The 115,584-nt window shown below is 41.1% G+C and overlaps 9 protein-coding genes across 9 annotated transcripts; 5 read left to right on the forward strand and 4 right to left on the reverse strand.

Annotated features, from left to right (window-relative positions):
- Nucleotides 1–16,724: 16,724 nt before the first annotated feature.
- On the reverse strand, nt 16,725–33,189 carry LOC128494614 (zinc finger and BTB domain-containing protein 49-like). Its single transcript, XM_053465820.1, has 6 exons — nt 33,170–33,189; nt 25,441–26,507; nt 24,788–24,957; nt 20,784–20,910; nt 20,058–20,166; nt 16,725–17,308 (listed from the first exon to the last, which is right to left on the reverse strand). Exons 2-6 carry the CDS (start codon nt 26,496–26,498, stop codon nt 16,955–16,957), a joined length of 1,818 nt encoding a protein of 605 aa, XP_053321795.1. The 5' UTR covers nt 26,499–26,507; nt 33,170–33,189; the 3' UTR covers nt 16,725–16,954.
- Nucleotides 33,190–35,397: 2,208 nt separating this feature from the next.
- LOC128494704 (THAP domain-containing protein 2-like) lies at nt 35,398–37,076 on the forward strand. The gene is made up of 3 exons (XM_053465826.1): nt 35,398–35,478; nt 36,390–36,585; nt 36,694–37,076. Exons 1-3 carry the CDS (start codon nt 35,411–35,413, stop codon nt 36,976–36,978), a joined length of 549 nt encoding a protein of 182 aa, XP_053321801.1. The 5' UTR covers nt 35,398–35,410; the 3' UTR covers nt 36,979–37,076.
- Nucleotides 37,077–43,890: 6,814 nt separating this feature from the next.
- LOC128494752 (glyoxylate reductase/hydroxypyruvate reductase-like) lies at nt 43,891–50,886 on the forward strand. Its single transcript, XM_053465830.1, has 9 exons — nt 43,891–44,069; nt 44,685–44,815; nt 45,180–45,252; nt 47,235–47,351; nt 47,927–48,015; nt 48,139–48,243; nt 48,467–48,602; nt 49,175–49,305; nt 50,588–50,886. The coding sequence occupies exons 1-9, from the start codon at nt 43,903–43,905 to the stop codon at nt 50,707–50,709; spliced, it is 1,071 nt and encodes a 356-aa protein (XP_053321805.1). The 5' UTR covers nt 43,891–43,902; the 3' UTR covers nt 50,710–50,886.
- A 264-nt stretch (nt 50,887–51,150) lies between these two features.
- LOC128494672 (glyoxylate reductase/hydroxypyruvate reductase-like) lies at nt 51,151–61,547 on the forward strand. Its single transcript, XM_053465824.1, has 9 exons — nt 51,151–51,301; nt 53,912–54,042; nt 54,475–54,547; nt 55,071–55,187; nt 55,701–55,789; nt 57,377–57,481; nt 57,659–57,794; nt 60,980–61,110; nt 61,306–61,547. Exons 1-9 carry the CDS (start codon nt 51,216–51,218, stop codon nt 61,425–61,427), a joined length of 990 nt encoding a protein of 329 aa, XP_053321799.1. The 5' UTR covers nt 51,151–51,215; the 3' UTR covers nt 61,428–61,547.
- A 4,375-nt stretch (nt 61,548–65,922) lies between these two features.
- ZBTB5 (zinc finger and BTB domain containing 5) lies at nt 65,923–72,374 on the reverse strand. Its single transcript, XM_053465818.1, has 2 exons — nt 72,121–72,374; nt 65,923–68,823 (listed from the first exon to the last, which is right to left on the reverse strand). The coding sequence occupies exons 1-2, from the start codon at nt 72,150–72,152 to the stop codon at nt 66,804–66,806; spliced, it is 2,052 nt and encodes a 683-aa protein (XP_053321793.1). The 5' UTR covers nt 72,153–72,374; the 3' UTR covers nt 65,923–66,803.
- A 1,915-nt stretch (nt 72,375–74,289) lies between these two features.
- Nucleotides 74,290–82,225, forward strand: POLR1E (RNA polymerase I subunit E). The gene is made up of 12 exons (XM_053465823.1): nt 74,290–74,401; nt 75,169–75,272; nt 75,801–75,877; nt 76,863–76,960; nt 77,267–77,322; nt 77,629–77,773; nt 78,326–78,433; nt 79,215–79,311; nt 79,547–79,677; nt 79,798–79,879; nt 80,405–80,536; nt 81,963–82,225. Exons 1-12 carry the CDS (start codon nt 74,344–74,346, stop codon nt 82,117–82,119), a joined length of 1,245 nt encoding a protein of 414 aa, XP_053321798.1. The 5' UTR covers nt 74,290–74,343; the 3' UTR covers nt 82,120–82,225.
- A 3,952-nt stretch (nt 82,226–86,177) lies between these two features.
- On the reverse strand, nt 86,178–92,901 carry ARL9 (ADP ribosylation factor like GTPase 9). The gene is made up of 4 exons (XM_053465825.1): nt 92,637–92,901; nt 88,147–88,318; nt 87,569–87,744; nt 86,178–87,049 (listed from the first exon to the last, which is right to left on the reverse strand). The coding sequence occupies exons 1-4, from the start codon at nt 92,829–92,831 to the stop codon at nt 86,858–86,860; spliced, it is 735 nt and encodes a 244-aa protein (XP_053321800.1). The 5' UTR covers nt 92,832–92,901; the 3' UTR covers nt 86,178–86,857.
- Nucleotides 92,902–93,212: 311 nt separating this feature from the next.
- On the forward strand, nt 93,213–95,659 carry MRPL34 (mitochondrial ribosomal protein L34). The gene is made up of 2 exons (XM_053465828.1): nt 93,213–93,315; nt 95,255–95,659. Exons 1-2 carry the CDS (start codon nt 93,290–93,292, stop codon nt 95,565–95,567), a joined length of 339 nt encoding a protein of 112 aa, XP_053321803.1. The 5' UTR covers nt 93,213–93,289; the 3' UTR covers nt 95,568–95,659.
- Nucleotides 95,660–99,444: 3,785 nt separating this feature from the next.
- On the reverse strand, nt 99,445–109,110 carry SRP72 (signal recognition particle 72). Its single transcript, XM_053465819.1, has 19 exons — nt 108,968–109,110; nt 107,549–107,669; nt 106,900–107,023; nt 106,660–106,803; nt 106,201–106,312; nt 105,876–105,907; nt 105,426–105,550; nt 105,283–105,340; nt 104,969–105,100; nt 104,719–104,847; nt 103,607–103,679; nt 103,444–103,508; nt 102,768–102,863; nt 102,397–102,500; nt 101,378–101,455; nt 100,785–100,919; nt 100,599–100,636; nt 100,170–100,329; nt 99,445–100,043 (listed from the first exon to the last, which is right to left on the reverse strand). The coding sequence occupies exons 1-19, from the start codon at nt 109,080–109,082 to the stop codon at nt 99,860–99,862; spliced, it is 2,025 nt and encodes a 674-aa protein (XP_053321794.1). The 5' UTR covers nt 109,083–109,110; the 3' UTR covers nt 99,445–99,859.
- Nucleotides 109,111–115,584: the final 6,474 nt, after the last annotated feature.

Below are 115,584 nucleotides of genomic sequence, written 5' to 3' on the forward strand. Positions count from 1 at the left end.
CGTACTACCCCCCTTTCATACTATCTATCCCCCTTTCTCACTATCTACTCCTTCTCACTTTCTACCCCCTCTCACACCTCATTATCTACCCCATCTCCCTTCCCTTCCCATTATATACCCCCTCTCCCTCCCTTCTCACTATCTACTCCCTCCCTTCTCACTATCTGCCCCTTCTCCCTCCCTTCTCAACTTCTGTGGCTGGGAAAGTATTTGAAGGGTTGTTAGCAAAAATTAGCATGGTTTTAGCAAACATAGGTCATGTTAAACTAACTTAATTGCATGCAACGAAGAAGTTAGTAGAAGTGTAGATCAAGGTGTTGTAGTGGATGTGATCTACTTGGATTTTGCCAAGGCGTTTGACACAGTTCCACACAATAGGTTAGTATTCAAACTGAAAGAAATTGGTCTAGATGCAAATTCTTGGGTAGAACATTGGCTTGGTGAGTACAGAGAGTTGTCATAAACCGTAATTTTTCAAGGGTAATTTTTCAAGAGTTCTGTTCCAACCAATTGGGACCAATTTTACTTTATATAAGTTTGTCTCTTTATAAATCAATGGTAAGACCACAACTTGAATATGCTGTGCAATTTTGGGCACCTATTCTAAAGAAGGATATTATAGCACTAGAAAGGGTGCAGAGACGGGCTACAAAATTAATAAAAGGAATTGAAGACCTTAGTTATGAAGAAAGGTTAACAAATTTAAATATGTTTAGTTTAGACGTGGTCACACATTTAGACTGGAAGAAAGGGGATTTAGTCTAAGGCAAAGGAAAGGGTTTTTTTACAGTTAGGACAATAAGGATGTGGAATTCTCTGCCTGCAGAGGAAGTTTTATCAGAGTCTGTATAGATGTTTAAACAGCAACTGGATGAATACTTGCAAAAACATAATATTCAGGGATATAATTTTTCAATTATGGGGAAACAGCTTCTTGATCCAAGGAGAGATCTGAAGGATTTTTTTCCCCTAGTTTGTTGCAAAATTGAAAAAAGCCACAAACTGGGGTTTTTTTGCCTTCTCTTGGACCAACAGCAAATAACAGATATGGGAAAGGCTGAACTTGATGGATGCCTTGTAACTAACAACTAGTTTTAATTAGAGATTAATTATGTGCAAGTGCAAACAAGTAATCATCCCCAGAGTCTCTTTGTCCCCTCATTCACTAAATCACACCTATCTTTTGCTTCCTCTCTGTAGTTCAGGTATAGATCAAATAAACAACACATGTAAACAACATTTGCGTGTATAGCATTGTAGGTATAGATCAACTGGGGATCACATGTAAACTCAGCACTGAAGGTATAGTTCAAATAAACAACACATGGAAACAGCACTGCGGGTATAGATCAACAAAATAAGATATACAAACCCAGGTATACATTAATAATGTATAGAAACATATCATTGGAGATCGCAATAACTGTCAGGATTCCACCCTGCTAGCCCAGATCATGTATGATTACTTTTGCCGTTATGTCCGGCTGCTACCACTAGTGGCCACCCTCTCCCTCTCTCTGCAATGCTCAGGATCAGATTACCAGGTCAGCTGGGTCTGATCACCTGAGTGAAGCCCTGCCTTTATTAACCTGCCCTGCCCTGTAGTCAGGGCCTTTGCATTGAGGTGCATGGACCGCTCTGTTTTGGCCCTGTACTGTGTGCTACCTGCCAGTGCCTGAGCTACCTGCCTGTACCTGAGCTTCCTGCCATCAGCTCACCCAGTGGGCCTCCGGACCAGTCAGCCCTCCCAGTTGGGCTTCCTGCCATCAGCTCACCCAGTGGGCCTCCGGACCTGTCAGCCCTCCCAGTTGGGCTTCCTGCCGTCAGCTCACCCAGTGGGCCTCCGGACCTGTCAGCCCTCCCAGTTGGGCTTCCTGCCGTCAGCTCACCCAGTGGGCCTCCGGACCTGTCAGCCCTCCCAGTTGGGCTTCCTGCCGTCAGCTCACCCAGTGGGCCTCCGTGCCAGTCAGCCCACCCAGTGGGCCTCCGTACCAGTCAGCCCACCCAGTGGGCCTCCGTACCAGTCAGCCCACCCAGTGGGCCTCCGTACCCGTCAGCCCACCCAGTGGGCCTCCGTACCCGTCAGCCCACCCAGTGGGCCTCCGTGCCAGTCAGCCCACCCAGTGGGCCTCCGTGCCAGTCAGCCCACCCAGTGGGCCTCCGTACCAGTCAGCCCACCCAGTGGGCCTGCGTACCCGTCAGCCCTGCCAGTGGGCTTCCTGCCGTCAGCCCACCCAGTGGGCCTCCGTACCAGTCAGCCCTGCCAGTGGGCATCCTGCATAGAGACTACTGCCTTTACTTGCTGGTCATATCACCTGTTACAATACAGTACCTTTCTTCGTATTCTGTTGTGCTGTGTGTTATTTCGCCTGTCCGTACCACATCACTTCCGTCATGCATCGTGGGGTGCAAACAGAACCCCTTGTATCCCCTGCTACTGGGCTCCTACCCGACCTGCTTACCAGGGTCCTGACAGAATGCAAAGGCCAATACAAGGAGTCCGCGGGGATACCTGCAGTACTGGAATTGCTGGCGGAATGTCTTCTCCAGATATGTATATCTGTACGGACTGTTTTAAAACCCGACCATGGTGATACCAAGACAGAGACCAAAAGCAAGAAGGCTCCTAAGAAGAGCTACAAGCGTGAGCCACTCACCAAGGAGGAAAAACAAAGAAGGCAAGTAGATAACCTATGCTATTATTGTGGAGAGACTGGTCATAGGATTTCATATTGTCCATTGAAACCAGCCAAACCATCTGCACCCAATTCAGACAAACCCCGTGCCCAGGAACCTGCCTGTAGAGAGAATGCAGCAAAGCTGGAGCACACCCTGTCGCTTCCCCAGAATGGCGATCCAAGAGTTAACCAACTCCCGGAACCTGAACTACCTACGTCGTCTGAAGTCATGTCAGATGACCTCCAGACCATGTCTGACGACCCTGACTGGCCTGACATGGACGATGCTTCTTCTGAGGCTGCTATAGCGGACGAACCTGAGAACGAGAACACCATGGCTGTTGGTGCGGTTGGGACCACAACTCCCATCACTCACAGGAGTAAGAACGGGAGACTCCAAACCGCAAGACACTCCCTTGGGGCTCCTGGTTATGTCCTAGCAACCAATGGGACAATTGTGCACAGAAAGGAGCTGAAATATTATGAGCAACATCTTCGTGATCAAACAGCTGGTAGGCGTTCCTCCATTCCTGCCTCCACACAGTCCAGTCCCGGTATTAGTCAACAGCACTCAGAGGGATACAGTGTACAGGGGGTATTCCTATCCCCTGGCGAATGCTTGCCTGGTCCGACTTCTGTACTTACCACGACGTTCGCATCTGTGCCACCAGTGGCTAAGGTCCGGAACACCCAGGCCAGCACACCTGAGGCGCTGCCACCAGACCGTGTAGTGGCTTCCAATGGAACTGTCATACGCCGTGAAGATCAGCATGTGTTTGAGGAAGCGCTACGTGCCAGAACTAGGTTGTCCCGCCACAGACGGTGACACTACTGCCATACGCAGTCCTACGAGCACCCAGAGGTTGCTCCTTGCGGTGGGCATATGTCAGGATTCCACCCTGCTAGCCCAGATCATGTATGATTACTTTTGCCGTTATGTCCGGCTGCTACCACTAGTGGCCACCCTCTCCCTCTCTCTGCAATGCTCAGGATCAGATTACCAGGTCAGCTGGGTCTGATCACCTGAGTGAAGCCCTGCCTTTATTAACCTGCCCTGCCCTGTAGTCAGGGCCTTTGCATTGAGGTGCATGGACCGCTCTGTTTTGGCCCTGTACTGTGTGCTACCTGCCAGTGCCTGAGCTACCTGCCTGTACCTGAGCTTCCTGCCATCAGCTCACCCAGTGGGCCTCCGGACCAGTCAGCCCTCCCAGTTGGGCTTCCTGCCATCAGCTCACCCAGTGGGCCTCCGGACCTGTCAGCCCTCCCAGTTGGGCTTCCTGCCGTCAGCTCACCCAGTGGGCCTCCGGACCTGTCAGCCCTCCCAGTTGGGCTTCCTGCCGTCAGCTCACCCAGTGGGCCTCCGGACCTGTCAGCCCTCCCAGTTGGGCTTCCTGCCGTCAGCTCACCCAGTGGGCCTCCGTGCCAGTCAGCCCACCCAGTGGGCCTCCGTGCCAGTCAGCCCACCCAGTGGGCCTCCGTACCAGTCAGCCCACCCAGTGGGCCTGCGTACCCGTCAGCCCTGCCAGTGGGCTTCCTGCCGTCAGCCCACCCAGTGGGCCTCCGTACCAGTCAGCCCTGCCAGTGGGCATCCTGCATAGAGACTACTGCCTTTACTTGCTGGTCATATCACCTGTTACAATACAGTACCTTTCTTCGTATTCTGTTGTGCTGTGTGTTATTTCGCCTGTCCGTACCACATCACTTCCGTCATGCATCGTGGGGTGCAAACAGAACCCCTTGTATCCCCTGCTACTGGGCTCCTACCCGACCTGCTTACCAGGGTCCTGACAATAACACACAAATCTGGCTTTGCAAGTATAGATCAACTGGAAATCACATATAAACTTAATATTTAAGGTATAGATAAAAAAAAAAACTAAATTACAGGCATAGATCACAGGTTGCACACCCCAAAGCCAACCCTGGTGTCCACATAGAACTTGACCAGCATCCAGATTACACACACAAATTACAGCCCAGCCTGAGCCATTTTTGTCCCCAAACAGCCCAGCATAACACATCTTTGTCCCTAAACAGCCTGTCCTGTGCCATCTTTGTCCCATAAACACCCTGCCCATGCTACCTTGGTGCCCAAAGCTCAAACACCCTACTTGTGCCATCTTTGCCTTTCCCCAAATCACTTATACAGCTGTGATACACACAACACTTATATAGTCACTCACTCATTCACTCTGTTGTTTACACAATTCCTTCACACAATTATTCATTCTCTCACTCATTCACACAAATCATTTACAAATATTCATTAATGTATTCTCACAATTCATTCTCACCATTCATCCACACATGAATTCATTAATTGTATCTCATTCACACAATTTATCCACACATTAATGTAGACTCTCACTCATTCATGCAATTCATCCACACATTAATTTATTCATTATCTCCCTCATTCACACAATTCATCCACACATTACTTCATTCATTATCTTACTCATTCTCACTTTCTTTTAAGATTCTTACTACCCCCTTTCTCATGATCTCTCCCCCTTCTCACTATTTACCCCCTCTTCCCCTTCTTACTCTCTACTCTATCTACCTCCTCTCCTCCCCTGCTCACTATCTATCCCCTTCTCACTATATACCCCCTCTCCCCCCCCTTTGCAGTTCACTTACCCTGGTGAAGTCCTGTGGAGGCCTCAGTGGTATGAGTAGAGGAGACCAAGGGGGCTGAGCAGTTGTTGAAAACTTTTTCATGTGCGACCACTCGGCGCCCCTCTCCTCCTCTCTCTGCCGCCTCGGCACGGCCCTAGCCTTGGTGATGGGATGGCCGCATGGCGCCCTGGCCGGCCGCACAGCTCGCACACCCCTAGTCAGGGCAGCGCTGAGGCGGGCGGCAACAGGGAGCGGAGGAGTGCCGAGCGTTTGCTGAAAACTCTTTCATGAGCGACCGCTCGGCGCCCCTCTCTCTCCGCTGCCTGGGTGCAGTACAGCGTTTAGATTAGGGGGGAGCAGGCTGCAGCTGCTGATCCCCTGGGGGGGGATTTTTTCATTATCGGTCCCCCTCATGATTTCCTGGGGGGGATCTTTCCACCCTGCCCCCCGGTTCCTATGCCCATGCCTACATCCCCTATTTAAGTTGTCCCCTTACCCAGAACCCCCTTTCCTTTTGTATTACTTTACAGCCCCTCTTCTTACCCCCACTAACCACCAACGCCCATGGTTGTTAACCAACAGCTTTCTGGGTAAGCCTTGCTCCATCATGCACCCCATTTTGCCTCGTCTTTGCTCCATCTCTGGGGATCTTAAATACCAGTGTGGACGTTGCATTTACATTTTTCTATATGAAAATCTTTTACAAGGGGAGAATTTGACCTGGGATTCCAGTAGCATTTTATTAACTGGTTATTGGCTTTAACAATACTACACTTAAAAAAGCCAATGTGGATGTGTACGTCAATAAAAAATATGCATCCTTGTTTCTTGGCTACAAGTTCATTTTTCTTCTTCTATTGTTTTATTTATTGATTTAATTTTCTATTATGGTTTAAATCTACTGTCACATAAGAACCATGTGCATTTTGGATTGCACTCAAAAGCCTCTTAATGAGCGCTTGAAACCAATTCAAAGCAGAAACGCCTTACTTTAACTACCACTTTCTTGAACCGTCCCTGTCCCTGCATTGCACATTATGTTGATCAGCAACAGTAAAGAATGCCCTTTGGATCAACTTTGATCAGGCTGGGGAACACCAGAGCCTCACTTAGTCACTTGCCAACAGGACAAATCAATTCTAACATGAATTTACAAATTCATTGCATATTAAGGGTAAAACATACACCCTGGTGCACACTCTTACCAGCTAATACAATGTGTGCCTTAGCTTTGGATGGATTTACATTTCCATTTGAGCACAGTTGCATATACACCCCAATTAATTTCAATGAACAGATGTTAAGTAGCAAAAATACCAGCTGGTATTCTCAGGTGGCACCAATTGAAATGCAAACTGTCCTTGATGTGCTCTTCATCAGCTCGCTTTAACCAATGTATTTTCGGTTTCTAATACAAGCATATTCTTATATTTATGCGATGCGTTTTAACGTTACTAGGTACCAGGGTCATGGAGCATATCATCTCCAAAATAAATGTGTACTGTGCACTGAGCAGAAAAGCCAGTCTACATTTTTGCAAAATATTAACTCCCTAGATTATCATCAATATTTATTATAAATGGCAACATATTGATGTACATGGGAACTCCTTGATTTGCCCTGGAGGTTTTGGGTACGGCCAACTGATTACCTGGTGTCTAGGGCAGCCCTTTGATCTCTAGGAGGGGCAAGTTGTATTTAGCCCCACCCACTGTTAAACTGGTCCCACCCACTTTGCCATCCCACTTGTTTCTTACTATGTCCCATTGAGGCTACGCCCATTCATTTCCCCATTTCCGAGACCCAATGTCCACGTATATACAGTATCTCACAAAAATGAGTACGCCCCTCACATTTTTGCCAATATTTTATTATATCTTTTCATGTTATAACACTGAATAAATGTCTGCTACAATGTAAAGCAGTCCGTGTACAGCCTGTATAACAGTGTACATTTGCTGTCCCCTCAAAATAACTCAACACACAGCCATTAATGTCTACACCTTGGCAACAAAAGTGAGTACACCCCTAAGTGAAAATGTCCAAATTGGGCCCAATATTGTCAATATTGACAATAAGTGTCAATATTTTGTGAGGCCTGCACCATTATTTTCCAGCACTGCCTTAACCCTCTTGAGCATGGAGTTCACCAGAGCTTCACAGGTTGCCACTGGAGTGCTCTTCCAGTCCTCCATGATAACATCACGGAGCTGGTGGATGTTAGAGACCTTGCGCTATCCCATCTTCCATTAGAGGATGCCCCAGCTTCTTTAGCGAGGCAGTGGTCGTCTTGGAGGTGTGTTTGGGGTCGTTATCATGTTGGAATACTGCCATGCGGCCCAGTCACCGAAGGGAGGGGATCATGCTCTGCTTCAGTACGTCACAGTACATGTTGGCATTCATGGTTCCCTCAATGAACTGTAGCTCCCCAATGCCGGCAGCACTCATGCAGGCCCAGACCATGACACTCCCACCACCATGATTGACTGTAGGCAAGACACACTTATCTTTGTACTCCTCACCTGGTTGCTGCCACACACGCTTGACACCATCTAAACCAAATAAGGTTATCTTGGTCTCATCGGACCACAGAACATGGTTCCAGTAATCTATCTCCTTAGTCTGCTTGTCTTCAGCAAACTGTTTGCGGGCTTTCTTGTGCATCATCTTTAGAAGAGGCTTCCTTCTGGGACGACCATGGGACGACGGCCATGCAGACCAATTTGATGCAGTGTGCGGCGTATGGTCTGCGTATGGTGATGCAGTGTGCGGCGTGACAGGCTGACCCCCCCACCCTTTCAACCTCTGCAGCAATGCTGTCAGCACTCAAATGTCTATTTCCCAAAGACAACCCAACCATGCTCACGCTCAGTTTCCGGGTCTTGCCAATCTTCTTATAGCTTGAGCCATCTTTATGTAGAGCAACAATTCTTGTTTTCAGATACTCAGAGAGTTCTTTGCCATGAGGTGCCATGTTGAACTGCCATGTTGAACTGCCATGTTGAACTGCCATGTTGAACTGCCATGTTGAACTTTACATTAAGATATGAAATCTGGAGTTCCCTATGTACCACACTATAAAGCCATGATTCACAAGGAAACGCAGACCTCTGTGAACACACAGTGCCTATTGGACACTCAAGTTTTTCGTGCCTGTCCAGTACACTGAAGCTGATTTATGCTGAAAAGCATGACATCATTACAGAGTATCATACATCATCACTCCAGGTGGGAAGGACCTGAGCTGCCAATGAGAGTTGTGTATTCACAGAGATCAGAGAACAAGTTTCCTTGTGAATCAGGACTTTATAGCATTTTTTTTATGTAGGGCAAGGTAGGTTTGAATAACTTTTTTCTTTCCATGCATCCATATATGATGTGTTTACTCCAGTTATCTAATATTAAAATTAGTTGGGTGATCCGAAACATTTTAAGTCTGACAAATATGCAAAAATAGAAGAAGGGAAGGGGTAAATCATTTTTTCCTTCACTGTATTAATCCACAATCCACAATCCACACACACACACGCACACACCTGCAAATACAATATTAGAAAAACATTTTCACTTTTCTTTTTTTTTAGATTAGGGTTGATGTTTTACAACTGCCATGCTCTTTAAAAAAAAAATATTCTTTTGTGGGCATATTTTGAGTTGGTGGGCGCCCTACCAATCCTAAATGAAACATAGACCTTAAAAAATTTCAAGTTTGGAAAAGGCAGTGGGCATATTCCATTTTCTGCCCCATAACCATTAAGAAAAACTACACATGTAGGGTATTTCCAAAATCAAGACACTTACATTATTATATTTTAATGTATTATTTATACTAAATGTTGAACTATACATGATGCGAACACATGAATATATAAATGGCATCAAAAGAAAGCTCTTACTGCCCTTGACAAAACAATATATCATTTGTGTGGGTGCAAAACAATTAAAAAAGTAGACTAATAATGGTTACATTTTTGCATAATGTAAAGATGCCAAAAAGCTCTAGGTTTTTGAGTACAAAATATCCTCAGAAAAGAAGGAGTTACTTAACATTTGTTGTGTAAAGTAGGATCTGCATATTTAAAAGTGAACTGATTATTTGCTGCTTGTAGCTAAACGGGGTATGACATATAATACCTGAGAAACTCTCAGGGTTTTTGCCCCAATCTCAAGGTGACAGGGCAGATTCATTTACTTATATATATATATATATATATATATATATTTTATTATTATTATTATTTTTAAATTATTATTATTATTATTATTTTTACCTTCATTGCAAAGAATAACAAGTATCCTGACAATGCTGGTCTAACCTTATTTAAAAAAAAACAAAAAAAAAAAAAAACAATCAAAAGATATGACTCCACAGTGTTTTGTATACATATATATTTTTTATCTTAAAAGATCTGTCATTCTTCACTCCAGAGATGCCCGTAGTGAGAAGCATGGCTGTCCCAGGAGAAGGGCAGTGTCTCAGGGTCACAGTTGATGTGCACCGCTGGAGAAATCAGAAGCTGCAAACATTGTGTGAATAAATAAACCGAAAAAGCTCATTCTGAGGGTCATAGTCTTGGCTGGTAATCGTGGCTCCCAAGGGCATTTTAAAGCAGTAGGGAACGAGCAGAGAGTCTATAATGTGGTTTTCATGTTAAGATTTTTATAAATGACAAACACCAAACAGAAATTTGCTTATTCAATGTAATCTCCCTTAACCTTCAGTACCCTTTCACTTTCTACCGTGGAGTATAATAAAGCACACTGAGGTTTCCAGCCATAATTTAATTCCAGAGTTGGCTATGGCCTGGACATGGTCAAGCACAAATCACTGTTATTCGTTTTTATTAATTCATAATAAATACTCATTCACAACAAGCACTCACCACATAATGTAATATACGAGTGGCATTGGCATATATGGAAATGGTTTTCCAAGGCTGGAGAGAGACAAGGTAATAGTGATATGTAGTTCACTTACCCTTCTTGCACACCCTTCTGTATTAACTGTTTACTTTTTATTTCAGACCACATCATTTCCTACATTCTGATGAAGCCTTTTTTTTTTTTATAGGTGAACCACGTTAGTGTGGCAGCGTGAAGTAGACAGGCTGAACAATTGGCACGTTATATTTTTATTGGATTACATTTATTGGGACTTTCCTCTGGATTTCTTGATTGACTCTAGCAACTCTGATCCCTAGGTGAAGTCATTGAGGACAATCTGGTGGATTTTTCCTTATTTTAATGTAAGGTACTTATGTGCCATTTTGACTATTAAATACTTTATATTTTGTACTGACCCTGTTTTCATATATCCATTCTATAGCTGGACACTGAGACCACTCCTGGGAAGATTATACACAGAGATTCTTGAAGGTCTTATCCCCCCCACGTGAAGATCAAGTTAGGTTCCCCCCCCCCATATTTACTTGTATTACTATTATCATGTGGTGATAGCGCATTTATCAAACCCCTTCTTTTATCTTAGTTGTTATCTAGCTGGAGACACTAGTCTGATAGTTAGTATCAGTTGGCACAGAGAGGTTCCCCTTTGCTTGTACATAATTCCCTATATTTCCATTTTATTGCATACCTATGTCTTCAATTTGTCATGCAGGTTGATTCTACTAAATTCCAGAAGATCCCCTTTCTTGTCCCTGCTTATGGAAACCTTATGACTACAGTCAAAGGTCTGTCAGTGCCCTTATTATATTTTAATTATTAATATTTAATAATATTAATATTAATTTAAAAGTTGGTGGAAATGATGCTTCCTTTCCAGAATGCAGGTTTTGGGGCATTAAGAGGATAGATTGTACTATCAAACAGGTGGGTTTTTAATAGACTTGGGCACCAGGGGGCTCTTCGTGTTCGTCTTCGTGCTCGTCTTTGGGGAAAAAAAATTCTTCATATTCCGCGAATATTCGCCTGTTCCTGTCTTCTCTTCGGGCGAATATTCGTGGACATTCTTCGTGTTCGGTTTTTCTTAGTTTTTTCTGGTTAAGGGGTTAACGCGTACCGCAGCAGCTCTGGCGCCAGGAGTTTAAATGTCCGTATGAGCAACTCTATTGGTCGTCAGCAGTGGGCTGACCAATAGGGTCGCTCGTACAGACTGTTAAACTCCTGGTGCCGTAACTTACCCTGCAGATCCCACTGGCCTCCCTGTTCTATCAGTTAAATGTCCGTACGAACGACCAATAAAGTCGCTTGTACGGACATTTAACTGATAGAACAGGGAGACCAGTGGGATGTGCCGGGTAAGTTGCAGGATTGGGGTTTTAAAAGTCTGTACGAGCGACTCTGTTGGTCGCTCGTACAGACTATTAGGCTCCTGGTGCACTTGTTGCACCTTAAGGGGTTAAGGGGCCGTGCGAGTGAGCCTATTGGTCGCTTGCACGCCCTTTAACCTACGGATTTCCGCTCCCGTTATCTAACGCAGCATCGAAGGGGTTAACGGGTTACAAAGGCCGTGCGAGTGAGCCTATTGGTCACCTGTAGGCGACCAATAGGCTCATTCGCACTGCCTTGTAACCCATGGCGGCGAACCTGCGGATTTCCACTTCCGTGAACTGCCACGATGCCAAGGTAAGTTAGAAGGGGGGGAGGCTGGTAGACGAAGACGAAGACGATCACGATGATCTTTGTGGTGTGTGTCTTCGTCTTCGCCTACGTTTTACCGCCGCTGTCTTCTCTTCGGCGTGTCTTCGGAACGAACACAAAAACGTACTCTTCGTGTTCGTTTTCATGTTCGCCCGAAGACGAATGCACAAGTCTAGTTTTTAATGGTCGCTTGAAGCAGAAAAATAGGGAATTCTACTAAGTAGGTGTCGCGCTAGGGAAATTCTGGATTTGGGAGTCAAGAGAAATAAGAGCCAAGGAGAAATGCAGGTTGAGAGGCTGTGGCTCTAAGCACAGTGGGGGTAAAACAAGGACAATGTTGAGACATGACATGCTAACCAGAAAACATTAAAGTGTTGTGTTATTCTGTAAATGTGCCTCAGTTTTATTTTGGATATTTCAAACTAACACTTCATTAGACATGTCAATTACCGAACTGCAGTTAATTTGGACACTGTTAAATAACCCATCAAATAAAAATCTGACCATGTACAAGTAAGTGATACAAACAGCTAATTAGTGGATTGTCTTGTCAGAATTTTTCATGGCTTAGTGTGAACCGAGATAAATTATTTAGTACACTGGCACTTGGCTGTATGCCACCAGGATCATACACAGCAGCGATACTACTAACACTCTTGTTAACACTATGCTGAGAGCATGCATGTGAGTGTGTGTGTTTGAATGTGCGCCTATGAATATCTAGTATATTTGTGTGTGTATACACAGTGGCATATTCTGGCCTTAGGTGACCACCAAACTAAGCCAGATGGCTTCAGTGAGCAACTGTTCGGTGGCCCCATTTAAGTTATGGGGGTTTGCGTGAAGCTAGCATAGTCTTCTTAGCACTATAATTAACACAGAGTTAGAATCCCAGGATAAGATGTCTCTTTGCAGCAATAAGGACATTGGCGATGGATGGGCAGTTGGAGGCACTATACTGGGTCAGGCCTACGGCAGCACTGATGAAAAATGTTTCTCTGTGTATAAATACAAGTAGTATTTATAACGTTCTTTCACTTCCCACAAAAAAAGAACACACTATAATAAAATAACAATCACATAGTTTAAATAGAATTTCTTTGTCTTCAAATGTATTAAGTATCTTGGTTTGTTAGTCATTCATTAGTTCCTACAATGAAGGTAATTATTAAGTTGCTGGTTCTGGTACTTGGATTGCTTCCTCCACTTAAGCCATGGTCTTCGAACATTGTCTATCTTCTATTCCATTTGCAAGCGATTGAGACAATTGTGATGACTGAGTAGTGGGCTCAGTGGATCTTTTTTTTATAACATTGTGGAAAATCACTGTCTTTCTCCATGTCATGTATTATTATGTAATTGGTCCTGGACACAAACGATGCCTTCATCCATGTAAACAAAATATCTCTTTGGATGAGACGCACTTCAATGAGTCAACAGTACAATTATTAGCATTTTTAATGGTTTGAACTAAGTGTTAGACCTGGTCGTTCACAGTCAGATGATAGGGTGGCACAGTTATGACCTTCCCTAGCACATGAGAGATGGACTTGAGCCAAGCAAACCCGACAGGTAAGTGTGTCTTCCAAATGTTATGGCTTGTAAAGACAATATGGCAAGTAATCAAAAGTTCCACTCTATAATCAGAGGTCCATAGAGATCTGAGGCACATGTAGTGACAGGGATGAGCCGAGACTCAGCAGCGCCTAGGTGGAGGATATTTTTGGATCATTTGTGATGTCCCACTAATTTAATTTAGTGATCCATCACTAACTGCTGCAATACTGGTTTATTGTGTACAGTAGAACAGCTACCTGGGCAGTATTTCTTTGTGGCTCCACACAACTCACACACATACATACTAAAGTGCAAACTCACTCTAAAACCAACATACACCTTACACCCATGGCACCTTCCTCAGCACACCCCAATGTTTATGGTTTTGACACTAAAATCATAGGACTGAGAAGTTCCAGAGTCACCATGCTCTCTATAGTGCTCTCATGAAGTACATATGATCATTTATAGTAATAATCATCACAATCAAACAGTAGTATATTGATGTCAAACCATAGGGATATCTTTGGTCTAAGAGTGGTCCTGTCCACGAGGAAGCTATTTTGCAGTGGAAACAAATCACACACTATCCTCAATGTTTTTTGTCTATTATTGGCCAGCAGATAGAACTTCTTGCTTGTGCCTTCATTAAAACAAACATTGAGTGATCCCTATGTAACAACTATAATAACTTTGCTCCTGAAGTGGTAGGCACCACTATCCGATCTACTTACTTCAGCAATGGTATGGTGGTCATTTCTAAGCTACGGTCAATCTAGGAAAGTAAATCCTTGCATACTACAGTTTGAAATAGGAATAGTGATATTTCCATGATACCTATAAATTATGCATTTAATATACTAATTGTATGCTCCCAGGAATAGCATATATTGCTGTAATTGAGTTGCTGTGAACATGGAAATGTATTTTGCTGGGCTAAAAATTGCAAACATTTCCCTGGAAATAATTTTGTTCAGCTTCAGTAAGAGACAGTGATTTCAAAGGTAGTTGAGAGCCCAGCGCACCCAGGCCATATGGTGAAGCATCACATACTAGCACTTTTTTTGTAGGTCTTAATGAACCAACACACGGGATTAACTGTTTACCTTCGTAGAAAGCTTGTTTGCAATGTTTAGACCATGATGATTTTGCTCTTGTGTCAGAGTTGGTGTAACGGTCACACAGAACGTTCCAAATCTCACAACTGTCAGTGCATGACGTTTGTGAGCGGACTTTCGGAGCTCAAACATTAGGCCCTAGTGTAAGCTGGTTACTCCAGCGGAGGTAGCAGGCTTTGCCACACCGCAAGCAGACGCAGCCAAGGGGGAGAAACTACCTTTACCATTGGGGGCATTTTGGCCATAGCAAGGAAGCGAACTGGCAGAGAAGAGATGCTGGCACCACCACCAACAGCATTGGAAATGGAAAAGGTGAATGAGTAGGTAATTGGTGACCCACTCACCTGTTTCACCCCAGGGCAAAGCATCCAAGGTAGCAGGCGTTGCCACACCGCAAGCAGACACAGCCAGGGGGGGGAAAACTACCTTTACCATTTGGGAAAATTAACTTTCCAAGCTAAGAGCTGGGTACCCCAACTTGGGCAGATTGAATTTAAGAAAGGCAATCTGCTCCATCAGATGAGGTGCCATGCGTAAGTATGCGAAAGTATATTTCCAGTCATACAAAACACGCGCTCACTTTAAACAGTGGTTGGCGGACATGATAGAAGCTGCTGCGCAACCCATGAGAGTGCAGGCCACATACTCCTCTTTTCATCCCAGTAGCTTAGAGGGGCAACATTAGGCGCAGAAGGAACTTCACAGAGGTAAAGTTTGACCATTTCAGTAGCACTACTCTCCTTTCTGCTGCTAGCTCTGTCATTGGGACCAACTATACTTCCAAGTGCCTCTTCCCAAAACCCAGCTCCTCCACTCAGCTGTATTGTGCTGATTGCGGCACTGCTGCTGATGCAAAACAGCATCGCAGGGATTAACGGATAGAGTTGCTTGCACAATAGAGTCGCTTGCACGGCCCTTTAACTCCTGACGGGGAACATGGCCTGTCTCCCCGCTCCAAGAGTTAAAGGTCCATAAGAACGACTTTATTGGTTGCTTGCATGACCCTGTATGGCAGGCAGCTCCTCTGCCATTGGTTGATGTCAGACGAGCCCCATGCCAGCGACCAATAGAGTCGCTCGTACAGACTTTTAAAATCCTGGTGCTGCAACTTGGCCGGGGAGTTAAAGGTCCGTACGAACGACCAATAGATGTAGGGTAGGGTTAAAGACTGCTGGTTACTCTATAATAGAGCTAGTGATCAGCAGTCTTTGTACAGACTTATATATTTAACCCTACCCTACATCTATAAAACAGGCTTTTTTACATCAAAATCACAACTGGAAATGGCTAGCCTAGAAAGACTGGCTAAGACAATACTGAATAATTCAGGGCACTGCCCCAAGCCTGACCTCTACTAGGATCCATAAAACATAACTATACGACTAGCATCTATCATGCTAAGCACCAGGATATAACATTATATCCTCATTTGCGCCGCAGGGTAACGTTACTATGGAGGCTATGTGGGACTACAGAAGAGAAATGGTGCACCGTGGAGCCTGAATGTCCAATAGTGCAATCTGCATCCATCTCTACAGCAGAGGGGCTGGCGCCCTGCTAGACCCAGTCATGAACACGCCACTGTAAGCTTGCAAGAGCTGGGCTCTCTTTTGTACTGGTATCTCTTAACACGTGTCAATGTTATTGTATCTTGTCAGTTTTAATATGATTGCTAAATTTCACTATCCCTTTATTGTAATTGTGCTAAGGAATCTGCTTGCACATAAATAAATGTAATGTAAGGGTTGGACTGTGAATCAACTAGACACACGTGACACAGGATACACACGAGACACATGTGAACAGGAATATACTTTCCTTAATATGAACTTCCTTGTGCACCTAAACAAAACTGTTTAAACCTGTGCAGTGTGGTGCCCGATGTATACAATCGATGCAGAAAAAAACAGTCTATACATTAAAAAAAAAAAAAAAAAAAAAAAAACATGCGCTCATTCCCTGTTTTGCATTTGTTTGTGTTCACAGATATGGTTAAGCTGGAGGAACTTCTGAGTCTGTGGACTCTACTCTTTCATGTTCAAAGGCCATTTAGAAAGTGCCTTTTAAAGCAAAATGTTGACTGTATTCATATTTAAATACAATAAAAGCATGTGTAAACATACTTTAAAAAAAAAAAAAAAAAAAAAGATCACTGGATGCAGCTACTACAAGGAGTATGTGATTGTTTGAATCAAACAGTAATGCACAAATGACCCATGCCAAAATGGATGGAAATTAAATCTTAATCTGTACAATAAACACATACATGTTCCAAAATAAGTAGCCGACCGCTCCAAAGAGTCTTAGATTCCTACATTCATAAAATGTAAAGGAAAAAAACACTAGGTTGTGTACAAACACCCTGGAAAAAATATATCTGTGTTACAGCGGTTGAGTTCTCTCAGAAGCATTCTGAGAGTCATAAGAGGAAAAATCACTGGTTGAATGATCATTATCTCTAACGATTGAAATATAAGCCATTGAGACAGGTGACATAGAGGAGGCAGTCTGAACTATAGGATCCAAGGTATCTGCAGTAACTGACTGCATGGTAGCGTGGTTGCTAGGCAACGCCTGTTGCAGCATCTGCACAGGAAATTTAGTAGGACTCCTCCTGTTTTTGAAGAATCTTGGAGACGCGTGCTCTCGGTTGATTTGCACTCTCATATCAGCTTTGTGGACAGTTCGAATGTGCTTCTTCATGTTACTGGGGTGCCTGCAGCCCTTACCGCAGATCTGAGGAAACAAAACAAGGTAGCAGGAATCATGGATATTGCCAAAATAAAGGGAATATTTTAAGACTTAAGTTCACAAATGCACACAAACGGAAACAAAGTTGTTTTAAAGACTCCTCAAATGAGTTTTTTTTGTCAATCAAAGGCAGGCTCAACTCGAGAATCTACAATTATGGGCCTCTCTACTCTGCCCATTTTTTCCTCCATTTTTATGTTCAGGATAGCCTTGGGTCTGTCCAATGCAAATCTCTTCTGTACACAGAAATCGAGGGGCTCAATACAGATACAATGCCTGGACCTTCATCCCCCCTGCCATCAGCCGATGCCATGTCCATCCCGCTGTCCCACCCATCGCTCCATGTTAAGATTCTTCCAAAAGCACAAATTATGAAAACAGGGGCGAGCCTAGGAGACTCTACATGTTAGTGCAATATCTTATCATTTTAGACAATTGTATGCTTCAAAACTTTGTAGCACCAGTTTGGGGAAGGTCCTTTCCTGTCCCAGCATCACTGTGTCCCAATGCACAAAGCAAGGTTTTAAAGACATTGTTGGATGAGTTTGGTGTGGAAGAACTTGACCGATCACACAGAACCCCATCGAACACCTTTGGGATGATCTGGAACAGAGATTCTGACTTTTCAACCAGAATCAGTGCCTCTCAAATCTTGTGCAAATTCTTTCCACAAGAGTGGATATTTTTATAGCTGCAAAAGCAGATGCCAACTACATATTGATGCCCATGATCAATTAGCCTTTTGAAATTAAACTTGGATTAGCGAACACAATGTGCCATTGGAACACAGGAGTGATAAAGAGCCTCTATACGCGTATGAAGATATTCCATTAAAAATACACTGTTTTCAGCTACAATAGTCATTCACAACAGCTGCACTGTATTCTCATCCATTTCATGTTATTTTAATGGACAAAATGTAATTTATTTTCAAAACAAGGAAATTTCTAAGTGACCCCACACTTTTGAACAGTGGTGAACATAACATTTCTGTGGTGCTCGTGTTTAGCTGTAATTTTCTTCTTTCTCATTTACTAAATCCACACAAGTTATCTATTGTTTTTTTTTCAGGACAAGAAGGGCTTTTTTTATTGTATCATTTAATTTACTATAAAAATAAAAGTATAAAATATGGTGAATATGTTAGAAAAAATGACTTTTTCCTGCTTTTGCTTGAATAATTTTTTAATCATCTATATAAGCTAATGAAAAACCTGAAAAACAGCTTCTACTATTTGTCTTGAGTTTAGAAATACCCAATGTTTTTATGTTTTGGGGTTTGTTTGTTTTTTTGCATAAGTTATAGGGCAACAAGTACAAGTAGTGTTTTGCCATTTTCCCTAATCCGGGAATATATTTTTGAAAACCCCAGAGTATTTCAAATTGCTGGAATTTTAACCCTTTGCAGTCACCAATGCCACTACCAGCGGTAGTCAAAGTTTGGGGTAGTAATTATTTTGTGTTTTTTTCCCACACAAATTGTAATTTTGGCATACATTTTCTGCTCCTGGTATACGTCACAACAGCCCAATATGTGTTCAGCAACATCTCCCGAGTACAGTTATACTCCCATGCATGGGTTTGTTGGGTTGTTTGGGGGGACATTTGGGAAGTGTGCATTTTTCAAATTGGAATTTTGACATGTGGTCATCCTGCCCCCATGTGTTATTTCGGACATCTTTAAAGCTGGTCAATTCATTTTACCCCATCAAACCATATATGCTTGAAAACTAGACACCCCAGGGTATTTCAAATGCTGGTGTGTTAACCCTTTCCATGCACTAATTTAACCACTAGCCTTTGTCAAACTTTGTAGTAGTAATTTTTTCACTTCAGGTATGAAATTACTGCTTCTGGAATATGTCACTGTCAAACAACATCCCAATATGTGTTCGGCAACATCTCTTGAGTACAGTGATACCCCCCATGGATGGCTTTGTCAGGTTATTTGGGAGGTAAAAGGCCAGCTTTGCAAGATGTGCATTTTTTTATGGAATTTGGACATCTGGTCAGTATGTGCCCATGTCCTATATTTGGGACATTTTTGAATATGGCTAATTTGTTTTACACCATCAAATCACACATTTTTTAAAACCAGACACCCCATGGGCATTTAATATGCAAGTATTTTAAGTCTTTCCATGCGAGAATTTTTGGTAACATATAGTGCTAATTTTGGGACCTTTATATATATATTATTTTTTTAGAACTTGTGAACATATAGCGCTAATTTTAGGGCTTGCTCATAAAGATAAGCTTTTTTATATATATATATATATATATATATATATTTTTTTTTTTTTTTTTTTTTCATTTAGTTGGAACTGCAAGGTTCAGCAATAGGGCATTATTTTTCCATGTCGTAATTTTTGTGATTAGAAAGCTGGGCTCCATTGACTTACATTGTTGAATGCAGTACCTGCAGGAGGCCCAGAGTTCTCAGGATGGTCTGGAAAGAGCTTCTTGGAATCTTGCTTATTTTTCACTTCAGCAACACCGTTTAAGCTCCTTTAAATCAGGTGTCAAGTGGCATACAATATATGGCAGGTATTGACATCTGGAGGAGAGGCCACACAAGGTGTGACGTGGCTGGCAGGTCAGTTGCCGTGAAGGGGTTAAACAATGTGCAGTTAATACTTTATTGGTAAAACACAACGCATATGAATGATTTCTTTATTTTCACATACATACAATCACTGCATCTAGCTAGCCAGCCCTTAGCTTCGCTACTCACTTTGCATCGATATGGTAGCTCTCCTGTATGAGTCCAAGTGTGTCTCTTCAGTTCAGAGATACGGTGGAATGACTGTACACAGAAGTCACACTTAAATTTCTTCACTCCACTATGAAAAAGGAAAGAAAAAATATAAGATATGTATTATTGCATTTTTACATTGTATAATTGTATCTATATACATCCATCTATTATATGCAGTGCTGGACAACTCCGGGAGCCAAAAGTCATTTGTCTTTTATTTTTACTGTTGATGCCTTCTTTTTTACACTTTTTTTTACACATCTATCCACTGAGAAATAAGAAACGGTGAAACACACAAGATAAAGTCTCTGATTTAAATGGGGAAAGAAGTTTTCTATATTTTTGTTTCTAAATTATTGTATCTGGCTTTAGGATTGTTGAGTGCCTTGTATTTCGGCCCATTTTATGACTGTATTTAGCCTAGTTGAGGACTACCAGTAATTAATTACTGGTGGGGAAAATCCTACCGAACTGATGCTAAGGCAAGACCAAATCTCGACTGCAACAAATGTTGCCCATGCATACATTTTTAGGGGAAGAATGCTGAGCATAAACAAATTAGTAGTAGTTGAAATAAATATGCTACAAAATGTTTTGGTAATCAGTATACAAATGTCATTATCTGAAACTGAACTAATCATTAGACCATAAGTATTGCCCATGCGTTGTGTTAACATTTTAACACGCTATATTTTTATGTACCTGCAAAATATTTTGTGGCTCTTATAATACTTCACAGCTTGGCCGCAAAATTCACAGAGTTGCAGCAATGGGGGTTTTCCAGTGCCTGCTTCTATGTGTTTCACTCGGACATGTTGGGTGAGATCGTCTGCAAGAAAAAAAGAAAAAAAATTACAAATTCAGCCATAAATTGTAATTATGTTTCAATTATACAGTGTGATCTTGTTTCCCTAAAAACATGATGTTATTTTACATCGAAAAAGATAATAAAAGCCAGGAAATAATAGCAGTATCAGGTAGGGAATCAAATAATTTTTAAGTTGGAGAAATATGCAAACACGCTAACATGACCATTTCTCAATCTTTGAATTATAATGATGAAGGACATTCAGACTTCACAGACAACATTGCAAAATTTTGAAAATAACAGACAAGGACAGCTAAGAATAAACAATGAAAGCTTATTCTATTTAAAGTCCTTTTGGTAGCTCTGTCTATCCTACATATCTCACACTTGACATATCGTCATACACCAACTTGCTTTCTAAGTTCCAACTGCAAAATAAACAGACTTTTTGCGGGTTGGAGGACACCATGACATCATTTTCATATGATTACATAGTTACCATTAGACAACATAGCGTCACCTTGGGCCTAGGTCCTCTACCTCCACTCCAACAAAAGGGAGCTTTTGCGTCAAAGATAATAAAAATAATAACAATCGTAATAAAAAAAAATATAATGTAAGTCCCATAGTTAACAATGATAATCGAAGTGTCAAAGTGTGATGCACAATAATGGACCCATGTAACAATAGTGGCAAAATAAAGTGGCTGAAAGGATGCCAAAAGGCATAACGTTACCCCAGGAGCATTAACTCTTGAGTGTATTGTGCTTTCAGTCATTCTGGGTCAATCTGTGGTACAACCGGCTTGCCCTAAAGTCGAACCAATGGAATGCAGGTCTGTTCTGTTCGAGTGTTTTTTTGCAATACACTGTTTTTATTGCTTTTGCAGACTGAAGGAGGTATCTATCTTTTATATACCTTTATAGGTAACCCTGTGCTATGTAACAAGTAGGCGTCTAGCTCAATGGGAATATTTGATGCAAGAAAGGCATGCTTGATTGTTTTCTTAAGACTATAAAAAATGACACTGTATAACAGGATATATGATGCAGAAAGACCGAGCAAAGCTGGCGTACCTGGTGCAGAATAAGGATGGGGTAGGGGTTATAGTGTAGTAATAAAAAATATTCCGAAAAATAAACTGATGTATAACAAACAATAGTTCCATGTGAAAAATTGGGGTTTTTTTTAGCATTGTACCTGAATGTGTCACTCAGTTCTGTTCCAGGCTATATTTTACCTCTCTGGGAATGCAAACAATAGCTTTTTTCTGTGATATGGGAAGGGGTTGTCAAGTAACTCCCATGAGAGCCCAATGTCAGGACAGAGAGAAGTGAATTCGCGTGAAGCCCCCCCCACCCCCTTTAACAATTCACACAGAAGATTCTTTACTGTGCCAAACAAGATTGCCCCGTAAAGCACATTAAAAGACTTGCATTCAACTGAGTAGAATATCCCATGCAGTTGACAAATGGACTGGGGAGGGGAAGGTAGTCTCTTTGTTTTCTTGACTAAATGATGTCTGTAACAAAAATCCTTTATAGTTCTAATTAAAATTCACCCTTTCACCTACCAAATGTTCTTCTAAGACATCTGCAGTAGTCAGATGAACTCCGACACTAAACATCTTGACAGCCTGTAATTGGCTTTTTTTGCAATGCAAAATTATTATTAACTTCTCAGTTCATTACCAAAGCAAATTTAATTCTTAAATATAGCAAAAGCGGACTGCGTATAACAATGAATTATTGTTTAAATAGGCAAGGAAAAAATAGATTACACTGTGACAGATGTGGGAAAATAAATAGTCTTTAACCTGGACAATATTTGACTGTGTCTAATTGCCCTTTGCCATGTAAAGTCAAGCTGCCTTTTCTAGACAGTAAAACCATTCTGCATCCTGGGAATTTTTTATACCGAGGACGAGTGCAAAGACATTAAATCAAAATAGGAGTGAATTTAAGAGGGTGCCTAACACATTACCACAAATGTTTATTCATTTTATGTCAAATCATATCTAGGATGGCAGAGATGAAATGCTTGCCTGACGTTAAACGTAGTAACGTACATAATTATAGATTCACTATCAGAACTATAAATTGTAATGCAGAATATTATCCAGAATTCCGTTTTATGAACCCATTACTGTACTTCTATGCACTCCGGGTATGAACAGGTCTGCCAGGTCTAACTTTACTGGTGCCAACGTCATTGGCCCCATCTTATTTGTATTGCAGGGAACAATATATCACAGGTATGGCCTTTGGCTTTACAGTCATGCTTTTCTATCTTCCCTCCTTCCATCTCAACTCCACTACCTGAATTCTTTATCACCATTAACAACACGACTATCTCTCCTACTAACCAGGCCCCATGACTTGGGGTCATCCTTGACTCAAACCTCTCCTTCATCCCTCACATTCAGTCCCTCCCCAGATCCTGCTGCTTGCACCTAAAAAACATCTCTCGGATCGGCCCATTCCTTACCCAAGAATCCACAAAAACTCTGGTTCATTCACTTATTTCTCGTCTTGGCTACTGCAACACTCTTCTGGTTGGTATTCCACTGTCTAGAGTAGACTCTCTCCTCTGCATTCTGTCCTAAATGCTGCTAGGCTTATCTTCCTTGCACACCGCTCCTCTTCTGCATCCCCACTCTGTGAAATCCTCTACTGGCTCCCTATTACCTTTAGAATTAAATTTAAAATCCTTGTACTAACATATAAGGCCCTCCATAATACGGTTCCTCCATACATTTCTGCCCTCATAAGCAAATACTCTCCTACTCGATCCCCACGTTCTTCCCATGGACTAAGGCTCTCCTCCTGACTTATCACCTCTTCCATTTCCCATTTACAAGATTTCACTCGGGCTGCCCCATATCTCAGGAATCTACTTCCACCGAACCTTCAGCATTCACCCTCCCTCCCAACGTTCAAGAAACATCTGAAAACTCACTTCTTCAGAGAAGCCGCACCATCTTAGATGCTAGAACTTCCTTGTCACTGATACAACCACCACACTACCTCTCACCCTTTGTCTGTGCCTTATGTTTGTCACCCCATTCCCTCAAGATCGTAAGCTTGCGAGCAGGGCTCTCTCCACCAAATGTATCGGTTTGTCTTAGTCTGTCAATTCTCGTCTTGTCATACCCCTTGAATATATGTATTGTATTAAGCGCTGCGTAGATTGTAAATTGTTGGCGCTATATAAATAAAAGATAATAATAATAATAACAAGGAACAGATATACAGCAGAACATAATACCTTTCACAGACAATATATCAATGAAAAATACCTGCTCCCTCAAAACATAAGCTTCAAACATTGTGATGACATATGCTGAGATTTGTGACTCATAAAAATCAATACAATACCAATCAGTTGCAGTGCTGCTAAACTTCAATGCTCAAGGTGCGATATCCAAAATCTGTGGCTTGTCTGTGGCCCTCAAGGACTGGAGATTAGCACCACTGAGCTTTCCCATTGAGGTATAAGCTTTATTATGTATCAGTAAGTAAAATAAAACGCTACATAGTGGAGTTGATGAGTGAGTTCAATTCTGTGACCTTCTTCTGCAAGCAGCACTCTATGTAATGTATAATGATATTAGGGAGATCAAACTCTCCTGCAAATGCTCAGGTTATGTATCTTTATAAACGCCAACAATAAATGAAACGCTGGACAACTAGAGGCTTATGCACAAAAAAGTGCATTTATTTTCCTGGTTTTTTTTTTTAATCTACATTACCCACAACTGTTCGATGTTTGTGATCAATCTGATTTACTGCGCTGAGCTGCACTAACAATGGCCATGCTTCACCTAATGATACAGCATGTACTTGAATAATTAATACCTTACTCCAAAGAGTACAGTATCAGGTGTATGTATACTCACTTTTCACCTTGTATGCTTTATCACAAAGTCTACATTTGTGAGGTCTGGCATCTGAGTGGTAAGCAACGTGATCATGTAATTTTTTCAGGGTACTTAGCTCCTTTCCGCACTGCTCGCACTGATAGAACTTCTTGTCAAGGTGGCTGGTCTGGTGCAAAGCAAGCTGACAGCTAGAATAAGACAGGCTTTATTATAAAACTGCAGAAAACAATGATCCATTAGTACTCTTTTATCTAATGATCATGGGTATCAGGGCAGGTGCCAATTATTTCTAAATCAATCTCATTATCGACTGACAGCTAAAATAATTATTTGTTCAGGGTACATTACACAAATCAGACATGCATATATACAAGGTGATGTTCCACTTAAGCAAAACATTAAGCTCTCTTGTTTGATAAGCAACTAAACCTCAGCATATATTTATACTTTCCTCTTCATATATTAAAAGACAGAAACCTTTATACATTAAATGTTTTCAGTTTCCATAGCAACAACCTATCAGTAGCTGCTTCACATGAAAGTTAAGAATTTGTCAAAACGTATTTTTCCGTTCCTCATGCCAAAACATCCAAAACATTGTACACACATTGTACTAGAGCAGTTGCGATGCAAACAAATATATGGGTAAAAAATATCTCTTGCATTCTCACCTATAATTGAACTGTTTTTCACAGAAACTGCAAGGAAGCAAATTCACCCCAGGATCATCTTGATGATTAAGATATTCTGAATAAGTCAACAGAAGATCACATCTGTCACATTTGTGTACCAGTTCTGCATGGTTTTCATCCTCGACCACTCTGTCTACCGCCTTGCTTCCTTGCAGTCCAGTAACAGTTGGATACACTGTAGCTTTTACTCTCTCTTCATGCATTCCAAAGTCATTAAGCCCACGAGTTTCCAAACTATCAGGGGTGTCTGGCTCATCACATAAGTTAATGCAGATATCAGCAGCCTCATCATCTGCTTCTTCTGAAGATCCATCATTGTGAATCGTGATAGGCATCTGTCTGGAAAACCCTGGTTTAATGAAGGAATTCTCCCTGGGTCCATCCACGGGACTTCTTCTACCCACCCTTCCACTTTTAGGGACTGGTTTGTTAATTAAGAAGCTTTGGTTCCTGACAAGGTTGTCTCTGAAAAATGTAGGTCTCTTAAGCATTTTGCCTTTGTCTTTGAGCTGGAGGATCGGCTCAAACCTTCTCCTTTCTTCATTGAAGATGGAGTTGTTCTCATCAACTCCATCATCCCTGTTTGTCTTCAACTGCTGCCTCTCAATGTCTGACTCGTGGCCAGGGACGTCGTTATCATCATCCGGGATACAAATTTCCTCCTTTGGAGCACTTGTTTGTGGGCTGATAGATGCACTGATAACTTGAGCTGTAAGAGGCAAGTTGACTTGCAGGATATGTGCAGCCTGCATGAAGTCTTGAACATGACAAGTGGGGATTTTGTAAGAGTAAATAAAGTCCAAAAGATGACTAAAGCCTTCCAAACTAACACTGTCAAGCACCAAGAACTGCTGTTGCTCATTTCTGCTAAGTGCTGCATAGAAGTATTCACTGCATGCTGAAAGGACATTTTTGTGGGCAAGAAATATTTTACCTTCGACCATCAAAGATACATCACAGAAAAGTCCCATTGACTTCTGTTCACTCAGCTTCTGAAGAACAGACCAACCGTGAGCCTCAGGAGACATTGAATCCATCCTGAATAACTAGTAATAGAGAAAGTCAGTTGTAAAAAAAAAAACAAGGCCTATTATGCATAAAAAAAATCTCAAATCTCAATTTAGAGCTAGCATTGTTATACTTACAAGTTCCAACATAATAGAGGTGTATATTTTCTTTTGTCCTGTTTCACTTATTACAAAACTTCTGAGTAATAAATTATCAATTAAAATTTAATTTTGAATTAGTCAAAATAGATCTCTGATCAGGGCCATTCTAGTTAGGAGGAACTAAATCAAAGTGAGCACCACTTTAAACCCCAGAAAAACTAACTTTTAATTTAGTTCAGAACAAACTATACACTTTCACCTATGAACTGCACAAACTATAGATACCTAGACATAACTTACGTTTGTGTGGTATGACTATTACCACGTTCTCTGTTCTCCTTTTTTATGACTCAAGTACAATCTTTATCTTGGCTGCTCTGTGGTTGCTATCAACATGCAGCAGTCACTAGGGGACATGTTCCTGTTCATCCAATCCAGAAGTGTTTCCTTCCATGTTACCTTCCAAAAGCCTTCATTACCAAGCTGGCCCTTGAAGAAGCCAACTGCTACACAGGTGAAACGCGCATTTGGCATCCAAACAATGTGCTTTGGTGGTCAGGTGGAGTGAGCTATTGGTGTCTACTGTTGGTGTCACCCAGTGCAGTAACTCATGGTGTCACACTCATAAACTTTCTCCCATACCTGAACAAACTTCAGAGAGACAGACTCCTTCCAAACCTCACATCGCTGATGTCTATTTGGCACGTTTTTGTAAGTCTTCTCTAGGAGTGGTCACCAGAGGAGAGTGGTTTTGGGTGTCACCCCTGCTGATGGTGTCACCTGGTGCAGTCCGCACCTGCCACACCCCACCTAGTGAAATAACTGCCTTTCTTTATATCACTATGGAGTAATTACCTTTTCATTTGTGGTGCATGGTTTCATTTGATTTAATTTGTTTTATATGGAACAGCCCTGATCAGATATTTATTTTAACAAATTAACACCTTAAGGATAGAGCTGTTTTTTATTTTTTGTACCCATTGTGACAATGGCTTTTTTTTAACATTTCTGCAGTGCAGTGTTAAGCTGTAATTTTCTTCTTTCTCATTTACTGTACCCACACAAATTATAGATTTTGTTTCTTTAGATTCATTTAGTTTGATCATATCCTATAAGTTACAATAAGAAAAAGTGGTGAAAAAAAAAAAATGTTTTTCTGAGTTTTATTTGAAGAAACCTTTACTCATCTACAAAAGCTAATGAAAAAAATGCTAAATTATAATATTTGGCCTGAGTTTAGAAATACATAATCTTTTAAGTAGTTTTGCTTTTTTGCAAGTTACCGGGCAATAAGTACAAGTAAATGAAAAGAAACAATAAATAACCCCGCGCTCTTTGTGGTGGCTAATCCACAAGTGTGAGTGGATAATAAAAATACATACACAACAAATCTTTGAAGTGCTGGAAGAAACTCAAATGGATCTAAATATATATTTTTTTTAAAATAGAACGTAAATACTATATAGTGTAGTAAGTAGATAAATGTGGAGGATATAAATACCGTATTGGCTCGGATATAGGCCGCCCCCGTATATAGGCCGCACCCTAAAAGTTTGGTGCTTTTTTAAAGAAAAAGTTTTTTTCTTTAAAAAAGCACCAAAAACATGCTGCCACTCTGTCCTCTCCCCCCCCCGAGATATGCTGCCACTCTGTCCTCTCCCCCCCCCGAGATATGCTGCCACTCTGTCCTCTCCCCCCCCGAGATATGCTGCCACTCTGTCGCTCCCCCCCCCGAGATATGCTGCCACTCTGTCCCCCCCCGAGATATGCTGCCACTCTGTCCCCCACCCCCCGACTTACCAGAGCAGACTCCCGGGTGTCTTGAGGGGCCGGAGGGGGACATCTATGCACATCGTGTATACAACTCCCGGTGCCAGCACTCAGCGGAAGTGCCGGCACCGAAAGTTGTATACGCGATGTGCATAGATGTCTTCCGCCGGCCCTGCAAGACACCCGGGAGTCTGCTCTGGTAAGTCGGGGGGGGGGATGTAAAATGCATCATGTGAAGGTCCACGCGATGCGCTTAGACAACCTCCCGTGCCGGTACTCCCCCCGTGGAAAGTGCTGGCAGGGGAGGCTGTCTGAGCGTATCAGACAGTAGGATGCAGGTCCCCTGCACCGCTGCGGGGGATCTGTATCCTGACTCCGCTGCCTGCCTGGCGCCCGGGACTGCATGTCCCGGGCGTCGGGCGCTAGACCCCGAATATAGGCCGCACCCCCACTTTAAAGACTTAAAGTGGGGGAAAAAAGTGCGGCCTATATTCGGGCCAATACGGTACAATGACAGCCCCTTACATGATATAGGGCATAGAATAGCCCTTTAAGAAGGATTTGTGTTCTTCTACTGCAGGTGTGTTCTTTAAAAAGCCCTCCTTGGAGTGACTATTTACGTGGAGTAAATGCAGCCACTGGGGACTGAGATCTGCCTTTAGCAGGACCCTGCTATATGGATTAGTTATACGGTCGCAGTAAAAAAAATGTGGAATCTCCAATGTAAGATAAAAAAAAACTTTACTTATTATCGAATAAATATTTTTCTACTTACCTTGCGGCTTTCTGTCTTCTACATATATTGCCTTGAGGGAGTCCATATCCAAGAAGAACACAGATCGTTCTATGCCCTATATCATGTAAGGAGCTGCACTTCAAAGATTTGTTGTGTATGTATTTTTTTATTATTCATTCACACACATGGATTAGCCACCACACAGAGTGCGCAGTTATTTATTGTTTCTTTTCATTTTCTTGGTCACTAAAGAAAGTGAGGTCTGGTTTTATAACACACAGCACTGGCACATTTGTCTTTATTATTGGTTTCTTTTATACTAGTGCATCACTTTATTTCTAGCAAGTAGCATATTGCTATTTCAAAACCATTTTTTTTCAAATCTGGTCATATTGCCCCCATGTGCTATTTAGGACATCTCTGAAACTGGTCAGTTCAATTTACCCCCTATCAAACCATACATATTTCAAAACTAGATTTTGACATGTTGAAAATTCGGCCCGATGCCCTATTTGGGAGATCTTTCAACCCAGCCAATTCAACTTACCAAATCAAATCACAAATGGATATTTCAAATGCTGATATTTTAACTCTTTCTATGCACTCATTTTAGCACCAGCCCTTGTCCAAGTTTGCAGTAGTAACTTTTTTTGTGTTTTTTCCCCACACACATTCTACTTTAGGTATCAATTTACAGCTCCTGGTATGCATCACTGTCAAACACCATCCCAATATGTGTTGAACAACATCTCCTAAATACATTGATAACCCCCATGGGTTTGTCTGGTTATTTGGAAGGTAAAAGGCCACCTTTGTGAAGTGTGCAATTTATTGGTATTTCAACATCTGCACCCATGTCCTATTTTGGGGACATCTTTAAGCCCAGCCAATTCAATTTACCCCATCAAATCATAATTTTTTTAAAACTAGACACCTCATGGGCATTAAAAATGACAGTATTTTATAGGGCTGAAACTAATCGATAAAATCGATAGTAACGGAGTAAGGTGAGTAATGGAGGCTGTCTGTGCACATTGTGCAGACCCCCACCGGCTGACAGAGAATCGAGGTCTCCTGCAGAGGATCATCCTCTCTGTCAGCTGGTGGGGGTCTGCACGATGTGCACAGACAGCCTCCGTTACTGCCCTTCACTTACGCTGAGGCGTCTATGAAGCTGCAGTGAAAGTGCCTGTCAGCAACGGAGGTTCACAAAACACTAGGGAGTCGGGAGAGAGGCAGAGTGGTGTATGGGAGGGGGGAGGAGTCAGAGGGGTATATGGGAGCCACCCTCCCATACACCACTCTGGCTCCTCCCCCTCCCATACACCACTCTACCTCTCTACCCGGCTCCCTGGTGTCTTGTGAACCTCCGTTGCTGACAGGAGGCAGAGTGGTGTATGGGAGGGGGGAGGAGGCAGAGTGGTGTATGGGAGGGGGGAGGAGGCAGAGTGGTGTATGCGAGGGGGGAGGAGGCAGAGTGGTGTATGGGAGGGGGAGGAGCCAGAGTGGTGTATGGGAGGGGGAGGAGCCAGAGTGGTGTATGGGAGGGGGAAGAGGCAGAGTGGAGTATGGGAGGGGGTATAATGAATTTCAGAGTGGCATATCTGGGGCAGGCAGAGTGGTGAATCACGGAGTATAATGAATTTCAGGGTGGTGCAGGGCATTTATGGGGGGCGGAGTGGCATATCAGGGGGCACAGTGGCATATAGGGAGGTATAAGGCATAAATGGGGGCGAGTGGTATATTGGAAGTTATAAGGCATATCGATATTAGGCATATCAGGGGGGCATAAGACATATCTGGGGGTAAAAGGTATATTAGGGGGCTCAGTTGCATATCACTGGCATATAAGGAGTATAAGGCATATTGGGGGGCACAGTGGCATATTGGGGGCACAGTGACATATCAGGGGGCTCAGTGGAATCTCTGGCATATAGGAGGTATAAGGCATATATGGGGGCAGAGTGGCAAGCTCGGGGTCAGATGTGCATAACTGGGGGCAGTTTTGTAAATAAAAGAAAATATAAACAAGGCTTTTTTCTCACAGTTTTTATTAAATATGAAAAATAGTTAACATATGAATTAATATTTACTAATAACTTTGTATTAAAACCTAGTTTGAGAAACACTGTGTTTGGGTTCTTGTAGCTTTTATTATTATTAAAATAAGAAGGTGAATAGAGAGAGAGAGAGGCCATTGCGATAAAGAGATGAAAGTGTAAATTGTACGTTTTTTTAATACATTATTTTAAATTTAAAAAAATTGCCTTTTTTTATCCGATTAATCGAAAAAATAATCGGCCAACTAATCGATTATTAAAATAATCCTTAGTTGCAGCCCTAGTATTTTAACTCTTTCCATGTGACAATTTTTGTGAAGATATAGCATTAAATTTAGGACTTGCTCATAAAAAAATCTTTATATATTCATATTGCTTTTACATTTTGTTGGAACTGGATGGTTCCTCTGATGGTGAAATCAGTGGGGAATTATTTTTACATGATATTTTCTTATCTTTATTTCACTTATTTTACTAATCACATTGTGATTAGTAAACTGGGCTCCATTAACTTGCATGGTTGAATGCACTACACTCTTGAGAACATGTTTTTTAAAGGGCGTCGCCATCTTGCGAGAGGCAAATTCTCCCGGAGCGATCACAGTGTGTCCTGGTGTGGGTTCTTGGTGGACATTGACGTCCGGGGGATGGGCCACACAGGGCCCCTGCTGCAGATCTCTGTGTTGCTGAATGCCTCAACATCGAGGCATTACACCAACACTGTTTAGGAGAAAAAAGCGATTTAAAAGTTTAGCGTCATTGTGTGTCAGGCATGTCAATTGCTGTCATGGGATTAAAGAAACATAGGTATTCATTAGCCTCCATGTTTGGGAACAGCTTCCAAACTAACAATTTCCATCTTGTCACTCCAGGGTTGGATCCAGACCCTGATCTCAGGAGAGGCACTCACACAACTAGACACAATTCATAGGTACACTGACACTCAACACAAACGCAACACACACATTTACTCCTACCAACATACCTAGAAACACAAACCACCAACACTGACACACACGCACAAAGAAACTCATATAAACACACTCATTCAGAGGCACACACGAACACACCCAAACCGACACACTAACACAACTAGACACGGTTCATATGTACACAGACAACACACACATTCACTCCTACCAACATATCCAGAAACACAAACCACCAACACTGACACACACGCACACAGAAACTCATTTAAACACACTCATTCAGAGACACACACGAACACACCCATCCCGACACACTAACACAACTAGGCACTCAACAAACAAAACTAAAATACACAGACACATGCATCCTCAAACATTACCATACCCAGAGACTTGCAGTCACACACACTAACAAACCCAGACACATGCAGTCACATACTCAGACACTAACACAACCAGACAATAACATACATATCCTGTAACGTATCCAGACACCCACACTAACCACACTAACCCCCACACAGAAATATACTCAGACACACACAGAAACAGACACAAACTAATACACCTACACACAAACACGCATTCAAACATACAGTCACCAGTACAATCGCTCACAGCCCCACTATAGAAGAATATACAGCCCACCCCCTCTATGGTCCGATTATTCTCGCCACTGATTGGCTGTTTACGTGCCTCAAATAATGAAACAATCACATAAAAGGTTTCATTAAAGCACAGACACCACAAGGACATGCATGTATCCCTCTTTAGCCATGTGAAATGATGGGACATATGTTCTACACATGTAATCTATTCCCATCCCTCACTAGGCTCATACACAACCATGTATTTTGGTAAAAAGAAATATAAATATGTGCATTAATGTTTATATGTGCAGCACGTGTTGAATGCATGCATAACACAACGCATACATAATAAAAGCAATAACACATGCATACTGTATGCCTGGCACTGGAGGTATGCCAACTGCAGTCTTACATGAAAGAGTAAAGTAAATTACCACAACTACGCAGTCAGCTATCTGAACGCTCATGAGGCATACTGGCGTACACATCGTACAATATGTTACTTACTCACCTCTCGTCTGTCCACAGCTGATGAAGCCTCGATTTCAATGCAAGGTTTGGCGTGACGTCATCCACAACCGAGCCCGTCGCGTTGCTTCTTTAACAAGAGCTACATAAAGTTTGTTGAAAAAAAAGAGAAAGTCTGGCCTTTCTTTGCAGACTGAAAATGAGTTCTAATCACAAGAGTCCCCTCTGGCATTCATTTTTCTTGGTCGCCAAACTTATTGTGCCTATTCGTGTCACATAAAACTGAAGCTAATTTAAAAAAAATACTTTACGCAAAAAGAGATACGTGGTTCTGTCGAAGAGTTTACTATTTTTATAGCGATGTTTAGTTGTGTATTTTGTCTCTAGTGGTTTAAAGCTCAGAACACCTCGAACAGTCCTGCGCAGACAGTCAGCAATCGTAGAGCGGCGTTAAATCTGACCATTTTCCTCGCTCGGATCGTAGTTAGTGGCCGCCATTTTGGTACACCCTTGTCCAGTTGCGAGGAACCCCAGTACTGGATATTAGCAATCTGCAATAATTAGGAAACCGATACGGTGAGGAGTCTGTGTGGTATAAGCTTCCAGAGCTGTGCTGAGAACAGGCATATATATATATATATATATAGGCAGGTATATATACATATGTAGTATATATATACATATGTAGTATATATACCTATGTAGTGTATATATATATATATATATATATATATATATTTGCATTAGAAAATATAAGGGAGGAATTTGGTTAAAATGTTTAATGCAGACAGATGATATATATATATATATATATATATATATATATATTCTGTATAATGGCTTATTTTGATGGGATTGTGATGTGTGTTCTTTATGTTGTTAGGCTTGTGTTGATACAGAAGTGGCACAGATTGTGTGAAAGGCTATTAGTCTGCTGCACACACACTGATGGACTCACTGCAACTTTCTAGCTGGCCTGTAGAGTCAGATTTGTTCCAGTGACATGACGTTAATCCTCACATAACAGGGTTATCGCCATCATCATTTGTGTTGTAGTTGATGCTTTCTATTTTCTCATTAGTTTGTGATGGTCCATTATAGAACATCTTGTTTGATATGGTATAAGTATGAGCCAACAATGTGTCCATGTATAGATACAAAAATCCCTTTTTTTGTGTAATGTATATTTAGTGTTCTTAATTGTTCCTTTTGTGTAGCATCATAGTAAGTGGCTTTAAAATGTTACATTACCCAGTGATTTAAATACCTTCTTTATGCAGAATAATAGAGAGACGTTCCTTTTGCGCAAACCGGGTTATTCTGGTTCAAATTAGAAGCAATCAATAAAGAATGGGGAGGAAAAAAAGGTTGGTTTCAACTCACTGCCCTTATCATTCATTAGGAAAGACCAACATTGGCAAGTTTCTCCCTCAAAAAGGGCTAAGCTGGGCCGGCCAAGTTCCTCAAGCAACAGAAGATCACTGGATATGGACCGTCATAATGTATAATTACATCAACAGCTTCCTGCCTATTGAACATTATACAGGGCCAGCTCAGCCCTCCTTACTGGGGAAGTTGCCAATGTTGACCCTTCATAATGAATAGTGAAACAAGGAAAACCACTGCAGATCCCCTCTTTAGTGAATAGACCGAAACGCATGCTGTTTTTTGTTTACAAAATGCTGTTTTATGCAGGAAACAACATTAATGTTTTGATTATTATTAGAGAATTCACTAGTATTTTATTTCCCCCATAACTCGAAGACATCGGTAAGATCTCCCCAGCACTGTGAACATTTGTCCTACTAAGTACGTGTTGGTTTGTGCCACTTGCGATTGCTTTGACAAGCGCTGTCATACTTCAGATATTTCCAAGCTAAAGGTTGTTGCGTAGATAGACGGACAACACGCCAAATACTGACCCCTCTTGTAAGGATTGGCGTAGCTGACAAAAGCTCGTCAAAGAGAGGATGTGACTGATTGGGGGTGACATTCAAGACAAAGTCTCTTTCTTTTTTATTTATTTTTTTTACTTTTTTTTTTCTTAAGTATACATGCATACAAAAGGTATATGTTTACAACTAAAAAAAAGTGGCTTACTAGTATACAAAAATTCACTTTGGCAGAAAAAGGGGGTATAACTGCATTGAAATCATTCCACTAAGGGTATATAAAGCCTATCAAGCCTATACGTTCTCAAAATAAATATGTTTTTGCTGTTGTGTAATTTTATCTTTTTTTAATCTTTGTTTTTTTAGGCTTTTTTTTTATATGGCATTTTAAAATGCCTGTATGTGCCGCCATAAATTGCACCAGCCGGCAGACCCGTGGATGTGGAAAATCGTTTCATCGGTAAGTATGACCAAGCAACTTAAGTAGGATGTCTACTGTTACTTGTTTATATCTAGTATGTTGTACAATCCAGCAAATCAGACAAAGGCAAAAACCAAAAAAAAGGAATTTACGTTCAAGAGAAGTACGCCCTTCCTTTAAAATCATAGAAATACATAAAACATTATAATTATTAGTAATAGACACAAACCCTATATGTTGAACAGCTGAACAGTTACCTAATTTATGTTCAGCAGCATCTCCTCATTACAGTTATACCACATACATATTTATTTAATGTTCCAGGGGGCCACATCCATCTTTTACATATCTTTAATACTATTGGCTTAAGGGGTTTAGGGTTAGAGTTGTTTTTTTTATTATTATTATTTGGTTTTTTTTTTACATGTAGCAGTAGAGCTAAGGAGATCTTTAAAATATATATACACATTTTTTAATTTAAACTTTTTTTCTGCACTGTTCCTAGTGCAGTATGGCTCGAAATCCCTTAGGGACTTTTCATACATCACTGGGCTTCCGATAAATGTTATTTATTTATTTTTTTAGATTTCATTTTTACCTTCCATTTTTTTTTCTCCTTTTTTTTTTTTTTTTTTTTTTTTTTGAAAGGGGAGAAACGTTGTTTCTCGCTCTCCTCCTTCTGATGTCTGTGCTGATCACACTGTGATCAGCGTTGGTTTTAGCACAGCCACTGTCTTGTTCCAGTGTTAAAAATAAGTTGAAAACAACTGTTAACAATGTTTGTAATGTATATGTGTATATATTTTTTTTTTATTTCATTTGTTGTGCTATTTAGAGTTCGCAATTTAAATTAACGTCTCACTCTTCTTTTATATCCTATTTTTTCAACAAACTGGGCTGTTGTGCTTTCTATAGATTTTTTTTGTTTAAGCTTTTATTCTTGCTCCTAGGTTTCCACATGGGCGACCAGATGTTTTGAAGAAATGGGTTCTGAATATGAGACGTGACAAGTATAAACCCTCCTCAAAGGCAGTGCTATGTTCGGATCATTTTGAAGAACTCTGCTTTGACAGGACGGGTCAGACGATACGATTGCGGATAGATGCTGTGCCGACGGTGTTTAGCTTACCAGGAAAAGGGATGAAGGTACCTCATCATTTCTCTTGAGATGTCGTCAAACTTCCATGGAACTGTGATTATTTTGTACTACTTTCTAACAGGCGCATTTCAACTTATTTTTGGTTTTGGTTTCAGGAGAGGAAATCATCTGCTCATGTTTTTCAAAATACGGATAGCAAACCCTTATTCTTGTCCACCCCTCCGCCTGAAGAGCAGTGTATACCAGTACCTAATGAGAAAAGCATAACGGAAGAGCATGACTATTGTATCACGGACAGTCCAAAGACCTTGAAAAAGAGGCTGGATGAAGCCCTGAGCAGCCTTCACTGTGTGAAAAGGAGGCTGAAGATCACCCAGCAAAAGTTCAGGAGGCTAAAATTCAAGGTTCAGTCCCTAGAATTAAATGGGTATCCTGTGTAACAAAATGGACTTATCATGGCTGTTACCTTTTAATATATCATGTATGTTTGTATAATTCAGTGTTTTGATACTTTGCTTTAACCTTATCGGTATATATATATATATAAGATGAGCCCTCCACCCCAACTCCTGTGTGTGTGTTTATGTATGTATGGTGGTATATATACATACACTCCTGTGTGTGTGTGTTTATGTATGTATGGTGATGAGATATATCTCTAAGAAAGTAAGGAGGTCCCCAGATTTGAAAGTGGCAATCATGTTTGTTTTTTTTTAATGTATAGGCTATTAAGAGCACACGTTTTTCTTCTTTTCTGGAGCCCTAAGAGCTCTTTAACTGCGATGCCTGCCAAAATCATTGATTTTTCCAACCACTGTATTAGCAATCACAAAACCTTCAAGAGCTTAAGAAATAATATGTCCACGTTAAGGAAAATGCTCATTAAATATGATGATTTTGTTTGCTATATTATCTGTCTTACTGGGAGTGACTGTTTCTTTTTTTCCTCTTAACTATGTGTTCATTCAATAACCGTCTACAGGCCTCTTGCACGTAGTGGAAAGCCATACTTGAGGATTTATGATTCAGAGGGAGACTGGGTTTGTTTTCCCTATCAGTTCCAAGAATACAGTGGGGTAGAGCACTTTTAGAATAGTGTGTACTGGGTCCAGAACAAAAGTAGCATCATCTGGCCAAGAGTACCATAAAATCTCAGATATGCTATACGCACCACGTATAATACATATGCTTAATTATTATTATACATACTAAGTTTAGAAGACTTAGTTATATTACTTTGTATTTGTGTTTAGTACACACCTTTGCTTCAAGAGGGGACTTAATGTGAGATTTTACAGTAATAACCAAAGCCATGTTACACAAGGGTTAACAGTAATTAATTAATTGTAGATTTTATCTAGATTGCAATTAATCCTATATTAAAAAAACACCCAAATATTAGATAAGGGTTTACCTTATATGTTTGGGATTTATCCAGTCCTGCTTTTGTTACATGTATTTCATCCTGTTTAAAATAACTATTACGCATATACAGTCGTGTGAAAAAGAAAGTACACCCTCTTTGAATGATAAAGCCAAATGGAGAAGGCATTGTGTGAAAAACTAAGTACTCCTCGGCTGCTTTCATATAAATGAAGATTCTAAGTAGCAGACAGGTTCTGCTAAACAAACGCCCCTGATTGAATTGAAAGTTTTAGCAGTTTGCTGGTGTGGCGCGGTCAGGTGTGTGTTAATACAATGCCAAGGAGGAAAGACATCAGCAATGATCTTGGAGAAGCTATTGTTACTGCCCATCAATCTGGGAAGGGCTATAAAGTCTATCATTCTACAGCGAGAAAGATTTTTCAAAAGTGAAAACATTCGAGACAGTTGCCAATCTTCCCAGGAGTGGACATCCCAGCTAATACACCCCAGGAGTTACATCTCAGATTCTACAGGCCTCAATTAGAATGTTAAAGTTCATGACAGTACAATTAGAAAAAGATCTCACGAGTGTGGTTTGTTTGAAAGGATTGCCAGGGGAAGCCTGTTCTCTCTCAAAAGAACATAACATCATGGCTTAGGTTTGCAAAGTTGCATCTAAACACACCACAAGACTTCTGGAACACACTTCTGGACAGACGAGACTAAAGTGGAGATGTTTGGCCATAATGCACAGCGCCACGTTTGGCAAAAACCAAACACAGCATATCAGCAAAAACACTTCATACCAACTGTCCAGCCCAAATCAGTACCCCTCCACCACCATGCTTGTTTTGCACCACAGGACTTTGCTTTCATTGAGTTAACCGTGACAACTAAAGCTCGTCTGAGACTGGGTCATGCAACAGGACAACGATCCCGAGCACACCAGCAAATCTACAACAGAACGGCTGAAAAAAATAATAATCAAGGTGTTGCAATGGCCCAGTCAAAGTCCAGACCTCAACGCGATTGAAATGCTGTGGCGGTACCTAAAGAGAGCTGTGCATAAACTAATGCCCGCAAACCTTAATTAAATGAAGCAACATTATAAAGAAGACTGGGTCATAATTCCTCCAGAACTATGTGAGAGATTGATAAAGTCATACAGAAAACAATTCTACAAGCTATTGATTCATAAGGTGTGCTTAGTGTTATTTTTGTTGAATAAATCATTGTGTAATACGTCATGTGTTGTTCATCTGAGGTTGTATTTACCTAATTCTTAGACCTGATAAGGAGCAGATGATGTTATGTCCTGAGATGTAAAACCATAGAGTTCAAAGAGGGTGTACTTTCTTTTTCACACGACTGTAGAAGAGTCATCACTGCGATGTGAACACAACATTTGTATATATGTGTGTATATGACAATAAAAAAAAGGTCAACAAAACCACGAGCTTGTTTTCAATTTTGACATTTTGTACAGAATTGTATGGCTATGCGTTGGATTCCAGCGGGAGCTAAAAAACCGGCTAAGTGAATATACCCCCCCCCTCAGGGGTGGTATAAGGCCTACCAGGGAACATAGAAAATACAGCCACTAAATCCTAACTACATGTGAACTGATGTAAACCAAAAAGAAAACAAAATGAAAACTTAACTTTTAATAAAAATTCTCATGCAATTAGGTAAAATAGTTTAACCCTTAAACGTTATTATTTATTGTTTTATATAGTGCCATCAGATTTCGTAGCGCTGTACAATGGGTAGACCGGACATAACAAGTAGTATGTAACATAACAATTTGACTTACAGAAACAACAGCGAGAAGGGTTTTGCACAAATGAGCTTACAATCTAGAGGTAGTTAGGGTGTATTACACATGAGGTACACTACGGTGCACCATGGCAAGTGCACTGCATTAAGTGGTAGGTGCCCCATTTGCACATTGTTAATCCGCCCCTGAGTAGACCACCACCTTTAACCATGGCTACAAACTCAGTGATTCACATAAACACGTGTAATGTACTATATACGTTATAGAACGTATAGATATATTAACCATAAAGGTTGTAGAGAAAATAATACACGTTTATACCCCTTGAATCATAACACAAGCCACTCCCAAAGCATTTTATTAAGGTAACCTTTCCAAAATAAAGTTTTCCCTATACTGTTTGGATAAGGTTTACTCTTTGATTTCGAACTAGGTACTTACCATGTCAAATTTGTGCAAGGAATATAATCAGGATGAACTCTTGGAAGATGCACATTCTCTGTCCATCTCTGTCGCTTTAGGAAATCTAGTTTTTGCATATATTCATAGAGATCTATTTAAAATGAGAAGTCATTTCACTTAAATATAGGAGGATAAATTCTAACAGCAGATAAGCAGCATTTGGCCCATCTAATCTCCTCGTTTTTCCTGATGTAAAGACCCAAACCTTAATCAGTCCTTGGTCTTGTCTTAGATGCAGTATAGCCATATGCCTATCCCATTGATGTTTAAATTCCACCATTGTATTAGCCTCTAACCTTCAGTTATTTTAAATAAAAACATGCAAACTATAGGCAGTTTAAAAAATAATGCCAAAAGCTTGGTGTGGTGGTGGCTGGTCTCTTTAACCCCTTCAGGACCGGCGTTGGCAAACTGCGTCTTCCCTTGAAGACCGCCGTTTTTTTGTAAATATTTAAATTCTGTGCTCGTGGTTCGCTGCAAAACGATCACGTGCACGGAATTGAGGGGGAGTGGCCGCTACGGATCGCTGGGGACACCTGGACGCTGGATCGCGCATCATCGATGACGTACCTGGTATGTTCCGGTCTGCCGGTGACCTTTGACCAGGAAGTACCAGATGCGTCTCGGTCTTGAAGGGGTTAAATAAATCTAAGCCACGATTCGTGGTTGAATTTAGCTTTAGCATTTAGCTTTAGCATTTATAGGGACTCTGTTGTTCTGAGATACCAAGTTGCTAAAGTGAAAACCCCAAGATGGTAATTGTGAAAAAAATATAATCTCCATCAAGGGGCAATGAGCTTGTAAATGCAAAGAAAGCTAGAATACAAGATGAAAGTATTGCAAAGAACACAATATCTCATATGATGGATCTATCCCAAGATACTTGTGTTGTACACATGTAAGATGTAATTTCCTGGTTGTTCATTATTAAATACGGTAATACCCATAAGAGTGTTTACATTGTTTTGTTGTGCTGGGCCATGGATGCCGTCAGTGGTAGAGATGACCGAAGCTATTGTGTTCACAGCCTAATCTTTCCAAGCACACAGCAGAAGAAAACTCAAGTGGTCGCCCAGTAATTAAAGAGCTGGTACAGATGTCAATTACACGTTAAGCTGAACACGGCAATGTCTTGCTAGCCTTATCTGCTGCATGATAGTCAACATACGCTGCACTACTATTTCCCTGATACAGTATTTGTGAATTTAGGTATTTCTCAGTTAAGACTATTGGAGTTTATCAAGATCATGTGTCTGCAAATATACGATCACAGGGGAACCTTTCAGACCATCACTGTGATATGAAAAGACCACAAGGCCAGAGTAGATCACTGATCCATAGTGGTCACTTTGCCAAGCAAATCACAAAAATGGTTCAGCACAGAACCCCATAAAATGAGCTGCTAAAATCCTTACGTTAAATACGAGGCTGTGTGTAGAACTAGAAAGCAAAAAAACAAATAAAGTGATGCGCTAGTATAAAAGAAACCAATAATAAACACAAATGTGCCGATGCTGCGTGTTATAAAACCAGAACTCACCGCTGATTTAGTGACAATGAAAATGAAAAGAAACAATAAATAACCCCGCACTCTGCGTGGTGGCTAATCCACAGGTGTGAGTGAATAATAAAAATACATACCCAACAAATCCTTGAAGTGCTGGAAGAAACTCAAATTAATCCAAATATATTTTTAAAAAAAAGAACAGAACATAACACTATATAGTGTAGTAAGTAGATACATGGGGATGATATAGGGCATAGAATAGCCCTTTAAGAAGGATCTGTGTTCTTCTTGGATATGGACTCCCTTAAAGCAGTATATGTAGAAGACAGAAAGCCGGAAGCTAAGTAGAAAAATATTTATTTGATAATAAGGAAAGTTTTTTATCGTACATTGGAGATTCCACTTTTTTTTTCCACTGCGACCATATAACTTTTACATTTTGTATGTAGAACTGCACGTAAATCACATTCTTAAGTAATATAGAACGCCCTGGTCAGGGGTGGCCCTAGACCAGATGGAACCCCAAGTGGGAATTCTCTCTACGTTGCATCCTCCTTTTTTGTGTATAGGTTGAAATGTGCTTTACTAAAAAGCAAAGCTATGGCCACAGCCACATGGTTTGCTACTCACACAAGTTGTCATCAATCTACTATGATGATTAGTCATATTGTAAATGATCGTACGCACTTTATGAGAGAACTATAGAGAGCATGGTCATTCCGGAGCTTCAAGTATAAAGTTCCTCCAGTTGAATTTATTTGAAAAAGATCTTTTGGGAAAACATACTTCCATTACAAAGTTTGGAATGTCTGATTATTTGTCATATTGTCTTTACACTCCACAACAGATTTAATAGACACAGACTTAACTTTTAGCTGCTCCTCCTCCAATGCCCCTTCACAGGCAGTGGAGACTGTGATTGACGTGATGTTAGGTGACCCTTGCCATGCACTTGCCTCCTGGGATAATGCCCATGAGCAACATGTGATAAAAGTCTGGGGTATTGCCCAATACCCCCCAGATCAGGAGTCCCTGGCAGTTGCATGGCCTACTTGGTACTAAGACCATCCCTGGTGGTTATACCATGTCTTCCAATCAAAGTGGCCCACAACTATTGCTCCAATGATCACATTACAGTGCAAAGAGCAAGAAATTGCACCAATATACCCCCCTAAACACAGATTTGTAGTATAAAATCTATACTCATCTCTGTTTATATAGACAGCATAGTTTGATTCCACTTGAAAGAATCACATCGACAGCAGGAAATCGATGCGAGCACTTTCCACGCGTGTGCGCAAGGGATCTTGTTAGGCTCCCACAATGTTCGTGGTGGCTCGTTAGCTGCCCGGCACTAAGCATATGATGTGTTAGGAGATAGGGTGAGAAAAGGGGCAAATGCATGTGGTGGGATTCTGTAGAATCATCCCATGCAACAGCCATGGGGACACCACAATAATTTAAAGGAACCTCTCAGTTATCATATGCAATAAAATGTTCAGGAGGCTAATGACATTGTGGAATGAGTCCAGAGAAGAGCTACTAGAATTGTAAATGGTTTACAGGATAAAAACATTAGGAAAGACTAAGGGATCTTAATATGTATAGCTTGGAGTATTAGATCAAAAGATATTGAGTGCACATATTATTAATATATTAATAATATAATTTTAAAGGCTTATGTATTCATACACACATAATATAGTATGGTTAAAGAAAAAATGTGGGGAAAATGGCCAAAAGAGAATGAACATTCCATTAGTTGCAACAGTGGCAATGTTTAGACCCACTTGATCTTTATATTTCTGGGTCTATACGTTTCAGGGAAAAAGTAGGCTTCCAACATATCAAAAATTTAAAGTATAAGATTTTTTTTCTTCAAGTAGTTTTTTAGAGCTATTTTTCACGGGAATCTGAAATATGTTTTCCGTTTTGTTTGGGAGTATGGCATCAACATTTATGTATTTATATTAACTCCATTAATCCATTTAGCTCAGTTTGAGAGCAATGTTTGTGCTGAACAAATTTGGGAAAAAATAACTTGTGTACAGGGACTGATTAATCATCTACCTACGGTGAAAGAAGGTCATGGGTGTAGGAGGAATTTATAGCTTATTCATTGGCTGAAAAAGGGAAATGTAATTTTGATGACCTCCCACCTTGACTGTTTGCACAAATAGCCAAACTCGCTCATCTGACACATGTACGATCCAAAGTCCTTTTGGAAAATTTGTTAATATTATCCAGTTGGCTATGTGGAGTTTCTGTCCTATCAAAGTTCTGTCTAAGCCATTTTGCCAAAAGGTACACATCTGCTGCAAGCTTCAAGCCATGAAGGCTTCAGGGAAGCATCTACCAAAGGTTTATATAACCAGAAGAATTCCACCCGATGGCTTGAGCATTCTGAAGCAGTCTGGAAGGCGAGTACCTTTGTGAAAATAAATTTTTTTGTTTGTCATTGTTTTAGAAAGACTGCCTTTTAATATGTTGTTTTGTGAAAAACTTTGAAACTCTTTTTTTGCGTACTGGTTGTAAACTCTCTTAAGACACCTAATAGGCCCAGCTTTTTTTTTTTTCTAAAAAATGAGGAGCCACTACAGTTTCTTTAAAAAAAAAATGTGAAAATAGCTTCTTCATTTTGGCTTTATTTTTGTTGACTAAATCATGACATTGTGTAATATGTCATGTCTTGTTCATCTGAGGTTGTATTTAGCTAATGTTTAGACCTGCTAAGAATCAGATGATTGTTATAATGTCCTTATATGTAAAAAAATAGAATTCAAAGAGGGTGTACTTTCTTTTTCACACAATTGTAGTTGGCCAGCCTTACCACATAGGCAAACTAAGCAGTTGCCTTAATAGCTGAGCTGGTGAGGGGCGCTGAGGTTCTTTCTTATGTTGACAACAAGTTGATGCATAAGGGGGACCTGGAGATTGGGAGAAACCCTAATGCCAGCCTTGCCGTAATAACTTGTCATATTTTCAAGCAACATTAAAGAAGAACCTTTTCATAATTTGATTTCTTTCCACATTAGCTGTGCGATTGAGCAGTGGGATTCTGATGACCCCATTCCACGTTCTGAACTACTCAAGAAGGTTGTTGGGATTCAGGGATTGTACTGTCTTTTGACGGAGAAGATTGACAAAGAGGTGCTGGATGCTGCAGGTATTTAGTTAAATTGTAGATTTTCAGTGTCATATTTTTATTGATTTACCCATATTCTTTGGGGGGGGGCAGATAGACAATACAAATAAACACAGAAGCAAGCCATGTAGAAACTTTTTAGTTCTTGGGTGCTGATTTCAATGGGCCATTTGCAAGTGCATACAATAGACTGGATGAAACAAGTTTTTTTTTTATAAAGGTCATACGTATCATTATCTATCTTTATCTATTCTTAGAAATATATTTAAAATAAACATATGACTTCTGTTAGTAAATGAGAACTATTATATATTTATTATAGTTCAGTGAAGTACTGTTTTTTTATTTTTATAATCATATTCCTGCTATAACATCTATCTAATAGGTCCCAGCCTTAAAGTGGTTAGCACCATGTCTGTCGGATATGATCATTTATCGCTAGAAGAATTAAAAAAGAGGTAATTATCATGTTAATTTAACAAATTGGATGTCTCAATGGTAGTTTTAGAATTGTAAAACCGGAGCGTTCCCAGGTATGCAGCTGACCAAACAAGACAAAAAAGGCAGTAAATAAGATACAGAAAAATATCTGAAGTCATCTGTGCTCATTCTTTATGATGTTGTCTTTTGGTCACGTCTTTGTATTTTGTGTGATGGCTCCTTTTTTTAGAATAACAATGCATGCTAGTCTAGTGGACTTCAAAGGGCAAAAAATAATGTGCTTACACAACCACCCCCGAAATAATTGAACACCAGACCAGTCGTAGTACCATAATTGTGCAGCCCTATATTTTTATGTTCAGTATAATAACCAGACCTTTATTAAACAGCACTCATACTGACTATGCTTTGCTTACAGAAGTAAGCTGTTATATTGCCCTCTACTTCATCTGTTATATGGAGGAAAGGTTCAGTTGATACTGACAGTTGAATAATGTGTGATGGATGTTTTGCAGCATTGAACAGGTTACATGCACATAGACATGGTTCCCCACACCACATCAAAGGGGCTAAATAATCTCACCCCTGCTGAAGATGCTGCTGCTCTAGACCTGACAGGTCACGGGTCATGTTATGTTACATGACCCCAGCAGCCAGCCATAGATCACTGTTAGTGGCCAGCTTCCAGACTAGCCCAAGGGCAGGAAATTGTCTGGCATTCCTGGGAGGACAGCCCCCCCCCTGTCATTTGGCTTTACAAACAGTGTACCATGGCTAATTATCGAATGCAGACCCGGACTGGGGATTAGTAGATGTCCCTGGCGCTTTAAGGGTTTTATCTGTGTATGTGCTAATGATTATTTAGTATAATATACTATATGACCAAAATATGCGGACACCATCACACCTCTATGAGCTTGTTGGGCATTAAAGAGTTCACTCTTCTGGGAAGGGTTTCTGCAAGATTTTGGAGCGTGTCTGCGGGTATTTGTGCCCATTTAGCCAAAAGAGCATTCGTGAGGTCAAGCACTAACATAGGACAAGAAGGCCTGGCTTGCATCGGCTTTACGATGCATTCCAAAGGTGTTAAACGGGTCAGGGCTCTGTGCAGCCCACTCACTTACTCCACACCAAACACGTCAAACCATATCTGTATGGTACCTGCTTTTCTGCATAGGGGCACAGTCATGCTGGAACAGGAAAGGGCCTTCCTCAAACTGATGCCTAGCCCAAATCAGGAAAAACAGCCCCAGACCATTATCCCTCCGCCACCAAACATTAAGGTGCTATTCATTCCCATAGGTAGGGTTCTCCTGGCATCCTAAACCCAGAGTCATCTATCAGACTTTCAGAATTGTGATTTGTCACCCCAGAAAACACCTTTCTATTGCTCCAGAGTCCAGTGGTGGTGGTGTGCTTTACACCACTCCAGCCGAGGCACGGCATTGTGCTTAGTGATCTTCAGCTTGTGAGTGTGAGCAGTCTGCTGTTGTTTCATCTAGATGCTTCCACGTCATAATAATAGCACTTTACAGTGGCCTCCATCACAGTTATCAGTAAAGAAGAATACTAAAGAATCACAACTTACACATTTAGATTAGAATGACACCTTTTTTCATACCCACATATGATGCTCTTTATCATTCTGGGTAAGGGTCACGACTCACGGGAGTTGTAGTTCATAAACACTTAGTTCTGTAAGCAATGTATGCTGCATATGTTTGTCATGCAATACAAGGTTGGCATTACTATTACATGCATACCATGTAATACAAGATTTCAAAAAAAGATGTTTAAAAAAGCAATAACTATTGTGCAGCTTTACATGGCAGCCAACCCATTGGAAACATGGCTCCTGAACAGTGTCACACGTTTAGTTGAACACATGTATGTGATATGCTTTAAGCTGCAGCTTGGTAGCTTTTATTGCTCTGCGTATATATTGTAATAATTAATTCAATTCCAGAGATAACATATATTTCTATGTTTTGTTTTTCAGAGGCATCCGGGTTGGATTTACCCCAGATGTACTTACTGAGGCTGTGGCTGAGCTGACAGTAGCACTTTTGCTGGCAACGTCTCGACGACTTATTGAGGCCGTGGATGAAGCAAAAAAGTATGACACACATACTCATTATATGGAGGCAGTTAACCAGCTTAAGACTTTTATTTTTCCCACTATTCATTCTAGTCTATACATATTGTGATGATGTTGGACTATTCATTGGCCAGATCACACCTTTATGAGCTTGTTAGACATCTTATTCCAAAACCATGGGCAATAATATTGAGACCCCCACCAGCTGCTTGTTGCTATAACAGCTTCCACTCAACTGAGAATTCTTTCAACAAGATCTTGGGGTGTGTCTATGGGAATTTTGCCCATTCAGCAAAAGCATTTGTGAGGTCAGGCAATGATGTTGGACTAGAAGACCTGGCTCTTAAACAACATTTTAATTCACCCGAAAGGTGTTCAATGAGGCTAAGGTCAGGGCTCTGTGCAGGCCACTCATGTTCCTCCACACCATGTCTTCATGGACCTTGCATTGTGCACAGGGACACAGTCATGGTGGAAAAGGAAAGGGAGTTGCCCATACTGACTTGTAGCATGCCATGACAATACCACGTTTAAGGTCAGAGTTCTTCTGAGAAACTATGCAAACCTGTCTTGATCCATGATATGCTTCCTAGTGGTGGATGGGGCACGTGGAAACCCCTCTGGATGTGTGGAAGTGGACTGACTGGGAGCACTGTTGGAATTCTTGGTTTGGGAAGAATCGGTGAGTACCGATTTTACAAATGCAATTTTACTTTTTAGTCTTTATACTTTCTCTTAAAAGCACCAATGACAGATGTTTCATCAAATTAGTTTCAAGGTGTAGTGATGTTTTTTTCGGATATAGGTGAAGCCATCGCCAAACGGTTGAAACCTTTTGGAGTGAAAAGATTTATCTACAATGATATTGCGCCAAGAGCAGAACTGGCTACAAAAATATCTGCAGAATTTGGTAAGATGAAGAATAAATAAAGTAACATATTTGCTTCTTTCTTTCTTGCTAACTCTCTTTTTATTCTGCGCCTTTCCTTCCTAAGGGTTTATTATACTGTACCAGCTCCTAACAATATAGCTATAAGTTTAACCTGAGGAACTGTCTGTCACTATAAAACAAATACATTGAGATGGCCACCTGCCATTAGACACAAACATTACATTTTTGGCTTTTTTTGCAGTATCCCTGGATGAACTGGCTAAGCAATCTGATTTCATTACTGTATGCTGCGCTCTAACCCCAGATACACATGGAATCTGCAACAAACAGCTATTGTCCAAAATGAAAAAGAACGCTGTGTTTATTAACACTAGCAGGTGAGGTAACCGAGTACTTTAATATGCTCTCTCCTTTAGACTGTCTTAGACTAGCCATATGCCTATCCCGTGTATGGTTCAGTTCCAAAATCAGAGGTGTTTGGATGTTGTTTGGAGTTAAAACTGGGATGTGGTGGTGAATTCTCCCTTTGGTTGCTGTGACGGACCGACCAGGGTCCTCAGGTTGTCCCTCTCCACCAAGAGACTTCTCCCTTCAGCACAATAATTCCCCGCAATCCGTAGGCAATATCCCCAAGCAAAGTAAAGGGATATCGCTATCCGGTACCCAAATGACCAGGCAAGACTAGTCTTTAGAGTCTCTTATGATTTGGATAACGTGGCACTCCTTACCTGGGCCCATAGTCTGTAGGAAGGAGGCTGGCACTCAGTCCCCTCCAGGAGCCCATGGCACGGAGGCTTCCATGACAGTCGCTACCACTTTATGTTCATACAATTTCTACCGCTGTCAAGCCAGGGTTCAATGTCTCACCACCATCACCACAAATCTGTCTCTACAAAAGGCAGATATCCCACCGGAGCCTCATAAGTAATGCTCACCTTGCATTCTACAGGGGAGGTGTTGTAAACCAGGATGATCTCTATGATGCCTTGGCGAACGGACAGATTGCTGCGGCTGGACTGGACGTTACGGTTCCAGAGCCGCTTCCTACAGATCATCCACTTTTCAAATTAAAAAACTGTGGTAAGTTTTCTCATAAACCTAGAGCACAATACTACACAAAGTACTGAGTGTTTGACTATTAGTGCTCATTTTATACACATTCTTTTTTTTTACTTACATTTCTGTGATGATCACATTTAATTTAAGATACACTAATGAAAAAAAAAAAAAAAAAACCAAAGGAAAATAACTTAAATCTGTTCTCCGAGCCCCGACTCGTCGTGGCAGGTAGACACAACTGAGCAGGGTTGGATTAACAGCGGGGCAAATGGGGCAATTGCCCTGGGGCCCCTGGTTGTAAGGTGCCCCCACTTGCTGCTTGCATGCTGCAATGTAGTTTCTGCTTTTCATGCTGGGTGTTTGTGGGAGATTAGGTTGGGGCCCACGTGGTGAAGGGGCCCCTCTCCTGCAGCAGGGATATTTGCCGAGACGCAGACAGACTTCATTATGGGCAGCAGTGATGGCAGCAGGGCCTGATTCCTATTTCCTGTTATGTGACTGGGATCTGCCAGGAAGAAGCTCTTTCCGTAGTCACTTGTTAAAGCACAGTCCGTGTAGGTTGCATGGTTTTATGGGAAAGGTAAGGGTCAGAGTAAATGTGTCAGGATCCCCCGGCCACCTACAGCTACAGGATAAGAGATACTCTGCAGGTAGGAGTGAGGATCTGTCTGTATGGCAGTCAGCATGTATATAGGTATAGGTGTGTGTTCATGTGTGGTTATGCTTATTAAGCATATCTGTGTATGTGTGTATGAATGTATGTATGTATGTGCATTATGCAGCACAATGACTGAAGTAGCTTCCATGGCATAAAGGTTTCTTTTTATACTACCTCATCTGATGGGTAATAGCTTATGTGCTTACTCAGTAAGCTGAGTAACTTTTATCTAGTTTTGTGGGAACGAGAACTTGTTTTGCATGATGCACCCTGTTGTTTGTAGTTCCCTTCCTGCCCCCTTAAATATGAAGTTCATGTGCGTGATACTCGCTGGAGCTTTCCAATCCCAGCATGAATTGTGCTGGGACTGCCAAAAAAACTGCCATGTTTGTAGAAGGAAATGAGCGGCAATCCTTTTGAGCAGTCAATGGCTTGCTAGTGCATATATATAGAGAGATATATATATATAGAGAGAGAGGGAGTGTGTGTGTGTGTTTAATTTGAGAATAGCTAATGACTTTTAAAGTTAGGCTCCTAAAAAATTTTTTTGAGCCCATGAAATCATGTAGTTGCCACTGAAGAGGGACCGATACATACCAACACACCAATATACCACACAGCTGACTCTTCTGTTTTGCTTCTCAGTCATTCTTCCTCATATTGCAAGCGCCACTGTTGAAACAAGAAATGCAATGGCTGCCCTCGCCGCTAATAACCTGCTGGCTGGTCTGAAAGGAGATGTAATGCCAAAGGAGGTCCCTCTCTGATAATCCATCCCATAGTCTTGGAATAGCTAGAGAAGGCGGCTTGATTCTTCAAAACCAGAATTCATCATGAGACGTCATTGGCCTCCGCACAGTAATATTTGGCATCCTGTGTATTATTATGGCATACAATGTTCTTTCCAATGTGATTGTTACAGATGAAATAAAAAGTAAATAGGAGTAGACACTGGTAGATGCTGTCTGACTCCACAACTTGGGTGTTTCTGGAGAGCTATGGGGAATAGCTTTTAATTATACTATTTATAAGGGGCTACATCAAACAAATCATCACCTTTTAAGACAGTTCCCTTGTTAAGACAGCAACACTCTAATCGCTGAGACAATGTGTGGCAAGGCATCGAATGAACACTAGATGGCGCTGTCGATACATACATATATATATACCGGTATATACCGTATATAGAAAGCTTCCTGCTTAATTCAGCTCCTCCCCTATAGCCGCCTACTGCTTCCTTGTCAGCTGAAGCAAGTCAGATCAAGGCCAGGTTATGAGAGCAGTGCACAAGCTGATGAAGGTGTTTGTGACCAGAAGGATTCCCCCTGAAGGGCAGAAGCTCTTGTCACAGGCTGAAATGTAAGTGGCAGATTTTATGTTATGTGCATACGCTCTTCAGCCCTACATAAACCGCTTAGCGGAACATACATTTAATTATTTTGTATTAAACTGCATGACGGTAGTAGTAGAACAGACAATTACTATGTAATGTGATCCTGATCTATATGCAAATAGAATGTATTTACTGCAGCGCTATGTGATGGCGATCACATGCAAGCATATGCTGTCTATGGCTTTTAGTTGTAATTCATATGATCTGGAGCTGACTTTCTGTGAGTATACCACTGGAGCGGACTGTTATCCTGTTCCAGATTATCGTTGAAAAGATTAGTCTCCTAAATGTAAGTAGGCAGTCCCAGCCCTTGAGAGACGGTAAATGGTCATGTTTTCAGCACATAATAAAGTGGCAACTCACTGGCCACTTTACTAGGTACACCTGTTCAATTGCTTGTTAACACAAATAGCTAATCAGCCAATCACATGGCAGCAACTCAATGCATGTAAAAGTGGTCAAGGCAACTTGTTGACGTTCAAACCGAGCATCAGAATGGGGAAGAAAAGGGATTTAGGTGACTTTGAACTTGGCATGGTTGTTGGTGCCAGATGGGCTGGTTTGAGTGTTTCAGAAACTGCTGATCTACTGGGATTTTCATGAACACCCATCTCTAGGGTTTACAGAGAATGGTCTGAAAAAGAGAAGATATCCAATGAGCGGCAGTTGTGTGGACAAAAATGCATTGTTGATGTCAGAGGTATCAATGGTTCAGGCTGGTGGTGGTGGGGAAATGATGTGGGGGGCATTTTCTTGGCACTTTGGGCCCCTTACTACCAATTGAGCATCGTTTAAACGTGACGGCCTACCTGACTATTGTTGCTGACCATGTCTATCCCTTTATGACCATAGTGTAACCATCTTCTGATGGCTACTTCCAGTAGGATTATGCACCATGTCACAAAGCTCTGTCATCTCAAACTGGTTTCTTGAACATGACAATGAGTTCACTGACCTCCAATGACCGCCACAGTCACCAGATCTCAATCCAATAGAGCACCTTTGGGATGTGGTGGAACGGATGATTCGCATCATGGATGTGCAGCCGACAAATCTGCAGCAACTGCGTGATGCCATCATGTCCATATGGACCAAAATCTCTACAAATGTTTCCAGCACCTTGTAGAAAGTATGCCACGAAAAATGAAAGCAAAAGGGCATCCTACCCTGTACTAGCAAGGTGTACCCAATAAAGTGGCCAGTGTGTGTGTGTGTGTGTGTGTGTGTGTATATCTATATCTATATCCGGTGAACGTTTGCGGGTTGCGCGCAGGCAACCGCCGCTGCTCCTCCGGGGCTTCTATGGTGGAGCACCGGGCGGTCTTGTAATGCCGGCCGGAGGAAGTGCCGGCAGCAGGGGAGATCTACATTGCACAGACCTCCACTGGCTGCTCCAACTAGACACCAGGGAGTCTAAAGCATGGGTCACAAGTAAAGGGATGCACTGGTAAGTTGGGGGGGTGTAAGAGTGGCATGGGGGGTTAAGAGTGGCATGGGTCAGGGTTCAATGGTTTTCTGGAGGCAGAGTGGCAAATAGGGGGTTAAAAGGCATATCAGGGAAGCATAGTAGCATATAGGGGGACGTAAGGCATACCTGGGGAGGAATGGCAAATAGGGGGTTAAAATGCATGTCAGGGAGGCAGAGTGGCATATATGGGTGTATAAGGCATATCTGGGGCAGAGTGGCTTATTAGGGAGGCAGAGCGGGATATAGGGGGTAAAAGGCATTTCTGGGGGGCAGAGTGGCGTATAAGAGGGTATAAGGCATATCTGGGGGGGGTAGATGTGCATAACTGGGACAGACTGGCAAAAAAAGGAAGAAAAAAAAAAAAGATTTTAATATTTACTAGTAAAACTTTTTTTTTCGTATAGGGTAAGACTACTAGTAAACATTAAAATCATTTGAGACTATATTCAGGCTTTTTCTCTTTTTCCTAAATTAATATTCAAATTTTGGGGGGTCATCTTATAATCAGGGTTGTCTTATAATTGAGCAAATACGGTTTATTTCACATGGACTGGCTGGACACATCACAAAATAAAGAAAATAAACCGCAAACATTATTTGAAACCTGGAAGGCTTACATTGAGACATTTAGACACTGACACACAATTGACTATAAAAAGGACTTTAGAACTGACAGCGTGGTATTGCACTCACGTGTTGATGGGCAAACCTCCAATAACATTACCTGGGTAATTCTAGATGATAGAGAATTGGACTATGGCATCATTGGCGGATTTCTTTTGGGTTTCTGCTGTGGACTCTGATTGAAGAGATACCGGTTTGGGAGAGGGAGAATTGGGGGCCAGGAGTTTCTATTTGTTAGTTTAGTTTTATTCTAGTGTGATAAAGATGAAAAGTTAGAATGAGAGAAGTTGATGACATGCTGTTCCATAATGTCACGCTGTTTCTGCACTGCTCTCGATCTGTATCTGTCATATAGCATGGAATATTGCATGTGCTTCATGGGAATGTTGTCCATGTATTTGAAGCGTCATCTGAATAAGCAGGTTTTAATCTAATGTATTATTCTCAAGAAACATATGATAAGTCTTTGTTTTTTTGTTTTTAGATGCAATGTCGATCAGTGGGATTCAGATGAGCCTATACCAAGGGCAGAGTTGCTTAAAAGGGTTGCAGGAGCTCATGGTCTTCTCTGTCTCTTGTCCGACAAAATTGACAAGGAGGTTCTGGACACTGCTGGTAAGGATGGCCTGAAACCACTGCGGGGGGGGGGGGGGGTGATCCTATCATGACATCTTTCTGTGGCCACCATTGCAGCCAAACTCATGTTCTGGTGGCCACTACTGCCATTTTCTGCTGGTGGCACATACATATATACAAAGTTATAGGATTGGGATACTTGTGGTTTGACTACTCCAGGGCTGTAATATAAAACATATGCAAATTAATGGTATAGACATAAATTGAAAGGGTTTTGATACTGTTTTCTAAAGTAACTATATCCATGTCAGCGATCGCTTTGCAGGTCGCTTTTATTATTATTATTGCAACGTTATATTGTATTTTTTGTTCGTATTTCCTAATTCAGATTAGTATTACTAATATACTTACAATCTGACCAGAAGAACATTGTTGTAATATTTGGTTACTATTTGTTTATTGCTTTGCCAGGTCCTGATCTCAAAATCATCAGTACCCTCTCTGTTGGCTTTGACCATTTAGCTTTGGATGAAATTAAAAAGCGGTATGTGCATTGCATATAACGTATCACACATTCATCAATGGCATGTTATATATTTGTCTTAGTCTGCTCTATATGTATTCTTTGTATACAGTTTTCCATGTTTGAGGTCTTTTCTTTATGCGATAACTTTACTCTATCTGAAAACAGTAGCTCTTAAAGTATTTAAACAGTCTGGTCAACTATCCACCTAAAAACAAAACCGAGCAATCTTCCCTCTTAATATCATCCGTCAATGGCTGAAATGTGAATTTCAGAAAAGTGGGCAGATGTGGCTCCTAGTCAGATGGGTGCCTGGAAACCTGGACCTGATATCTTCACTAAACCATAAGTGGAAACACTTCTACGCCCACAAGAAGTGGTTAAAGTGAGATATATTGCTAACGTATCCGTGGCTTGTGATGTTTTATGTGTAGGACAAACTCAGCTTTATTTTGTTAATTCCATAATTGTACAAGCTCGGTTGTATATGTCACTTGTGGTGTTCTTGTAGCACTTTCATTAATATGAGTTGGGTCTTGTACAGAGGAATCAGAGTTGGCTACACACCTGATGTTCTGACAGATGCCACAGCAGAACTTAGTGTGGCATTGCTGCTGGCTACCTGCCGCCGGATCCCAGAAGCTATGGAAGAAGTTAAAAAGTAAGGATTATTTTTTACACGCCTATTTCAACAACATTTTTGACTCCTTTGTAAAACTTATACTTTATACGCCATCAAGACTGGTCCTTGACCAAATAGCTAGCACCCCAGGCAAGTAGCCGCTTTGTTGCTCCACACAGTAACATGCCATGTTTTACATTTCGAATGCCAATGTAAGCATGGATCGCTTGTGCACATCCCTTATGCGCTGTGGAGGCTTCTCTTGCTCCCCTGCCAGGATCTAAAATGAACGGCTTGCAGCTGACTGAGTCTCCTGGCGCTAAGACAGGCCCTGTATGCAACATGCAGTGACCCATTACTTCAGCTTATTATACACAGTTTCCATGTTTGTGATTCCATATAGCTATTCTTTCCTTTCTACAAAACTAGTGAGAACGGCGATTTTGATTTTTTTTTTTTTCCCCTCCCCCATTAAAGAAATTGTTCATTGAGGATCACTGGATCTCTACCTTACCAAACGTGATTGCTGGTTCTGCTTTTTAATCTCTACAGTGGAGGATGGAAGACTTGGGCTCCCATGTGGATGTGTGGCTACGGACTATCTAACAGCACGGTGGGAGTTATTGGTCTCGGCAGGATCGGTAAATATCTGTAATGTTATGTGATGAGTGTGGCGGTGGTGCGCTAATGACACTTAAAATAGCTTAAAAATACAATGTATGTGTTTAAATGTACAGTTTGAGAAGTTACCCATTTCATCAATTCCTTAAACTAATGGTTTCATACAGGGTTTTCACTTGGTTCCCTGGTTCTTGAAATTAGTGATAGCACATCAAGCTAGTCAGCTACCGAAGTTCCTCGTTACCAGATATAAAGCAGTATGAATAAGTACTTAAAAAGTAATAGAGAACATTATAAATGCTTTCAAAAGCAAGACTCTATGCTTACATACACTTTTTTGTTTTGTTTTCCTTTTACTCTATTGTAATTTGTAGCCTACTTTCCTTAGCCTAATATGTACATTCAGGGGTAAGCAGTAACTCCTTTGTGATGGAGATGTTAGTAAATGTCTTATGGCCTCAGGGACTTTGACAAGCCATGCTATGGAAACCGTTGTCCTTGTATGCAATATGACCTAAAGTGTGTGGACATCATTACTAATTAATGGGTTTAGGTGTTTTAGCCACTGCTAACAGGTATGTAAAATCAAGCACATGGGCAGCCATCTCAACAGACAAACATTGGCAGTAGAATGGGTTGTTACGTGGTACTGTCATAGGACCCCACCTTCTGCCCTGGGCCAGTGTGATGATTGTGAAGAGAAAGTGTCACACAACCGCTACACAAGCGTTAGATCACGCATTTACAGAGTGGGAGCCACCAAGTGCTAAAGCACATGGCGTGTTAAAATCCAAAACTGCCTCTGGAAGCAACATCAGCACAAGCAATGTGGTCAGGAGTTTCATGAAATGGGTTTCCATGGCCAAGCGAAAACTCACCATGCGCGATGCCAAGCACTGGCTCGGGTGGTGTAAAGCACACTGCCACTGGAGCAATGGAAATCACACATCACTATCTGGATGTCTGATTAACAAATATGGGTTTGTTGGATGCCAGGAAAACATTACCTACTGGAATTATTTCCGTATTTGCTCGATTATAAGACAAGGTTTTTTTCCAGAGCAAATGCTCTGAAAAATACCCCTCGTCTTATTATCGGGGTCGTCGACCTGGATCCTCCTGCCCCCCCCCCAACTTACCAGTATTTCTGAGTCCCCGGTGCTTAGTCCGGGCAGCGTGTAGAGCTCTACGCGATTCGCGTACACAACTTCCGCTGCAGCCGGGAGGAGGTGCGGTTAGCGGCGGGGGTTGTCTGCTTCCATCGGGCAGACCTTCGCCGGCTGTCAGAGATCAGAGTTCCCCATGATCTCTGACAGCCAGGGCTGCCCGGACTACGCACCGGGGACTCAGAAGCTCTGGTAAGTTGGGAGGGGGAGGGAGTGTTAAATGGGGGGCATAAGGCATTTCTGGAGGCAGAGTGCTCTATGGAACTCTAATGCTCTAATCCTCTGTACAGAGTGCTCTAATGCAATTTTACGTGATGCAATAGTAACATTATTTTACTGTATACAATTTAAACAACTTCTAGTATGACATCACACTTTGAGCGGGGATGGATTCTCTGCATTTGTTATATATATTTGTATTTCTTTGTGTTTTTATTGTAGGATTAGCTATATCGCGTCGTCTTGCACCGTTTGGTGTTAAAAAGTTTTTATACACTGGACGGCAGCCCAGGCCTGAAAAAGCAGAGGAGATAAATGCGGAATATGGTAAAGATTTTCCAAAGTGCTAAAGTGTAGCGTTTTCCAGGCTTAGATACGACTTAAAGGGAAGGTCAAATCCTTTTTGTTTTTTGTTGTTGTTAAATTTCAGTGGGCTGCGTATTTATGAATTTATAGAACCTGCAAGGAAAATAGTCAATAGGCTTAATCTATACTTTCTCTTAGTGTCTTGCGAGAAACTTGCTGAGGATTCAGACTTCGTCATCGTAACTTGTTCTTTAACGCCTGAGACGGAAGGGCTCTGTAACAAAGAGTTCTTTGGAAGAATGAAAAAGACTGCTATTTTCATTAACACTAGTAGGTAAGTCATTATTCATATTACATGTTTATTCAGCAGCCTAGGCCTGCTTTGGGTTTTACTAAACCGTGAGTTGGTCAGTGAGTTCACTGACTTAACTATACTTTGTGAAGGGCCAAGCCTGGCGAATTGTAGACGTTCCCCAGCTTTCATGTTATGACAAAAAAACTTACATCTACACAGAAACCTACCAGCGCTTGGGGTAAAAGGATAACTCCACTCTCTAGAGATGTCTGCTCTGCCATGTCTTATATACAATGATGTCCTACCTTTGTTGTTTAACCTTATGGAGTCTTCTCATTCAACCTTTGGACAGTGACAAGCAGTGTTTTTCCCACAAGACTCTCCTTTCCCTTTCTTTCTCTTGCACATCTCTGCCCTAAGGCTAGGTTTCCACTTGTTTTTTTTTTGCTAAAACGCCCATAAAAACGCCAATTCAGACACACGGCGTTTTTTTTAGTGAAAAAACGCTGCAGCCAGATGTTAGCTGTTCTTCAATAGGAAATCGCACAATGCCATATCCACTTGGCGTTTTTCTGTTTGGCGTTTTTTCAGTCCTCTTTGGCGTTTTCTGCTTTTTTGGGCTCTGTGGCAGTTTTTCAAAATCGCAGCATGTTGACACTGGTGTTTTTTGCAAGGAAATCTTGGCGTTTTTCTCCAATAGAAGTCTATGGGAGAGAAAAAAACGCCATGAAAAAGCCATGTGGGTTTATTGCCTTGGCGTTTTTTATGGCGTTTTTTCCACAGTTACAATGCAGAGGATGGACCCAGTATCTGTGTGTCCTACGAGAAATAGGCTGGAAACAAACAGTTTCACACAAAACAAAGTTCATATTGAATTTTACACTATTTAGAACAAACATGCCATTACAAACAAACATACCCAACTGGATCCTGCGTGCCAAAAGCAACAGCAAACATTTTGCACCATCATTTGGGGCCAATCTTCCTAGAGGAGCAGACATTCGGAATAAAGCATGCCTTACAAACCACAGAAAAGAGACAAAAGGGTCCGCCAGGGCATTTAAGTAGAACTCTATCAAAGAAATGACATCAGGAGAGGGCAGATACTTGCCATTTATCCGAATCCCTTTTAGGTGGGTGAAACTTCTAACTTGTAAAGGCTGGAAAAACTGCCTAAGGTCAAAAAAAGCAATTTCCACAGGAAGGCTAAAACGCCAGAAAAAACGCCAAAACGCAGGAAAATGCAGTGGCAGTTTTCTTGGCGTTTTTCATCAAGAAAAAAAACGCAGGACAAAAACCCAAGTGGAAACCTAGCCTAAAACAACCCTGCACTCTAGCACGTGTACATGGATAATGATATTAATCTACTATAAACCTATGTAGGGCTGCAACTAACGATTATTTTAATAATCGATTAATCGGCCGATTATTTTTTCGATTAATCGATTAATCGGATAAAAAAAAACAATATGCAAATTTTTCGTTTATTTAAAAGAATTTAATGAACTGGATGTTAAAAAACAACTTAAAATTTACATTAACATTCTTATTTTGTTATGATGTAATAAAAAACAATATTTTCAAAGTACAAGAACCCAAACACAATATTTATGAAACAAAATAACCCCAAACATTCTGAAAAGAGGTGGACTATTACTGTTCAAGAAACTTTGCCCCAGCACTTTGCACTTTGCACCCAGCACTTTGCACCCAGCACTTTGCACCCAGCCCTGGCACTTTGCACCCAGCACTTTGCACCCAGCACTTTGCCCCAGCCCTGGCACTTTGCATCCAGCACTTTGCACCCAGCATTCAGCACTTTGCACCAGCACTTTGCACCCAGCCCTGGCACTTTGCACCCAGCACTTTGCACCCAGCCCTGGCACTTTGCACCCAGCACTGGCACTTTGCACCCAGCACTTTGCACTGTGCCCCTGCACCCAGTCTCTAACTCTGCCCTGCACCCAGCCCTGCCCCCACATTCTGCCCTGCCCCCACACTCACACTCTGCCCTGCACCCACTCTGCCCTGCACCCACACTCACACCCTGCCCTGCATCCCCACCCCCACTCTGCCCTGCACCCAGTCTCCCACTCTGCTCTGCACCCACACTCACACCCTGCATCCCCACCCCCACTCTGCCCTGCACCCAGTCTCCTGCCCTGCACCCCCCACCCCCACTCTGCCCTGCACCCCCACCCCCACTCTGCCCTGCACCCACACTCACGAACCGCTCTGTGCGAATGGAGCCACTCGCACAGAGCGAACCGCTCTGTGCGAATGGAGCCACTCGCACAGAGCGAACCGCTCTGTGCGAATGGAGCCACTCGCACAGAGCGAACCGCTCTGTGCGAATGGAGCCACTCGCACAGAGCGAACCGCTCTGTGCGAATGGAGCCACTCGCACAGAGCGAACCGCTCTGTGCGAGTGGAGCCACTCGCACAGAGCGAACCGCTCTGTGCGAGTGGAGCCACTCGCACAGAGCGAACCGCTCTGTGCGAGTGGAGCCACTCGCACAGAGCGAACCGCTCTGTGCGAGTGGAGCCACTCGCACAGAGCGAACCGCTCTGTGCGAGTGGAGCCACTCGCACAGAGCGAACCGCTCTGTGCGAGTGGAGCCACTCGCACAGAGCGAACCGCTCTGTGCGAGTGGAGCCACTCGCACAGAGCGAACCGCTCTGTGCGAGTGGCTCTGTGCGATCCGTGCACATAGACATGAAGAATACTTACCTCCGGAACGCGTCACATCCGTCACGTAGCTAAAAGAAGGCGGAGACTGCAGAGCGTGTAGCAGAAGCGGGGAACGCTCGCGGAGGTAAGTAAAAGGAGCCGAGTGCTCCAACAACGAATTGATCACTCGATTAATCGATAACGGAAATCGTTATCGATGATTTCCGTTATCGATTATTATCGATTTTATCGATTCGTTGTTTCAGCTCTAAACCTATGTTTTATAGGACACAAGGTACTTTGGCAGGACCATCTCCACGTACTGCGTATTTGTATCTGTGAAACTATGCCCAGTTACAACTTGAACTCTTTCAGAATGTCTAAATGTATCAACAACAACTTTGGTATATCTAAAGGCCAACAGTTGAGACAAAAGAATTGCTCTTTTACACAATAAAGTTAAAACCAAACTTAAAATATAAAAAATTAACACTAAAAATGGATCCTAACTGGTTGCACTAGCCATAACTGATCTTTTTTTCTGCCCTCCTAGAGGTTCCGTGGTAAACCAAGATGATCTCTATAATGCCTTGGCGAGTGGGCAGATCGCAGCTGCCGGCCTGGACGTTACCACGCCAGAGCCTCTTCCGCCAACCCACCCACTGCTCAGCCTGAAAAACTGCGGTATGACTTTTTTTCATTTTGACTTAAATGGGAGACTATTGCGGATTTTGTTGTGTTTGGGAATCACAGTAATGTGCTGCCTTGTATATGTGGCTTTTCCTGAATATATTGTGAGAATATACGGTGACTCAGTCTTAGGATGATATATTATCTGACTCCACACTGTCTGTCTGACATGCTGTCCTGTTTCCTCAGTGATTTTGCCGCATATTGGAAGCGCAACATACGATACCAGAAACGCCATGTCTGTGTTGACCGTGAATAACCTGTTGAAAGGTCTAACAGGAGAACCTATGCCCTGTGAGCTAAAACTGTGAAGAGGCCGAAACCAGATACCGAAGCAAAACGTGGTGTCCAGGGAACATCTAACCAGACTCACTCAGATTGTTTTTGTACATGCCAGCATCTGTAATCCTATTAAATAAACCATCAGACAAGAGTGCGTTTTTGTTCTTTAAGGGAAAAAAAAATGACAATTACTACTTTTATTTATGTTGGGGGAAACTGAACAAATGGGTGTTGCATGCCACCATCTACAATTGTGCTACTGCTGCAAACCACTGCTTAACATGTTGTATGAGTAACAGAGCATCATGTTCATGCAATGCATTGAAGAACATCTTACATGTATTGCTAGCTTTCTGATGGACAGCTCTACTCAAGTTCCAGAGGTGGTTTTACTACCGTAGCTCAATTCAGAACCAGTCAACAGCATCAACACTACTCTGAGCAGCTAAACAAACAGTGCGGTCTTCTGTTGTGTGACAAGACAGAAACTCAAGAGCCAAGAATGAAGCTGGTGTTGCAAGTTGAGGATGTCCCTGAGGCTGGATTACAAGTTGGACTTCAAGTCTCTCTGACCAGCTATGTTTAAAGGTGCTGGGTTCCTTCCTCCTAGTTAATGGTGTGGCTTTGGAGTACTTTTTCAACTCAATTACTGAATCAAACTCTGATTTGATGAAACGCTGTGCTTTCCATAGCAGCGGTCTGAAAGTTGGCAGACTAATTGGCTACATTTGAACTGTGTGGCAACTTGTCAAGATGATTTTAATACAAAGACGACGTACTATCTTTCTGCCAAGTCGGTTATGTTTACTGTAGCAATGCAGTGCTTAAGAAAACCTCCACTGTCAATAGTCTCAGGCAGTCCTTACCATGTCCAGAGCAGCAGCAGAGGGCCTTCTCCTTGGTGCAGTGATTTGCATTGTAGACTGACTACTTGAAGCATTCAATGCGTGGTAGGAAAGCACCCCCTTTCAAATAAATAGGCTCACAAGCAAGCACTGGAGCAAGCAGTTGGGTTGGGAAATGGGCAAATGCACATGGGACAGCCCGTGAATTTAATTTGAATTTTGCTCATGGTGGCTTAAGGTAAAACGAAGAGTAAGGTAAGATGAAACCCATGCAACATTTTTGCATGGGTTTACATTAGTTTTGCTTTTCCCCGTGTGATTTACATGTAGTAAGTTCAGTGTTTGCTAGAGTTGTGTATCACGTTTCCTATTCAGACACTAAGTGACAATATGAGCCAGAGCTGATTGTAAGAAACACCATCAAGGCCAGAATATTGTTGCAAATAAAGATATTTTATGCTATTTTGGTGATATGTGGCTTGCAGATGATGCCATTCACAGCATAAATATTTACACAATTATATTGCGCTTTACATCATGTGACATAATCTGTGTTGTGTTACGATCTCCAGGGGGCTTTTGAATTACAAGAAGCTTCAGAAAATGAGGTACTCACTGAAACAGGGAAATATGATATAAAAAGTATATATTTTCCTTCCAACTATCGAACAATAACCAAATGATGTCAATGAATTTTGGGAGTTCCCCTTTACTGAATATACAGAGGATCTAAAGCTCGGTTGCGAGCAGTTGTCATTCTTACTTAGAAGCGCCTGCGTATCTTTTGGTGATAAAACGGTATTGGTTAAACCTCAAAGAAAAATATGGTGTATAAAGTAAAAAGATTTCTCATAAGGGGAAAAAGTATATTACCGGTATTAAATCATAGTGTGAAATACCAATATCTTATATGTATTAAGAATACTTATTAAAATACCTCTCTAAACTTGGACTAATAATTGCCAATAAAATATGAGATTATAAAACACTGTTGAAACCAACCACTATAAATTAATGTGGAACACAGGTGAAAATAATAATGGGAAACAAAGGTGATTTATGCAATCTGCATAGCATGATTCCTCATATTGCACCACATAAATATAAAGAATGGCAGCACATACGAGGGTATTATAGTCCCAACATACATTTCACTACATAAAAAGCTTCAAGGGCCAACGGTTTATAAAATGAAATGCACGTCAGGCCCAGTGACCAAAAAAGAAAACCCCTATAGTTCCAGCACTATAACATGGTGGATTTATGAATTAACTTGGGAATAAACACAAACGATAACGCTGTCACTTAAATTACTGCAAACTATTAAAAGTGAACTGGCCTTCCACGTTCTCAACCTCCCAGAGGTCAAAGTGTTAACCCCTTAAAGACCAAAGCCGCTAGTGCTGGAAACAGCACAGGCAGTATAAAAAAAAAAAAAAAAAAAAAAAAAATAGCTATTATGAAGCCAAACTAGCGTAGGGGACAGCAAACGAAAGAATGGCTGAACGGCAAGGGAGTTGAAAACAAAGTATCTATTGTGTAAGACAGGAGATGAAAGAGCGGCCTCCACAAGCTGCAGTATGAAATATCAAGATGCAGGAGGAGGAGGAGAGAAATACCAGGTCTCAATGGCTACAGCAATAAAGAAACGATACTTTGGGAACATAGGAAAGAAGATGATTGACGTGGCTTATTTAGGCGGCAGCTTTCAGCAAATTCTTTTTCGTGCATTATGAGCAGCATTCGGTAAATTGCGATTAAGTAAAATTTGAGTAAAGCTAGGTGCACCGCCCTACACATTGTGCAGGGCCTCCTCTGCCCTTCTTGAAGGGAGATTTCCCAAGGATGGCCCTTCATAATGCAGCAAAATCAGGCCATTAAAAGCACAACTCTCCAAACAACTCCTTTTATAGAGAATAAATGATTCTGTAGTTGTGCGTTTCAACTAATTTCAAAGTAATTAATTTCAGTACGGTAATGGTAAGTGTTCTGTGCAAGCCATTAGTTCCTCCAAACCAGACTCCTCAAACCATGTCTTTATGGACCTTCTTGGGTACATGGGAACAATGAATGGCCTTCCCCAAACTTGTGCCACAATGTTAGAAGCATAGGATTGTCCAAAATGTTGTGTGCTGTAGTATTAACGCATCATTTACAGGAACTTAGGGGCCTACACAAAACACTGAAAACAGCCCCAGACCATTATCCCTCCTCCACCAAACTTCACAGTAGGCATTAATCATTCCAGCAGGTATCTGATGCCTGGTAACTGCCAAAGCATCAGAAATCAAGATGCAAAGCATAATTTATCACTCTAGAGTCCAGTGGTGATGTGCTTTACGCCACTCCAGCAGTCAAGTGGCATTGTGCATAATGATCTTTGGCTTGGTCTTTAGATAGGTTGCCGTGGCTGAGCCAATTTCATAAAGCTCCAGCCTTACAGTGCTTGTATCGATGTATTCTTCCAGAGTTAGTTTGGAACTCTGTAGTTGGGGATGCTACAGAGGACGCGCAAGTTTTACACTGTACATTACTCACTAGCTCCGATCTGTGAGTGTGTGTGATCTACCACTGTGTGGCTAGACTGTTACTCCGTGAGGCTTCCACTTCACAATTAAAAGCAAACAGCTCTTTGATATATAGCTCCCTCGTTTTCAAGAGACCAAAAGTAATTGGAGAATTAACTCAAAAGCTGTTTCATGGACAGGTGTGGGCTATTTCTTCATCAATTAACCCCTTAACGACCAAAGACGTGCCAGACATGTCACACAGTTAACGACCAAGGACATTAAATAAACTTAGAAAGCGGTTGTTTCATTTCAAATCCATTGCGGTGGCATACAATTATGAGAATTGTTTCAGTGTCCGAATATTTCCAGACCTAACTTTATATATATTTTCAGACACACAGGCATATTAGTCATTTGTAGCCGCTCTAGCTCTATTATATTGTATCCCAACCTACTAGAGAAACACATGGACTCCTTATCATACTGCCTTGCGATAAAATCTTTGGAGGAATGGACTTTGGATAAAACAAAACATTGTTAGCATTGCCAAGAAGAAATCAGCTTGGTGTGGTGTTCGAGCAGTCACCAAAAATATCACATGACTGTCTCCATTAACAGCCTTCAACAGATAAAGCATGTTTATTGAGAATGAGATAAACCTAGGTTTTTACTCACTGCTTTTGGCCACACAATTTTACATCATTAAAGCATAAACAGGTTTAAGGTCTCGTTATCATCCGTAGGCAAGAAAAATGGGTGGGGGGGATAAACGCACAAGACTAGCCCTTGAACCAAAAAGCATGAAGAGCTATTGCACCCTTAAAGAACTTCTGTCTGCTTGCACTCAGGTAGCATGGAAAACAGAAGAATAGATGTAAGGAAGATGTGGGAAGAAACAGAACATGGTCCTGTTGGGGGAAGATATTTTAAGAAGGGAGAAAAAAATAAGGTAGGAGTGTTAAACCATATAAATATTTCAGAGTGTTTGTGTCCACTTACAATGGATGAAACCTAACCATTCATTAAAGGCATACTCCTCGTGAGTCCTTACATGTCTGCCCTGTGGTGGTAAAGCCCATTTCTTTCATATGTACACAAAATACATATAATGTGCGAGACAAAAACCAGGGGGAAATATACTGGGGGGAAAAAAAAAAAACAAAGAAAAATAGCCACAAGACGGTTGGCCGTTTAATACATTCTAACACACTCATCAGCATAAAAAAAAATACACATTATGAGGGCAATACATAAATACATAGAATGTGTATTTATTGAACACAAGTGCATACTGCGATTGAAATTAAACAGCTTTACTAGTCATGGTTGAAATACTACTAGGTATGTAGAAGACAAATGCTATATACAATATGATTTATAACCAGTCACAGATTGGTAGACATTCTAATCATATAATATGCATATTATATTATATGCACATATAAATATTTGGCTCGCTTTAAATAAGCATGTTTCTGGGACCGTTTACAGCCAATAGTAAACAATTAAAGCACTATAAATTTGCTGATGGACTGTATATAAAAAAAATAGATAATAAAGAAATGTTATTACAGTTGGGCTTTTACAACAGTAAACAAGTGCACTGGCAATGAAGGTTACTTTATTGGTAGCTTTTAAATATCTTCCATTAATAAAAGGGCAATAATTTAGTTAGGGAATTGGGGTGCTGACAATACTTACCAGAGGTTTTAAAAAAAATAATAATATATGCCTTTCAGCGTTTGTATGAGGGTTTCCACATCTGTACAGACAAAGCTGTTAAAATGTTTTAGGTTTGGTTTCTTAATTACTGTTTTTTTTCATGAACACAGAAATTAGGTATTTTAATTATACCTCATACAGAAAGAGGTTAAACACTTATTGATAGGGTTTTCCCCTAAGACAACAACATCTTGACTAAAAGTCACCTGGATCGCTTAGACACAGTCTTTGCCTTCCAATCCTTTGCTCAGATAACTCATAGATCAGATACCCGGTCATTGAGAATTCTTATTCTTTTTTTTTTTTTTTCCTGGGGTGTTGTTAAAACTTAAAGTAAGGTTGTAGGAAGATTGCTGTTTTGCCACCTAAGGCAAGTAGTTTTGGAATGCTTGTACAAGTGACTAGACTGACTAAACCTCTTTCCACATTTCAAGCAGGCATAGGGTTTTTCACCTGTATGTACTCGGATATGCTTCTTACAGTCTGTTAGAGTGAGAAATGTCTTACAGCATATTTTACAAGCATACTTGCGGGCACCTTCCACAACCAACACATTGTGCTCAGATAAAGCTTTCTTGCACTTTGAAAGAACATCCGCGGACGCCCTTGTCAGCTGGGGTGGACCCTGCTGCGATGAATGACCGTTGTCATAAGAACTTGTCCCGTTCATGAGGAGTTGAGAAGAGGCGCTATCCTGTAGCTGGGCACTCCGTACAGAAGTCACAATAGGCATTTTTGGGGCTATGCGGCGATAATTTGGGAAGCTGCAAGCTCTGCCTCTTGCGTTTCCCATGATGGATCTGGACATAGAATGAAGCCCTAAGCCAGACCTGGGGAAGTCCATTCCAAATGGATCGTTTCCTCTGTAGTTCGATGATTGGGTGCAAGGTATAGACATTACGTCCTGCATAGGACGAGCAAAATGAGAATCTGGACCGTCACTGAAGGGGTTTTCTAAGTGAGACATGACACCAGACGAATGACTGTTCTGCCCCGACTCAGGGCTCACCAAGTAGGACACCTCGCCATCCATCCTGCAGTCACTGGTCGTATTTGGAATGTTGTCGTCATTTTGGCTTAAGCTCGCACTTCCATTTCTATTTTTGTTCAGAAAGTTAGAAATACTGAAGGAGGATTTGTGCTCCATGTTGGGAGTCACATCTAATATGTGAATATCGCCAACTCTATCCGTACTAGACTGGGGGTCGGAAAAGCTACGATCACTGCTTTCTGGGCTCAGTTCAATTTTTTCCCCACCTGCAACACCCTCTACTTCAACAGGCTCGCTGCCCTCTGCTTGCGAGGTGACATCGCTCACCTCATCCTGAGGTTCAGGGGAGCTCAAAGGCTCAGATTTGACAATCACTCGCATGTGATCTTTTCCATCCACAGTTATCTCATGAGTTTCAGAAGAGTACATATTTTTATCACAGGCATTTTCCTGTACATAACTAGCTTCAGCTGTGTTTGTCTGGGATCCCATAGAGATATGTGAAATATTTTCGCCGCCGTTGTCAGATTGGCTGGGCACTTGAGTATCTTCTTGACTATTGTACGACTGATCAAATATTATTGTGGCATCCTCTTGGTTTTCTGGAGCAGAATCAGATTTTAAGTTGTCTACAATTTTGATGGAATCGGGAGAGAAATACTCTTCACGAGAATTAACCATCGACTGAACACTTTCAGGAGTAACGTCCGTTATGAGACATTCATCCAGAGAGGTCCTCATTCGTTGCCTAGCCCTTTCCTCAGATGACTGTTTCCTTTTGTGAAGCCTCCTTATTGGGAATGTGGCCCTTTGCTCCACCATACTGTTTCGAACCGAGTTATGTTGCTGCTGTGACTGTTCCTCGTTACTCTGATTTGAATTCAGAGCAGAGCTCACTATGCTTAGTCCTAATTGCTGAAGCATGAACGATCTCTGCATGCGAGCACTCTGCTCTTGAGCTCTATCATTGGGAGACATGGGCAGTGTCCTTGTGGTGAGATAATGCTTACACGCTTTCACTACCGAATTTAAATGCAGGTGAGACGCTGCAAGTAAGACATCCATAACATTGCTCTCTCCAAGCATGAGCGTTGATGTATACATCATATCAATGAGGGCAGCAAAGGCTTCGGAGGTCACCACCTCGCTGTCCAACTGAATCATGTTCATGCTCTGGTCCCCCTCGGCGACTGTAAAGAGGGCTCTGAAATGAGTGCTGCAGGCAGCTAGCACAGAGCGGTGAGCTTTGAAATGACGACTGCCGACCACAATCACACAGTCGCAGAGCTGCCCTTGGAGCCTCTGATAGTTCAACTGCTGGAACGTTTGTTCAAAATGCCCAGGAAAATCCATGGTCCTAGAGAAAAGAAAAGAAAAAAAAAAAGGACATCTCAAATAAGTAAGAAATACTGCCATGTTAACACAACTAAATTCTACCAATACTAAAGGAATGTGGCAAACAAGCCTGGGGGGTGTAAAAATCTCATTATTTTAATTTTCAGGCACATTACGGAGTGATAGTCCCAAACTGAGTTTGGGGCAAAGCGTGAAAATGCTCACGCCCCTGAATACTTTTTAGATAGTTCATCCAACATGAAAAGAACTACAAATAATAAAATAAACATCTTTGTTAAATATTCCCTAAAGGGTGTTTCTCCTAAGTCTCCTCACTGACTTCACTATCCATTATGCAGGGCCAGTTGTGCTGTTCTTGCTGGAGACGCTTAACTGGTGTTGGCCCTCCATAATGAATGGAAAAGATCCCAGCTCTCCTGCCAAAAGTCTCCTTATGAGTTTTTTTTTATATCACCCCCAAAGTGTTCGAAATATTTAAATGCACTGCAACTAGAATTCCGTCAATAAGACTTTTGTCATTATAGTTTCTTGAGACCCCCACTTAACACAAACACATTTCACTGAGAAAAATCAGACAGTCCAGAAGTGTACAAAAAAAATTCCAAAATAAAGTAGTATTTTTAGGTATAAAAATAGGATTGATTTTTGGGATGACTGATTTGCAGCTTGGAAACCTGGCTTCATGAAGATGCAATAGCTTTACTACCCAACTAGAAATAGTATTATTTTTATGGCCTCCACCCAGGTTATTTGAGCACCCCAGGTTTGGGCTTCATACTTTATGTGATGGCTGTTGTTGTCACTGATGCCCAACTGTAGAACATAATCTCTACCCCTATGTGAAATAATGTAAAGTCAGGATAGATATTACAAACAAGGAACTGGTGCACTGGCTGCTTGAAGCTGTCAATCAGGGGCAAAGTACGGAGGAGGAGGGCAGCCTCTTCTGTGTCAGGTCGAGGCTTTATTTCTTGGCATTATAAGGGACACTAAATGCTCCCTTTAAAAGTCCTCTCAGAGAGCTACATCTTCCTGACATAACTTCCAAATATGCTGACACAGCTCGGCCCTTCCTGTTAAACTCACTGGCCCTTCAAAATGCACGCCTTGGTGAATTGGACACCACATCCCTTAGATACACAGAGGGGGCTATTCACTAAAGTCAGAGCTGTGGTTTCAATGCATTCACTTCATTCTACTTTATGAAGGTCCAATTCCTGCAGAAAGCGCTTGGCTGGCCCCAGATCAGGCAGAGCTCAATCAGTGCGATTTCTTCACCCTAACTTATACATTATACAGGGCAAGCTCAGCCCTTCTGAATGGAGAAACCACCAGTGTGCGTCCTTCATAATGAATACAGCTCTACCGCGAACTGTCTCTTTAGTGAATAGACCCCGAGATCTAACCACAAACACGCTAGCACAGCATAGTCAGGCTTGCGGGGCCAAACATACAAGTTGCATATTTAGGAATGCCAAGACTACACACAACGGCCGTACCATAAAGGCTGCACTCCAGAGCCGAAAATTCCCAGCAACTTGGGTACCCGTCGCTGTCAGGATACAAACGCAATCAGGAACGGTGCTTAAACACGCAAACATGACCTCATTTCCTCATCAGGACGTTCAATGTTAGCGTTCTAACCCATCCCCTGCCAGTACATTAAGCCTTAACACAGCCACTGCATTTTATGATGATCTATCTAGGAATCAGTCACGTGATGAAAGCAACTTTACCTGAAAAAGATATTTAGCGATTTCCATAGCACCAGCATACTCCGCAACCAACCAATTCCACCCCACTGACTGCACAACATATACATGCAAACCAAATTAATACGTTCCTAAGTCCCTCTGCGTTATGGAGTAAATACCAGGCGCAATAACATTTTATTTAGCAAGTCTGATCCAGTCCCCGGCTTTAACGCATGATGCGTTAACTTTGTCCGCACGCTGAGAAAAATATTAATTAGCCTCTGGCTAATCCCATATTACGTTTAGGTAACTTTAGCACAATAAACTGGTACAGGCGTTACGGAATAATTATTTAAAAAGCAGCGTTACTTTGTAGTTATATATACTGATATTGCATGATGTCATACATTAAAAGGTCATACACAGCCCTCGACCTTCACTGCATTGTATGTGATACACGCAGAGCGTGGAATGTCTCGCAGCTTCTTTCGCAATTAATTTAGAATGAAGGCATTTGCTACTCTAATGTAATCATTCCAGTCCCAGTGTAATCAATTACAAACAGAATGAAGAGTACACACACACACACACACACACACACGTGTGCCAACCAGGGATCGCAACACACGCGTGCCAACCAGGGACCGCAACACAAACACCAGTGCCAACCAGGGATCGCAACACACACACACGCGTGCCAGCCAGGGATCGCAACACACACACGCGTGGCAACCAGGGATCGCAACACACACGTACGTGCCAACCAGGGATCGCAACACACACGTACGTGCCAACCAGGGATTGCAACACACATGTACGTGCCAACCAGGGATCGCAACACACATGTACGTGCCAGCCAGGGATCGCAACACACATGTACGTGCCAGCCAGGGATCACCATATACACACACGCCAGCCAGGGATCACCATATACACACACGCCAGCCAGGGATCACCATATACACACACGCCAGCCAGGGATCACCATATACACACACGCCAGCCAGGGATCACCATATACACACACGCCAACCAGGGATCACCATATACACACACGCCAACCAGGGATCACCATATACACACACGCCAACCAGGGATCACCATATACACACACGCCAACCAGGGATCACCATACATACACACACACGCCAACCAGGGATCACCATACATACACACACACGCCAACCAGGGATCACCATACATACACACACACGCCAACCAGGGATCACCATACATACACACACACACGCCAACCAGGGATCACCATACATACACACGTCAACCAGGGATCACCATACATACACACACACACACACGTCAACCAGGGATCACCATACATACACACACACACACCAACCAGGGATCACCATACATACACACACATGCCAACCAGGGATCATCATACATACACACACGCCAACCAGGGATCACCACACACACAAAGACATGTCAAAATGCAATATGCAGGAGGTCACTCTAAGCACGACGTACTGACAGGATGCCCCTCACCAAGGCGCCGTATACATCGCCGGTGTGACCCTCCCCCCCACTACGTAAATATGGTCTCCGCCAGTGTACTCTCCCACTATAGGGTTTCTCCTCACCTGTCTGGTTGGCAGGCCCAGGCCTCGGTCATACAGCGGCCTCTTTGTGTCTGACGGCTCCCCCGGGAGCTGCTGCTCTGCTCCTGTCCTCGGCCTCCTTCTTCGGCTACCGGACGTGACGAGCAGACCGAGGGGGGAGACAAGTGGGCATCAGACAGAGAGAAGAGCTTGCCAATGGGAGGGCGGGGTTACAGTAGCAGACAGACGGAGGAGCCCCAGACAACACAGTCTCCTCCTCCCCCTTCCGTCTGCGGCCGCTCCGCCGAACGCTCCCCACGCCCCGCTCTCCAGCCCAGGGTGGAGATACCCGCACTGAAGCTAGACAAGGCAGAATGAACAAGGTCGTGTAGTGATTGGACGCATTGGCCGTACTTCTACCTCGTGATTGGCCGCATCCCTTGTCCCTCTAACGAAGCTTCTGCCCGCGTTTTTGCAAGTCAATAGGTATATTGGTGTTAAGCAGAAGCCTCTGAAGGATCTATTGTGTATTTATTCATACGGGGCTTGCACATGGCACGTATGGAGTGTTGCGTACATATTTTCATTCTATTGGGAGAGAAAAAAATTAACCAATCCGGTCGTGGTATATACTGACGAACAAACGTAAATATTTAGGAAACGCCCATTGCTTCAGATCAATGAGCCTTTTGAGAACACGGACATAATAAACCCCGCCCCTTGTATTGTAGTGAGCCAGTTTGGCCCGCCCCTTTCTGTCATAGGCTCTTATACTGTTTGCTGAGCTTCATATGGATTTATCCTATTTGTTATTTACTTAATAACGCTTTACTAAGAAGGCAAAATAGTAAATACCAATAGAATGAGGATAAGTTCATATTTTATATGGGGGAACATACAGATGCCAAAGCAATGGGGTTCCTGGGTTGTTGGTGGTTGCATTTATATACATAATGTTGGCTTAATGGCTCACATCTCCCAAGAGTCCCGATTTAGGAAGGACAGTCCTTCTGCCCCCTTCTCTAGGAACACTGTATGTGGACACCCCTCCTAATAAATGAGTTTAGGTGTTTCCACACCGATTGTTAACAGGCGTAAAAAAGCAAGTACACAGGCAGCCGTCTCCTTAGGCAGAAGAATGAGCTGAAGAGCTCACAGGAGGCCACCTTTTGACAGTTTGTCAAATGTGTGCCCTGCAAGATCTGCTCCGGTCTCCTGTAAGTGCTATTGTTGCGAAGGGGAAGCATCTAGGAATAACAACAACTCATTGACGAGGTGGTAGACCACTGTGGGGCTACACAGAAATCATTTTCACAGTAGATAATTAACAGGAAAATAAACTTGAATCTCTCCTAAAAAAAATCTGCAACACAGTGCAAATTATTCTTTAGAATATGAATATCATATGCAAACCCCGCATTGTGTGTATAGATCAAATGGATCAATTGAGTAACACATGCGAATCCTGCATTGTGCGTAAAAATCAAATGAGAACCACATGGAAACATAGAGATCAACTGAGTATCACATACAAACCCTGCATTGTGTGTATAGATCAAATGAGAACCACGTGGAAACATCGAAAAATCAACCGAGTAACGCATACAAACCATGCATTGTGTGTATAAAGAAACATACATATTAATAAAAATGCCTATAACATAAATATCTCAAATCTTAAAACTGAGCTGGTTAGAAAGAAATCTATGAACCCCCCAACTGGTCCTGCTCATCATCCTTGTGGAGCCTGTATATACAGTATATATATATATATATATATAGCTGGCGTCCAAATATTTCCAGGGTTGCTTTTCATTCACAATTCGGCCCTGAAGGCTAGTAATATGCTAGATATACTTAAACGAAGGTGAGCAGAATAGTATATTTTGTGAGTGACATATGCTGGTGTGGCATGCACATTAATTGAACAATTGTTAATGAATACTTGGACTCTAATATACAGCGTAAAGTACACATCCAGTACGAGTCACAAAGCGTTATATGTACTTGGACACATATAACAGGTCTATGGGAGTTTATATCACGCATCCACTGCACTTGGTTCATTCATTTTTGCTAAAGCTTACTAATACATGTCAATATCCAGAGCGTCCTGCAGGTGGCACTGTCTGTTTCCCAGATCTGAAAATGCTGTGCTGGAGGTTCTTCTTTGCCGTAGCGCAGTGTCGTTTCTTTGGTGTTAGGACTCTTGCTGCGGATTGGTTGGAAGTGTTCCGTACGCAGCGTGTGTGAGAGGCTGTTCGCATGGCTTCCAAGGCGGTGTGGGAGTACAGAGGCTCCCCGGAGCAGTCAGCTTTGCTGGGTGAGCAGTAGAAGTATAAGTCTATGGTGGCTTAAATAACATGTATTACTCATGGCACTAAATAGTATGAGTTGTTTCGCATTCTTAGCAGGCAGCATTACATGACTTCCTAAAGCCTTTTCCAAAGTGCATGTTCTCCTCCCAATGCTGGTTATTAGCGTGTAGCAATGTTCCTCAGCCCTAAAAGTCACAATAATAACTAAAAGGGACCCTCTATTTATATCACAGCTGTGTGTGCTCTTTAAATCCAGGTTTGTCTCCTTGGAAATTCATGGAGGGGCTATTTATTTATTATTGAGAATGATAACGATGTAGGATTGATTTTTAGAGGCCACTCGCCATAGCCAAATAATCCCAATATTTCATTAACGAGAAATATTATTTGACAGCCCGGAACTTTCTATCATATAAAGTCAATGCTGAGCCACGCACCTAAAAGAAAGAGATCAAAGCTAAAATATGCAGAGTACATTTATTACAAAACAGTGTATCTTTATTTTATTTTTATTTGTACCAAAAAGCACAAAACAAACCCCAAATAGCCCAAGACCCCACCCCCCCATGTTGCGGTACAAACCATCTACCTTTACGAACGGTTGGATCAACCTAGCTGGGATACATAATTAGGTACTCGACTTCATTACATAGTAAACGTATTGGTGGGTATTTCTAGATGCTGCGTATGCTTGTGTTTAAAAATGTATGATTTCATTATTGTATATTTTCTACTAATACTTCTTGTCCCTATTGTTTTTTTCCCCCCTCAGTGCAATTCTCCAATGGAAATATACAGTCACCGGAGAGTATTAAATTAAACTTATACAGGAACAAAGATCAGACAAACCCTAGAAAAAGAAAGCAGCAAATCTTGGTAAGACCTCTGGGGAGCAAAGCAATCATTTTATTCTATGACCAATACAGGCGCCCCTTTTCTTTTATGCGATCCTGACAGGTGAATGGCGTGTCAATAAATCTCAACAAAGAGTTTTACAATCTGCCAAAAACAGTTTGTTTGATAATTCTATATTTTTCACATATTGCTAACCAGTACATGCCATGTATAACTGAGTAACTAGTTCCCTTCCGTGAGTTTAAACCTCCGATGTGCCGCAGGGTACTTAACATGTGCTGATCAGCAATATGTGAAAATGATATGTGCCTGGAAAAAACATGGCCTGTGTGCTTGCCCTAATATTGACTTGATTTCTTGGGTTTTATTTTGCCAAATTGAGTTGTTTCAACCGGGTGATGGAAACTGAATTAAGAAATAGTAGTAATAATAGTATTGCATCGTTTGGTTGCGACAAAGTAATGCGACATTTGACTGATCAATATCTGCTCTTAAGGTGCTTACACAATTAATGACTATAATGTGCAAAATGTTCATTTTTCTTTGTAGGCGGCAGAAACGGACAGGCTAAGTTATGTGGGAAATAATTTTTCCTCCGATGATTCAAACTGTAACCCTCTGTGTAGGTAAGGTAATATCTGGCATTAAAGCTTGAACACTTGGATATAAAAGCAATTGTTACCAGTTGCGTAATATGTTTGAATATCGTGCCATTGTTTAGTTATTTGTAACATTTTATTGAATGATACCTGTTGGAACGGCTTTACTTTAGTGAGAGCGGCGGCTCTACGCTATAAAAGGCTACTGAATAACATCCTGTGAAATCCCCCCCCCCATTGCAAACTTCCTAAGTAGTCTAGTTTGAGTTCTGTTGAGGTGTATTATGCATAAATATACCTCTCTATCTAAAAGTCTTCCCTTTGTGAACAATTTTGACTAGGCCTGGAGAAGTGAAATGCAGTAGGGTAATGTGACGCCACGATAATAGCGGGACTGCTTGCACACTATGCAAGCAGCCGTAGATAAAGCCTCAGCTGCAGTGAGGTGAGGGAATGAGAGTGTGTGTGTGTGTGTGTGTGTGTGTGTGTGTGAGTGAGTGAGTGAGAAAGGGATTATGTGTTAGTATGAATGTGTATGTATATCTGTGTGCCAGTGAGTATGACATCTAGGGGGTGGGAGCGATCACAAGGGGCGATGGAGCCACTTGACTTTACCTGCACCCTCCCCCAGGTGCCAAAAGGGGCCAGCCCTCCTTATGCATAACCTCCAATAAGCAATATGGCTTTGTGTTTAACGCCTTGCACCTATCACATCAGACTCCTGTTTATTTGTTGACTGTAGAAGCAAGTTTAGAACTGATCGGCTATAGCATTTCTATTTTCATGCTGAAGCCAAGGGGTTTGCTAAGTCATTGTAATTTAAAGAATATGTCAATGAGATATGTGTTTTTAGCAATATGTTTGGTAACGAAATGGTATTAGCTCCACAGTTTAATGTAGATACACTTAAAAAAATGTGCTAAATGGCTGTAAATCATAAAATGTCTGGGAATGCACATGAGAACATTTTCTTTATGCAATGTGCAAATTCTTGTGTTATGTATTTCCACAGGTATTTTGTTGGTGTGTTAAATAAGGAATCTGGGCAGATGGAAGTATATGATGCAGAGTATTTTAACATGCAGCCACTATTGGACACCAACAGAAAGAGTATGTTTTATACTTGTATTTATTATTGTTATTATCTCGTGTAGCCTTGACTGGGGTATAGTACAGGTTTAAATCTTCAGGATTTGTATTTTTAACTTCATAGAGGGACGGCCATATTTCAGGCAGCTGAATTCTTTTAATACAGTGGCAGTGGAAGTGTAGTTTACCATTAAAAAAACACATCTTTTATAGGTAATAGAAAATAGCTATTTTTATATTCTGGAAAAAGGTGATCTTCTCTGTGTATGTTTGAGTTAGTGTTCAGTTCTATATTGAGCGGGAACTTAAGTTACATTTATTTTGCAGGTGACTTACACGATGAAGACGAGACTGACAAATCTAGCAGAACGTACAGGGAAAAGGTAATGGCAGCAAAGCAGGCTTTGTTACTGTATAGTGCTGTGGCCTCTACTATTTGTAGTAATTTTCAAGTATTTATTTTAAACATTCCAATTGTATTAAATATGAAATGGGAAGTAACATATCCAGCAGCACGACTGAAAAATAAGCAGAATGTGCTATTTAAGCCATTCGCTTTTCTGGGAGTTGTTATGCCTTTTTATTTGCTTGATACAATGCAGTACTTGTTAGTCTTTCGTATGTTTCTTTCAAACATTTAACTGTTCTTATGTGGGTTTTTTTCTTCCTCCCTTGAACTTATTGCCCAGGTGGATGCTTTGATAGAAGCCTTTGGTACCAACAAGCAGAAGCGTGCCTTGAATTCCCGCAAGCTGAACAAAGTTGGCAGTGAGAGTTTAAGTAAAGCTATGGCGAAGGCTGCTGAGGAAATCATAGAGAGCAAAGGAACAACGGGTAAGGAAGCCATTATTTTCCAGAGCAACTGGCTGATTTTAATACTAAGCTTAGAACATCTCATGTAAATGAGCAAGCTGACTAAAAGTGTGACACGAGCCAAGTCCGACCCTGGCTCTGCGAAAGCAGAGGTTTGACTGGCTGACATCAGAAAAGTCCAAAATATTAATTAAAGGAGGTGCTTGTGAAAACTTTGCTGTGGGTCACACACCTCCACTTTTGACAAGCAAAGCCAATGTCAACATGCCCAGCTAAATTTTCTTGAAAAAGTATTCATATTGGTCAATTGCTGTATATTGTGGATTAAGCTTACATCAACCTGCCCCTCAATTTGGCTCATCTAGACTGATAGTTTCTTCCTTCTGTATAAGGCATATTTTATTTCTTGACAAGATAAGAAAAAATACCAAAGGCGTGCACCTAACATCCCGTATTTTGTCTGTCACTGTGATAAAAAAATCACATAATGTAACCATTCATATAGTATTCTGTATGGATATAGTTGCTATATAGATGAGACGACAATGCTCTCTTCTTCTTTCCATGTTCTAGAATTGGTAAAAGAGGCTATTGGCAATAAAGACACAGAGGTTTCGATGTTCCTACCTAAGCGTGATGTTAACGCAGACAAGCCTGAAAATGTGTACAAGCTGGACGATCGTATCCTTCTTATAATAGGGTTGTGTAATAGAGATACGCTGCGAATGTCATTGTTTAAAAAAACAAACCAAAAAAACTGTCCTGTGTCACCATAATCGCGGGGTAACCGGAGTTGCTGACTGCTCTGGTCAGACCTCTGTCCCCATCACAATCACATTATAAAGGATAGAGAACAGCAAGAAAAGGTGATTGCCTTTCCTGACCCAGGTTTGAAAAATACTTTTTATGTTTGTTTTTCTGACCCATTTATTTATATATAAATTTTATAAATATATTTAAATATTATATACAATATTTATATTTTGTAGTTAGCGTGGTGGGTATTTAAATAATATATGAATATAGTAAAAAAAAAAAAAAAAAAGCCCAACTTCTTACTAAAAATATATAATTTTACTGTAAACGAGCGTGGCAAATAACAGTTGAAGAAAGAAAAAAAAAATGGTATGGTCCTATAGCATAAAAGCCCCTGGTCTTTTAAGGGGTTGAAACCTTTTTCATCTGTATTCAGCATGATATAAAAAGTTCTTGCAACCCCTCAGTCTTTTCATAGGAAGAGCATATTATAAGGACATCTTGGCTCTCTCTCCTAAATTTTAACACACAATTTCATTAACCCCGTTGTTCTCATTTCTGCTTTGTGCTTTCATGTTCAGCTGAGGTCCTGAATGTAACTTTTGGCTCGCCGATCGATTTTAAAATAGGTTGTTTTCTGGATTTCTGGAGAGTTTGGGGGAGAAGTTGTCTGAAATGTTACTTAACTTTACGTTTGGCCAATAAGTTATCTCACCTGTGGAATACGCAGCTCTCGAAGCTCCCTCTGAAGCCTTTAGAAACATCACTTCTGAAACGTTACAGCAGATGAGAGAAAATAAGAAGTAAGTAACTTCAAACCGGCAGCATTCGGCCACATACTCAGATGGCATGGCAGCAACCTGTTGTGTTTATGGATATAGTTAAAGCATAGTCAAAGCTACAATCCTCTGAAAAGTAGCATCAGTTATTCTTTTTATTGTTTTAATGTTTGTTTTGTTTGGTTTTTTTAAAAGCCACAGTAAATTACATACACGCCCACCCCCCTTTTATTAACAAAAAAACCCCAATTATTTCCAGACATGGGCTGTTTGTTCTTCAAGAAATTCAAGAGCTTATTAACCAGAAAGATCGTGACCAGCAAGCCCGCTGCTTGTGTTATTTGGATGTCTTGATCAAGCTTAGTCAGTGCAAGATGGTAAAACGCAAAGGTAAGTCAAATGAGACGTTTGTGATGTTATTTCTCTATAATAAAGTAAATAAAGCAGAACATATCCAAAACAGAACTTTATATATATGAATTTATTTTTTATTCATATTTTTTTTGGCAGAGCTGATGGACCCGAGTTTCCCAAACATGGTATTCACAAAGCTAATAAAGAATTTTACTGTTTCAACATTCAGAAATGGGAGGTGAGAGGACTCCTTTTTTAGTGTGAGGTCACTAAAAATACACACATTGTAACATTATTCTTGAAAATGTGGAAACATAATAACTCTGTTTCAGAAGTAAAGGTCTTTCATACAGAGCCGGACCATTCTGTTTATTTAACTTAAACAAAGTATAGGATGGACATTTATTTAAAAGGCGAAAACGAGATTATGATCAGGGGCTTTAGGTGTAATGTAAGCTGGTTTTACTTTACCAAGACGGTGGTAGAAAAATGGAACCGCCTCCCAGCGGGCGCAGAGGAAGGTATCAGTGAGGGAATTTAAAAATACATTGGACGGACATAAGGCTATACCCTGAATAAAGACCGGACCAAGGACAGATTTAGCCTGTTTTAAATGGAAATAAATAATTGAGTTATGTTTCACTATTCTAGGTACATCTGTTTTGATTTGTGTAAAGCTGAATATAGCTTCTCGCTTGAGTATCTCCAAGGCACATGCATTAACTAATTAATTGTACAGTTAACACCACATCTTCTCTTCTAGGCTACAGAATTCAGTCCCCGACACAATGAAATCTAAAATAGTTGCACATGCGATAGCCCTGGCCCTGCATATCTGTGAATTTGAAGTCGACTTGACACTTTTACAGAGGGACATGAAGCTCACGGAGAACAGGTGAGCCCAAGTTGTATTGGGGTTATGTATTCACAGCCATTCTGGTGCAGTCATCATAAGAACCAGTGGAATGCTCATCGCTACATTGGCATCAACAAGCGTAATGCAATAGTTTAAACAAAGTCAACACTTCGGGCTTTAATGTCATTAAGAAAAAAAAGCATTTAGTGGTATAAACACATTCACTATGACACCAGTAGAAACAACCATAGATACCATTCTGCCTAGTTCTATCTCTCTAGTCTAGTCATTACCAAGTGAAATGAATATAGTTCAATAACTAGTTATTGACAACATTATTAGAAAGAAGTACTCCTAAAATACCATGGCCTTTTAGGACTTAATTAAATCTGCCCCTACTTAAACACCAGCCATCTTTCTTTCCAGATTACGGCTAGGTAACCTTGAATGTTATCCTAGAGTAAAAATGTGCTTGAAACTTTTGAAATAGTCTGAATATTACTATCCAAATGCAATGTGACTGAGGGGAAAAAAGTTTATCTTCTGTGGAACTTTCTTAAAATAAGAAGATGACTGCCTAGGTTAGCCTTTATTACTGTATTTGCTCGAATGTAAGACAAGGTTTTTCCCCAGAGAAAATGTACCCCTCGTCTTATAATCGAACCTTAAATAGAGGTCTGACTACAAGACTAAGATCCAGATCCACCACAGCGCTGCAGGGGGCCTGGATCCTCCTCTCTGGCAGTCAGTGGACGTCTGCTTTGATGCATGTAGACAACCTCCACTGCTGCCGGCACTTCCTCTGGGGCTTCTACGACGGAGCGTGTCACATGACCTTCGAGTGCTCAGTCATAGAAGCCCCAGCGGAAGTGCCGGGCTGAAGCGGAGATTGTCTGCATGCATCACGCATTCACCGTCTGCCAGAGAGGAGGCTACCCCGCTGGTGATTGTCTGAGCAATGCGCGGACACAACCTCCGCTTCCTTCCAGCATTTCCGCTGGGGCTTCTATGATGCACCACTGTGACACGACCTTCCAGGTAGCACCGGAGGTTGTTTTATTAAATATGAAAAATAGTTTACATGTGAATTAATATTTACTAATAACTTTTTTCCTAAGGGTAGTGTTATATTCAAGCTCTTTTTTTTCCTAAATTAATATTCAAATTTTGGAGGGTTATCTTATAATCAAGCAAGTACGGTACATATTCCCAAAGGAATGAACGTTGGTTATTAAAGGTAATGTTATCGATGACAGGGCTTTTGAGAAGAGGTTCGTTACACAGAAATATGACATGACCCGCCAGGAGATATCTTGTCAAGATTGTTATCTAGAGTGGGAAGGAGGAACCATTCATTTAGTTACATGTGTTATGTGTGCAACATGTTTGTAGTGTTGTAAGCCTCTGTGGAATGGTGTTTGTAGGCATATTCAAGATTTTCCACTTGCTTCTTTTTCTTTTATAGGGTGCTTGAAATTGCTAAAGCAATGGGTTTGAAGATCAGTAAAAGAATGATGTTCTCTAATGCTTCACTTGATGAAGGCCACAAAATTGGGATTTTGGCAGTTCCTTTGGCAGTGTACAAGCCTTCTGGGGGATTGATGAAACGAAAGAAGATGTGAATTGGAAAGGATAGGATTTCGCTGTTTGATCTGGAATTTCATTGTGACTTCATTTTGAAGCTGGCATTGTTTGTGGGACACAGTAATAAACATGGTTTTGATTTTTTACTGCCATTTATTAGTTAATTAAATAAACATCCATAATTACAGGTGTAATCAAATAGGTAGCATTGTCTACATGAGTTCTGAATTCTGCACAAGTGTCGCAGTGGTTACTTGTTTCATTATGGTGGGAATTCCAATTTTGAGATTGGTAAACAAATGTCTAATGTAATGTATTTATTTGGTACAGATTCTAGTGTAGCTAATGGGTTCTAAATAAACACTCCCTACCAAACATCAGCCAGAATTGCAGATATAAGGCTATATGGCTTCAATAACTCCTGGTGTACAGGAAAGTGAATATTGGGAATTCCATCACACTATATGGCCAGTTCTATCTAATTTTACATGCAACATCCAGGGAAGCCTCACAAGTGAGGCTGACCGTGGATCCGGGGAGGGCAGCCCTCCCCGGAAGAAAAACGGCCACCGCCGCACCGATCATCAAAGATCGCGGCGGCGCCCGGCTAAAACTGCTTAGGAAGCGATCGGAATCGCTTCATAAGCATAAACTGTGTTGCTGACATGCCTCAGTATCGAGGCATGTCAGCAACACTACCCCTCTACCCCGATCGCCTTGAGATTGCTCCGAGGAGCAACCACAAGTGCTATCCTGTGACTGACGTTGCCGTCATTCACAGGATGGCATTAACAATAGATCTGAGTTCACAGAGGGTCTATCCAGGTACTGCATCCAACCATGCAAGGTCAATGGAGCCCAGCTCACTAATGAGAGTGACTAGTAATAAAAAAAAAAATTGGTCAAAAATGTTTAAAAAAAATTAAAAAAAATATGGTAACATGTAAAAATCTCCACTGTCACCAAAAAAAAAAAAGTTTTTAATAAGCAAGTCCTAAAATTCTTTATCTTTACAAAAATTCCAGCATGGAAAGAGTTAAAATATTGGCATTACAAATGCCCATAGAGTGTCTAGTATTAAAAAATATATGAGTTGATGGGGAAATTGAATTGGCCGGGTTCAAAGATGGGACATGGGGCAGATGTCTAAATGGCAAAAAAATACACGCCAAACACAAAGGCAGCGTTTTACCTCCCAAATAACCCTACAAACCCATGCATGGGGGGTATCACTGAGCTCAGGAGATGTTACTGAACACATATTGGGGTGTTGTTTGGCACGGACATACACCAGGAGCGATAAATTTATACCTTAAGTACATGTGTGAAAAAAAATAAAAAAAAAATGTACTACCATAAAGTTTCACAAAGGGTGGTGGTAAAATTAGTGCATGGAAAGGGTTAAAATACCAGCATTTCAGATACCTTGGGGTGTCTAGTTTTTAAAAATATATGATTTGATGGGGTAAACTGCATTGGCCGGCTTCAAAGATACCCAAAACAGCACATGGGGGGAAGAATTACCAGATTTGGAAAAAAAGGTTTTGAAATAGCAAAACGCTACCTGTACTTATTGCCCCATAACGTGCAGAAAAAAGCAAAAAAACATAAAAACATTGGGTATTTCTAAACTCAGGACAAATAGTAGAATCTATTTAGCAGGTTTTTTTCCATTAGTTTTTGCAGATGAGTAAAAGTTTTCTGTTTAAAAAGTGAGAAAAATAATTTTTTTAACAAAAAATCCCCATATTTTATCATTTTTTTTTATAGTAAATTAGATGATATGATAAAATAAATGGTATCTAAAGAAAGCCCTGTTTGTCCTGGAAAAAAACTATGTAATATGTGTGGAAGCATGAAATGAGAAAGAAGAAAATCACAGCTAAACAGTAACCCTGAAAAACGTTAAGAGCCATTGTCCCGCAATATACTACGAGTAAAAACCCCTATTGTCCTTAAGGGGTTAATGGAGCATTGATGCAGTAACAGTTGATATCTACTCAATATAATAGATTATATATTTGTACTAAAACAAGCAAGAAACATGAATAAATGCACATTGGTACTACTATGTATCCATGGGTGAAATGATAAATCAATTTTATACAAAATATTAAATCACATCTCTTTCCAATAACGCTCAAAAAAGTACAGACAACACTTACCAATTGAGTTTGCCATGTTTACATTTGTTTTATTTTAGCGAAAAAGTAAATTTGTGTAAATTAAAAGTACAACGCAGATCAAAATTACAAACTTATTCCAAATACAGACAAGCAAAACAATTAATCGCTTTCAATATCTGACCCATACAAAAATATCACCAGAGACACTAAACTATGTACATATTAAAAAAAAATCTAAACTCCCAAGTGCCACCATTTCCCAGAGTCTGTACCGCAATAGTGAAATGTATAAAACACCCAGAAGCACATTACACAGCTCCTGCTCAAACACACAAGAAATATCCCCCCCACCTAGACTTAAATATACCCATATACCATACAGTGCTACCATTTCATCTGTAGTCTTACAGTCTATATGAGCAATACCACCCACACCACCCTTTTCCTCTTGTCCACCTATATAGAAAGTTAACTATATAAAAGGCACTCATTGTCACCAATTGCGCATATAAAAATACTACCCGTTTACACATTATCTTTATATTTACACATTCACCCTCTGAAACTGAAAAAAATTTAAAAAGAAAACCCCGTTCCCTTAACAAAAGGGTAGGTGGAGACTCAAAGGGTTTTTGCCCCAAAATCAAGGAGGAAGTGTTACAGATTCCCCTGGTCACACAGTCAGGAACTGACTTCCTCTTTTCTATATTGTCTGATCATATTAAGGCCCATAATTAGGTTTTTGTTCCCTGAATGTTATGGTTGATACGCCTGCTTGAATGGAGGCGACTCAGTTATCTTTAAATAACGACAAGCTAAGGTTTTAATGAGGACTGGAGACATTTGGGCCTCTCCTAGTATCTGGTTTGATAGGTCAGCGTCTCCAAGAGATGATGGAGTCCATCTTGGTCACCACAAAAAAAAAAAAAAATCCAGAAAAATTTCTGATCATTATAGTGTTGGGAATTTTTCCCTACCTTTGAGACATTAACCCGTTAACATACCCGTTCTATACCTGTTAGAATACTTAAAGCGGTACCTTTGTCCAAGGACAATATTAAAAGTATTTTTTTGACTATAGATTACTCACGATATATTTGAACACTGAGTCCTATAGAAACATGGAGTATTTTTGCTGCTAAGCGTGACGCTATAAGCAGAAACCAATATATTATGTCTGGTCATTGTTCCAAATGTAACAGTTTGAGCCAGAACTGCATACATTTTATCATGTAATATATGACCTCATAGGACAACTACATGAGGATGAAGGGTTCAAAGGTGTAAAAACACATCTGCTTGTTCTCTCACTGTGTTTCATGTGGTATGTAAAGAACGAATGGCCATGCTGTGTAGTGGGGAAATCTGCATTGACATAGATCTGTTTCCTCCTATCGCATGATAGTCTGTGGGTAGTAGGTCAAGCCTGGCCAGACACCAACACTGTCCAGCTCTCTAAGCCTGTGCAAAAGCCAGTATTTCTCCAACTCCCTTGACAGTCTGGGTCAAGCCATGCTGTTGAGACCACAGCAGGTTACTCAACTCCAGTTATGATGCAGTTTGGAAGATTGTATTCACCTCATTTACATAATTCTACTTATTGTATTCACAGGATAACAAAGCAGGAAAAGTTCAACAATGTATGCTGTACCAGCATGTCGCAGGGTCACACAGTTTGGAGTTGACTGGTTCATATTTTCTAAATGATATCTATGACTCCTAATGGGGTCACAGATAATAATTATACTACTGTGGGCCAGTGTGGTAACAAAAAAAAGAAGAAAAAAAAAACTGGATCCTCCATCAAAGATGTACCCAAAGCTACTCCTACAAACCGAGTAACATACTCTCTCACACACACTGACATACAAACATACACACGTGATATGACGGTAGAAATATATACACACACACTTATATAAAAAATATCTGCCCCCCATATGCTAAACTAAATAGTATAAGTAACAAAAGCTAAGTATTTTTTATTTTTATATTTTTCTTTTTAAGCCCTCACTCCCTCATATCAAATATAGTTCCTTAAATATAGTACATTTTATATCTCACACAAAGCTCACGTAGGCAACAGCACATAATGGGATGCAGTACACATAAATTCCCTAAAACACTTAAAATATAGGTAGAGAATGCATGCCCACAGGTATGGAAATCTTTGGGCCGTTGCTGCAACCAATTTTAAGAGCTACAACTATAACCCTTATCATTTTGGCATGGGAGTTTCAGCCCACAAATGTGCCCATGCAACACGTCTTTACTTTAAAAACAGTTTAATGTTAGTGGCGTTGTGTATGTCTTTATTTTCTAAAAGAATATTAATACAAATGCACGTGCCATTGTTTTTATTTTTATGTTGCATAGGGATGAACGTATTTATTTTTTTACATTTTTCCTGCATGTTCATCAGCTGATCTCCCACTGGGGGTGAAAGGTCCTGTTTTAAGTTACGGATGGGGTGTTTAGGGTTAAAGGAAATCATTAAATCAATGCAACCTTTTTGTGAATAGACCCCACTATCCCCTAGGATGTCAAAGCAATTCCTCTGCACTAGTTATTTTAGTAAAATTGTTCATGTGCGACATCTTTTGATGAATTTGGTATATGCTAGCATATATATATACCGCATTTTTTTAAATTATGTTTTTATATCGGAATACTCAGAAATCAACTGTGCAAGAAATTCCACTGTGTCCTGGAGTCCAGATGATATTTCATGATCATCTTTAGTCACGTGTGTCCCAATCAAAAACAGCTTCCTAGCTTCACAAACTTCAGACAGTGCAAGAGCGTCATGGATTTCAGTGATATGGTACGCATCATGGAGATCCTAAGATGTAGAGAAACAACACAAAATACCGATGGGGTTTTCAGACTGTATGCACTGGTTCGGCTGACTTGAAATGCGTCACTATTAAAAAGTACAAATGCACACCTATAAATTTAGATATTTATTTAGTTTATGGCAATATCCCACATATACATAATCAGCAGATGTCGCTGAACATCAATTAGGTTAATGTCCAACAGTGATGCCTACTCAATTTTACTTAAACATTATAGCTACTAATTTTTGCTCTACAGGTATTTCTATGGTTTCAACACCATTTCTATGGTTTCAACATCATACTAGTCCCAAACTTTTTTTTTTGTCTTCTTTTGAGGTTGAAATACATGAAAAATAATATTTATGTTTTTTTCTATTATAATATATATTTTTTTATACATTTTATAGCACTTTCTTTGCCATTTTGCATAGGTCTTCTACACTAATAGCAGGAAGTAATACCCAACAACAATGTTGAAAAAATAGTGACTATGTAAATATACACATATAAATAATCATTACCTGCTTATTAGCAAGGACCAGCAATGGTACAGATGAGTCTTGCTGAATCAGTTGGTGAAGGTGCTTCTTGGCAAGCGGAAGACGACTGTGATCCGCCGAGTCCACAACAAAAATTACAGCAAGCGCTCTAGAGAGATATCTCTCCCAGTAAGGCCGCAGCGGTTCACTGCCTCCAACTATAGACAGAAAAAGGGAAAAAGGCAAGACATTACACATTTTGAAAAAGACGCACAATAGGCGTGACAAAGCATATAAGGCAATGCATTAGGGTTATGTATGCAATCCACTTATTCATTCCAGCTCTCTCACATGCTCTCCGAGTGCCCCCCTACCTTCTCTGCCGACCGCTTTCCTCACTCACAGTTTCGCTTCTTCATCCTGCTGAATTTCCGCAAAAATGGAAGAGGATGCTAGAGAAGAAGTGGAGCTGCGATGTTTCATTGTATTTGTCTCTATACCTTGGATACCCAGTGCAATATCATTCATGCACTTTACAAAAATTATACAAGGTTTTCATCTTCCGTAGCTTTTCCTACACTAACAAGCCAGCGTTTTTTTGTTTTACAATCTGTTCTTACCTTCTAGTAACTCCATTCTGGATTCCCCGGTGTTGATACACATGGCATTAAAACCTTCCGTCGGTGTTGTGTGGTTTCCCCCTCTGTTTGTCAAAATAGAATTAAGTACACTTGTTTTTCCAGATCCATCAAGTCCCAGAACCAAGACCTGCTTGCTTGGCAGATGCTTCTCCTTTGACATAAAAAAAGGAAAAATATCAGGAAGTGTTTTGAACAATTTCAGAAGTAAGTATCCCAGTAGCAGAACATGTTCTCTCTGCAGCACACACCGCACCAATCCACCCACCCTAGCGGCACCATCTTTTATTAGGAGCGCTCGCCGTTTGTGAATCACAACTCTACACAAAATGAAATGACAAGATGTAACATTATTAATACAGTTTGTTAAACTACTTAATCCAGGAGCGACCAAAAAAGATCTTCATATGTGTAATGTTTCCCAAAAATCTTGGAATAGAGGGTCCCGCAATACATATGCAGGTTCCGGTTATCCCGCAAGGCTGCCTTCACATACAATTTCAGTGCACTACAGTGGCCAATGGTGCCGCACGACCGACAGGGGCAAAAGCCCGCAGCAACCATGATCGCGGGGGATATCACTTCCGCGGGGCCCTGCTGCTTACTGCAAGCAAGGGCTCTTGACTGCCCAGGGGAAGCAGGAACCCAGTGTAGTCACTTGAATTTACATCACATGACTGCTCATTTTCTGCTTCCCCTGGGCAGGGGCAAGAGAAGTTGTTCGCACAGAATGCGAGGAACGCAGAGGGAAGCAGCGCTCTCTGCCCACATAGATTCACAGACTTGTTCGCAGCACACTGACACAATACTTATAAGTAAATACAGGATTAATCTTCACTGCCCCCAGGATTTAGATTCCTCTTAGTTTGCCCTTCTTTACCTCTAACTGCACCTTAAGTCAACCTTATTAAATTAATTAAATTAACCCTCAGCATTAAATTAACCCTTATACCCCATCAACCATAACTGCCCCTACATTAACCCTAAAGACCCCATTAACCATAACTGCCCCTAAATTAACCCTAAAGACCCCATTAACCATAACTGCCCCTAAATTAACCCTGAAGACCCCATTAACCATAACTCCCCCTAAATTAACCCTAAACACCCCATTAACCATAACTGCCCCTAGATTAACCCCAAACACCCCATTAACCTAACTGCCCCTAAATTTACCCCAACACCCCATCAACCATAACTGCCTCTACATGCCCCATTAACCATAACTGCCCCAAATTAACCATAAATGTCCCTAAATACCCCCATCAACCATAACTGCCCCTACATGCTCCATTAACCATAACTGCCCCAAATTAACCCTAAACACCCCATTAACCATAACTGTCCCCAAATACCCCATTAACCATAACTGTCCCTTATTTAAACCTAAACACCCCATCAACCATAACTGCCCCTAAATTAACCCTAAACACCCCATTAAACATAACTGTCCCAAATTAACCCCCACCTCCCCTAAGGGTTATACTCACAGTTAGATTAGTTGCTGAGCCATGTGGAGTTGTGGACATTAAAGGAAACGGGCAGTACCAATGGGCACTGGGAGAAAAAATGGGCGGGGCCAATTGTCAGAGTGACTGCAGGGAGGGACTGTAAGTAGTAACTACTGTGAGTCACTGAATGAAATGGATTATAAAACGAGAGGTATTTTTCAGAGCATTTGCACTAACCCCGCCTCATTTTACCGTATTTGCTCGATTATAAGACGACCCTGATTCTAAGACGACCCCCCAAAATCTGAATATTAATTTATGAAAAAAAGAAAAAACCTGAATATAAGACGACCCTATAGGAAAAAAGTTTTACCAGTAAATGTTCATTCATGTGAACAATTTTTTTTTTAAATAAAAGCTATGATTGAGAAAAATATTTTGTTTTTATTTCCTTTTTTTCAGCCTGCCCCCCCCCCAGTTATGCACATCTGCCCCCTGGCTTGCCACTCTGCCCCAGAAATGCCTTATACTCCCTATATGCCACTGTGCCCCATGATATGCCTTTTAACCCTCTAAATGCCACTGTGCCCCATGATATGCCTTTTGACCCACTATGTGCCACTCTGCCTCCAGAATTGCCTTATACCCCTATATGCCACTCTGGCATTTAGGGGGTTAAAAGGCATATTATGGGGCAGAGTGGCATATAGGGAGGTATAAGGCATTTCAGGAGGCAGAGTGGCATTAAGGGGGTTAAAAGGCATTTCACAGAGCACTCTGCCTCCAGAAATGCCTTAGGCCCCCCATTTGCTGCGGGGGATCTGGATCTTAGTCTCATAGTCAGACCCAGTTAAGGTCTGATTATAAGACAGCCCCAATTATAAGACGAGGGGTATTTTTTTAGAGCATTTGCTCTGGAAAAAACTTGTCTTATAAATCGAGCAAATACGGTATAATCAATAAAAATCGTTTCAACTAATCGACAATGAAATTCATTGGCAACAATTTTCATTATCGATTAGCTGTTGCAGCCCTGCACCCAACATCATAAAACATGTTGCTGCAGACTGAACTAGAGGACTTCCACGTGCGGGCGGTTTTCCGTGTGTTATGGGCGGGATCAGGCGATCACACAATATATCTGCCGTCTCAGTAATCCTGTGAACTCCCGCAAGGCTGCCTTTGTATTGCTCACACGCACAGCATCTAATGTTCTGCCCAGGGAAAGTAGGAACCCGGCAGAGTCACTTGAATGTACATAACATCACATGACTCTGCTCCGTTCCTGCTTCCTTTGGGCGGGACAAAGTTGTTCACACAGAGTGCGAATAATGCAGAGACCCCTGTGGATGTCTGCGAGCGGCGTTGAAAGATCTACAGTTCAGGTAAGGCGGTGGGCGGCGGTGTGTGAATGAGTACGCTTGCAGAAGAGGGCAAAATTGAACACACATGTAGCGGCAGCGGGCGGTAATGGTTAGAAATTTAGCGAGAGCAGGATTAAGAAAACAGTCCTGCGCAGGGCTCTACACTGAACTACAGTTTTGAAGAACCACTAAGTAGTGTTTCATGCCATCTTCCAATGCCTCCTAAAACAACTGGTCCTCATCGAGAAATGTACTTCGTGTTCTACATTGCAGGATGAAAGTGGCACCTTCTGCATTCTCCAACAGTGTCACAAACCTAGAACAACACCAGCTCTGCTACCATTTCAAAAGGACAGACAAGTAGGAAAACATTACCTTAATTATCTGTCTAGCCATGTTTAGAAAGCCAGACGTTTCCACTCCAAGCTCATCGTACAAACGCAGCCGCAAAATATTCTTAATACCAAAAAATTGATAGATGAGACACAAAAGAACACAGAACGATATATTGAATTAGACTCGCTATTCATAGGATTTTGCTAATGCAGTTAAACCTAATCCAGCTTTGACGTGCAAGCACTTTCCCGGTGACGGATTCCTCACAGCCGGGTAGACTTTGGGGTGTCTATTACTGAATGAGTAATGTAGCACTGTCATATTCCACAGCTCTGTACAATGGATCCCTGCGCCTGTGAACATCCAACTGCTCGCAATGCATTCCCCCCAGCTAGTGTATCAATAATAATAATAATAATAAGGCCCACACTGGCCATCTGACACCACACACGTGCCTGGTGGGCTGCTGGCTCTAACGGCTGATTGGGTCCTGCAGCGCGTGGCCACACAGTACCAGAGTATAAATGTGTAACGTGCCGCCGCGCACATCCAGGTGGTAGCTACACGTATATCATTTAGCGGCAACTGGCCTTAGAGTGCCAGGGCGGCTTTTCAACCCCAGTCCTGCCCTGATTATAATTGAAAAACACGCGACTGTTCATTTCACACCCGTGATAAAAACTTTCTGTCACTCATCTGCTCTGTATGAAGAGGACTGGCCATTATATTATATATATATATATATATATATGTGATAAAACAGACGCCATGATATAAGAAGTGTCACTGAACTGGTCTCTTAGCAATTGTCGGCCATGCAAATAACAGACGTTTCCACCTGTTGTGACTGCGAGATCAGAGGGAATAGATGTACAGTCCGATCCCCAATTCCAACTGTAGTTAATCCAATGAGATTACAGTTTAACAAAACAACCGCAGGAAAACAACTCCCTAAAGTCCAGATTGTCAAAGGGGGGCACTTTGGTGTAGGGGTGGGCTTTACGGAGACTTATGTGACCTCTTGACTTAATTAGCAGAAGAACGCATACTATTCACACAATTTAATTAACAGACTTGCTTTCTGCTGTTTCTACGAATGCCCAGCAATCATGCTTAACCCCTAGAGAAGAGGGACTGACAGTGCTGAAGAGGGGATACTTAGGTGGTATGCTACAAGCATGATTTGTCAGGCCAGCACTCAAGCTATGTGCTTTACGACACACGCCGGGGTAAAACAACGATTAGTGTATTCATTATGCAGGGCATGAGTGGAACGCAGGCCGGCAGTATGTATATTGAAATGGTTGGTGTAACGCTGTACCTGAGGGGGTTGCGCTGCAGCTGGCGCACTGAAATGAGCGCTTTCGGCGGGAGGTTCGCTGTGTGCCGTTTCGGGGGTGTCTTTGGGCTCCGGTTTATTCCTCCGGGCCGAGATATAACTCCAAGTGACTAAAGCCGCTCCTCCAGCGCCGGCCAGCACAGCTGCGGCCAGCCCCACGCTGCGGAGACCGTCCATTTTAGGCTATATCTACCCCCAGCTCGCGGCTTCCAAGCACTGCTGACAGGGTCCTGATACAAATCACAGACAGTAAACCAGACACTAAATCTAACAGCCCCACCCGCCAAACTTCAGCGAGGTAGGGGAGTGGCGCCGCGCAGGCCCGGCTCACACAGCACCACGGTATTGGCTCGCCGCTCTATAGGAAGCGCCTTCTGCTTTGACGGCTGTTAGCACGTTAAGTGTTGTTTTCGTAGATGCAGTGGGAGGGGAGTGTGCACCATATTGTGGTTGGCAACGAGTAGGTTACACTAAGCGTCTTTTTACAGCAGATGCTATATCTGCCTTATAAAAAACCAATACAATACACTGTATTGTAGCTTCCCAGTAGGCACAGCGAAGGTCATGTGACTAGGTTGCCGGAAGCAGCCAATGTTATAGCGTCCGTGCGGAAGTAGGCGGACCCACAGGGCAGCATGGGGATGTTGGGAGTCTTGAGCAGGTTTGTGAACAGTTAGAACGGGGATATTGCGCTGCTTTTATCGACTCGGGTGGCAGCTTAGTGATCTTTCTGTAACAGTGGAAACATGGCGCGGGTTACACGATCGCTGACATTTGGGCATATGGTGCTATGATGCGTTACGGTATGAAGGTCATCCTCTGGTGTGCAGGTGGAGTGACATCTAGATACGGTATATGTCTGGATTGTGTATGTGAGTCTATCTCTATTGTAACTTCACAAAGATATATATATATATATATATATATATATAATGTGTGTGTGTGTGTGTATATATATATATATATATATGTATATTACTCCATTACTTAATCTCTGGCCCACTGCTAGAAGATCCCAGTCACAATCTAGGAAATAGGAAGATATATACAGGATGTATATATGACTGACAGGAGCTATGATTCTATTTAAAGGGGAGTCCCAGCAATTCTTTTATAAATCATTGCTTCTGTTATATGCAGTTCCTTGCAATTTAAAGGGACAGTCTAGCTTCCCACTTACTAGGAAAATGAGCGCCTTGTACACCGATCAGCCGTGACATTATGACCACCTGCCTAATAATGTGTAGGTCCCTCTTTTGCCGACAGAAAAGCCCTGACCTGTCCACCCATGGACTACGTTATGCTAGACCTCTGAAGGTGTGCTGTGGTATCTGACACCAAGATGTTTGCAGCAGATGCTTTAAGTCCTGTAAGTTGCAAGGTGGGGCCTCCATGGAGGCATCCTTGTACCAGGTTAGTGATGCACACGCATCCTGTCATCCATGTGATCTAACAGAAAACATGATTCATCAGACCAGGCCACCGTCTTCCATTGCTCCGTGGTCCAGTTCTTATGCTCACATGCCCATTGTAGACGCTTTCGGCAGTGGACAGGGGTCGGCATGGGCACCTTGACTGGTCTGCGGTATGCTGCCCCATACGCAACAAACTGTGATGTACTGTGTGTTTTGATGCCTTTCTGTCAGAACCAGCATTAACTGTTTCAGCAATTTGAGCTACAGTAGCTCATCTGTTGCATTTGACCACACGCCGCCCATGACCCTGTCGCTGGGTTTACAACGTTTCCTTCTTTGGACCACTTTTGATAGGCACTGACCACTGCAGACCGGCAACACCCCACAAGAGCTGCAGTTTTGGAGATGCTCTGACCCAGTCTTCTAGCCATCGCGATTTTGGTCAAAGTCGCTGATATACTTAGGCTTACCCTGTCAGTGGTCAGTGGTCATAATGTTATGGCTGATCACTGTAAAACTTGTAGGAGATAAAAAAAAAACTTGTAAAACTTGTAGGAGATAAAAAGTAACTGACCTTTACCAGACATGGCAATGCCATGTCCTCCTCTATGGTCCAGTTTTTGTGCCACTTCTGGCTGGTTGGTTGAAGCAGCCAATCAGTGTCAGGAGGGCACCCCTTTTCAAATCAGTGGGATTACGCAGGTGCATGCACACAAGTGGTCTTGTTAGACCCAATGGAACTCTCGCACGGGCCAGCACTGGAGCTTGCAAGTGGTGAGTATAGAATGTATGCTGTTTGGCAAGCAGGTGATGTGTTCAGCCGAACATGTCACCAGCAAGCCTAGGAGAAGGGGTCAGGAACAAAGGCATGCGGGGGAGGGGGGGTCTGTAGATTCTGTAGAATCCCCCTATGCATTAATAAGCAGGAGAAAGCCATAATTTAAATGCATATGTTGGCCAGAGTGTGCCTTTATTGGATTGTGAGGTGCATTCAGTCAGAAAATGTTAAACGTGTTAACGTACATTACCCCACTTCATTGTAAAGAACTTGGATGATTTATCGGGTGCATAAATTACTTACAAAATACTGTAATATGCTTTTATCATCGGCGGGGAACAAAACTGGCCCGTTTCGATGAAATGTGAATTTCTACACTGAAACATGTTTTTCTTTGTTTTGAAAAGGTTGTTGCTGGTGAGGCAAGCGGTGCCTCCTGTCTGCGCCCAACAGAGGACCTTTGCAAATCTATCTCAGGCTTTTAACTTGGCGCAGGCCCCATCCTCCTCTCAAGCAGCAGGAAACGGAATCCTCACACGCTCTGTGCCCTCACATTGGAGTTTGCAGCTTGTTCGCAACAGGAAGAGGGGCATGGAATACCAGCCAAAGTTCCTGAAGCGCAAGAGGACTCACGGGTGGCTAAAACGAATAAGCACCAGGGGCGGAATCGAAGTGATCCTGCGAAGGATGTTGAAAGGCAGAAAGTCTCTGACACACTGAACTTTCCACACCTGCCATTCACAAATTACACTTAATAATGCAATATAAAGTAGTTTCTGTTCATAATAAAAGTGGCATGTGTACTAGTGGCACTGCAGTATAAATGATTATTTTATTTTATATTCATTTGATATTTAGTACTATACTACAGATTGCTCCCTGGCTATTGCTGATTTACAGCTTCCGTAAAACCAACTGTATTTGCTCTAGTATAAGATGACCCCCTGTACTTTGGATCCTAATGAAAAGAAAATAAGGCAACCATAATGGGGGGGAAATCTAAACCATTGTTTGTTACTGTCACAGTCATTCACTCCCTCTCATACTCTCCTGCTCTCTGCCAATGTTTCCCTACATTCTCCGTCAACAGCTTGCATGTCTCCTTTTCCGCAGCTCCGCTTCTTTTACCTCTTCTGGCTTCTTACTTTGTCGGCTTCTTCACTGTATCGGCTCTGTTATCCAGGTGCTTCTGCAAAATGGCGGAGCCTCTGTGCACACCATCTCCCCCTTCCTTTGGAGCGAATACGGTACAGAAAAATATTAAAGAAAAAAACCTTTGCTGAAGTGGGAATGCCAGAAAGCAACAGGTTAATAAGAAAGTTAACTTTTTTAAACCATATGAAACAAATCCAGATATATCCCATACAAGGTTTTAATTCTTTTTATTCAACTAAAAGTGTTTTCTCCATTTATTGTGTTGAGTTTATCCAGTTCATGGTTTTGTTCTATGATGATTGTTCTATGTGATTTTGGCTTAAAGTAAGTACTGACAAAGTTAAGGTAGGGTCGTATAATAAAACTTGTCGCTTTCTCTACAATGTTAGGGTTAACCAGCATTAGACAAACTTGGATTCCCCACTGACGGCTAGCACTGCTTACTTATTCCATCAATACTGTCCAACCAACATATAATCCGATCAGTGAGCAGGATAGACGTGAAATAGCAGTAATGAGGGATATTCCTTCGCTAATCCAATATTGTGTGTCTCCTGTGCTGCTATTTTAGTATTTCATCGACCTTTTTATTGTATCATTGATTGTATTCTGTCCTCTAGAGTGATTATGAAATATACTGCAGTGGGGAAAGCACCCAGCCTCCATATATCATGGTGGATAATGTTCAAGTATATGCACTAAAGTGCAGCGTCAGCAGTTAAGAAATTATGCATTGAAGTTCTTTGTTATATGCAACCTTCCAGTACATCCTTACCAGTAATGAATTATTACGGATAATATGGAACACACAGGCCATAAACCCAGAGATCACAGGTACGTAATGCCATACGCCCAAAACAATGACCAGAAAAGCACTTTTCGTATTTATAAAATCATTCTAAACTGTATTCGGCTTTTGTAGGTAGTGTGTTTTTCTATGGTGCCAAATAGTTTATACATTTTTAGATTGCTGGAGGGGATTTATCCATGCAGCTATTTTTAGTATTTTTTTATAGCTCAGATATCCATGAATTGGCGGGTTAAATCTACAGGATTGTGAAATTCAAAGAAATCTAGTTACTAAGTACTGAGTTGTGTACCTCTGATCCTCTTTAATAGGACCTTAGACTGGTTGCTTGGAATGAGCGCATCACAGTGTTCTCCATCCTCAATCAGAATAATGCAGTTTATTTGCAAAACAGGAAGTTGGCATGTGGATTACTAGCAAATATAATGTTAACAACAACAAAAAAAAAAATAAACACACAACACCAGAATTGGATGAACAAACACGCTGGTCTTTAATTTAGCATAGCAACAAACATTCAAGGCTTAAACATTAAAACAAACTGTTGGTCTCAACCAACTTTCAGCCCTATTAGCCTGAAGGCTACACTAACTTTCAGTCCAAAGTGTGCCTAGGCACTCAGAGGCAAGTTATCTGGCAGCATCACTTCAGAAAGGATGCAGCTCATAGAGATTGTGTCACCATAGTAACTGTATCCATGAGGTAAAGACCACTTGGCCTAGACTGTTCTTTGTCAGTGACCTACACTTTACTCATCTCACAAGCAGACGTTTAAATGTATATTTTATTTAGGAACAGTAATAAATGCTATTTAAAAGAAACTATAAAAAATATTTGCTCAGGGTGTTGTCGGCTTGAAATGGTAAAGTCAGGGTTATCATAAAGGCAGGGAAAAGGAGCAGTTTTCCATGATACATGCATTCTTTTGCAAAGCAGGTAACCTGCGTATCAGCAGCCAATAGATACAATGATTGTTCAGCTTGTCTCTAGTGAAAAAAGATAATGTTAGATGACTTTGCTATCACTTTGCTACAGTGACCAGCACAAAATTACAGATGTAGTACAGCGTGAAATACATAAAGGCGATTCCAGCGCATGTAAAAGGCGATCGCTTACCTTGTTTATTTGCGAGAAGGTAGAGAATTGATAGTATTGGCAGGACGGATTTATTTCAGGCTGGGATGTGGGTGGGAGACGGATAAAGAGAGCAAATCCTGCAGCGCAAATCAGCTGCTGAGGCTAATTCTCTTCTCCTGCACCCAGTGCGTGAGGCTTCACGTACACTGCGCAGTGTGATGGGGAATACGGGGGATTCTGCTTGGTGTTCCCCATCTCAGCGCAGCCCTACACCCCGATTTGTTCCTAAATTGTTATCATTAAGGTTGCTGCACTGCAATGTAACTTCAACCAAGAAGCACTTGAGGGTCTTCCGACAAATTCCTCTGAATACCTGCTGCTGAGGAAACAGTCAGCCATCATTCTTACCCATAGTGAACAAGCTCTCGTCGATTTCCCCAATTAACCCTTTGCCTCCAATCTTCTGTTTTGGTAGTTTGATGAGGTAGTTAGCACAGACTTCTCGCATGTAGTTGTTCTAGTCTATGGTTGTGTTCTTATTCATGCCCAATACATCCTTGCACCACTTGATCAATTCCTTGGCCCAGCAATAGAAGAAACAAATGACTCACAAAGCATAGACAACTATCCGTGAACCAATTTCTGGTGCGGATGTTGACCTTCTTCAGGCAAGTAGACTTTCTACAATCCCAGAAAACACTCGAGCCGAAGTAGAGCTTCCTCACAAGCATCCCAAATTTAAAATGTTTGTACACCATCCTATTTTTGTGGGATCCTGGATCAGTTGAGGAGATCTTCTGATCACCCCTGATGATCCACGGAGATGTTAAAGTCAATGGAGGTCTGTGCTGTGAGCCCAGATCTCCAACGTAGCTCCTACATGCCCATGTCGTAACACACTTACCACACCACACTCATGGGGAACTCTGATCTCTGACAGCCCTGGAAGGTCTGCTCGATGGATGCAGACAACCCCTGCTGTTAACCGCACCTCCTCCCGGTTGCAGCGGAAGTTGTGTACGCGAATCGCGTAGAGCTCTACACGCTGCCCGGACTAAGCACCGGGGACTCAGAAATACCGGTAAGTTGGGGGGGGGGCAGGGGACAGGAGAATCCAGGCCCCCTGCATCGCTGTGGGGGGATCTGGATCTTAGTCTCATAGTCACACCTAGTTATTATTATTATAAGATGACCCCCATTTGCTCGGGAAAAAACCTTGCCTTATAAATCGAGCAAATACGGTATATAATTTAATAGGGATATTAATTTATGCTGTTTATATAATAGTATATAATTACTGTGCTCTAACTTGTAATGTCCTCCATGACCCTCCATGTGAAAACCCATTAGTACAGGAGGCATGACTGCCCTTTAATTAAATACTGGTTAGAAACATTTTGGTTCTGAATGTTTTATGTATTTAGGAAATAAGGCACTACACATCACAAGGGTAAGGTACTAGAGTAAAATGAAGTGAAACTGACTATTTTCAAACTTATTGCACATTGTATCCAGTTTCCATTCAAAGCGGACAGATACAAAAAGGACAATCAAACATTTCTTGAACTGGTTTTAATTTTACACACCCGATGGTTAAATTAAAAATAAAAACACATGTGATTGCATTCTCACATATTGTTTAACTGAAAACAACGTGTATGGAGACACTTGTTGGGTTCTTTTCAATAATTAAAAAGTTCTATTGGCCACGTATCCAAGTTCTCAATGACCAGAACTAACCAGGATGCGGACACAGCTGTCCCATTGCACAGTGAAGATATCCACATTGTTTTGAAATAAAACATTTGACAGAATCAAAGAAATATATATTATTTAAAGCGCAAAATGAGAACAACGTTTTTCCCCCAAAAAAAAGTTTGATGAACTTGCAGTTAGTCAAAAAGTAGAATACAATGAACTTAAGGTGTGGTAAGACATAAGTTAATTTTGTTTTCCCGCTTTCCTCTTCTCATCACCAACCGCCTTTGCCGCCTTTCTTTTTCTTTTGTTGCTGCTTCTTCTTGGTTCCAGCAGCTCCCACTGGTTTTTGATGTCTGGGTGGAACAACATTGCTGGTAGATGAAGATGGCCCGGCGGCTGCTGCCATGCCAGGTCTTGGAGATGTAGGAGGGCTACTCGCTGATTTACTGGCATCACTGAAAGAAGGAAAATAAATAGTATTTTAGGCTTTAGGCTTTGCTTCTCTACATAGTATTTCCTATGGCCACTTGGACGGTTTCCCTATTTCTAAAAAGAAAAGACATATGAACGGCAATACTTACAATTCGGCAGTCGCAGCTGCTGTAGCTCCTTGGGTTCCTTTGCCAATCTGATCCTTCTTTTTACCCTTCTTCTTCCCACGGTAGTACGAGCGTTCCCGCATTGGAAGCCACCGCTCTGGATCTGGTGTAACTTTCGGATCATAATTCTTAGGCAGCTTGCCTATATGGGAAAAACAAGCAACACATCAAACTCAAACCATACATGACTTACGGTACCTAGATAGCCTCTGGACAAATATCTTTAAATTCTGACATGGCAGGCTAATAAAAGCAGAGATGATTAAATTCTCCAACATTTTTTAATGAATGATCACGCTCCATGTATTATTGAGAGGAAAAAAGATTTCCTTTCTACCAAGAGAAACTTCTATGCCCTTCATTTTGCAGTCTTACATTTAAGATTCCAGTGTGAATTAATGGAATACTCACCTTTCTTTTTCTTCTTCTTTTTCTTCAACTCCCCTTGCCTATGTGGCGCAAAAAAAAAAAAAAAAAAAAAAGTGGATTATAGGGTTACTAACCTACCGTACAATACAGACATTTTTCTAACTCTTACTAAATGAATGCTTCTCTACAACACAATATAAATGATATTCAAAAATTCTGAAGCCATACCCTTGCTCTTTGGCTTGTTCCCCAGGGACTTTTCCAGCTTTTTTCCGAATAAATGTCGCTCCGGTTGAATTCTCCAGGGCATCAACATCCACTTTTAAGGTCATGGTGTCGGATGAGGGCAGATGTTTACTAAGTCTGAATCCATGGTGTTAAAGAAACTGCAGAAATCAGGCAGCGCACAAAATACCGTGTAGGGTCATCACAAGAATAGTATGTCGGAAAGACCCAAACACTGCTAAATGTTTCTACATTGCATCAAGTGCTTCCATTAGATACAGTCCCATAGGATTCGCCAACCACTTTTTAGGACTGTAATAGGATTATACCACCATTGCAGATTCAACAAATGGGACCATATCTTATAGCTAGTGCCATCTCGTTACATGTTATTCTAAAATGGGATTTCTTCACAATTTTGTAGGTGTGTTAAAAGCCCACCCCTATATTCCCCTGTTTATTTTTACTGAAATTTTAAATTAAATACACGATTAAAGCATCTTCTTAAGGACTGCCTATGATCAGATCAACACATTATCAAAGGAACATGGTTTGGCTTTTTTGGTCTACAATGGACGTTGTGCTGAAAAGGATACATTTTTGCTTTTGCAGCATCCACAAGCGAGTATGCAGAGATGAGCTGGGCCAAAGTATGAATGTCTTTCGGATTCTGTCTGAAAATAGGTTTAAGATATTTGTTGATTTATGAAAGCCAACCACGTACATACAAAGATAGCTGACAGTAACATCAAAAACAATAAATTTGATTCAGATATCATTAAAGGGGCACTACAGCCATTGTATGCACTTTAATGCATATGACGGCCGATAGGTACCACTTCATTTCTGCGGTGTCCTTTCATTTTCCCCAACCCCCCACCCACACTATTTTCCACGCAGGAGATATATTTTGTCCAACCTAAGCGCCCATCAGTCCCAGCACTGGTCTATTGAGATCCCAACACATATCCTCTTTAAGGGCGCTCGGTGCCCTTCTGTTCCCTCTGGTGCTGCCCTGACTGCAGAAGTGGGAGCACGAGGCCTCTATCTTGGTCGCATTCTCGGCATTTCACGACACCCACCGCAGGGTAAGTGAACTACAAAGTTAGGGGGGATAGATAGCGAGAAGGCGGGATTGAAATAAATGAGTGAATGAATGATGTGTGGATGAATAGTGTGAATGTGTGAAAATGAATTGTGGATGAACTGTGTGACTGAATTGTGTATGAAAGAAAGAATGTGTGGATGAATTGCTTGAATTTTTTTTTAAATGCATTAATGAATATGTGTAAACAATTTGTGTGAATGAGTGAGTGACTCATTTCAGTACAAATACTAATGTTATTTAATAAAATCCCTTTAGAGCCTCTTTTCATAGATGGGACAAATAGTTATCTGCTGACACATTCTATGTTCCTATGCTTAAAAACAAAAACAATTATATGGGGAAATTGATGAACACTGTTGTGTATAGTAATTTTGTATCATAAAAAAAAAAATTACTTTCCATGGTTAATATGCATTGTTGAAACGCCGATAAATCGACAGCAGTATACTGTGAATGTTTGCCTTTATGTTGGCAATAAGACTGGTACATATAAAAATGGCCACCTACTTCCATAATTGCTCCAGATCATTAATAGCTTCTTTTTTCCTTCCATGCTTTAATTTGAAATTAGCAACCTCACGTATCAAGGACAAGTGTGTTGGAGAGCTTGGCTGTGGGGGAAAAAGATAAAAATAAAATAGTTTTTCTAACACTGTGCATGATTCTATTTTTCTTTGCAAGAACTCTAAAAGGTCTGTACTATACTAGTGCTGCACAACCGGAGCCAATTCAATTTATATTTCTAAGTAGGTATAGAGAATAAGTCACTGGATCCATAAGTACAACCACAAATTACAAAATCCTTAAACATCAGTGCACCACTACACAAGTCATAGAACATGTTCCAATGGTATTGCAGATGTCTGTAAGTCACTTACTTGATTTTCCTGATACCAGCTAATAGCTTGCGTGAAAACTTCAATAGCACTATCAATGTCTTCATCATGGCTGTGCATAGTAACCAGAGCCGACACCTGAACAAGGCAAAGGAACATACTATACTAGAAACGTGCCAACGTGGATATTCATTACACAAAGACCAGGCTGTTTTTCTTTTTTGGGACGATATAGTGGTAAGAAAAAGAATAAACGGCGCCATGTTGGGAGAGGCAAAAATCACAGGTCACAGCACATCCTGGGGTGGGTTTGCGCCGTCACCAAATCCCTATCGTTAAACGCCTCCTAAACACTTGTATGGCGGACATTGACACCTTGGGGAGGAGCTACAGAAGGCCCCTGTAGTAGATTTCGGTGTTGCTGCATGCCTTGACATCCAGACATTACAGCAACACCATTTGTCGCTTTCTAGGCTTATTTAATGCAATGACGTCCCAGACAGTGACTTTTTGTGCGCAATGTGCCTGGCACGTCATAGGTCATTAAGGAGTTAACTAAAAAAGGTGCTGTTCTTCACCTCAACAAAACTTGTCAAACTGAAACAAATACATATTTTTAGCTTCACCCAATCTTTTCAATCAACACCAACATCCCTTAAGCTTTTCTGCATGCTCTATTTTTAAGACAGATTTCACGATCAGTGTCAAAGTCACTTACCATTCCAGGCTTGTGCTGTAGTTCCTTTATGCTTTTAAGAATCCCACACGCCTTTGTTACATTACCTTAGAATAAAAAGCCAAGAAAAAAAAATCTTTAGCACCGTTTAGAAGGAAAAATATATATATATATATTTTCCCCGTTTTGAATGCTTAATATTTACCTTGTGCGAGTTTTAGCTGTGCCATGGTTAATTTGATTTCAGCTGCATTATTAGGATGCTGATCTGCAAACTCCTAACAGGGCAAATAATACAATGAAAAGTGTTTCATTACGCAACTCATAATGTACATTAGGAAAGCAAAAAGACTGGAAACGTATCATTTAGTTACACACTGCACCACGATTATGTAGTAAGGCAACTCACAATATTTCCCCCATTGAAATGTATGATTTAGAGGCATTAACAGTCCAATGTAAAATCCTCTATAAGTAGGATTTCGAACCCCCTTGACGAGGTGTAGAGGATAGATGTGCATTGGCATCTATCACTGACTACTGGAACAGGGGATTCGGACCCTGGTAATGTCTATGTTCTTATGAAGGAGTGCAGAAGCACACCACCCAGAAAAAAAGTTTGTTTTATTTTAACACTGTTTTACACTTTTTTGATCCTCAGAGTAGCAGCAACAGTTACCAAGTTATCTGGATGGCTCTAAGCTCAGCAGTTATATCATTAGCGCAGTGTTATACAGTTGCTTCAGCGTATACTGACTGCTAACAGCAAATTTCAACATACTCCTGAGCATTTAGTTTAACAGTTTTAAATATCTGTTATGTGTTTATATTTAGTGATATGGATGGGTTTTTTTCCCCGTTGTAGCTTATATCAATTAACCCCTAGTGCCCCTAGCTTGGTTTGGGTTTATGGACAGGTGTACTTGGTTCCTTGGGAACAGCCACTCATTTCCTTTTTTAGTTGTGATTCGTGAAAAGATCAGCCGTCACCAACATTTCAACACTTGAAGGAAACAAGTGCTCTGTGCCACACGGGCTTCTGCAAGGCTTGAATCTATGTTGGTAACCCAAACAGAAAATCTGAATTTAACCTAAATGTAACGGTAGTTTTTATGGTCATTCTCTTTCATTTCTAAAAATATGATTTTGTTTTACAGGAGTAAGGCCTCATCAGCTTATTCTTCAACATGTGGCATAACTATTAGCCAACTACATCTCCCTCTCTGTTGTAAGCACCATTGAACCCCAACATGAAGGATTTGGGTACATCACACATTTACAAATGGTTCTTGTTCAAGCATAGATTGAAAATCCAACCTGCAGTAGTTCCACTGCTCTTGAATGCTGCTTCTCTCGACACAGTTGGGCTGCTTGAATTAGCACCGGGAGCAAGTGCTCTGGATTTTGGGACTGCAAGCTTGTGGATAATTTGCGACACTGTTCTGCCTGATCAATACATAACACAATTTAGAACACAAGTTAGAACAGATTTCACAATTAAACAGATATACACCATCACAAATATCGACACACAACAGCCAAATTCTTTTTTCAACATGTTTCATACCTGGTTTGTATACATGGAAAGCAAAGCCTTGTTAAATTCAATTGTCTGGAGTTGTTTCTTAGAAAGCTTGTGCTCTACTCCCTCAGAATTTGTAATCTTCACCTTCTTCTTAGAATCAAAAACATTTTGGTCCTTGAATTGGAGAAAAAAAATAAGAATTCATAAAGCTATGAAGTCTGTAGTTAGCCACATATTGGTATGTGAATAAACAGTAATTTATACAACAGAGTTTTAAGGTTCAGTAATGCAAGTGGACTCTTAACTCTTTACCTGGGATGTGAAGAGTTAAAACCAAGGCCTGTATGATTAATTACCTTATTAATAGATATGATGTTGTTTGCCACAACAGCCAACAATCCAATATCTGTAGGCCTGTGGGTGAAAAATGGTATAGAAACTCATTATAAAATTCATTATACATAGATAGAAGTGTAATTATCTTCATTGACATCCTTACTTTAACTTTATGATTTGATTGTAAAGTTGAAGAGCATCCTCAGTGGAGCCTTGTAATTGCAAGAGATACGCCATCTGGCCATGGATAATAGCCAGCTCTGCATCTATATCTTCTTCAGTTAAATCCTTAAAAAACACACAATAGGAACAATTAAGTATATGAATAGATGGTCTATGCATGGATGTACAAAATTGGCAAGAGTATACGACATGATGAAAGAAAGCTCAAAACATTTTGATAAGTCATACAATGTTTGTGATAATTTTAGGTGTCTGCATTTACAGAGTAAGATGTGGGGTCCCATCTACCCAGAAGAATCACAAGACGGACCGCTGAGTTCTACAATATATTTATATATATATATATATATATATATATATATATATATATATATATATATATCACGTAGTTTGAAACATTTATTACAGAACCAAGTCTTAATATACTCACCGTATCCTCTGAAATGGACTGTCGACACAGGTCTAAAAAAGAAAGAAAAATTGGCGTGGATGATTTATGCAAAATAATAAAATGTATTCAACGGTCATTTTTAATGATATTCAAGTCCCCAGTAGCTAAAGCCCGGAATATTTTGTTTACAATTACTACCTGGAAATAAGCTATTCATACAAGAAATATTAGCAGATTTTGCAGGAATTTTTTTTTTTTTTACCAATAATAATACAGCAGAAGACAAATTTAGACCTAAACATGTTCAAAACGTGTGAAACAGAGTGGATATGATAAAATATATACTTCTTTTTTAAATACTCACCTTCAGCTTCTCTTAGCTTTTTCATTGCCTCATTCAGCCTTCCCTGACCTATCAATGCACAGGCAGTGTTGTAGCAAAGTTCGTATGTCGTCTCTTGCAAGTCAAAGTTCTCCTGGTCAAAAAGCAAAATTATACCAAGTCAAACTACTTCAGTATACAGAAATTGACATACAGATACAAGAGGAATGAAGGGCCCTGTTCCCGCCAGAACTTACAGGGTTTGGGTTGTCCGATTACACTCAGTGCAACTCTTGCATAAACCAGTGCAGGGACTAGTATACCACATACATTGCCATCTACTGGCCTGAACGCATCTCCAGCAAGCCAAAGAGCTGCGGGACAAAGCTTGCTACTATTTTCTGACACATGCTTCCTGTCACAGCAGATATGGGAGACTACAAAGTCAATTTTACATGAGACAAAAAAACCCGAAATAAAATAATTAACAGAACTTCTTACGGGCGTTTCTTTCTCCCACACACTCATTGCAGCAATGACAGCAGACAGATTAGTCTTTCTCTCCTCGTCGTAATCATCTTGAGAGTTGCGAATGATATCCCGATAAACAGAAAGGCATTCTTGATAGCGCTCCAACCTATACAGCTGTAATAAAAAAGGGAAAAAAAAAAGTTATATTCGAAAATGTCATCAAATATAACTGGACTGGTGACACAAGGGTCGGATTCTAGGGACACTTACCACTTGCCCATGGAGCTCCTTCAGTTTGTCAGTTTTCTCAGAAGCCCCTTCTATGGTTTTCAAGGCATTTTCAATTCTGTTTAAACGGTACTCACAGTATGCCTTTTCAAACGCTATGACATCACTGCATAAAATAAAAAAAGTTGTCAATAAGTAGCACTTATGGGATATCAAAAAATGCCTGCTTTAACTGTAATAATCTGGCAAACGTCTCATTTTACTAAATTCAGTGGAAGATTGAGGCTGAATGTATTACAATTAAAGATAAGAAATGCGTACCTTAGTTCCCTATTGAATAATAAAATTTTCTAAGATTTACACATTCTAAGCATTCAGCATCACTGAAAGATCCCATACTTCTTTTGGCTATAGAGTTATCTTGGTGTGTATATATACACACATGCACTCACCCAACAGAATTGAGAAGGATTATTCTGAACTGCCGTACGTGAATATACTTGTGTTTAGTTTGCAGCGTGCTAAATGTTATATCCATTTCAGTGGTGTTCGTGTGTGTGTGTGTGTGTGTGTGTGTGTGTGTGTGTGTGTGTGTGTGTTCAGGATTCCAGTGGTGTACATATGTGTGCGTATGTTAAAAGATACACACAAAAAACCCAGATATGCTAAGAACGAGCTGGGTCTAACGCACCTTGTTAAAACTTTAGAGTTGCTATGAATGACACTTAGTGCTTCCTTGAAGCTTCCACTCTGGATTAAGCATACCACTTTACAATGAAGAGCTGTTAAATCATCCTTTGCCACCTGCAATACTAAAGAAAAGAAAAGTCATTAAGTTGTAAAAGTTGTATATATATATATACACACACCAAAAAGTTTAAATTACAGACTTTCTTACGCTCCCAGAACTCTGTGCCAATTGTCACACAATCATTTTAAAAAAAAGATTTGATTCCCTCTTTGCTCTGTTACCCTGGAGAGGTTCTAAAAGAAACAGTATGCCAGTAATAAAGTACTTTGTATGAAATATAGCACTTTAAGACAGAGAGCTGCAACAGAACGCCTCATCAAGTGGCAAGCAATCTCTCCTATGAAAGTCAATGGGACTGCTTGCCGCGCGTGCTGATGGGATGGGGGTCGGGACAGAAGTTCCCCCGGAATGCTTGTCAAACCAACAATGGGGACAAGAATTAAAAGAGACCACTCAGTTATCATATAATTAAAACGTATATAATAGCTGAAGCGTCCCTTTAAAGGGAATCTGTTGCCATTGAGTAGTAAACTCTCTAGATTGTAAGCTCCTTTTGGGCAGGGCCCTCCTCACCTGTTGTCTCTGTAAGTCAATTTGTTATGTTACATACTACTTGTTACGTCCTGTCTACCCATTGTACAGCGCTGCGGAATATGATGGCGCTTTATAAATAAATAATAAACTCATATTTAAACTACTTGTGCATTTTGCTTGTTAGGTTTTGGAAAGATCTAGCTCAATTCTATTTATATTATAGGAGAAAGAACGCGGCTCATTTCATGGTGACATGACAAGATTCTCAGAGTGAGAGATAGTATAAAAAATAAATTCTTGCCTTCAACCTTGCATAACGTGACACAGTGACATCACGTCGCCCGTCATCGAACGGTGCCGACAGTTCCATCAGGGGTTTGCTCCTCACTTTGGGTATTTATAGGAGCATTTTGCATGGGCACTGACATCGTTACCCTCGAGCAACACATTCTTAGTGTTGAAATGATAGATAGATCTCACGTGACGGTTATTGAAAGGCTATTCATGTGTTTTGAGGATTGATATAAAGGTGATTTAGAGATGTACAGGCAGCAGCAAAACAGAGGGGGGGAGGGGTTGGCTGAAGATGAGAAAAAGAAGACTTGTTTAAGGTAGAAGAGGAAGGAGTTTTCAGGGGGGCTATGCAGATATTTCCCATCTGATTGCTGAAGTAACTATTTAAAAGGCTTCTATACGAAGGTTTATACCAGTGTAGCTGGGCTGTGCAACTTAGATTAGACAGATGGGTTGTAACTTTACGCTGACCTGTAATTCACCCATTCTCCATTCACACACCGGTACAAGAAGTCGCCACTCCATACTTACTCTTATTCAAGGATTTCAACGCCCGGGCGAAGTCTCCATTTTGCCCTGATTTATTCACTTCGCCCCATAGGGACGCCAAGGAGGTATTGCCAGCTGCAGCGCCAGCGTTCGCCATCTCCTACTCAGCAAACATACGGGGCAGATTCGAGGTGGAGGAAAAAGATTGTCCTGCGTTGATGACGTACACGCCGGAAACAACAGAAGCTCCATGTTTTTTGCTGGCATGGCCTTTTCAATTCTTATGTAGCGGTAAATGAACGGACATGGGAAAAGTCACTTCTGAAACACACGAAAGCATAAGAGAAACGTATGCGATATTACAGCGTAATATTATGTACGTATTTCAGCAAAAGTATGTTATACAGATTCCCTTTGCCCTTAACAAAGATGGCCTCGAGCACGCTAAAGACACGTCTCCAAGCCATGGCACCGTCATAGCCGACCTCTGTTCGATGACGATTAACTGAAATGTGTGGTTTGGGTTCAGGATTGGATCCATTAGGAAAAGGGGGTGCACATGCTGGTGTACTGCGAGGTGTTTGGCTTGTAGATGCAACAGAGTCAGATAGTATATGAAGAAGGGGGCAGCATTTATTTATGTGTTTATTTTACACTGACACTGAAAATTTAGATTTTTTATACAACTGTCTAGAAGATGATTATATATATATTTTGTAATAATTTGTTGCAGTTTATGGCCAGTTTGCTTTCACTGGGTAACACAATAAATTTTGGCAGGAAATGACCAATATGCTTCTTCTGAAAGATAACATGTACAAGTTGGTGACCTTTTATGTTTATGCCCTCTATGTCTTCGAGCATCATGTCCATACCTGGGAACTCCCCAGGTTTGACCTGGAGATTGCCGGGTGAGTGCTGCTCCTCCGGCTCTCCAGGTCAAGACCCGAATCCTACGGGTCGGGGGACTGGGGTCTTGACACGCCCCGCTCCCCACCCATTTTTTTCCTTGAAATGGGAGAACGCCACCGACGTCAGCGGGACCGCCTGCCGACGTCAGTGTGCAGTCCTGACCATGTCCCGTAAGGGAAGGCTCCGAGTAGCCGGAGCTGAGAAGTTCCCAGGCGTCATCATGGCTCTACTTCAAAAGGAGCCCCTTAGTGTAATAGGGTTATACTGATTCCGAACCTCAACAAGCCCAAATGTTCTTTTGTTGAGCTCTGGCTGAGATATTTTCCAATTCTCAACAAACCAACACAGGCTAAATTACTTTTATTGTAAGGCAGGCTAATTCATTCCTAATATTTATTAAAAGATTTTTATGAGGCGCATTAATGTAATATACAGTATCTCACAAAAGTGAGTACACCCCTCACATTTTTGTAAATATTTTAGTATATGTTTTTATGTGGTAATGCTGAAGAAATGACACTCTGTTTCAATGTAAAGTAGTGAGTGTACGGCCTGTATAACAGTGTAAATTTGCTGTCCCCACAAAATAACTAAACACGCAGCCATTAATGTCTAAATCTTGGCAACAAAAGTGAGTACACCCCTAAGTGGAAATGTCCAAATCGGGGGCAAAGTGCCACCATTATTGTTCACCAGAGTTTCACAGTTTGCCACTGGAGTCCTCTTCCACTCCTCCATGACGACATCACGGAGCTTTTGCGCTCCCCCACCTTCCATTTGAGGATGCCCTACAGATGCTCAAAAGAGTTTACATCTGGAGACATGCTTGTCCAGTCCTTCACCTTTACCCTCAGCTTCTTTAGCAAGGCAGTGGTCGTCTTGGAGGTGTGTTTGGGGTTGTTATCATGTTGGAATACTGCCCTGCGGCCCAGTCTCCGAAGGGAGGGGATCATGCTCTGCTTCAGTATGTCACAGTACATGTTGGCATTCATGGTTCCCTCAATGAACTGTAGCTCCCCAGTGCCGGCAGCACTCATGCAGGCCCAGACCATGAAACTCTCATCACGATGCTTGACTGTAGGCAAGACACACTTCTCTTTGTACTCCTGACCTGGTTGCCGCCACACACGCTTGACACCATCTGAACCAAATAAGTTTATCTTGGTCTCATCGGACCACAGAACATGGTTCCAGTAATTCATGTCCCTAGTCTGCTTGTCCGCAGCAAACTGCGGGCTTTCTTGTGCATCATCTTTAGAAGAGGCTTCCTCCTGGGACGACAGCCATGGAGACCAGTCTGATGCAGTGTGCGGCGTATGGTCTGAGCACTGACAGGCTGACTCCCCACCCCTTCAACCTCTGCAGTAATGACAACCTCTGGATATGACGCTGAGCACATGTACTCAACTTCTTTGGTCGACCATTGTGAGGCCTGTTCTGAGTGGAACCTGTCCTGTGAAACTGCTGTATGGTCTTGCCGACCTGCAGCTCAGTTTTAGGGTCTTGGCAATTTTCTTATAGACTAGGCCAGCGGTTCTCAACCCTTTCACAGGGGTTGCCTAAGACCATCGGAAAACACATATTTCACAATATATAATTATATAATTTTATGGTTGGGGGTCACCACAACATGAGGAACTGTATTAAAGGGTCGTGGCATTAGGAAGGTTGAGAACCACTGGCCTAGGCCATCTTTTTGTAGAGCAACAGTTACTTTTTCAGATCCTCAGAGAGTTCTTTGCCATGAGATGCCGTGTTGAACTTCCAGTGACCAGTTCCATTCTATGTTCACACTCATAGGAGTGACTTAAAAATACAAATGTGTTAATGCAAATGTCTGCTGGTCTGACCTTCACACAAATCTTCATTTTATAATACTGATTTTTAAAAGAGTGAAAGGTCTTCAAGAATTTCACAAACTTGGAACGTGCACGTTTTTCCCACCACATGGATACACACCCACCATGGTTAACCAAGCACACCCTGTTTTAACCCCAGATGCTTCAGGTAAATAGGAGATTTTGTAATGAACAAGCCTTCCTTTTAATATCTCTGCCAAAAGCATCGCTTCATTTTCAGTCTAAGGATACATAGATTATTTTGAGTAGTGGCTCTGATTTTTTTAATTTCCAGGTTATAATCAGTTATAAACATCAAGGGCATCAAACGCTCATCACCGCTCTCCCTATTGTTACTATTCATCTCCACTTTCCTATTGTGGACCAGTCTCTCAAGTGTTCTTCTAATCCTTTATTTCACTTTCTTATAGGCCCTAAAAATGGACAGGCTCTCTATAAATCTGGATCTAAGATCCACTGCTTGCTGTTCAAAGTCTAGAATACATGAACAATTCCTCCTCAAAAACTAAATAATTCTCCCAGTAAAGATGAAAGCATGAATAATGTAATAATGTGTTAGGGTAATTATTTTCTAAAACCCTCCATAGATACGTCATTGAAAATAGTGCTAGATAAATTAAGATCTAAAAACAAAATATGGCTTTCTTTAGATATCGTTATTTTGATCATATAATTTACTATTAAAAAAGTATAAAATGTGAAAAATCGAGACATTTTTTCTGACCTTTACTTGAAAAATATTTTACTCATCTATAAAAGCTAATGAGAAAACCTGCTAAATAGATTCTATTTGTCCTGAGTTTAGAAATACGCAATGTTTTATGCTTTTTTCTGCAAGTTATGGGGCAATAAATACAAGTAGCGTTTTGCTATTTCAAAACCATTTTTTCCAAATCTGATAATTCTGATTATTAACCATATATTTTTGAAGACTAGACACCGCATGGCATTTCAAGTACTACTATTTTAACTCTTTAATGCACTAATTCTACCACCAGTCTTTGTCAAACTTTGTGGTAGTCATTTTTTTTGCATTTTTTTCCCACACACATTTTATACAGTTATGAATTAACAGGTCCTGGTATATGTCACTGTCACACAACATTCCAATATGTGATTTGTAATATCTCCTGAGTACAGTGATACCACAACATGCATGGGTTTTTCTATCCATTTGGGGGCAGAAAGGCCACATTTGTGGCATGCGCATTTTTCTATACTGAAGTTTGACATTTGGTGATCCGCTGCCCATGCCCTATTTGGTACATCTTTGAGCCCGGCCAATTCAATGTGCCCCAAAAAATATATATATTTTAAAAAATTAGACACCTCAGGGTAGTTCAAATGCTGGTATGTTAACTCTTTCCAGTGATACCCCACATGTACGGGTTTGTCGGGTTGTTTGGGAGCTAAAAGGCCACATTTGAGACAGGTACATTTTTCATATTAGAAATTAGACACGTGGTCATCCTTCCTCCTGTGTTAATTGTTGAACCCGGCCAATTCAATTTACCAATTTTTCAAAAAGTAGACACCCCATGGGCTTTTAATGTGCTGGTATCTTAACTCTTTCCACGCAAGAATTGTTTTAAGATAAAGAGCTGTTTTTTTAACATGTTACCATTTTTTTATTATTTTTTTTTTTACTATTTTTATTTTTTGTTCCTTATTATTTTTTTAAATTATTTTACTAATCACAGCTGGGCTCCATTGACTTGCATGGTTGAATGCAGTACCTTTTTCAACGTCGTTATTTTTTTTAAAGGACACACCGCCATCTTGCGAGTGGCAAAATCTCGCAGTGGTTGTGACCACTCTCCGGAGTGGTCAGAGTGCGTGCTGGGGTTGGTGTTCGGTGTCGTTGAATGTAATTGATCGCCTCATAAACTCTTTCAAAACAGGTGTCCACCGCCATGCAGTGTATGACAGACATTGATGCCCCGGGGAGGGCCCCTACTGCCGATCTCGGGGTGTTGCTGAATGCCCCGACACTGAGGAAAACACATGAAAAATTGGGTTTATTTCCAGATTTGTTTTAAGATTTATGGGGATTCATGTGGGTTTAGAAATTAAGCCATTACACAAACCTGCACAGCTTTCTTCAGCATGTCGGTCCTTTAGGCAGGAAGAGGTAGCAGAAAAGTCAATACAACAGCGCTTTTGGGCTTTGTCAGCTGTCTTCTGATTTTATTCTGCTAAAAAGGCTCCTGACCAGCCATCTATACTGATTAAGCAACAGCAACCCTCCAGACTGGTTTTAACTAGGTCACCCCTTGAATTTTACATGTGATCTACAAATACAAGAGGGCACTAAGTAAATAGACACCTCTAAAGGAGAAAACATATAATAAATAATCACATGCCTCCAAAAACTGTAATAAAACTGATACATGACAACTAAAATAGGGGGAAGTCATAATGCCCTTAATAAAGCTATTTGTGATGGGAACACTTAATAGTCACTTGACACAAAGGCATTGTAGGTTGTTGTATTGTTTTACGTGATTTGATCTTAAAAGGAAGAAATACATTTAGAAAACAGATAAGGTATGCTTGCTTAACAAGCTAAAGAGTATAGTTAATGTGTATCAGCTTATCTCAAGGAAATTATACACCTGATGTGGTTCAGTTTATTCCAAAATCCAAGAGGACCCTGCTTTGTTCACATGCTTGGCATTGTAGGTAGTGTCCTATGAAGAGTATTTTCTCTTTTTTAACAGCATGCAATTATTTGTTAAAGTATTTGTTGCAATTGCCAAAAATGGTCCACAGGGCAGTTAAAGATTGACAGGATAATCCAGCCACCTTTGGGATATATTGAAGCAGTGCTCTGGGACATGATGTCATATCGTGGCCTGTGCTTCAATACATCACATTTGGGAGCTGGCAATTTCAGAGATAAATGGGCAGTCAGTAACTGGCCCATACACTACTGCCCCCCCCCCCCTCTCTCTCTCTCTCCTCTCTCCTTTTTTCCCCCTCTCTCTCATAAACCAACATTTATTTATCAATGGATCCATGGTGTCTTGAAATAACTTATTGCAGGCCCACAAGTCAAAATATACTTTTCTATACCTATGTGCAATGTAAGATTAAACTTCATGATCAAGGCTATATTGTAACTTTAAGAGCTTCTTGCCATTTTTTGCTGTGAATTTGTAGAACTAAAAAATCCACTATTTTTGTACCCACAAGCATTATATATTGTATTTTTTTTCATGACCAATATCTTGTGGCAGCCTTTTTTCATACAGACTTCCTTACACAGTATATGTACAACTGCGGAAAAAAAGATCCTGGATTCTCAAGTCCGCTCACCACACAATGAAATCGCATTTTTTTAAGAAATCAAGTTTAATTTTACTTCAAGTTTACTTTGTGGATATATATATATATATATATATATATATATATATATATATATATACACTGACACACAGGTATATACACAATATAATGTTTGGTAGCATAATTCAACAGTATATAATACATTAAGCATATATTATAGTTACATCTGTTTGTAACTAAAGAAAAATATTCTGCTAATAACTTTAATAACAAAACAAAAATGATACTCTTTATTTGTAATCAAAATATATACAACTGTTTATCTGATATTTTCATAGTTCTTTGGTGCCTAAATATGTTATTCACACAAGTAGAATAAATATGAAAATATTTCATAAGTTAAAGCTATAATACTGCTAAATTATATTACAATACGTGATCATGTGGATGTACATATCTATTACCGTATGCATTGGGGCTCATATATGCAAATATAATTGTGATATAAAGTTTAAAAAGAGGTCTGATCAGCATAGCAACCAATTTTTTGTTGCTGCTGATTGGACAATTCCAATGATAGCTATAGTAATAAGACTACTT

This window comes from Spea bombifrons, chromosome 1, assembly GCF_027358695.1.
Source record: "Spea bombifrons isolate aSpeBom1 chromosome 1, aSpeBom1.2.pri, whole genome shotgun sequence".
Taxonomy (NCBI): domain Eukaryota; kingdom Metazoa; phylum Chordata; class Amphibia; order Anura; family Pelobatidae; genus Spea; species Spea bombifrons.

Coding starts and splice junctions, on each gene's coding strand:
- LOC128494614 (XM_053465820.1), bottom strand. CDS start 26,498: ATGGATTCAATGTCTCCTGAGGCTCACGGTTGGTCTGTTCTTCAGAAG. Junction 20,911..24,787: donor TAAAGCATACAAGGTGAAAA/GTGAGTATACAT, acceptor TTTTTCTTGCAG/ACGATCTCACCCAACATGTC. Junction 17,309..20,057: donor AGCTACCATATCGATGCAAA/GTGAGTAGCGAA, acceptor TTGTTTCCTCAG/ATCTGCGGTAAGGGCTGCAG.
- LOC128494704 (XM_053465826.1), top strand. CDS start 35,411: ATGCCTGTATGTGCCGCCATAAATTGCACCAGCCGGCAGACCCGTGGA. Junction 35,479..36,389: donor TGTGGAAAATCGTTTCATCG/GTAAGTATGACC, acceptor TCTTGCTCCTAG/GTTTCCACATGGGCGACCAG. Junction 36,586..36,693: donor TACCAGGAAAAGGGATGAAG/GTACCTCATCAT, acceptor TTTTGGTTTCAG/GAGAGGAAATCATCTGCTCA.
- LOC128494752 (XM_053465830.1), top strand. CDS start 43,903: ATGTGGAGTTTCTGTCCTATCAAAGTTCTGTCTAAGCCATTTTGCCAA. Junction 48,244..48,466: donor AAAAATATCTGCAGAATTTG/GTAAGATGAAGA, acceptor CTTTTTTTGCAG/TATCCCTGGATGAACTGGCT. Junction 49,306..50,587: donor TTTCAAATTAAAAAACTGTG/GTAAGTTTTCTC, acceptor TTTGCTTCTCAG/TCATTCTTCCTCATATTGCA.
- LOC128494672 (XM_053465824.1), top strand. CDS start 51,216: ATGAGAGCAGTGCACAAGCTGATGAAGGTGTTTGTGACCAGAAGGATT. Junction 55,790..57,376: donor TATTGGTCTCGGCAGGATCG/GTAAATATCTGT, acceptor TTTTTATTGTAG/GATTAGCTATATCGCGTCGT. Junction 61,111..61,305: donor GCTCAGCCTGAAAAACTGCG/GTATGACTTTTT, acceptor CTGTTTCCTCAG/TGATTTTGCCGCATATTGGA.
- ZBTB5 (XM_053465818.1), bottom strand. CDS start 72,152: ATGACCGAGGCCTGGGCCTGCCAACCAGACAG. Junction 68,824..72,120: donor TGGGCCTGCCAACCAGACAG/GTGAGGAGAAAC, acceptor TCTTTTCTCTAG/GACCATGGATTTTCCTGGGC.
- POLR1E (XM_053465823.1), top strand. CDS start 74,344: ATGGCTTCCAAGGCGGTGTGGGAGTACAGAGGCTCCCCGGAGCAGTCA. Junction 75,273..75,800: donor AAAGAAAGCAGCAAATCTTG/GTAAGACCTCTG, acceptor TTTTCTTTGTAG/GCGGCAGAAACGGACAGGCT. Junction 77,323..77,628: donor GCAGAACGTACAGGGAAAAG/GTAATGGCAGCA, acceptor CTTATTGCCCAG/GTGGATGCTTTGATAGAAGC.
- ARL9 (XM_053465825.1), bottom strand. CDS start 92,831: ATGGACGGTCTCCGCAGCGTGGGGCTGGCCGCAGCTGTGCTGGCCGGC. Junction 87,745..88,146: donor CAGAATGGAGTTACTAGAAG/GTAAGAACAGAT, acceptor TTCTGTCTATAG/TTGGAGGCAGTGAACCGCTG. Junction 87,050..87,568: donor TGGTCCTTGCTAATAAGCAG/GTAATGATTATT, acceptor TCTACATCTTAG/GATCTCCATGATGCGTACCA.
- MRPL34 (XM_053465828.1), top strand. CDS start 93,290: ATGGGGATGTTGGGAGTCTTGAGCAG. Junction 93,316..95,254: donor ATGTTGGGAGTCTTGAGCAG/GTTTGTGAACAG, acceptor TGTTTTGAAAAG/GTTGTTGCTGGTGAGGCAAG.
- SRP72 (XM_053465819.1), bottom strand. CDS start 109,082: ATGGCGAACGCTGGCGCTGCAGCTGGCAATACCTCCTTGGCGTCCCTA. Junction 107,024..107,548: donor AACTCTAAAGTTTTAACAAG/GTGCGTTAGACC, acceptor TATTTTATGCAG/TGATGTCATAGCGTTTGAAA. Junction 103,509..103,606: donor ACAGCTAAAACTCGCACAAG/GTAAATATTAAG, acceptor TTTTATTCTAAG/GTAATGTAACAAAGGCGTGT.